This window comes from Thamnophis sirtalis, unplaced genomic scaffold, assembly GCF_051295495.1.
Source record: "Thamnophis sirtalis isolate CommonGarterSnake01/CBP01778 unplaced genomic scaffold, rThaSir2_p1.2 scaffold_2, whole genome shotgun sequence".
Taxonomy (NCBI): Eukaryota; Metazoa; Chordata; class Lepidosauria; order Squamata; family Natricidae; genus Thamnophis; species Thamnophis sirtalis.
Window position 1 is genome coordinate 35,512,365 of NW_028261382.1, and position 118,141 is coordinate 35,630,505.

At 45.7% G+C, this 118,141-nt stretch overlaps 2 protein-coding genes across 10 annotated transcripts; one reads left to right on the forward strand and one right to left on the reverse strand.

The window, feature by feature from the left end:
- Positions 1 to 12,256: 12,256 nt before the first annotated feature.
- On the forward strand, positions 12,257 to 99,638 carry KCNT1 (potassium sodium-activated channel subfamily T member 1). Of its 9 annotated transcripts, XM_087704772.1 has the most exons (34): positions 12,258 to 12,651; positions 16,927 to 17,109; positions 47,160 to 47,332; positions 54,697 to 54,738; positions 61,133 to 61,212; positions 63,367 to 63,463; positions 64,176 to 64,235; positions 65,714 to 65,762; positions 65,871 to 65,930; positions 66,803 to 66,877; positions 68,224 to 68,307; positions 69,030 to 69,124; positions 70,475 to 70,655; positions 71,096 to 71,260; positions 72,033 to 72,169; positions 73,083 to 73,146; positions 74,111 to 74,219; positions 75,522 to 75,630; positions 76,908 to 77,057; positions 77,176 to 77,408; positions 78,129 to 78,345; positions 83,437 to 83,542; positions 84,052 to 84,224; positions 86,024 to 86,095; positions 87,031 to 87,165; positions 88,055 to 88,166; positions 88,943 to 89,044; positions 89,985 to 90,068; positions 90,842 to 90,970; positions 91,936 to 91,956; positions 92,805 to 93,120; positions 93,700 to 93,762; positions 97,854 to 97,938; positions 99,159 to 99,638. In XM_087704772.1, the coding sequence occupies exons 3-34, from the start codon at positions 47,181 to 47,183 to the stop codon at positions 99,268 to 99,270; spliced, it is 3,669 nt and encodes a 1,222-aa protein (XP_087560898.1). In that variant the 5' UTR covers positions 12,258 to 12,651; positions 16,927 to 17,109; positions 47,160 to 47,180; the 3' UTR covers positions 99,271 to 99,638. The 9 variants fall into 9 exon arrangements, 8 of the variants coding, with proteins under 8 accessions (XP_087560899.1, XP_087560898.1, XP_087560894.1 ...); XM_087704771.1 differs by lacking the exons at positions 12,258 to 12,651; positions 16,927 to 17,109 and adding an exon at positions 46,564 to 46,989 and having other exon boundaries at positions 47,090 to 47,332; XM_087704770.1 differs by lacking the exons at positions 12,258 to 12,651; positions 16,927 to 17,109 and adding an exon at positions 46,564 to 46,989.
- A 9,456-nt stretch (positions 99,639 to 109,094) lies between these two features.
- Positions 109,095 to 114,889, reverse strand: LOC148048592 (uncharacterized). Its single transcript, XM_087707620.1, has 4 exons — positions 114,766 to 114,889; positions 113,423 to 113,950; positions 112,384 to 112,563; positions 109,095 to 111,175 (listed from the first exon to the last, which is right to left on the reverse strand). The coding sequence occupies exons 1-4, from the start codon at positions 114,887 to 114,889 to the stop codon at positions 109,785 to 109,787; spliced, it is 2,223 nt and encodes a 740-aa protein (XP_087563746.1). The 3' UTR covers positions 109,095 to 109,784.
- Positions 114,890 to 118,141: the final 3,252 nt, after the last annotated feature.

The following is a 118,141-nucleotide window of genomic DNA, read 5'->3' on the forward strand; positions in this document are numbered from 1 at the left end:
CAATGGAAATTAAAGACAAAGGAGAAATAGCATACAATTTAATTTGGGATGTATGGTATAATTGGCTTGATAATAGATGCAAAGATTAGAAAGCTAATAATGAAAGATGATTAATGAATTAGAAATTAGAAATAAACGTAAATATAATGCAAGACGAAGAACATTTATTGTATACAATAGTATATAATGGTAAGATGTTACAAAAATGTAAAAAAATATCTAGAATGATAACTATATAACGAATATATAATAGTATATATAAATGTAAAAAAAAAACCTGTGGATAGAAATCGATATAGAGTTGTTGCAAAGCTGTCACTGTGATGTAAAATGAAGAAAACTGTATAATTAAAATATTTTTTTAAAAAAAGAAAGGGATTTTTAAGGATGGGGCAGAGGAACGAATTAGCTACACCGGGTAAAAAGCTGTTGTAAATCAATTCCGATGCAATTTTCTTGTGATTTTCCTGCCTTTTCCAAACCTTTGAAGGGTTTTTGGCTTTTTTCTGATCGGCTGAGCTGGAAAGGGGTAACATGGCAAAGCTTAAAATAACAAAGGAATGCTGGGATCGGCTTCCAAACAAGTGGAAAATTTTGGGTGAAGCCAACTCTCATTCCTGGTTTATTAGATCTTTCCCGCAAGCACCACTTACCCTTGTTTCTTAGGAATCGACAGTGGCTCTTAAAATAAATATTTATCCTCCTTTGAAAAGGCGTCAGAGAGAGAGGAATGCCTTTGAGGTGTTGGGGAGCCTTGGGGGAGTCAGAAATCAGGAGCAAAATAAATCCGATATAGGGCAAAACCATTTTCTGTAGTCGCAATTAGGCTGGAAGGGACCTTGGAGGTCTTCTAGTCCAGCCCTTTGCTCAAAGCATGGGTCCTTATGTCAACTTAATTTTCCTAGAATCAGAACACAGAATCATAGGGCTGGCTGGGACCTGAGGTCTTCTAGGAGACCCACTGCCCATCCTCCAAGGATGGATCAGAACTATTCAATCTCCAGCCTTAAAATGAGAGACAGAGAGGGAGACATAGAAAGATAGAGACACAGAGAGACAGACACACACACACACACACACACACACACACACAGAGAGAGAGAGAGAGAGACAGACAGGGACACAGAGAGAGAGACACACACAGAGACAGAGAGAGATAGAGAGAGACAGACAGAGACATAGAAAGAGACAGACAGACAGAGGGAGAGAGAGAGACAGAAAGAGACAGAGAGAGAGAAAGAGACAGACAGAGAAAGAGAGAAAGAGACAGAAAGAGACAGAGAGAGAGACAGAGAGAGAGAGACAGAGAAAGAGAGAGACAGGCACAGACACAGAAAGAGACAGAGAGAGAGAGAGAGAGAGAGAGACAGAGAGAGAGACAGAGAGAGAGGAGGAAGGATGGGGGAGAGGGAGAACGCCAGAGTAGGCTAAGGAAACGTATTTAAGTTTTCTTTCCCTGGATCTGTTTCTAGGAGAAAATTCATGGAGGCGTCATGATTAACAACTATGGTGGAAATCTCTGTCTCCAGTAATGAACCCTCTACTTAAAAAAAAAAAAGAGGGAGAGGATGATTGAAGGAGAGAGGGGGGAGGGGGAGAAAGCTGTCAGGGATGAGTTTCAAATTCATTAGCAATTGATAAGCTCCTGTCCCCATAAATCTGTAATGCACAGCTTGTAACTTTCATGTATTTAATGAGCAACAAGATGCCCCCTCCGTCTTCTTTACATCAGTCTGCAAAAATTCAAGAGCTGACGGGAGCAAACAATACTCTAAAGCTGATTTAAAGCAACCAATTAATGCTTTGACCCACAACTTCTGGAGGCAAATTGTTCCACTGGTTAATTGCCCCGACTATTGGGAAATTCCTCCTTAGTTCTAGGTTGCTTCTCTCCTTGATTAGTTTCCATCTGTGGCTTCTTCTCCTGCCTTTGGGTGTCTGGAGAATAGTTGAACCCCTCTTTTTGGGGGGCAGCCACCGAGATATTAGGGTTGGTAGTTTACATTAAAAAATAATAATTAATAAGTGGCTGTTTTGCCTTGTGTCTGATTCTTTGTATCCAGCCCGATATTGCAACTCTGACAGATCTCTATTGCCAGCTAACCTTGCTCTAAAAATTTTGCAATCTTCCAACTGGGATTTGCTAAATAATTTTCCCCACCGATGCAGGCTGAGGATCTGGGGGTTTGACTAGTGGTATTCTGACAGAGGTCTCCCAAGAGCATGAAGCAAACTCCTTGTCCTGACAAAAAAACCCTTTTATTAATTTCCTATGAATTCTGCTCATTCACATCCAGCAAAGTCTTTCAAGGGAGTATTTACAGTCTCAGACCTTATCTGGCTTGGAGAGCTACCAGGCCGATCTCTGCAGAACTTGGCAAGGAGTCTCGGAGAGTCACAAACCAATGAAGTGAACTCATGGTCTCCTGCAAACTCCACTCCCCTTTCGCTCCTCTTTTATTCCCTCTGGGAGGGGCCATTCATTGTCCACCTGTGGCCTTACTCCCAAGTCGACCCCTGTTCTTTAGCTCTTCCCTTCGTCTGACAACTCTACGCATGCGCACACTTTGAGAGATTCCTCAGGGCTGGAGGCATTTCAGCTCTTTCTTCTGGAGCAGAGAAGGGTGCTGGCCACTGTGAGGTCCAAAGATGTCCTGGATGGGCCAGAAAATTGATCTTCAGAGCACGTTGTAGACGTAGGGAGCCCTTTGCCAAGACCCTTGGCTCTCTTCCTGGACGGGGAAAACGAAAGGCGGATATTTATAATCCGCTATTTATATCTGACACATAAGATGAATTAATACGCTGACTTTTTAAAAGGCAAACTCTCTCTGTGCTATCACCAGTTGTCTGTACGAGCAGAGTTTGCTTCTGTCCAAGGGATGAGGGCGTGGGGGGAACTCGGCGGTGGACTGCGGTGACGTCTCATTCGGCGTGCCATGCCCCAAAGACCGAGGCCTTACGTGGGAGCCCGTCCAAGGCCTTTTGACACTGGACTTAGGTTTGAGGTGCACGCTGCTTTGCATCCCGATCGTGAAGATGCCCCACCAAGGTGGGGGGCAGAAGACCCCAGAAGGAAGGTGCTGCTCATGAGCATTTAAAAGATGAGGGTTTAAAACGTAGCTTGAATTCGGTGAGTTTGGCTGAAGGAACCTCTCTCTCTCTTGTGAGTTCACCTGACTGTCTTCCTTCCTTCCTTCCTTTTTTTAAAAAACCTAATAATTGGAACTGACCTTTGCTAATCCCTTTTGACACCTGAAGTCCAAGAGGACACTAGGTCTATAAATGCTTAACCAATGGTGAGAAGGAGGCCATGGTGTGGGCATTCGTTGGAGATAACCAAGGGGCTTCGTTTACTCATCAATCAAGAGAGAAACTTCTGCCCTGGGGTCTTTTGGCTGCTGGCAAGTTCAGAAACCAGAGCTAACTTCATTAAGGTTTGACCCTTTTTGGCTTGGTTCGTGCATCGCGTGACAGGGTCCTGGGCCCTCTGGATGGAGCTGGACCGGGGTGAAATCCAGCAAGTTTTGACAGGTTCTGGAGAACCGGTAGTGGAAATTTTGAGTAGTGTGGAGAACTAGTAGTGGAAATTTTGAATAATTTGGAGAACAATTAGTGGAAATTTTTAGTAATTTGGAGAATTAGTAGTGGAAATTTTGAGTAATTTGGAGAACTAGTAGTGGAAATTTTGAGTAGTTCAGAGAACTAGTAGTGGAAATCTTGAGTAATTTGGAGAACTAGTAGTGGAAATTTTGAGTAGTTCAGAGAACTAATAGTGGAAATTTTGAGTAATTTGGAGGACTAGTAATGGAAATTTTGAGTAGTTCAGAGAACCAGTAGTAGAAATTTTGAATAGTTCAGAGAACTGGTAGTGGAAATTTTGAGTAATTCGGAGAACTGGCAAATGCCACCTCTGGCTAGCCCCAGAGTCGGGTGGGAAGGGAGATTTTGCAGTATCCTTCCCTTGTCATGCCCACCAAGCCACACCCACCAAGCCACACCATGCCCATAGAACCAGTAAATTGGAGAACTAGTAGTGGAAATTTTGAGTAGTTCAAAGAACCAGTAGCGAAAATTTTGAGTAGTTTGGATAACCGGTAGCAGAAATTTTGAATTGTCCGGAGAACCGGTAGCAGAAATTTTGAGTAGTTCAGAGAACCGGTAGTGGAAATTTAAAAAAAAATGAATTTCACCATTGGGCTGGATATGATTCCCAGCATGCTTTACTCCTGGGGTGGCTTAATCTTGGAGGGGGTTGAGGAGAGTCACTGCGTTCCTGGTGTCAGGTTGAAAAATATATGATGGAGGATTAATCTAGGGGAGTTCTTGGCGTATCGTGGTCCCACGCCGGGACCTCTGCTATCTGGGAGGGATGGAAGCCGCAATGTGATACAGGAGGGGGGGGTGCCAGGCTGGAGGTGTGGAAGGAAAGTTGGCTCGGTCTATATACCCATTGTGTGGGGTATTTTCACCAAGCAATCCTAGACCACTGTTATCCAAATCCTCTGGTAGCAAGAAGGCTAGTAGTTCTCCCTGAAGCTCTTCATTCTGAGCAAGACTCTTAAGATGGGTTTCTTTCTTTCATCGGTGGTTTCTGAAGTTCTGAGTCTCTCTGAAGCTCCCTTGGATAAGTGGGCAGGGCTCGGTGGGTGAGGAGATTCCAAGCATGACTTCATCCAATCGTCTTCACTGCCAGGAAGATCCCTTTGGGCAAAGGTAGACTACAGAGGGTTTTGGAGAGATCTATTATCTGTCTACCTATCTACCTATCTACCTATCTACCTTTCTTTCTTTCTGTCTGTCTGCCTGCCTGCCTGCCTGCCTACCTACCTATTATCATCTATCATCTCTACCTACCTACCTACCTACCTACCTACATCTCTCTCTCTTATCTATCTCTGTCTATTGTCTGTCTGACTGTCTCTCTCTCTCTCTGTCTATCTATCATCTATCTATCTACCTATCTACCTATCTACCTACCTCTATCCATCCATCCATCCATCCATCCACCCATCCATCCATCTATCTGTCTATCTATCTCTACAATGTAACATCTCTCTCTCTCTCTCTCTCTCTCCAATGTAACATCTATCTATCTATCTATCTATCTATCTATCTATCTATCTATCTATCTATCGATCTATCGATCTATCGATCTATCGATCTATCGATCTATCGATCTAGCGATCTAGCGATCTAGCGATCTAGCGATCAAGCTATCCAGCTATCCAGCTATCCAGCTATCCAGCTATCCAGCTATCTATCTATCTAGCTATCTAGCTATCTATCTAGCTATCTAGCTATCTCTTGCTTATCATCTATCATCTCTGTCTCTAACAATATTTCTATCCTTGTATCATCTCTCTCTGTCTCTCTGTCTCTCTCTCTGTCTCTCTGTCTGTCTCTCTGTCTCTCTGTCTGTCTCTCTCTCTGTCTCTGTCTCTCTCTCTGTCTCTCTCTCTGTCTCTCTGTCTCTCTGTCTGTCTCTCTCTCTCTCTCTCTCTCTCTGTGTGTGTGTGTGTGTGTGTAAGTCTTGGCTGTAGCTCTCAGAGGTGCCCCAGATAGGGCAAGCATAGAGCCCCCAGGAGAAAATGACTACACGCATGAGTGGGAACTCACTTTCTCACCTGTCTTAAATGTCAGCCTCAATGGGAACGAGGTTACATATCTGTCATGGTCTTCAGCCTTTTCCCTGCATGGTGCCAAAGAGAGAGAATGGACTTTAGCTCAGGGGAAAAAAAGTCAGGTGCTACATTGGGGGAATTTCACTCTGAATTGGGTTCCAAGTAGATTCACTTACCAGATGTGGGTTAAGCAAACCTTGTTTGTCTAAGCTGCAAATGTCTGAATAGCCTTTTAATCTTCAATTGATTTTCACCTCGGGCCGAAGCCCTGGATTGTGCTGAATAAACTTGGTTCTCTTATTTCCCCCCCCCCCCAAAAAAATGGGCAATCTTGATTTGTGGGGTGAGGACTGTTGGTTCAAAGTTGAGAACCAAGTCCTTTTATCATAAAAGTTAGCATATTTGTCTGCTTTTGAAAAGGAACCACTGATGTGGCTCACCAGCGCCTGTGGAGCTGGCAGCAGATTCAGACAGTGAGGAGGGTTGGGGAGGGACCTGGGCCAGTCCTGGAGTCTGGGGAAGGCTCTGAGGAGGGCTCTGTGTCGGAGGCAGAGAGGGGGCCAGGGCCCTCTGACAGTTATCAGCTGCCTTCGGAGTCAGACATCAGTGAGGCAGAAGAACAGCTGGAGCCTGTTCCCAGTGTGCGCATGCACAGAGTTGCCAGACAAAGGGAACAGCTAAATAACAGGGGTCGACTTGGGAGGAAGGCCACTGGTGGATGATGAATGGCCCCTCCCAGAGGAAATAAAAGAGGAGCGAAAGGGGAGTGGAGTTTGCAGGAGAACATTAGTTCGCTTCATTGGTTCGTGACTCTCCTTGACTCCCTGCCAAGTTTTGCAGATATCAGCCTGGCAGCTCTCCAATCCAGATAAGGTCTGTGACTGTAAATCCTCCTTTGAAAGACTTTGCTGGAGGTAAATGAGCAGAATTCACAGGAAATTAAGAAAAAAGGTTTTTTTGTCAGGACAAGGAATTGGCTTCATGCTCTTGGGAAGCCTCGGTTGGAACTTCCACTCTGGGATTCAAACTACCCCGGGAAAGACAATAGCTCTCTTGCAATATCATAACAGGTGTTCAGAGTTTATAAGAGTTCACATTCCTTCTACCCAGAATCCATAATTGGGTGCACAACCTTTCTAATCCTGGGAACAATCTTGCTAGATGGCCAAATCATCTGTCCAAGAATGTGTCAAGAGTTGTTTCCCCCCCACCCCCATCCCACATTATTTGGTTGTGTTTTGACCTTCTGAGTCGGGCAGGGTGGATATGATATTACAACTAGATTTGGCAAATGGGCCATTTTCTAGTTTGGGCTGCATCTGCTTTGTTTTGGAGACTCCCAATTGCTCCTTGGGCTGGCTCTGTCTACCAGGCTCTTCCGACGGAGGCTTCCCAAGAGCCTGAAGCAAATTCCTGGTCCAGAGAAAAAACCCTTTTATTGATTGACTGTGAATTCTGCTCATTCACCTCCAGCAAAGTCTTTCGAGGGAGGATTTACAGTCACAGACCTTATCTGGCTTGGAGAGCTGCCAGGCCGACATCTGCAAAACTTGGCAAGGAGCCTCGGAGAGTCAGGAACCGATTAAGCGAACTAATTGTCTCCTGCAAACTCCACTCCCCTTTCGCTCCTCTTTTATTTCCTCTGGGAGAGGCCATTCATCGTCCACCTGTGGCCTCACTCCCAAGTTGACCCCAGTTCTTTAGCTGTTCCCTTTGTCTGACAGCTCTGCGCATGCACACACTGGGAACAGGCTCCAGTTGCTCTTCTGCCTCACTGATGTCTGACTCTGAAAGCAGCTGATAACTGGCATATGGCCCTGGCCCCCTTTCGGCCTCCAACACAGAGCCCTCATCCGAGCCTTCCCCAGACTCCAGGATTGGCCCATCTTCCTCCCAAACCTCCTCACTGTCCAAATCTGCTGCCAGCTCTACTGGCTGCTGGCAGGCCACAGCAGCTTGTTCAGGCGAGAACCAACCTAGAACTAAAGAGAAATTACCTGACAGTGAGAATATTTAATCAGTGCCTCCACATATTGTGGTGCTCCATCACTGGAGGTTTTCAAGAAGAGACTGGACAGCCATTTGACTGAAATGGTGTAGGTTCTCCTGCTTGAGGCAGGAGGTTGGACTAGAAGACCTCCAAGGTCCCTTCCAGCCCTATAATTCCAAGATCTACGAGTTCCAGACCTTCGATGTCTTGCGTAGGAACCGTTTTTGTTCCCCCACCCCTTAAATTGGATGCACAACACCCAATATAATCGTGACTGCATTGTGGTTATATAGATGGAAGGGAGTGAAGTGAAGTGATTAAATCTGCAGGGAATATCAGATGCATTTTGTTTCTATGAACATTCTGTCCAATCCATTCCAATTGCTTTTGAGCCATTTTCTCGATGGGCTCTGGCATTCTTTCTGGGTGTGACTCAGACCCATCCTTGAAAAGGCAAGCACAAACTGTTGTGCAAATTTACAATGGGGACGATTAAGGGGTTGGAAGTGGCACCTTGTGGCTGCCAAGAACGTTTCTTCTCACTTTAGCTAGCCACTCTTTGGCTGTCTAGCAACTCTAATGCCTTTTCTGACCCACACCCTGTGTTGTCCTTCAGATTTCATGGAGGAAATTCTGCCCCATTAAAACAAATCTCGTTGTTGTGGCCTGCCAGCGGCCAGTGGAGCTGGTGGCCGACTCAGAGAGTGAGGAGGTTGGGGAGGAACCTGGGCCAGTCCTGGAGTCTGGGGAAGGCTCGGATGAGGGCTCTGTGTCAGAGGCAGAGAGGGGGCCAGAGCCGTAGGCCAGTTATCAGCTGCCTCCAGAGTCAGACATCAGTGAAGCAGACGAACAGCGGGAGTCTGTTCCCAGTGTGCGCATGCGCAGAGTTGCCAGACGAAGGGAACAGCTAAAGAACAGGAGTCGATGGTAGTAAGGCTAGACGATGCGTGGCCCCTCCCGGAGGAAATAAAAGAGGAGCAAAAGGGGAGTGGAGCTTGCAGGAGACAAAATTAGTTCACTAGAGTGAAGATCTGTTCCTGGCTTCTTGCTGAGCAATTGCCGCTGCAGCGTGGCGTTTGGAAGATATCGGCCTGGCAATTCTCCAAGCCTGATAAGGTCTGTAGTTGTAAATTCACCCTTGGAAGACTGTTTGCCGGGACTTTGTTGGAAGTGAAGGAGAGGAATTCACATTAGCTTAATTAAAAAAGGGGTTTTTGTTGGGACAAGGAGTCTGCTTTGGGATTTGGGGAAACCTAGGTCACAACACGGGGGCTTCCTTCTCAGAATCGGCACCGTATGTTGGTCGGTGTTTGCCGCTTATTTTTCTTCATCTCGGCTGCTATAAAGTATCTGTGGATGCTTGAGGACATGGGATAAAGGGAGATGAGATCAATCTAAGTCACTTTAGAAGAGAAGCTTTTGGCCATTTGTCAGAAACGGTGTAAGGTCTCCTGCTTGGGTGGGGGGGGGTTGGACTAGATGACCCATAGGGTCCCTTCCAACTCTGTTCATCTGTTAATCTGATTGGCTCTCCCACTCTTCTGCTCTTGACCGACCTACTTGCTTGGTTTTCGTCCATTATTTTAATTTTACCTCTCAGCAACGTTTCCGCGTTAGTCAAGACGGTTGAGGGAGATTGTTGTTGACTGGTGTTTTGATTGATACAGACAATTTTTCTCCGAGCTCTACAAGAACTCCTATTTAAATAACCCCTCATAATGGAGTACTTGGCTTTAGGAAAACCAGCAAAAGCCACCTCTCTCTGACCTTTTCTTTTCTGTTTTCGAAAAGAGTTCTGCCTTCTCAACGAGGCTTTCATCTCAATATATTTCATGAGCTAATTGGGCCGGAGGAATTGAAACCATCGTTATTATTTTTTTCCTGAATGGATTTTTAAAAATCAGGAAATTGCACTTTGGGGTTTGGGGCGAGTGGCTGAGTTTTTTTTCTCCCCCTCTCCATCTGCTTTGCGTTTATTAGTAGGGAATTGCTTCCTTCCCTCCAAATGTTGCAGAGGAACTTCCCTTTTAAAAAATATACATGATTTAAAAATAAGCTAAAGATTCCCCTCACACATACAGTATGTGCTAGTCGTTCCCGACTCTAGGGGGCGGTGTTCATCTCCATTTCAAAGCCGAAGAGCCAGCGCTGTCCGAAGACGTCTCAGTGGTCATGTGGCCGGCATGACTCAACGCCTGAAGGTGCAGGGAACGCTGTTCCCTTCCCACCAAAGGTGGTTCCTATTTTTCTACTTGCATTTTTTTACCTGCTTTCGAACTGCTAGGTTGGCAGAAACTGGTGTAAGTCATGGGAGCTCACTCCGTTACGCAGAGCTAGGGGTTCGAACCACCAAAACCGCCGACCTTTCTGATCAACAAGCTCAGCGTTTTAGCCACTGAGTCCTTCATACAAAGGTCATCTTATCCTCTAGAAAGCTCATCATCCCCCCCCCCCCAGCATCTCCAGGGAATTTTCCGACTCTGGGAAAGTAAAAAAAAGGGGGCCAGAAATTGAAGTCCAGATGAACATTCCAATCTCATCCAGTGATTTGTTATCCACCCAGGAAGGAGACAGTCAAAAATAGGATTAAACCATTGAGAAATAAAATGACTACAGTGTCTTTGGAAAAAGTACAGAGAAGAGTCCCTAGGGAAGATTCAAGGCCTGAAGACTATATATATATATTCCAAAGACACTGTAGTGTATATATATTTGAGGACATGGTAGCAGTCTTCCAGTATTTGAGGGGCTGCCCCAAAGAAGAGGGAGTCAAGCTATTCTCCAAAGCACCTGAGTGTAGAACAAGAAGCAATGGGTGGAAACTAATCAAGGAGAGAAGCAACTTAGAACTAAGGAGAAATTTCCTGACAGTGAGAACAACTAACCAGTGGAACAACTTGCCACCAGAAATTGTGGGTCCTCCATCACTGGAGGTTTTTAAAAAGAGACTGGACAGCCACTTGTCTGAAATGGGATAGGGTCTCCTGCTTGAGCAGGGGGTTGGACTAGAAGACCTCCAAGATCCCTTCCAGCTCTATTCTGATTGATGGACTATTACCGTGACTTAATATACTACAGTTAAAAGAAAAAGAGGGTTAGAAAAATCCTTCCTGCTTTCCAAAACTCTGTAACCGAATCTCGTTTTCCTTGCGTTCAACTTCACGAGACTCTTTGCGAATTAAGCTTTCTTGGTCAGGGCGTTGCTGTTAAAAACTCAAGCGACAAAAAAAAAATATCAGCCTTTACTCCAGGATGTTTCTCCCAACCTTTAGCTGAGATCTACAGCTGCTTTGCAATGTCCACCCTTCGTATCTCCTGCTACCCTTGGCAATGCCGGATAAGACCCTGGTTTCATCTCCTACCCTTTGTGTATGTGCTGAAGCTCTCATCTCTTCTTAAGCGTCCTCTACCTCCCACCGCCCCCAGCTAAACCGCATTAACTGCTAAAGCATATGTTGGAGAAATGGAGAGCAGGGTGGGGTTTATAAAAAAATGAGAAATATTGGCTGCCTTCCACAGAATTGGAATATCTCTCTGTGTGTGTTTTTCTCTGTGTGTCTCTCTCTCTGTGTTTCTCTCCCTCCCTCCCTCCCTCTCTCCCCCCTTTTCTCTGTCTCTATTTCTTTATCCATCCATCCATCCATCCATCCATCCATCCATCCATCCATCCATCCATCTATCTATCTATCTATCTATCTATCTATCTATCTATCTATCTATCTAATCTGTCTCTCGGTTTCTCCCACTCTTTCTGTGCGTGCCTCTCTGGTGTGTGTGTCTCTGTATTTCTTTCTTTCTTTCTTTCTTTCTTTCTTTCTTTCTTTCTTTCTTTCTCTCTCTCTCCCTCTCTCTCTCTCTCCCTCTCTCTCTCTCTGCCTCTCTCTCTCTCTCTGCCTCTCTATCTGTCACTGCCTCTATTTCTTTCTCCCTCTCTGTCTCTTATCATCTATCTATCTATCTATCTATCTATCTATCTATCTATCTATCTATCTATCTATCTATCTATCATCTTGCTTTCTTTCTCTGTGTCTCTCTGTGTCTCTCTGTGTCTCTGTCTTTCTCTCTGTTTCTCCCTCTCTCTGTTTCTTTCTTTCTTTCTTTCTTTCTTTCTATCTATCTATCTATCTCTGTGTCTCTCTGTTTCTCTCTGTTTCTCCCTCTCTCTCTCTGTTTCTATCTGTCTGTCTATCTATCTATCTATCTATCTATCTATCTATCTATCTATCTATCTATCTATCTATCTATCTATCTATTTATCTCTGTGTCTCTCTGTCTTTCTCTCTGTTTCTCCCTCCCTCTCTGTTTCTATCTATCTATCTATCTATCTATCTATCTATCTATCTATCTATCTATCTATCTATCTATCTATCTATCTATCTATCTATCTATGTCTCTCTCTCTGTTTCTCCCTTTCTGTGTGTCTCTGTGTGTGTGTGTGTGTGTGTGTGTGTGTCTTTCTCTGTCCCTCTGTTTCTCTAGCTCTGTCTGTCTCTTTCTCTCTCTCTCTCTCTCTCTCTCTCTCTCTCTCTCTCTCTCTCTCTCTCTCTCTTGCTCTGTCTCTCTTTCTCTCATTTTTTGCATCACCACCACGTGGCAGCAAAAGGCAGACTGTGCCTTCAGCCTCTTCCCTTTCTCTCTTTGCAAGCTGCTGGGTCCTTTCCGTGCGGGTTTTGTGTGCGTTTGTGTGTGTGTGTGGTGAAGGCCTGTTTGGTTTGCTATTCTTTTGCACCCAGTTTGAGAAAACCAGGGGATCAACCAATGAAGTAGATCCCCGGCGGGTGGAGGACAACAAGATTGATTTTTTTTTTTAACATTTTTCCTTCACCCCGCCTGAAGAAAACACATCGCAAAGCCATGGCTGGGGTGACAGATCCTGCTTGCTTTTCAGAAGCCGGATGGGGTGGGGGGGCTTCCCGGCTGCTGGGCTTGATTTGAGAAGGGGGGATTGTGGAGAAAGAGAGAGAGAAATATGCTTGCCTCCAGGATGACGGTGAGATGCTATTCTCGGAGAGAAGAGCTTTCCCAAAAGCTGACAAGGTAAGTGTTGGCTGAAAACACAGACAGACCGGCTGGCTTTCAAAAATGGAAAACTGACATTTTGGGAGCCTGATCTGATTTTTTTCCCCAGGGGTGGGTGGGTGGGAAGTGGGGAAAAGGGAGGAGAGAAATGTGACTGTATTGGAATGAAATACAGTTCTTTGGTTCCCGGGGATGCTGTGAGTTGAACTAGAAAACCTCAGAATCCCAGGTTTTCACGTTTAGGGAACAAAACCCCGGTCCAACTTCTAACCCTCTTTCAATCAGTCTCTCGTGGGGAGGTGGGTTTTTTTTTGCCTCGGTGGCCCTCTTTCCGAATCCAAGGCAGAATCGCTCCAATCCTTAAAGAAGGTGTGTCTCTCTAGGGGTCCTTGCTTAAATCAAGGAGGGAAGCAACCTAGAACTCAGGAGAAATTTCCCCACGGTGAGAGAACAATTAAATCAGTGGAACGGCTTCCTTCCAGAAGTTGTGGGTGCTCCATCAGTGGAGGTTTTTAAGAAGATGTTGGAGAACCATTTTTCTGAAGTGGTGTAGGGTTTCCCGCTTAAGCAGCGGGTTGGGCTAGAAGACCTCCAAGGTCCCTTCCAACTCTTGTTATTCTGTAAGATGCAAAAAAAATTTAAAATGTGTTATTTCGGTGATAATGAACAAGAGATTAGACAGCAGTTTGCCTGAATTGGTGTTGGGTTTTCTGCTCTGGAAGGGGGTTGGACTAGAAGACCTCCAAGGTCCTTTCCAATCCTGTTATTCTGGTTTTTCTCTCTCTTAATACTGTGGAACAGGGACACTTTGCCTATCAGGGAAGGGACTGCAAAGACTTAGCCGAAGCCAAACCCTGGTGTCTCGTACTCAGATTGGTGATTAAGGCAGAAAGTCAAAAGGCGCATTAACAGATTCACAGAATTGGAAGGGACCTTGCAGGTCATCTAGTCCAAGCCCCTGCTCAAGCAGGAGACCCTACATCTGCCTCTACTGAGGATTGAACTCACAACCTCCTGACTCTGAGGCGAGGGCCCCACCTCTGTGCCGCCGCCGCAGTAACATTCCCGCCATTTTGTAAAAAGCGGGGTGAGGTGCTTTAAATCCAACTTGAGTTTCACCATTTTTAACCCTCTTATTTCATTATCATTTATTATCTACCTATATTTTGGCTGATTATCTCAAACAAACTCTATCCCTCTTTTATGTATATAACATTCCTCTTTTATTTCTAATTTTTATCTTTCTTAGATACTTAATGTTCATCTTTGTTTCTTTCCTCCGGCCATTTTTCCCATAGCAAATAATATTCTGCCTCTTCCTTTCCTTGGATTTCTTTTGTTAACTTGTCCATCTCAGTACAGTCAGGAATCTTTCTTATTATTTCATCCAGCTGCGAAGAACTCTTGAGTCAAAATAACACAGCGTGGTTGACACACCGACTCTCGGCATCTCTTAGGGTTGTCCTGGAGACGCCGGGGAAAAAAAGAGAGAGAGTGAGAGAGAGAGATTTAACCTGGAACATTCTGCAAAGAAAGGAAGGACTCTGTGCTACGGTTGCAATTAAAGTTTTGCTGTAGGCTGTGACTTTCTCTCTCGCAACATTCATCCAAAACCACTCGAGGCACAATGAGACAGCACGCAAACGGATGCATTCTGCCAGTCACGGTTGAGCTCTTCAAACCTCGGCTTGACTTAATTCATCATCAGGTGAATTGGGTTGACTTAATGCATCATTTTCAGATGAATTGGGTTGACTCAATTCATCATCTTTAGAAAGAACTGGATGGACTTGATTCATCATCTTTCTCTTGGTGTTTGGAGGAAAGAAAACTTTAACTTAAAGGGTTGGTTTCATTTGTCCCTGCCCTAGTGTCTCTTCATCAATGACTTGGACGATTGGATAGATGTGGAGCTCATCAGATTTGCAGATGACACCAAGCTGGCAGGAATAGCCAACACTCCAGAAGAGAGGCTTAAGCTACAGAAGGATCTGGACAGACTTGAACATTGGGTGCTATCTAGCAAACTAATTATGTGTGAGGGGAACCTTGATGTAGCTACAACATTTACTGCCTCCGTGACATAACAATAGCTATAATCCAAGACCTTTGAGATAGGGAAAGTTGGGGAAAGACATTGACCGGAATCCACCGAAAACTTTAAACCTTCTTTCTAAAATTAAGCTTCTTTGAAAAAATAACAATATTTTACCCTCTTCCCTCTGTGAATGTTATTTTTCTTGGGTATGGGTTTTTTTTGTTCAAATGCTTACTCAAGGGGATTTATTTGCTTCTGAGCTTACAAGGAACATGAGGATTATAAAAACGATGTAAGACAAAGAGAAATAGATGCTCTTTGAAAGAATTTAGCAACTCAGGTCATGGCCGAGGGAGTGGATTTAGACCAAGAAGTAATTCTCAGTTGCCCAATGGAATGGACAGTAAAATAATTCACTGTTCTGGTGTTTTATCTTTGGATTTTATATGCTGCTGTTGTGAATTTTATGTCTTGATGCTGTATTCTGTGACACCATATGGTCAAGGCAAAGCTTCCCCTCGCACATAGGTGCTAGTCGTTCCCAACTCTAGGGGGCGGTGCTCATCTCCGTTTCAGAGCCAAAGAGCCAGCACTGTCCAAAGACGTCTCCGTGGTCATGTGGCCGGCATGACTCAATGCCAAAGGCGCTGTTCCCTTCCCACCAAAGGTGGTCCCTATTTTCCTATTTGCATTTTTTTACCTGCTTTCGAATTGCTAGGTTGGCAGAAGCTGGGACAAGTCACGGGAGCTCACTCCATTACACAACGCTAAGGATTCGAACCGCCAAAGTGCCCACATTTCTGATTGACAAGCTCAGCGTCCTAGCCACTGAGCCACCACGTCCCTGTTTATTTTGCCATACGGAATAAATAAAGGGCATTGACTGAATGAATGTACATTAACCTTGCACTTTTTCCAAAGTCTCAACATTTTTTCTGTAATGTGGTGACCAAAACTGGATGCAGTATTCCAGGTATGGCCTTACTAAGGCTTGATAAAGCGCTAGTAACACTTCACATGGTTTTGATTCTGTGCCTCTGTTTATCCAACTAAGAATTGTATTGGCTTTTTTGGCTGCTGCAGCTACGGGGATGCTCCCAGTATTGTAGGAAGTTGCTTGCAGGCAGAACAAATTGGAAAGTTTCTAGTGTTTTCAATGGGCATGTAAGCCACAATGAAATCTTCGTGTCCATGTGTGTTTGAACTTAAATTTGCTGCATGCTTTTGTTCAGAGAGAGGCTGAGTGGCTAAGGCACTGAGCTTGTCCATCAGAAAGGTTGGCAGTTTGAATCCCTAGCACCGCGTAACAGAGTGAGCTCCCGTTCCTTGTCCCAGCTTCTGCCAACCTAGCAGTTCGAAAGCACTTAAAAAACGCAAGTAGAAAAATAGGGACCACCTTTGGTGGGAAGGGAACAGCATTCCGTACGCCTTCGGCATTGAGTCATGCCAGTTGCAGGACTACGGAGATGTCTTCGGACAGCGCTGGCTCTTCGTCTTTGAAACGGAGATGAGCAGCGCCCCCTAGAGTCTGGAACAACTAGCATATACAGTGTGTGTGAGGGGAACCTTTGCCTTTACCTTAACGATATACATTTCAACTAGATTAGTAGAACCCAATAAAAGATACATGTCAGAAAGATCCCCTTCACTCTGCATTTCTTTCTCTTCCCTATTTCTTCTTCCTTCACTTTTGCATTTTACATCTCCATATAATTAATAAAATTGTTGTTTTAAAAAACCCTACATGCTTCCCACCATGATAGTTCCCTTTTTAATTTTTTTTTGTGCAGATTTGCAAAGCAATCATTCCCCCCCCCCCCGCTGCTTTCCTCTGCTATGGCTTTGGAAGTCTTCATCCCTGTTTCACCTTTTCTTGTGTGCAGCCCACCCCCAATATCTCCCATCTTGTTTCCTGTGGGAGGGACCCCAGGGCTGTAAAGAGAGTTGGCAGTAAAGGGCTGTTTACTTGTGTGATAGTGTATATTTCCATCCAGAAGGGGAAAAGGAAAACAGAGAGACTTTCCTGGTCTTGGGGTTGAAAACTACCAGGAACACGGGGTCTATTTCTGGTCCTTCCCATGGAGCTGGGATAACCAGCTTTCTACTACTCAAGAGGGACTCTAAGCCACACCTGGGAAGTACCGTTTTTAGTATCTGGCAGAGATTTGACTTTCCTGTTTGCATCCAACTGCAGGGGGAAAAGGACGACCTGTCTCCAGCCTCTCACTCTCCCCCCTCCTCTTTTCCCCTCCCAGATTCAAGGCATCCCCAGGAGGAGGCGGGAAAGCCGGAGGAAGCAGCACCAACAAGAGTGGGGTCATCCTGGACATCTCCTCCCTGACCATGAACGAGCTGGACTCCGAGGTGCTCCCTCTACCGCCTCGCTATCGGTTTCGAGACTTGCTCTTGGGCGACCAGAGCTTCCAAAATGAGGACAGGTAAGATGAGACAATGAGGCAGCAAGATGAAGAGCTGTCCATGGTGCTGATTCCTGCCTTTTTCCTTTGGGTGCAAATCCATGGCCTGCAGAGAAGCTCAAAGCCAATGGGAACTTATAGGCTGAGCTCTCCATGGTGCTGATTCCTGCCTTTCTCCTTTGGGTGCAAATCCATGGCCTGCAGAGAAGCTCAAAGCCAATGGGAACTTATAGGCTGAGCTCTCCATGGTGCTGATCCTTGGCAGACCAGGAAAAATCCATTGGTGACTCGTAACTATTGTTTATAGGTTGGTGTGAGGTCCAGATTCTGTTCTGGTGATCTGTTTGGTTGTGCTGATCATACTATCCAGATAGGGCCCTGTCTAAAGCAGTAGACTTAAAAGTTGCCCAATAATTAATCTTCTGTTTCTTACCTGTCGAGTGATTCTTTGCTGAAGGATGGTTTTTATCTGCATTGCTCAAACACCTTTTGCGCGGGATACATTCTGATGATTTGTTACTCTTGGGTTTTCGTGGGGGTGGCATGAGGGGGGAAGAGGTTGCAAATTGAAGCCCGTTTGAAATGCGGAATATACTATTGTTTACGGGGGTCATCAAACTGAATCGTACTAAAACTGTAGCCTACGTGGTTATTCTATAAACCTTTTCTTGTGGGGGAGTAAACACAGCTGGGCTTAATGGTGCTCGCTTCTGCCTATCTAGGAAAGATTTATACAACCCACCATCCCGTGGTTGGCTTAATTGTGTTTGCAGAAACAAAGTGCAGTTGAGGTGGATTCGACCAATTTGCTGCGCCATTAACCTGGTTACAAAACCACCACTGATGGTGCTATACAAGAAATCGGGTGAAAATGACCCGCACCATAGTTGTACTTCATATGAGTCGGGCCACAAGGTTAACCGAAGACCTTGCTACAAGTTTACTTAACGCTGATCTCCACTGTTTGTGTCTCCGTGTGTTTCAAATCAGTTGGGTTAATTTGTAGTTCTGTGTATCGGGTGAATCTGGGGGGGGGGGGAAATGAGTTAACGTAGCAATTGAGTTCAGCATGGTAAATATCAACCCACCGATGAAGCCTCAAATGTAACTCTGGTGGCCATTCATGTTCAGGTAGTTTACTGGCTTACAGGAGGGTTCAAATCACACACAATGTATTCCAATTGTGCCTTTATACCCTCTGAAGCAAAATCATGCGCACACCGAACTGGCACTAATGCCGGCAGAAACGCACTCCTGGGTATAGGTATAGGACTGTGATGGCAAACCGATGGCACATGTGCCACCGGCGACACATGGAGCCATATTTACATGCGCCGGCCAGCTGATTTTAGGCCTTCCGGAGGGCTGGGGGAGGCCGTTTTTGCCCTCCAGAGGCTTCAGGAAAGGAGGTTTACATGCGCAGGTAAGGCGGGCACATTGAATTGTGGATGTGGGCACGCCCACGATAGTGCCTGCACGCACAATTTTGGCACACCTTTGCTAAAAGGTACAGGGTTTCTTGCTGGAGCAGGGGGTTGGGATAGAAGGCCTCCAAGGTCCCTTCCAACTCTTGTTATCCTTTCACAGTTTCATGCTTTAAACTCTTCTCTTGCCTTCCATCAGTACGACATTGCCTTGAATTTTGCCAAAGACCGATCCCAGGCCCCTGTCCTCTGCCCCTTAAGGGAAAGCTGTGTCAAACACCCATTATCTCCCTGATTTCTTCTGCGGGGAGATTATATACAAGGTATTGTTATGGGCTCTTGCATGCTTCTTGAATGGCCGGCATCCAGACATTTTTTTTCTTATAGGGGATTTGGAAAATGGCATGCAGTTCCAATTTCTCCTGATCGCTTAGGGCCATGTGGCACTCGTTTTAAGGCATGCACGCTTAGCTGCGTGCAAACAGAAAGGATTAATTTCTTTAGCGTTGATAACTGTGTTCGGCAAAGCTTTTCACCAACAAATGGTTGGTTCCAGGGAAGGAAAAAAGCTCACAGATTTGATTTGATAACAGCCTCGCCGAGTTGGAGATACGCATCAGTGGCTAAGACACTGAGCTTGTCAATCAGAAAGGTCAGCAGTTCGGCGGTTCGAATCCCTTGTGCCGCGTGAGCTCCCGTGACTTGTCCCAGCTTCTGCCAACCTAGCAGTTTGAAAGCAAGTGAAAAATAGGAACCACCTTTGGTGGGAAGGGAACAGCGTTCCATGTGCCTTCGGCATTGAGTCATGCCGGCCACATGACCACGGAGACGTCTTCAGACAGCGCTGGCTCTTTGGCTTTGAAACAGAGATGAGCAGCACTGCCTAGAGTCGGGAATGATTAGCACATATGTGCAAGGGAAAGATTTACCTTTAAAACAATTTTTCTCGTTCCACCTCCACTTTCCACTTTTCTATGATTTATGAAAGCGTCTTTAGAATTACAACCAAATGAGGAACCTACTGTTGCTTAGCTGCAAATGAGCCCTGATGGGTTGGAGACAAGTTGAGTTTAAAGCAAACAGCAACAATGGAGTAGTTGCTCATGGGTGAAATTTCTCTTCCAGTCGGCTTGCAACCATCCATCACTCCTTCTCTTTCTTCTAACAGAATGCTGGGCAGAATTAGAGAGTTGGAAGAGACCTTGGAGGTCTTCTAGTTCAACCTCTCCTGCTCAAGCAGGAGACCCTCTACCTTTCTAGACGAGTGGCTGTCCGGTCTCTTCTTAAAAGCCTCCAGTGATGGACCTCCCACAACTTCTGGTGGCAAGGAGTTCCACTGATCGTTTGTTCTCATTGTCACAATTTCTCCTCAGTTCTAAGTTGCTTCTCTCCTTGATTAGCTTCCACCCATTGCTTCTTGTTCTACACTCAGGTGCCTTGGAGAATAGCTTGACTCCCTCTTCTTTGGGGCAACCCCTGAGATATTGGAAGACTGCTATCATGTCTCCCCTGGTCCTTCTTTTCTATTAAACTAGACATACCCAGTTCCTGCAACCGTTCTTCCTGTGTTTTAGCCTCCAGTCCCCTAATCATCTTTGTTGCACTTCTCTGCACTCTTTCTAGAATCTCTAGAGTCTCCATCTTTTTTGTATTCTGGATGCCAAATTCCAGGTGTGATCTTCTAGCTCCCTGGACTGTATCCATGACCATTTTCTGCTTGATATGTTTTGTGTTTTTTAAAGGACTATCTTCTCCAGGAATGTGCAGAAAAAACTACTCCTTCTCCTCCCTCTTCCTCCCCTCCTCCTCTTCCACACACCACACTCCCTTCCAGCACTGTTGACATTCCCTAAATTAGGTCATGAAATTTCTGCAAGAAAATAACTAAACTCAGAACCAAGGATCCCACAGTCATCCTCTTCTTCCTCTTCCCCTTCCTTCCCTTCGTCCTCCTTCACTTCCTCCTCCTTCTCCTCCTCTTCCTCCTCCACCTCTTCCTCCTGCTCTTCTTTCCTTTTCCTCTACTTCCTCCTCCCCCTCCCCTTCCTCCTCTTTCTTCTTCCTCCTCTTCCTCCTCTTCTTTCCTCTTCCTCCTCTTCCTCCTTCTCCTCCTCCTTCCCTCCTCTTCCCTCTTCCTCCTCTTCCTCCACTTCCTCCTCCTCTTTCCTCTTCCTCCACGTTCTCCTTCTCCTCCTCCCTCCCTCCTCTTCCCTCTTCCTCCTCTTCCTCCTCCTCCCCTTCCTCCTCCTCCTCCTCTTCCCCCTCCTTCTCTCCCCCCTCCTTTTCCTCCACTTCCTTCTCCTCTGGATGGGCTCAATCAACAGCCTGCCAACCTCCCCTTTTCTTCCCTCTAAATGCTCTCCCAGGGTCTGAATGTTTTCTGGCTTTTATTTTTAAGTGGCGCTATGTTGAGGCTCCCTCGCAATCCAGAACGATCCTCTCTTTAAAAAGGGAACACAGTGGTGATTAGTTCCGAGCGGCAATAATTAGAACTATTTGTATCCATGGCTCTGTCAGGCTGACAGCCGGGGAGGGACGGGTGGGAGGAAACTTGATGGCTCTTCAAACGGAAAACGTTCAGGAGGGACCTAGGTGCTCCTTTAAAAAAAAAAAAGTATTTCTATTTACAGCAGGGAGGAGGAAGAGGAGGAGGAAAAAAGTCAAAGGATGCTAGCATTTTCCCAAATGGTACATTTGATCGAGGAAGGTCGTCTTCGCTTATGAGGGAGTCGGCCTCACTTAAAATAAGAGGAACGATGATTTAGTGGTCCAATTAATACTTTAGGGCTCCATGGATTGGCACTGGTCTGCAGCATGCCAGCAACCATTTAAATAGATTAAGTAGGCCTCCTCCGAATTCCATCCGCCAGTCAGTGCCGACTGGCGACTACGTGGAGGAGAGCCTTCTCAGTTGCAGCTCCGACGCTTTGGAACGATCTCCCCGTGGAGATTTGTACCCTCATCACCGTCCAGACCTTCCGCACAGCCCTCAAGATCTGGCTATCCCGTCAGGCCTGGGGATAAGACCCGAACCTTGCCCCACCCGAATGCTGAATGAATGTTGTGTTTTATTGGTTTATTTTTTATTCACATTTTTTTTCCCTTGTGTTTTGTCTTACACTCCCTTCCCATTAATTGTAAGCCGCCCTGAGTCCCCTCAGGGAAAAGGGCGGCCTATAAATGTCAAATAAATGACTAAAAAATGACTAAATTAACAGAGCTGGAAGGGGTCTTGTAGGTCATCTAGTCCAACCCCCCCCACCCAAGCAGGAGACCCTACACCATTTCTGACAGATGGCAGCCCAGTCTCTTTTTGAAAGCCTCCAGGGATGAAGCTCCCAAAACTTCTGAAGGCAACTTCTATTCCATTGGTTGATTGTTCTCACTGTCAGGAAATTCCTCCTTATTTCCAGGTTGAATCTCTCCTGGTTCAGTTTCCATCCATTATTCCTTGTCTGGCCTTCAGGTGCTTTGGAAAACAGATTGACCCCCTTCCTCCTCTCTGGGGCAGCCCCTCAAATATTGGAAGGTGTCTCTTGTCTCCCCTGGTCCTTCTCTTCCCTAGACTAGCCAGGCCCAGTTCCTGCAACCGTTCTTCGTCTGCTTTAGCCTCCAGTCCGCTAATCATCTTGGTTGTTCTTCTCTGCACTCTTTCTACAGTCTCAATATCCTTTACAGATTAACAGAGTTGGAAGGGACCTTGTAGGTCATCTAGTCCAACCCCCCTACCCAAGCAGGAGACCCTACACCATTTCTGACAGATGGCAGTCCAGTCTCTTCTTGAAAGCCTCCAGGGATGAAGCTCCCGCAACTTCTGAAGGCAACTTCTGTTCCATTAGTTGATTGTCCTCACTGTCAGAAAATTCCTCCTTATTTCCAGGTTGAATCTCTCCTTGGTCAGTTTCCATCCATTGTTCCTTGTCTGGCCTTCAGGTACTTTGGAGAATAGATTGACACCCCCCTCCTCTTTGTGACAGTCCCTCAAGTATTGGAGCACTGCTATCCTGTCTCCTCTGGTTCTTCTCTTCCCTAGACTAGTCCTGCAACCATTCATCGTAGGTTTTAGCCTCTGGTTCCCTAATCATCCTAGTTGCTCTTCTCTGCACTCTTTCTAGAGTCTCAACTTCTTTTTCATAGTGTGGTAGCCAAAGCTGGATGCAGTATTCTAGCAAACAAGCGAAGCCCCATCTGTGGGATGCAGGCAGCATGCTCCCTCCGGTCTGCGGAAAAACACATTTGATATGTGGATTCGGTCGGGGAAACTTATTTTGGAGGTTTGATGTAGTTTGCTACATCAAAGAATCACTTGGGGAGGCCAATTCTCAGAATCGTAGTTCCTTCGGTTAATATTTTAAGGGCAGATGGAAACAGCATAACGAATAAAATATATTTGAATATATCAAACTTGTCACGACCCCCAAGGTCGTTTTGTATCGACAGCAGTGGGAAATGTAATCACAACTTCCGACTGGGTTGATTTCCGGAGCATCTAATAAACACAGATTTTCAAAGTATTATTTTCCTTTGGATTCTTTTTACCTTGGGGAAAACAGTTTGTAGAGAGAAAAAAAGACGGCACCATCTGCGTCTGGAACATTTTGGTTGTCCTTTTTTTTTTGAAGCAAAGATTCTATAGAGGACGCATAACTAAGAGAACAAAAAATGTTTCTTTTCTTCTTAATTCCAATTAACCTTGCTGCAATTTTAACTATGCAGATTGCAGGGAAAGAATTTTTATTTCTTACTGTTTTAACCCTCCTGTTCCTTCCAGGTATACACGGAGGACTTGGCTCATAAAAAGAGCCGAGGTGGCGCAGTGGTTAGGGTGCAGTACTGCAGGCCACTTCAGCTGACTGTTATCTGCAGTTCAGCGGTTCTAATCTCACCGGCTCAAGGTTGACTCAGCCTTCCATCCTTCCGAGGTGGGTGAAATGAGGACCCAGACTGTGGGGGCAATATGCTGACTCTGTAAACCGCTTAGAGAGGGCTGAAAGCCCTAGGAAGCGGTATATAAGTCTAACTACTATTGCTACTATTGCTATACTGGGATCTAATGTAGATCCCTAAGAATTTTGGGGGAATCTATATCCTTCACAATAGGGACCCGGTGACTCGGTGGCTAAGACCCTGAGCTTGCCGATCAGAAAGGTCGGCAGTTCAATGGTTCGAATCTCTAGCACCACGTAACAGAGTGAGCTCCCATTACTTGTCCCAGGTTCTGCCAACCTAGCAGTTCGAAAGCAGGTAAAAAAATGCAAGTAGAAAAATAGGAGCCACCTTTGGTGAGAAGGGAACAGCGTTCCGTGCGCCTTCGCCGTTTAGTCATCCCGGCCACGTGACCACAGAGGCGTTTCCAGACAGCGCTGGCTCTTTGGTTTTGAAAAGGAGATGAACACTGCCCCCTAGAGTCGGGAACGGCTAGCACATATGTGCAAAGGGAAATCTAGATTGCATGTTCTAAAATCCATCTTTCTAAATTAGGCTGCTCTAAATAGACTGCTTGTCCAGCTGCGTGTTTCTGTAGAGAAAGACGAAGTTGTTTTGGTTCCTGGAAATAAATACTTGCACTCACCCTATGGTCAGAGGCATTCTTGTTCCGTCTTCCAAAGTATTCAGCACCTAAACTGCCATCTGGCTTGCTTCTTAACCTTTGTTTCCTGGCAACTGCCTGAACCTTGCAAAATTTCAGAAGTGGTTTTGCCATTGCCTGCTTCCTAGGGCCGAGAGAGAGTGGCTGGCACGAGGCCGGTCAGCTGGCTTTGTGTCCAGGATTTGAACTCGTGGTCTTCCCCTTTTGTCTCAGCCTCTACACTCAGCATGATTTTTTCGAATGAAAAATGTGCATACCGAAAAACTGATTCTGCATTTTGTTTTAATCGTCGTTACGATTAAATCCTTTGCAATTATGATTCTCTCCCCCGCCCTCAAATTGCCTCCCTTATTTAAACAAGCCCATAAGCTTGTAAGGTCAGAGGGAGGAGAAATGCAGTCTGGGCTGTGAGCTCATTTCGAACTGTAGTTTCCATGGTTTTCCTGTGTCATTTGAGCAAAGAAATGGGATATATTTGCACACGAGGCTACGAATCTGACCTTTTTTTGAGTTTTATCAGCATCGGATCCAAGCCCCATCCGATCCCTTTTTCCATTTAAGCTGCAAAAAGAGCCCATTTTATTGCTTAAGAATTTGTCAGATTTTCAAAAGCTCTTGTTTTTGCAAGCAAACATAAAAAGAAGAAAAAATTAGGTTATTTATTCAACATACGGGCGTAACATCCACTGACCGGCAATATAGATTAGCATTTTCACCTAGGTTAATACACTATAAAAATATAAAGGTGCTAGAAAAACAAATAAATAAACGTACTTTCTCTCCCCGTTCTTAAGGGAGAGGGGAGAAAAAACCCGCATAAAATCCAGAAGAATTTAGGATTTTCGGGGAAGAAATTTTTTTAATTTTATTTATTTTTTAAAATACATATATTCTTGAGTAAGTTTATTCCCTTTGCTTTCCACCAACACTGGTTTTATAAAATCTCCCCATATTTCATTATAATCGTTTGCCTTGATCATTCCTTTTTAAAATTTAATTTCCGTTGTTAATTTATCATTTGTTGCCATACTCCAGATTTCATTATACCCCTCGTTTCTTTCAGTATCCCAATTTCATCCCCAATATTTAGCCATCATTAACCCAGCTGCCATTTACAATCAGTTCCTTTTTTGTTTCATTTATATCCCGTTTTTCCATCAGCAACAGTAATGCAATTCTCGGTGATGGGTCTAAATTTACATTCAAGAGTGCTCTAATTTCTAAAACACCATGTCCCAAACTTTTTGTGCACTATCACAATCCCATCACATATGTTTGTATGTTCCAACCTCTTTCTTGCACCTCCAACAAATATTTGTATATTTACCATCTATTTGATTTCATTTACGTGGTGTTAGGTACCGCTTCCATATCACTTTATATCCATTTTCCTTAACTCTAACTGACATATTCTTATATAGTTTTCTATTCCAAATATTTTTCCAATCATTATCATTTATTTCTCCCAAATCTGATTCCCAAATTAATTTTAAAACATTTGCCTGCTCTTCTAATTCAGTTAATATTCTATCTATTTTCCCCAAGTCTTCCTTTCCCTATATATTCTTCGTTCATCTCACATTCTTTTATAATGATTTCAAGTTTTGTAAACTGTCTAACCGGCGGAAATGGAGAAATTCCTAAGATTGAATTGAAAGAATGGATTAGTAAATGAAAAGAAAATCAGATATATCCGATAGTAGTGTAGGGTTTCCTGCCTAGGCCAGGGGTTGGACTAGAAGACCTTCAAGATCCCTTCCAACTCTGTTATTCTATTCTATTCTATTCTATTCTACTCTACTCTACTCTACTCTATTCTATGGGTTTTCTGCCTAAGCAGGGGGCTGGACTAGAAGACCTTCAAGGTCCCATCCAACTCTTCTATTCTATTCTATTCTATTCTATCCTATCCTATTCTATGGGTTTCCTGCCTAGGCAGGGGGTTGGACTAGAAGACCTCCAAGGTCCCTTCCAATTCTGCTATTCTATTCTATTCTATTCTATTCTACTCTATTCTATGGGTTTTCTGCCTAAGCAGGGGGCTGGACTAGAAAACCTTCAAGGTCCCATCCAACTCTTCTATTCTATTCTATTCTATTCTATTCTATTCTATCCTTTCCTATCCTATCCTATCCTATTCTATGGGTTTCCTGCCTAGGCAGGGGATTGGACTAGAAGACCTCCAAGGTCCCTTCCAATTCTGCTATTCTATTCTATTCTATTCTATTCTATTCTATTCTATTCTATTCTATTCTATTCTATTCTTATATAAATGGAAAGACTGGAAGAAAAAAGATAAAGAATATAACACAACTAAAGAACACTTTAGCAATTAAATTGGTTAAATTTAATACAATTAGAGAAATGGATAAAAGGGGAAGATAGATTCGAGGAGAAAAATAGACAGTTAAAAGATGTTCGGGGAAGGAAAAAAAACCCTCAGCGAATAATAATAATGACCAACTGTCTGAAAACAATTTGCATGTTTTGCGTGCAAGTTGGCGTGTGGCCTTCGGATGGCTGAATGGAGCGTGACAAGGAAATATGAGCAAAGGAAATTGGAAAGGGCATCGCAAAAAGGGACCCGCTGTAGGTTGCACATCACGGCTTTACAATGTCGCTGAGACAAACTTAATAAGCCCTTATTGCTGCCGCAGGTAAATACAGTGCTCTATTAGCGTCTTGGAAATTAGGTGAGGGATTCCTGGCTTCGTTTCATAAATGAAATGGTGAGTCACCTGCTAATCTTCCCACCGATGGCAACGCTCATCCTTTTCTCCATGTCTTCCCCGGCATAGCCAAGCTGGGCTCCAGGGTTGCTAACCATGCGCTTAATAGTTGCAAGCAAAGGGAGAGATTTGGGAGCAGAAACACCGTGAGCCAGGACATGCTTTCAGATTAACAGAGTTGAGAGGGACCTTGTAGGTCATCTAGTCCAACCCCCCCCCCCAAGCAAGAGTTCCTGCACCATTTCTGACAGATGGCAGTCCAGTCTCTTCTTGAAAGCCTCCAGTGAACTTCTGAAGGCAACTTCTGTTCCATCGGTTGATTGTTCTTACTGTCAGGAATACCCCGTGACCCGACAAAAGCGCCCCGAGAAAACCGTGTCGCTAAAACCGCAACATCATCAACGTGCCGACAACAACGCGTCGACAACAGCGCGTCGACAGAAGGACGATTGAAGTTAAGGTAAGGGTTAGGTTTAGGGTTAGGGTTAGGGTTAGTGTTACGTTTAGGGTTAGGGTCAGCGTTACGTTTAGGGTTAGGGTTAGGTTTAGAGTTAGGGTTAGGGTTAGGGTTAGGTTTAGGGTTAGGGTTAGGGTTAAGGTTAGGTTTACAGCGCCCTTCTGTCGGCGCACTGTTGTTGCCGTGATTCAGCGCTCTTTCGTCAGCACGGTTCAGAACTTGCGGTTTTGTCACCGCAGTTTAGTCGGGCGCGCTTTTGTCGGTGAACCGAAAATCCCTGCTTGTTTCTAGGTTGAATCTCTCCTTGATCAGTTTCCATCCATTATTCCTTGTCTGACTTTCGAATGCTGGAACTGTCGTAAGTCCATGCCAGTTGCCAAGCATCTGAATTTTGAACACATGGGAATGCAGTCGTCGTCATCGTTCATCATCATCATCATCATCATCATCATCATCATCATCATCAATCATGATGTGGGGTGGAGTCTGGGCAACTGAATGGAGCTTTTAGAATGTTTACTGGCCAGATCCCCTTCCTGTCACCAATGAGGAGTTTTGTTCGGCAGATATATTCTCAATGTGTTCAGAGAGATAAATATCTGCCTCTATCTGGGATCAAACTCACAGTCTCTGGATCGTGAGGCAAGAGCTCCACCTGTAGGCCACCACACCACTCTACCTCGGGAATGCCGTGACGATCGTAAATGCGAAGCAGTCATAAGACCCTTTTTTCCAATACCATCGTAACTCTGAATATTTGCTCAACAAATGGCTGTAAATCAAGGATGACCTGCAGCTTCAGTGAAAACAGCCAAATCTTTTTTTTAAAAAACAAATGCTAAAAGTAATAAACCATCCAGCTGATCACATCTTTTCTCCTTCATATATGTGTAAAGGTAAAAGATTCCCCTTGCACATTTGTGCCAGTCGTTCCTGGCTCTAGCGGGCGCTGCTCATCTTCATTTCAAAGCTGAAGAGCCAGCGCTGTCTGAAGACGTCTCCGTGGTCATGTGGCCGGCATGACTCAATGCCGAAGGCGCATTGAATGCTGTTCCCTTCACACCAAAGGTGGTTCCTATTTTTCTACTTGCATTTTTTAATGTGCTTTCGAACTGCTCGGTTGGCAGAAGCTGGGACAAGTCACGGGAGCTCACTCTGTTACGCTGCGCTAGGGATTCGAACTGCCAAACTGCCGACCTTTTTGATTGACAAGCTCAGTGTCTCAGCCACTAAGCCGCGGCATCCTTATATATGTGTAGGAGGTGACATGAATCCCATCAGTAACATCTGCCTGTGTTAGGTGGGAAGAGAGACTTTGGGAACGCACGAAATCCGACCACTTATGGGCGGCGGGCGGGGTTGCTCATTAAACGGCACTTAATTTTCTCCGGGTGAAGCGCGGAGGCTCTTTGTGAAGCCGCAGGAGCCATTGATTGCGGAAATCCAGGCAAAAGGGGCGTTTAGCGGAAAGTCTGGGAAACGGTACTTGATTTGAGGCAGCGGGAATCTCCAAGGGAGTCCAGAAAAATAAAGGGCTGCTGGCACAGCTCAGTCCTTCTAGTTGCATCAAAAGATGAACACCGACTGCTCAACTCCATTCGGTCACTTAGAGCAGAAGGAGTGAGTCTCGTTTTAGAGTTGACAAAACAACACTTGAAAAAGCAAAGTTTCCTCCTCGTCCTCCTCCTCGTCGTCCTCCTCCTCGTCCTTCTACTCTCCTCCTCCTCCTCCTCCTCCTCCTCCTCCTCCTCCTCCTCCTCCTCCTCCTCCTCTTCTTCTTCTTCTTCTTCTCCTCCTCCTCCTCCTCCTCCTTCTCCTCCTTCTCTTTCTCTTTCTCCTTCTTGTCCTTGTTCTCCTACCCTCCTCCTCCTCCTCCTCCTCCTCTTCTTCTGCTTCTGCTTCTTCCTTCTCCTTCTCCTCATACTCCTACTATTGTCTTTGCCTCCTCCTTGTCTTCCTACAATTTTCTTCTTTTCCTTCTTCTTCTTCTCGTCTTCCTACGCTCTTCTGCTTCTGCCTTCTTCTCCTCATCCTCCTACTCTTATCTCCTTCTTCTTCTCCTCCCCCTCCTCCTCCTCCTAATCTTTTCTTCTTGTTGTCCTCCTCCTCCTCCTCCTCCTCTTCTATTTCTGCTTCTGCTTCTTCCTTCTCCTTCTCCTTATACTTCTACTCTTGTCTTCTCCTCCTCCTCCTCCTCCTCCTCCTAATCTTTTCTTCTTGTTGTCCTCCTCCTCCTCCTCTTCTCCTTCTCCTCCTCCTCCTCCTCCTCCTCCTCCTCTTCTATTTCTGCTTCTGCTTCTTCCTTCTCCTTCTCCTTATACTTCTACTTTTCTCCTCCTCCTCCTCCTAATCTTTTCTTCTTGTTGTCCTTCTCCTCCTCCTCCTCTTCTCCTTCTCCTCCTCCTCCTCCTCCTCCTCCTCCTCCTCTTCTTCTCCTTCTCCTCCTCCATCTCCTTTGTCCTCTTCCTCCCTCAAATATTAGATGATAGATTAACTTTCCATGAACAATATGAAAGGCCATTATGATGGTTTGATTGTAAAGGGAGAAGAATGAGCAGGGATCACATTGCAAAAGGTCTATTTGAAAAGAAAATAAATGGGTCAGGACGAAGGGGAAATGGAGAACGTTGTGATCGGACGATAACAATTTTCAAAAAATAGTCACGAGACACTTAAATAAAGTATGAATTAGAAGAATATGGACAGATGGGAAGGAAGAATGGTTTTCAAGCAGGCAAGCATAGGCAAGTTTAAATTTCTGCTTCCTTTTGTGTTTATTATAGTTTCTTAGTTCTTAGCTTGGTCTTTATTTTTTCGTTCCTTAGTTCGTGATTTGTTATTTCTCTTCAATAGTTGGCACAACATTTCTTACAGACAACAGTGATGAGTCTGGATGCATTTATAATGCCTGCCTACAAAAATGGGGAGGGGGATGCAGCAGCTCAGTGACTAAGACACCGAGCTTGTCAATCAGAAAGGTCGGCACTTCAGCGGTTCGAATCCCTGGAGCCGCGTAATGGAGTGAGCTCCCGTGACTTGTCCCAGCTTCTGCCAACCTAGCAGTTCGGAAGCAGGTAAAAAATGCAAGTAGAAAAATAGGGACCACCTTTGGTGGGAAGGGAACAGTGTTCCATGTGTCTTTGACATTGAGTCATGCCAGCCACATGACCATGGAGACGTCTTTGGATAGCGCTGGCTCTTCGGCTTTGAAACAGAGATGAGCACCGCCCCCTAGAGTCGAGAATGACTAGCACAGATGTGCGAGGGGAAGCTTTACCTTTTGACAACAATGGGGTAAAACGAATACCAGGCTGCAAAAAAACATATTGTGGCGTTAATGTAGAGAATACAAAGCTGCTATATTTCAATTTGGTGTTGTTTAAATGACAGTATTGGTATGCGCTGATTTTTTCCCCACTGTGCCTTTACTCCGAAGGAACTGGGAGCCATGTAAACATGATTTATGAAGTGGAGAAGCGAAAGAGATTATATTAAAAATGCATGACCGATGGTGCTTGACTCAGCTACAAGTGAGAATCGATTCTTTTTTCCCCCCCTTCCCTGGATAATGACTTCTGTTGGCAACACGGGAGAGAATGAACTCTTTTGCAGAGCGAATTTAATTGCAAGGGACAGGAGCGGGACGAAGTGGAAGATAATATATAAAACGTGGGGAAGTGTTTTGGAGAAAGCAGAATGCAATCCAGGGGGCCTCCTGCAGTGATTTATTGAAATGCACATCTGCAAGGCAGTTGTGGGAGGGGGGGGGAGATACCCACTGACTGACACAGACTGGTCTTCCAATCCAACCCTCTGCCCAGGCAGAAAGCCTTATACCATTTCAGACAAATAATTGTCCAGTCTCTTCTTGAAAACTTCCAGTGCTGGAGTATTTGCAACTTCTGGTGGCAAGTTGTTCCACTGATTAATTGTTCTCAATGTCAGGGAATTTCTTCTCAATTCTAGGTCGCTTCCCTCCTGGATTAGTTTCCATTCATTGCTTCTTGCCTTGTGTTCTGTCGCATCTTCCACATGTTCAGTCCTAGTTACTAGATCTTTTGGTTCACACAAAGCAATGCATTCTCTAAATAAGCTGGGCTTTAGGGGGGTAGCCCACCAGTGACCAGCACAGCTGGCAGCAGAGTCGGACAGTGAGGAGGTTTGGGGGGAAGATGGGCCAGTCCTGGAGTCTGGGGAAGGCTCTGATGAGGGCTCTGTTTTGGAGGCAGAGAGGGGGCCAGAGCCGTCTGACAGTTATCAGCTGCTTTCAGAGTCAGACGTCAGTGAGGCAGAAGAACAGCTGGAGCCTGTTCCCAAGTGTGCACATGCTCAGAGTTGCCAGACGAAGGGAACAGATAAAGAACAGGGGTTGACTTGGGAGTGAGGCCACAGGTGGACGATGAATGGCCCCTCCCATAGGAAATAAAAGAGGAGCAAAAGGGGAGTGGAATTTGCAGGAGACCATTAGTTCGCTTCATTGGTTCGTCACTCTCCGAGACTCCTTGCCAAGTTTTGTAGATATCGGCCTGGCAGCTCTCCAAGCCAGAGAAAGTCTGTGACCGTAAATCCTCCCCTGAAAGACTTCTAATGAAGGTGAATGAGCTGAATTCACAGTCAATTACTAAAAGGGGGTTTTGTTGGGACCAGGAGTTGGCTTCAGGCTCTCGGGAAGCCCCGTTTAGGAGAAGAGGCTTCTTGCAGAAGGAAAAGCAAGTTTCTCTTTCCCCCTCTTGAACAAGAATGGCAGGAAGTTGGAAAGAGAGCCACTAGGGGACACTCGTGCAATGGCTGAGATGCAGATTCCTATCCTGATTTCTTTGAATCCACCAAAAAAATAACAGTAATAATAATTTTGGCTCCACGCCTGCTTGTTGGGATTGTCAGCCAAAGAATCTCACCGCGGATCAGCCTCCTCTCTGATCATTTTTGTAGAAATGATTCTGATAGAAACTGGCAGCAGCCACAGGGGGGATCTTGCGAGTATGTGTGTGTGTGGGGGGCTGACCTCCTTGTAGTTAAAGATGATATAATTGCATTTGGGAGCTAATTTTTTTTTACATGATGGGCTGGTTTTGTCTGAAGAGCCTTTCAGCCATTTTTGTGCCTTTTGCCTAGCGGCGAAGAGGAGCTAAATTTGTGCCTTCTCCTCCCGTGAAATTATCTTGGGGTTGGAGTGACTTGAAGAACAAGTTGACAGTGTACAAAACCGGCTACTGATAATGTTGCAGGGAAGCAATGAACAAACATAGAAGAATAGATTGGAAGGGACCTCGGAATCTTAAATGTAAAGCTTCCCCTCACACACATATGCTAGTCATCCCCGACTGTAGGGGGCGGTGCTCATCTCCGTTTCAAAGCCGAAGAGCCAGCACTATCCGAAGACGTCTCCGTGGTCATGTGGCCGGCATGACTCAACACCGAAAGCACACAGAGCGCTGTTACCTTCCTACCAAAGGTGGTTCCTATTTTTCTACTTGCATTTTTAACCTGCTTTTGAACTGCTAGGTTGGCAGAAGCTGGGAGAAGAAACGGGAGCTCACTCCGTTCCGCGGCGCTAGGGATTCGAACCGCCGACCTTTCTGATCGACAAGCTTAGCATCTTAGCCACTTAGCCACTGCGTCCCTTCTTCTAGTCCAACCTCCTGCTTAATAAAATTATTAATGTTGCATGTAAGAATACGTCAGGAAAAATTAAGTAGAGAGAAGATGAAAAGTTGCCCTGGGATTACACGGTGGGCCACAGTGAGAAAAAAGCCAATTATTATACAATTTAGAAAGAAGAAGTAATTGTTAGAGATACAGGGCCATTTTTTCATTTCTATCTCTAAAGATCGAAGGCATTATACATGCTGTACGATTGGAGACACACTGCTAGATCTATTCCTTCAAATTTTGGAATCTCTCTGTTATTAATAGAATAACAGAGTTGGAAGGGACCTTGGAGGTCTTCAACCCCCTGCTTAGGCAGGAGACCCTATAATATTCCAGACAAGTGGCCATTCAGTTTCTTCTTAAAAGTCTCCCATGATGGAGCATCTACAATTTCTGAAGGCAAGCTGTTTAGGATCTATTGACTTATACTCTAAATAACCTATTGGTATCCTTGCCCTGAAGTGGAGAATAAATGGCTCTTAGGATATAAAAAAAGTAAACGATTCTGGCCAGTGGCTGTCCAGTCTCTTCTTGAAAACCACCAGTGATGGAGGAGCACCCACAACTTCTGGAGGCCATGTCCATTCCCCTGATTAATTGTTGTCATGGCCAGGAAATTTCTCCTTACTTCTAGGTTGGAAATTCACATTTTCAGCAATTGAACGTACTGTGATAATAAAGGGCACGGTGTCTCTTTAATGTTTGCTCCCCAAGCGCCCTGCCCTGGTGCAGAGGTGGCGCAGTGGCGCAGTGGTTAGAGTGCAGCACTGCAGGCTACTTCAGCTGACTGCAGTTCTGCAGTTCGGCTGTTCAAATCTTACCGGCTCAAGGTTGACTCATCCTTCCATCCTTCCGAGGTGGGTAAAATGAGGACCCGGATTGTTGGGGGCATTTTGCTGACTCTAAACCTCTTAGAGAGGGCTGAAAGCCCTATGAAGCGGTATATATGCGGTATGAGGACCCGGATTGTTGGGGGCAATATGCTGACTCTGTAAACCGCTTAGAGAGGGCTGAAAGCCCTATGAAGCGGTATATAAGTCTAACTGCTATTGCTATATAAGTCTAACTGCTATTGCTATTGCTGCAACTTCTACAGCATATTTCTCAGGAGATCTGATGAACTTGTCCCATGATTTTAGTTGCCTTCTCGTTGGCCCCAATGACAACTCCAAATTCCTTGCCATTGGCCATCCATAGTGAAGCTGATGGGCCCAGAAACCCATAACATCTCTTGCAAATACTGTAGAAGACTCTGATCAGGAGCAATGGGCCCCAGGCAATGGGGGAAACCGAGGATTGGAGATCCTCCCTGCTTCTTACAAAGCTCAGCGCGGAATAGTTAGAATTGCAGCGAGGTGGAAAGAGGTGTCAGCTGTTCAGAGCAGCGGAAAGGAAATAGAATGTAGTAAATTGGTTGTAGCAGATAGAAATATTACCAATGGTTTTTAGAAGCTGCAGAGGCAAAAGGTCCATTCTTCCAGATGGTGGGATTTGAAAATGTTTGTCTGGGCTACAGGGAGAATTTAGCAAGATGAGGCTAGTAATATAGCCAACTAGTTGGCTATGTATCTTTCCCCTTATTGACAAACAATTTTTCATTGTGAGAGATTGTGTATTTAGGATCTGGGCAAATTATAACCTACTAGCTGATAACCTCGCATTGCCTGGGTATTTATTTATCCTAATCCATACATTTGTCCTCAAAAATAATCCCAGACCAAATGTAATTTCCAGTGGTGGAGAACTCAGAATTTCTGGAAGCATGTTGTTCCATTGATTAATTGTTCTCACTGTTAGAAAATTTCTCCTTAATTCTAGGTAGCAGATTCAAACAGTGAGGAGGTTGGGGAGGAAGATGGGCCAGTCCTGGAGTCTGGGGAAGGCTCTGATGAAGGCTCTGTGTCGGAGGCAGAGCAGGGGCCAGGGCTGTCTGCCAGTTATCAGCTGCCTTCAGAGTCAGACATCAGTGAGGCAGAAGAACAGCTGGAGCCTGTTCCCAGTGTGCGCATGCGCAGAGCTGCCAGATGAAGGGAACAGCTAAGGAACAGGGGTTGATTTGGGAGTAAGGCCATAGGTGGATGATGAATGGCCCCTCCCAGGGGAGTGGAGTTTGCAGGAGACAATTAGTTTGCTTCATTGGTTTCTGACTCTCCAAGTTTTGCAGATATCGACCTGGCAGCTCTCCAAGCCAGATAAGTTCTGTGACTATAAATCCTCCCTTGAAAGACTTTGCTGGGTGTGAATTAGCAGAATATAGCAATAGCAATAGCAATAGCAGTGGACTTATATACCGCTTCATAGGGCTTTCAGCCCTCTCTAAGCGGTTTACAGAGAGTCAGCATATTGCCCCCAACAATCTGGGTCCTCATTTTACCCACCTCGGAAGGATGGAAGGCTGAGTTAACCCTGAGCCGGTGAGATTTGAACCGCTGAACTGCTGATCTAGCAGTAGCCTGCAGTGCTGCATTTAACCACTGCGCCACCTTGGCTCTATTCACAGTAGATTAATAAAAGGGTTTTTTTGTGAGGACCAGGAATTTGCTTCATGCTCATAGAAAGCCTAGTCAGAACACAAATTCCTAATCCATCTGAATAGGTGATAGCTGGCTTTATAGCAGTATCAAGTTGGAAAAAGAAGGATTAACCCAAAACCAAACCGAATTGATCCATGTAAAAAAAAATGTCCTCTCTGTATTGTTCCTGGCTGGCCTGGTTAAAATCACGGATTATAGGTTGGATAAGCAATATTGCAACAGTTCAATTAAACGGAATTCAAAGGCTTTAATTAATTCCTACAATCTCCCAGCAGGACAGAGAAGCAAGCAGTTTCGCCCAGGGACTGCTTGCGTTATTATCTCAGCAGTACACAAAACCGTTAAAAAAGAATCAATTTTTTTCCTCCCCCTACTGGTAGCATTTGTCAAAGAAGGAAAGCCCTCAAACCTGAAGAAGTTTTAAATCAGAATTTGACCCAGTTTAGGAACGACCGTCCCAATTTCCTCACTCTCTCCCGTTGCCGTTGCTGGCTGGGGAAGATGGGAAATGTGATCTAAGCACATCTGTGTTGTGGTCCGCCAGTGGAGCTGGCAGCAGATTCAGACAGTGAGGAGGTTGGGGAGGAACCTGGGCGAGTCCTGGAGTCTGGGGAAGGCTCTGATGAGGGCTCTGTGTCGGAGGCAGAGAGGGGGCCAGGGCCATCTGACAGTTATCAGCTGCCTTCGGAGTCAGACATCAGTGAGGCAGAAGAACAGCTGGAGCCTCTTCCCAGTGTATGCATGCGCAGAGTTGCCAGGCGAATGGAACTTTCCTTCCCCTCCACTTTTCCTTCTTTCTTTCTTCCCTCCCTCCCTCTGAATCCTCCCTTCCTTCCTCTCTCACTTTGAATCCTTCCTTCCTTCTTTCTTCCCTCCCTCCCAATTCTCCCTTCCTCCTTCTCTCACTTTGAATCCTTCCTTCCTGCCTTCCTTCCTGCCTGCCTTCCTTTCTTCCTTCCTGCCTTCCTTTCTTCCTTCTTCTCTTCTTTCCTTCCACAATTCTCTTTACTTAGACTACAAAATCCTGCATCCCCTTTTACCTTTACATCAAACCATTATTTTTATACAACTTGGGAGTGATCTGAAGGTTTACCCCGTTTTCTTCCCTTGCAGTCCTAACCTGAGCTTTGACAACACATCTATATTCTCCCCCCCGCCAACCCCCACTGTGGCTCCCTTTTGCTGCCAGGTTACTTCAAAAATACACACAAGGGAATTGCTGACTCACTCAAAACCATTATGCTTTTGAGCTTGGCACTCGCTCCTTGGTTTCTCAGCAAGCCAGTGTTTTAAATTCCCTATTTTTTTTATTTCTGAAGATGAGCTAGGAAGGAATTCACCCTTACCCATATGTTTTTCTTGAGTTCATCTGAAAATCAAGAGCTTCCTAATACATGTTTATTTTGACATTATCTAATACTGATTTATTTCAGAGTAAAGTCTGTTATTGTTGATTTCTGAGGACTCTACCACGATAAAGTGGTTAATACCACTTTATAAGGCCTTGGTAAGACCACACTTGGAATACTGCATTCAGTTTTGGTCACCACGATGTAGAAAAGATGTGGAGACTCTAGAAAGAGTGCAGAGAAGAGCAACAAAGAGGATTAGGGGACTGGAGGCTGAAACATAGGAAGAACGGTTGCAGGAACTGGGAAGGTCTAGTTGAATGAAAAGAAGAACTAGGGGAGACATGATAGCTGTGCTCCAATATCTCAGGGGTTGCCCCAAAGAAGAGGGAGTCAAACTATTCTCCAAGGCACCTGAGGGCAGGACAAGAAGCAATGGGTGGAAACCAATCAAGGAGAGAAAAGCAACCTGGAACTGAGAATTTTCCTGACAGTTAGAACAATTAATCAGTGGAACAGCTTGCCTCCAGAAGTCGTGAATGCCCCAACACTGGAAGTCTTTAAGAAGATGTTGGATAGCCATTTGTCTGAAACGGTATAGGGTTTCCTGCCTAGGCAGGGGGTTGGACTAGAAGACCTCCAAGGTGCCTTCCAACTCTGCTATTGTATTGTATTGTATTGTATTGAGTGTTGACTTTCTGCACCATTTGGAATGGTTGAGGGCTGGTGGTTGCTACCAGCAGACCAGGGGTGGTTGTGATGAAAATAGGAGAAGGAACGTGTGTTGGATAGGGTCATTACCTTGAGTGATTTGTAAACAATATAATAAAGGCAGAATATAAATAATAAACAGATAAGGAAACTGATCATGTCAAGGACTACATCTTATGAATATTTTTCCTTAGAAGAACATATAATCTTATTTCTGTACCTGAAGTCCAGCTATGTCATCTTACTCATGTGGTGAAGCTATGAAATTCCACCATCCTGGCGAACAGCTTTCAATCTTTATTTTTGAAAGCATGGGACCCGTAATTCCAACTTTTCCCCCCTCTCAGGGTGGTTAAGGCGTTTTTGAGCTTTTGAAGCTCGTTAAAAAAAACCGCAGCACCTTTGTTATTCGTGGAAATTCTCAGTCATCCAGGACATGGTTGTCCCAAAGGTTCTTTTTCAAAAGGTGACTGGACTTTGCTTCTCTCTTAAGACGTGAGGAGCTCAAGAAGCTTCTTGGATGAGAAGCGAAACATCTTCAAGAAAGGACAAAGTCTGATTGCCTTTTGAAAAAGCACCTTTGGGTAGCATGTTGTTGGTGCATAATTCCTTATTTTTCCTTCCCTTCTCTTCCTCTCCTCTATTCCACTCCATTCTATATACTCTTCTCTTCTCCTCTGTTCCATTCCATTCCATATATTCTCCTCTCCTCTCTTCCATTCCATTCCATTCTATATATACTCCTCTCCTCTCCTCCTCCTCTCGTCTCTTCCACTCCATTCCATTCTATATATTCTCCTCTCTTCTCCTCCTCTCCACTCCTCTCTTTCATTCCATTCCATTCTATATATTCTCCTCTCGTCTCTTCCATTCCATTCCATTCCATTCCATATGTTCTCCTCTTCTCTTCTCCTCCTCTTCTCCTCTCCTCTCTTCCATTCCGTTCCATATGTTCTCCTCTCCTCTTCTCCTTCTCTCTTCTATTCCACTCCATATATATTCTTTTTTGCTCTTCTCCCCTCTCATCTCTTCCATTCCATTCCATATGTTCTCCTCTTCTCTTCTATTCTCCTCCTCTTCTCCTCTCCTCTCTTCCATTCCATTCTATATATACCCCTCTCCTCTTCTCTTCTCCTCTCTTCCATTCCATTCCATTCTATATATTCTCCTCTTCTCTTCTCCTTCTCTCCTCTATTCCACTCCTCTCCTCTCCTCTCCTCTCTTCTCCTCTTCTCTTCTCTCCTCTATTCCATTCCATTCCATACATTCTCCTCTCGTCTCTTCCATTCCATTCCATTCCATTCCATATGTTCTCCTCTTCCCTTCTCCACCTCTTCTCCTCTCCTCTCTTCCATCCCATTCCATATATTCTCCTCTCCTCTTCTATTCCATTCCATTCTATATATTCCCTCCTCTCTTCTCCTCCTCTCCACTCCTCTCTTTCATTCCATTCCATTCTATATATTCTCCTCTTCCTTTCCCTTCCCTTCTCTCCTCCCTTCTCTTTCTCTTCCCTTCTTCATTATCCCTGACCTCCTTTGCCTTTTCTGCCCTTTCGTCCAGTTTTATTTTTCCCTGCCCAGTTCAGCCTCTGCTTCTGAAACTTGGAATCTGACAGGAGGCCAAAGAGGGATAGGCTGGTGGGAAACATTCATTAGACTGATTGCTGTGCTGGAGTTGTTTTGTTTGTTTGCGTCTGATTTTTTGGAAAATCTTTACCCACAGTGCACGGAAAAAGCCACCGGCAATTGTCCAACATTTGCTATCTCTCCAGATAACAAATCAGCTTGGTATCCAGAACTTTCATACCATCAACAATGTGGGCTGTTTTGCCCCAGCGGGATAATTTTCACAAATTTATTATCATAGCATATTTGCAATGGTATTTTTTTTTGGTCGGCTGGTGGATGTTATGAAATACAGACAGTCCTCAAGGTATGATCAGAACTGAGCCCAGAATTTCTTGTTGCTGAATGAGAAATTTGTTAAGTGGGTTTTGTCCCCTTTGTTCTGTCCTAGGCTTCCCAAAATCCCGAAGCAGAGTCCTTGTCCCGACAAAACCCATTTTTATGACGCTAATGTGAATTCCTCTCATTCACACCCAGTAAAGGTCCTGGCAAACAGTCTTCTCAAAGGTGAATTTATAACCACAGACCTTATCAGGCTTGGAGAGCTGCCAGGCCAATATCTTCCAAATGCAATGGCTGTACAAGAAAACACTTGGCAAGGAGTCTCTGAGAGTCATGGACAAATCTTCACGCTAATTAAGCGAACTAATTGTCCCCTGCAAACTCCACTCCCCTTTCGCTCCTCTTTTATTCCCTGTGGGAGGGGCCGTTCACCGTTCACCTGTGGCCTTCCTCTCAAGTTGATCCTTGTTCCTTAAGCTGTTCCCTTCTCCTGGCAGCTCTGAACATGCAGACATCAGGAACAGGCTCCAGCTGTTCTACTGCCCCACTGATCTCCAACTCCGAAGGCAGCTGATAACTGTCGGATGGCTCTGGTCCCCTCTCTGCCTACAACACAGAGCCCTCATCTGAGCCTTCCCCAGACTCCAGGACTGGCCCAGGTTCCGAATGTGCTGCCAGCTCTGCTGGCTGCTGGCGGGCCACAACAGACTTTCCTTACCACCTTCATTAAGGGAATCAGTATGGTTGTTAAATGAGTGACATGGTTGTTAAATAAATCAGGTTTCTTCATTGACTTCGCTTGTCAGAAGGTTGCGAAAATTGGTCACGTGACCCCAGGACATTGCAACCATCCTAAATGTGAATCTGTTGTCAAGCATCCAAATGTCAACAATGTAACCATGACTGTGTTGACACTGGAGTTCTTTTCTTGCACAAACCCCCTCCCCAAGAAGTGCTGGAAAGTCACCTTTTTCCAGTGCCGTTCTAACTTCAAAGGGTCAGTAAATCAACAGTTCGTAAGTCGAGGGCTACCTATAATGGAAGCACCCACCAATTCAAGAAAAGCAAATAAAGAGAGGCTGTTCATTCATTTATTTAGTGGCCAACGCGCTGTGCTTGTCCATCAGAAAGGTCAGCAGTTGGCGGTTCGAATCCCCAGCGCCGCGTAACGGAGTGAGCTCCCGTGACTCGTCCCAGCTTCTGCCAACCTAGCAGTTTGAAAGCACGTTAAAAAATGCCAGTAGAAAAATAGGAGCCACCTTTGGTGGGAAGGGAACAGCGTTCCATGCGCCTTCTGTGTTGAGTCATGCCGGCCATATGACCATGGAGACTTCTTCGGGCAGCGCTGGCTCTTGGGCTTTGAAACGGAGATGAGCACCGCCCCCTAGAGTCTGGAACGACTGGCACGTATGTGCAAGGGGGACCTTTACCTTTTCCTTACTCATTTATTTATTTTTGGCTAGCACCCTTGATTGGTAGGGACTTACATGGCCAATTAAGGGCAGTGAAGAATTCTTTCTGGTTTGCATTTGAAGACAAGCGAGTTCATTTGCACTTCAAAGAGAACAATTTTCTTTGACAGAAATCAAATTGTTCCCTTTTTTAACGCCTGCCATCTTTTCTGCAGATAAAAAAAAAAAGCACGCATCGGGGAAGTTATATAAAAAACATTGCGGTTATCAAACTCGCAGGTGCTCCATCCCTGGAGGTTTTTTAAGGAGAGATTGGACAACCGTTTGTTTGAAATAGGTTTTCTCCTTGAGCAGCGGGTTGGACTAGAAGACCTCCGAGGTCCCTCCCAACTCTGTTATTCTGTCATTCTTATGAGCTGAGCATTAATCAGGGAGAAAGATTAGCTGCCTGCATTCCGGCTTCTTCTTCAAAAGTCTAATCTTTTATAGTCATTGAGCTGCGTTCTACTGAATCATCTCATTCCAAATGTACGTTGTTTTTTTTTATATCCTAAGAGCCATTTATTCTCCACTTCAGGACAAGGACAGCAATAGATTATTTAGAATATAACCAAATGGATCCTAAACAGCTTGTGTTTGGAAGTTGTGGGTGCTCCATCATTTAAGAAGACTTAAAAATCTCCCATGATGGAGCACCCACAACTTCCAAAAGCAAGCAGTTTAGGATCCATTTGGTTATATTCTAAACGAATGGCCACTTGTCTGGAATATTACAGCTTAATATATACCTTTAAGCAGGGAGTTGGACTAGAAGACCTCCAAGGTCCCTTCCAACTCTGTTATTCTATTAATAACGGAGTGATTCAGAAATTTGAAGGAAAAGATTTAGGAGTATATTTGTTTCTTTATTTATTTAGTTTGTCAAATGTATGTACGAGATAACAGGTGTAAGTATGAACATGGAAATGAAGAAAGGAAATGAGTACAGATAAATGGGGACAGTAGGACAGGGACAGAAGGCACACTGGTGTCTTATGCACGCTCCCTTTACAGACCTCTTAGGAATGGGGTGAGGTCCACGGTTAGACATTGAGGTTGAAGCTGTGGGGGGGTTTGAGGATGCAACAACGGAGTTGGGTAGAACATTCCAGGCGTTGACCACTCTCTTGCTGAATTCGTATTTTCTGCAATCGAGTTTGGAGCAGTTTACCTTGAGTGTGCATCTATTGTTAGCCTGTGTATTATTGCGGTTGAAGCTGAAGTAGTCGTTGACAGGTAGGACGTTGTAACAGACAATTTTGTGTACTACACTTAGGTCCGACCGTAGGCGGCGTAGTTCCAGGTTATCCAAGCCCAAAATGTCGAGCCTGGCGGGCGTAAGGGATTCTACTGTGAGCAGAGGAGTGGAGGACTCTTCTCATGAAATATTCCTGGACCCGCTCAATTGTGTTAATGTCCGATATACAGCCCGGATTCCAAGCGGATGAGCTGTATTCAAGGATTGGTCTGGCAAAGGTTTTGCAGGCCCTCGTTAGCAGTACAATGTTACCGGAGAAGAAGCTTTGCAAAATTAGGTTAACAACTCTTAATGCCCTTTTGGCAATACTGTTATAGTGGTATCGTATTTGTAAGCCGCCCGGAGTCCTCCGGGATTGGGCGGCATATAAGCTCATTAAATTGCGAATTGCAAATTGAATCTCTTATATCTCCAATGAAAACGTATAATGTCTTCTGCCTTTGGTGACAGAAATGGAACAAGTGCACCCATATCTCTACAATTACTGGATAATTGGGTAACAATTGGCTTTTTTTTTCCTCACCGTGGCTGACCGTACAATCCCAGGGTAGCGTTTTATCTTCCCCCTGCTTAATTTTTCCTGACGTATTCATACCCGCAACATTAATAATTTTCTACCGGAGATCGCTTGTGCCTGGGTTTTATTCCCAAATGCTAGCAGGAGGGAGGGCTGGGCTTACTTTCACATGGCAGCTTGAAGGAGCTACAAATCCTGCAGCCTTGGCAAGACGATCGAAGAGAGAGCCAAACATTTGGTGGATGAAAAGAGTCGCTTGCTCTTAAGATGAGGAATTAAAAAAAACAAGGACGTGTTTGTCAATCAGGTTTAGGCCGACCTCAACGACCCCAGGAATATGAAGTGACTGCTTTTGTTTTCTGAGCTGGTGTTAAACAGGGCGGAGGATCGATTCATCCCTTCAGATTGTGAAGAACCCTGGGATCAACTCTGCTGATCCTCGTCTTCTTTTAATGAGGCCATAATCCTTTGTGGAGGTGGACTCTGAGCAACCGAATGGAGCTGAATGTTTACTGGCCAGATGCCCTTCCTGTCACCAAAGCGGTGTTTTGTTCAGCAGATACTGTATATTCTCAACGTGATCTGCCTCTAGCTAGGTTCGAACTCACAGCCACCTGATTGTGAGGTGAGAGCACCACCTCTAGGCCGCCACACTGCTCACCCTGGGAGATTGCTGATAACCAGGGACCTTGTAGGTCATCCAGTCCAACCCCCTGCACAGGCGGGGAACCCTACACCATTTCTGACAATCCAATCCAATCGCAGTCCAATCGCTTCTTGAAAGCCTCCAGGGATGAAGCTCCCACAACTTCTGAAGGCAACTTCTGTTCCTTGGGTTGATTGTTCTCAGTATCAGAAAATGTCTCCTTATTTCCAGGTTGACTCTCTCCTTGGTAAGTTTCCATCCATTAGTCCTTGTCTGGCCTTCGGGTGCTTTGAAGAATAGCTTGGTCCCCCCTCCTCTCTTTGACAGCCCCTCAAGTATTGGAAGGCTGCTATCCTGTCTCCCCTGGTCCTTTTCTTCACTAGACTAGCCAGGCCCAGTTCCTGCAACCGTTCTTCATGTGCTTTAGCCTCCAGTCCGCTAATCATCTCGGTTGTTTTTCTCTGCACTCTTCAAACAGTTTCAATATTATTTACAGATTAACAGAGTTGGAAGGGACCTTGTAGGTCATCTAGTCCAACCCCACACTCAAACAGGAGACCCATTCCTGATAGATGGCAGCCCAGTCTCTTCTTGAAAGCCTCCAGGGATGAAGCTCCCACAACTTCTGAAGGCAACTTCTGTTCCATGTCTCCTTATTTCCAGGTTGAATCTCTCCTTGGTCAGTTTCCATCCATTAGTCCTTGTCTGGCCTTTGAGTGCTTTGGAGAATAGCTTGATCCCCTCCTCTCTGTGGCAGCCCCTCAAGTATTGGAAGGCTGCTATCCTGTCTCCCCTGGTCCTTCTCTTCACTAGACTAGCCAGGCCCAGTTCCTGCAACCGTCCATTGTCTGTTTTAGCCTCCAGTCCCCTCATCATCCTGGTTGCTCTTCTCTGCAACCTAGTTCCCTTAGTTGTTGGGTTTACAATAACCAACTGTCAGATGCTGCTTCATTTAGTAACCAAGGAAGAAACCACTCAACTCCATTTTGCAGAATTAAGAGTACTTTTACTGATTATAAGTAAATAAAAGCTAAGCAAAGCTGGATCTGAGCAAAAGCGCGCGAAAGCATTAGATATCAATACACAACCCATTCCCCTCCACTTGGTAACCCCAGTCCATAGTCCAATCCAATATCTCAACAGCTGTCAGGTGGGAGACATCTTCAAAAATCATCATCAGGTTGGTATGCCGGACAGTTGGCCTTGGCGGGAAACTCCCCTCCTGGCCACATGCACAAACGAATGGTGAGAACCACTCCCAATTAACAGTCCTCCTGTACAGAATATTTCCCTCACTTAAATACCATGCCCTCCCTCCCTGTTTCAATGGCAGCTGAAAAGCAAGCAGCAAAACAGAGGCTGACACCAATAGTGATCATCTATGCGCTGATCAAGCCTCAGACCAGATTCTTGTTCTTTCAGGCATGGTGGTCTCCAAACACCCGTATGCTTTCTTACCACAAGCGGAATCATCATTGCCCAACCTCCTTCAGCCTACTTTAATTGGTTGGGCGCAACCCAGCTGTGGAATTCCAGAGCGTTCCTGGAGGAAGGGGAAATGCATCTGTTTTCGAACACATTTCTGCATCTGAATAGTTGTTGACTCAGAGAGGTCAGCTGAGGTTCATCCATTTTTAATCTGGCATGCCATTCCCCTGCTGATTCCAGACATCCTCGGAGCATCTGAATTGGGTTGGTTTCCTGGATTGGCACATCAGAAGAAGATCCAATCTAGAAATAAGGAGGGATTTCCTGAAAGGGAGAACGATCAATCAATGGAAGTGCTTCCCTCCCAGAGTTGTGGGTGCTCCATCAATGGAGGCTGTCAAGACTGGACAATCATTTCTCTGAGATGGTGTAAGTTCCCCTCCTGTCAATCAAAAGAACACACAGTGTATTTTTAATATTGCTGTCCATGGTGCTGAACATCAATTTTTTCTTTATTCCTTTGAATTTTTCTTCAGCATTGAGTCATGATGCTCTGGGCATTTTCTGATTCATAGCTTAATGTTTCAACTGCAATCCAGTTGTGTTCATGCAGCTTGTTTCCCAACTATGCTAAAGATCTAAAAGAAAACAGACTAAGCTTCATTAAGTTTTGGTTAGTATTTCGGTATGCCCTTAATCTTTTTTCTTATTCTATAGCTGTCAGGTCCCAAGAATGATACATGATATTCTCTGAGATGAGTTCCTTATTGTTTCACACCCATAGACAAAAGGGGATGGTGTGGGGTCTCCTGCTTGAGCAGGGGGTTGGACTAGAAGACCTCCAAGGTCCCTTCCAACCGTATTATTCTATCTTCTAAACAGCATTCCTTCACTTGTGTCTGCTCTATCAATTGAGGTTTTCATGAAGAGACTGGACAGTTATTTGTCCAGAATGATGTAGTGTCTCCTGCTTGAGCAGAGGGTTGGACTAGAAGACCTTCAAGATCCCTTCCAACCCTATGATTCTATGTTCTAACTAGTGTTCCTCCACTTGTGTCTGCTCTATCAATTGAGGTTTTCATGAAGAGACTGGACAGTTATTTGTCCAGAATGATGGTCTCCTGCTTGAGCAGAGGGTTGGACTAGAAGACCTCCAAGGTCCCTTCCAACTCTATTCTGATTGATTGATTCAACCGAGAAATAAGGAGGAATTTCCTGACAGTGAGAGCAATCAATCCCTATGATTCTATATTCTTTTCTGCAGGAATCTCTCCAGATTAGCAGCCTCACCTGAGAAAGACTAGATAAGGCTCAAAGGGGTGGAGTGGGATGAGTCAGACTTAGCCTATTTGTGTTCACATAATGAATTCCGAGCTACTTCCCTGCTTGACTCCTGCTTCCATCTGGGAGGGCTGCTCCCTCTCCAACCAATGCCGACCAACGGATCAATGCTTCGTACCTGAGAGCAAGAGATCCCAGCAAGAAGGGGAATGCTTTATGAGAAAGCCCTTTTAACGCGGCCTTTTAGAATCGTTTTGAAGAATTCATAAGCCGCAAGGCTTTGATGAATATTTCATCGTGAGGGAGAGAGAGAGAGAGAGTGGTTTGCTTGGTGGGCCGTTGGCACGTGTGGTTTAAGTGGCCATCTGTCAGCAATTGGAAGCCAGCACTGGGTGAAGCTCCTTCCAATCAGACTTTGCAGGAAAGAAAGAAGGAAGAGAGAGGGTGGAAGAGAGAGACAGAGAGAGAGAAGGAGAAGGAGAAGAGAGGGAAGAGAGAGGGAGAGAGAAGAAGAGAGGGAAGAGAGAGGGGGAGAGAGAGAGACAGGCAGAGAGAGAGAGGGAGAGGAGGAGGAGAGTGGGAAGAGAGGGGGAGAGAAGGAGAAGAGAGGGAAGAGAGAGGGGGAGAGAGGGAAGAGAGAGGCAGAGAGAGAGAGAGAGGGAAGAGAGAGGGAGAGAAGGAGAAGAGACAGGACCTAGAGGGAGAGGAGAAGAGAGAGGAGAGAGAGGGAGGAGAGAGAGACAGGCAGAGAGAGGGAGGAAGAGAGAGAGAGAGAGAGAAAGAGAGAGAACCTGGAACGTAGCCCATTCCTCTCGCTGATCATGTCCGTGAATCCGTGGACCCTACAGAAGCATTTCATACCTCTCTGCTGTTCTGCTGCACGGAGAAGGATGCAGCCCTGTCTTCTTCACTAGCATGGTGCTTCTACAAGAGGGGGATTGTTCCACTGCGCAGCTGTGTTGGGGTGTGTATAGATATCTGGATGTGTCTGTGTGTGTGTGTTGGAGGGCCGGGAAGAGAGAGAGAGAGACGATGGTCCATGCCTCCATTGCTGAACTCCACAGCCCAGGATTGCCATGAGTGGGAGCCAACCCGGGGAGAAAAGTAAACAGAGGACCCTCCCTCCTTCCGCAGAAAACCTCGCCGATACACAAGATGGCCAGATCAAAGCTGAAGAAATCCCCTTCCGACAGCAATGCGCATCAGAAGAGCATCCCTCCGCTGGCAACAACCGAAGATGTGCCGGGCATCAGCCCCCTGTTGCCTGTCCGGCGGCTGGGATCCATGGGGAGCGATATGGGACACAGGTACCGCAGCCCGCGAGGATCTCTTGGCATGCCAAGGTTTCCCCCCCTGCCCTCCCCCCCCCGTCTGAGCGAATCGAGAAACAAGCCAGGAAGACAGCCCCCCCCCCAAAAAAGGTGAAAGGTTGGAAAAACAGGAGGTCCTTTGTTGGGGCAATTCACCCCTGAATTGCTGTCACCGGGTTTTTCCTTTCTTTCTTTCTTTCTTTCTTTCTTTCTTTCTTTCTTTCTTTCTTTCTTTCTTTCTTTCTTTCTTTCTTTCTCTCTCTCTCTCTCTCTCTCTCTCTCTCTCTCTCTCTCTCTCTCTCTCTCTTTTTCCCCCCCCTTCAGGAACAGTAAATGTAGGGTGGCAACCTCAAGGCCCCATCTGCCTTTTAGAAATGTTTTTTTAAATAGAGGGGAGGGGGAAAGGCACCCAACAGAGGAATGCTTGTGAACGGAATCATCCTCATCATACGAGCGGGACTTCAGCCTCCACTCCTCCACTCCTCCCCCACCCAAGTTGTCATGCATATATATATATACTAGTATAGATCTATTTCCAGCTATTTAGCTCTCATCAGCTAGCTGTACCCTTACTGGGAATCGAATATATATATATATTCGATTCCCAGTAAGGGTACAGCTAGCTGATGAGAGCTAAATAGCTGGAAATAGATCTATACTAGTCTCCCTTTATTTATCAGCACAAATGCACACACACACACATATTAGTGTTTGTGTGTGTGTGTGTGTGTGTGTGTGTGTGTGTGTATTAAGCTGTGCGGTAAAACGGAGAGAAAAGAAACCACGATTCGGTCTCTTTTCTCCTGATTTTTCGGCTGGTGCTTTGATGCAGCAAAGGGGTGGGGGGGTTGAAGCAGGCTTCAGAAGCTTCTGCCTTTATAAAGACCCTCGCTGGGATCCAGGATTTCGAGCCCCTCGGCTGGGCAGTATGAAAGGAGGAGAGGGAAGCACTAGAGACTCACTGCAGCTGGAGCACACACACACACAGACACACACAGGCAGCCTTTTCTTCGAAAGAAGTGGCGTGTGTGCAGGGTGTTTTATTTTGGTTGGTTATCCAAAAGGAGGCAGCGTGGTTCTCGAGGCGCAGGGAAGCAAAGAGATCCGTGCTTCTCCCCCTTCCTTTTTTTTTCTTCCCCTGCTCTTTTCCCTTCCCGCCTCCTGACCCCCCCCCAGCCTTCTCAGTCTTCCCATCCTCTGCTCCCCTACCCCCACCAATAATCACCCCACCCCACCCCTTCATCAAACGCTGTACGGGCCAAGTCTTTGCTGGCCCGTCACACCGAGGTGTCCTGTGCTGTTCCCCCCCCCCCCCCAGTTGCGTTGATGTCAAAAGAGGCAGGGGGAACAGGGAACGGTTGCTTAACCTGCCTCCTCCTCCTCCTTCTCCTCCTTCTCCTCCTCCTCTTCATCTCCTCTGTCTTCTACATCTCCTCCTTCCTCATTCTTTCCTCCTCTTTTTCTTCTTTTTCTTCTTCTTCTCCTCCTCCTCTTCATCTCCTCTATCTTCTACATCTCCTTCCTCATTCTTTCCTCCACTTCTTCTTCCTCTTCTCCTCCTCCTCTTCATCTCCTCTGTCTTCTACATCTCCTTTCTCATTCTTTCCTCCACTTCTTCTTCTTCCTCTTCTTCTCCTCCTCTTCACCTCCTCTGTCTTTTACATCTCCTCCTTCCTTATTCTTTCCTCCTCCTCTCACTCTTCTTCTTCCTCCTCCTCCTCCTCCTCCTCCTCCTCCTCTTCTTCTTTTGAAAGGAGGGAAAGAGTAGCCTCTTTGGAATAAGCAGGGGGCCTCCTTTCCTCCATGATTGTTTGGAGGAGGGGAGGTACAGCAGTGCTGCTAACAAGATACAGGAAGGCGCAAGAAGCAATCTTGGCCTTTAGTGATCTTGGCCTTTGGTGTCACTAGAGACTGTCTTAGCTCTTCACGTGAAGTTCATTCTTTGTGGAACAGAGAGTGGATGCGATGAAAGATACTTTCTCTCTTTCTTTTCCTTGTGCTCTCCAACCCCATTGGGGTTTTGCATTAGGAGGCCAAAGATTGAGTTGGGTGGAAAGTTGGTTTGAATAATAGAGTTGGAATAGACTTTGGAGGTCTTCTAGTCCAACCTTCTGCTCAAGCAGGAGACCCTGCTTGGACAAGCAGGAGACCCTGATTGGACAACTACCATTCCAGTTGTCCAATCATTTCTTAAAACCTTCCCGTGATGGAGCACCCACAACTTCTGAAGGCAAACTCTTCCACCAATAGATTGTACTCACCGTCAGGAAATTTCTCTTTAATTCTAAGTCGGGCCTCTCATTGATTCGTTTCCATCTGTCGTTTCTTTTCTTGCCTTCTGGCACTTTGGAAAATCAGTCGACCCCCCCTCTTCCTTGTGACAGGCCCTCAAATATTGGAACATTGCTATCATGTCACACCACCCCCTACTCCATGATAGCTCCTTGAACTTTGTTCTAAGCATGTCTGAGTGGTGTGTTGCAGGAGATCCCGTTGATCTGTCTTAGATCCAGGTCCTTTCTGTAGCTCCAATGCTCACTCTCTTTCGCTCACCAGTAGCAACTTCTCCATGCAGTGGCATGATGTGCTGTTCCGCTTACCATGCCTTCTCTTTGGATGTCTTGGCATTTATAAGCTGACTTCAAACCACTCCTCTGTGGTTTAAACTTGAAACAACTCCCTCCTTCTGACTTTAAACTGCCACGTGCTAAACCAGAGAATACCATCCAGGTTGTGTGCAGTTCTCCAAAGCCCTGGGTGCAACGTTGAAGGACAGGTCATAATTGGCACCCTTGACCCTTGATGGATGGATAGGGAGAATGATTCCACCCGTGTCAACAGCCCTAGAAACCCGGTCTAATTAATTCCACCTAATTGTAAAGGCCAATGATTCAGAAACTGGTTTTCGCCCCGGCCTCACCCCTTCTGGTGCCACAGGATGAAACTCAACGCCAGTTGGCTGCACTTTTGGGGAGCTTTTGAAATGGTGTCATTTGGGCAGGAGAGAAGAGGGGGGCCGGACTGAATGGACACCTCCACAAGGTATCTAACACATACCTGGGACAGAGGTTACTCTCTCCAGCCAGAAAGGGAAGAGAAACTAATCTTTTCTGAATCTGCAAATCTGGGGAGTTTCTGTGGCTTTGTTGTTGTTTTTTTGTTTTTTTTACCCCAGTGGGAAGGTCTCTGTGCTGAGGGGGATGATGGTGCTGTTATTCTTTTTAGATTTCTTCTGTCCCTGTCAAAGAAACCCATTGATTTTTTTTTTCAGATGTAACTTCCTACGAAAGTTGCATTAGCTGTGAACTGCTGACCTGTGCAATTTCACAGCTAAGGTGTATTGCTTTCATTTGGACAAAAGTGTAGAGCCAAGAATGGAATTTCCTTTCGTTCTGGGATTCAGAATCATTCTTGTGGGAAGCCCCGTGACTGACTTCCTCTCCTTCCCATCTCCATCCCTCCCTTCTTTTTCCTCCCTCTCTCTCATTCCCACCTTCCTTACATTTCCATCTCCTTCCTTCCGCATTCCCACTTCCCTCCGTCCCCCATTCCTCTCATTCCCATCTCCCTCCTTCTCTCCCTTCTTTTTCCTTCCTCCCTCACTTATAATAAACTAAACTAAACTAATCCAAGTGGAGTATAAGAGCCAGATTAGTCAAATTACAGAAGAACAGAGACGGAAGGGACCTTGGAGGTCTTCTAGTCCAACCCTGTGCTCAAGCAGGAGCTCTGATGTCATTTCAAACAAACGGTTGTCCAATCTCTTCTTTAAAATCTCCAGTGTTGGAGCATTCACAACTTCTGGAGGCAGGTTGTTACACTGATTAATTGTTCTCACTGTCAGGAAATTCCTCCTTGTTTCTAAGTTGGATCTCCCTTTGCTAAGCTACCATCCGTTGTTTCTTGTCCTGTAGGCGCTTTGGAGAATAAATGGACACCCTCTTCTTTGTGATAGCCCCTCAAATATTGGAAGATTGCTATCATATCTTCCCAAATAAATTCCCAGTGGAAACCCGTTGTGTGGGTAAAAGCGACATTGTGTTGTGGTTCCGCCAGTTGCTAGCGGAGTTGGCAGAAGATTCGGACAATGGAGAGGCTGGGGAGGAACATGGGCCAGTTATGGAGTCTGGGGAAGGCTCTGATGAGGGCTCTGTGTTGGACGCAGAGATAGACCCAGGGTTATCCAACATTTCCCAGCTACTGGAGAGGCAGCTGCCTTTGAAGGCTGCTTTGAGTGAGGAGGAAGAACAGCTGGGGCCTGTTCCAGATGCACGTATGTGCAGAGCAGTTAGGAGAGGTGAACAATGGAGGACAAGTCAACTTGGGAAGCAAAGCCCAAGGGGACGCGACTGGCCCCTCCCTGGCTGGGGAATAAATAGAAGGAAAGGGGAGTGGTTGTCGTAGGAGACAACAGTTCGTATTTCTGAAGATTTTGCTTATTGTGTTTCATGCCACAAAGACTGCCTGGCAGAACTTAATTTGCAGCTTTGCGACTGGGAGCTCAGGGCCTTGTCATTATCGCAAGGGACTGATAAGGTCTGTTGCTGCTGTTAACTCTTGCCTGGACTTTTCAGTGGGTGAATGCAATTAATTCACAAGAGGTAAATAAAGAGGGTTTTTTTCCATGACCAGGAGTCTGTTTCTTGCTTTTGCTAAGGCTGGGCCAGAACACGTTGTGAGCACACAAAGTTACTGCCCCATCTGTGTTGTGGGTTCAATGAGATGTGGGCAAAGACGTTTGAGAAAGGAGCAGCCATGGCTGCTTCAGTCTTGTGAAGACTCTAGAACTGTTCAGAGAGAAAAAAAGAATTGGGGAAAAAAACCATCCTGTATTTGAAGCTGGAAATGTTCCCGTTTTCACCCCTCCAGGCGCTCACTTCTGCTGAGCTCAGCTTTGCAAAGAGTGCCTTGCATAAGCCCCTTGGTTTTTCTTTCTCTCGGAGGCTGCTTAAAATTTCCTGTTATCTCCTTCCTCCCGAGAATGGCCTCGGGGTGGTTGGAAACTGAATTATGATTTAATAATCATCTTCGTGGTTTGAACTCCCTCTGCCCTGAGCCACTTAAGCAGCAAGCAGAGCTTTTCCCAATTCCTGATGTGCAAATTCATCGGGAAACCAGGGAAAGGTCTTAGAGTGAGGCCTAAGCACAGCCTTTCCACCAAGTGGAAGCGAAGGGCTGCCCCAGAGAAGAGGGGATTGACTCCAGAGCACCTGAAGGCAGGACAAGAAGCAACGGGTGCAGCGGTGGGAATCAAATAATTCCACAACCAGTTCTCTGCTCTAATGACCAGCTGAGTGAGCACGGCCAACTCGACGTCGCTCACGTCGAGGGGTGCTTCACCTCACCTGGCCTCTCACGACCATGGGAGCAACTGGTCACAAGGGTGAAAAACGGTCATAAGTGACTTTTTCCCCAGGGCCATTGTAACTTTGAATGCTTACTGAATGAACTGTTGTAAGGCAAGGATGTACGGCTAAATATGAATCATTCGATTAGAAATTGGGGGGGGGGGTAACTGTCAGATGACCTTGGCCCCCTCTCTGCCTCTGACACAGAGCCCTCCTCAGAGCCTTCCCCAGACTTCAGGACTGGCCCATCTTCCTCCCCAAACTCCTCACTGTCCGAATCTGTTTATGAGAGAGGTGGTGGAGACAGCCTCTCCCTAATAGTTCCCAAAATAGATTGTAGATGCAGATACTCGAGTCTGTCAAGATTCTGTCTGCAGGTTTGAAACAATAAAGAACTCAACTTGGAAGAATTACGTCTTTTTCCTGGCTTTGGACCTGACACTAACCCAGATCCAAACAAACCACATTCGGGTTTGTGGGGAGCAAATGAAACCATTGATGCTCGCACCATGGATTGGTTTGAAATTGGTTAGCCATTGAAACGTACTTGATCGTTGGTTTTTGATGAAGAATAGCTTCACAGGCATCATAGAACCCTAAACCTTTCTGTCTGAATCCCCTCCTGTACAGTGGAAGGAGATTTCTTCCAACAGCCGGTTCTCCGAACTGCTCAGAAAGTGAACAAACGGTTCTCCCGAATAGGTGCGAACCGGCTGAATCCCACCACTGAATAGGAACAGTAAAGAGAAATTAATTCACAAGAGGAGTTTTAATTTAATAAAGAGGGTTTTGTTTCATGACCAGGAGTCTCTTTCTCTGTCTCTGTCTCTCTCTGTCTCTCTCTGTCTCTCTCTTCCCCATGGGCTCAACATATAAAATGTAAACGACCTGCTTGTAGAAATAACACAATTTGCAAAATAAACACACACAAAGGCACACGCTTCTAAGAGGAAGCTCTTGGTTCTGGGGTGGGGAACTCGCTAAACTTCCTTGCACGATAAATAAGCATATTCCTCTGTAAGTTACTGCAGTTTTAAACCTTCTTTGGCTCGCTAGGAAATCTCCATGCCCCCCCCCCCAAATAGAGCTGATTCCTCAATTCTAAGTATACAAAGCAACGCTGCAAATTTTAATACAATCACCAATCTAAGATATGCATACATAAATTAGAGAGAATGGTTTTGCACGGCTCCAGAGTGTTTCTTTCTGGTGGACCAGGAGACCGAATTAAATGAGAATTTTTAATTAATTAAACTTTTCTAACTTGGCATAGTTCCTTTCCCTCGTGGCTTGTCCAGCCTTAGGACCCGTTCACAAGACTCCTTTGGTGGTTGGCTGTAAAAATGAGTGTTTCTTAGTACAATGTTGGAGTTCCTTGTCTTTTTCAGCGAACCTTTCTTGATTTCCCAGTCTGGCTTGTAATTTCCTAATGTGTCTCCTATCAAAATATTAGCCAGCTTAACAGAAAGGGAAGCAGATTCTTTACTTTGTTTAATAATGCATGATTGTTTCTTAATAATTCGTCCCTTCAAAGTAGAATAGAGCAGTATGTCTCTTAAAGTAAAGTAGAAAACCTTGTACTGCTTTTGAATTCTAGACTTTGGTGCCTCCATCCTTAACTAGATACGGGCACTCCTCGACTTACTTACGACCACAGTTGAGCCCCAGGTTTCCGCTGTTAAGTGAATTTTGCCCCATTTCTCCGCCCCAGTTGTTCAGCGAATCACTGCTGTTGTTAACTGAGTAACACGGTTGTTAAGTGAATCCGCCTTCCCCGGTCAATGTTGCTGGTCAGAAGAGGATCCCATGACTCCGGGGCACTGAGACTGTCATAAATATGAGCCAGTTCCCAATTTGGTCACCTAAACATGCTGCAATGGTCATAAGTGTGAAAAATTACACCGTTGTAAGTCGAGGACTGCCTGTACACTGCCAATGTCCAGAAATCCCTCTCGCTCTCTTTTTTTTTATCGGTATGTATTTTTTTTTCTCTTAATGTTCCTGTGTTCTTAGGCCACATAATGAAGATTTCAGCATGGATTCCTCGCTTTCACAGTAAGTTAGCTTCAAACAACTGCATGCAATGTGGCACTGATGCGCTGGGAAAGGAGAGGAATGACTCGGTGCTTTCCTTAGCACCACGGACTTAAGTTGGCTTAAAAGTTCGCTTCCCCTTTGCGAGAAACAAGCATTGTGGGAAACGTAGCTCTCTGAGAAGCTAGACATTATGCTTGTGGCGAATTCTGCATGCCCTCTGGATACAGAAGCTGAAAATAACTTATATGAAATAGATTGAAGATCATACTGTCAAGCACCAGGGAAATCAGAAAATCCAGGCAGTTCCAATGGCTAGAAAGATTTATCACAAGCTTAAGCTCCTTACGAGAATCTGAACTACTAACAGTCAAGGGAAATTAGCGGGAGATAATAATGGAAGGAATTCAAGGTAGGCTGGGCTTAGCTCTTATGTGGGCATGAAGGGAATCGTGACTAACGATGTGTTTGAACCCTCTCCCTCGGGCTCAGCTTGGCCATCTCCTACAAATGCTCTGCTCCCGATCTCAGATTAAACTGGGATTATGTCAACTCCCAGTGTTGTCATGGGGAGAGAAGGAAGGGGAGTGCATTCCACGCATACTGTCGGCTGGAGTTGGATCTCAGATTACTGCAGCCGGTTTGGGAAGGGTGCATCTTATAGGGGAATGTGATTTATGACACAGACTGCCAGGAGTGGGGGGAACAGGAGTAAAGTTCAGTAATAAATCAAACCAAGCAGAGGCTTGACTGCGAACAGATCTTGCCTAATGGGGCTCCTAACAAATGCCTAGTTTTTGTATTGAAAACTTGACTCGATATTCATGAATCAATTAGGGCATTTTCAGGAAATTTGACAGATTGTTTGAAAACCCAGGCCTAGATAGCCATCATGCTAAGCCAGAAAACAATATGGTGTGGAATCACAGTTAAATCATGGTTTTCTCATTATGGTGCTCTGAATTATATAAAAAATTTAATTAGTCTGTTTGCACATTTCTCTTCAGTTTAACCTTCTTGGCTCACTATGAAGTATATTTAAAGATTTCATGTTGCTTAGATTCCCGAATAAATCTATAAATAATAGGATTCTTTTACTGAGACACCTAAAAATTCCATTTTGGGTTGATTCCCAAGGCTATCTTGTAATTACCATTATTTAGGTGTATTGGCCGAGTGGCATGGTGGCCTAGTGGTGAAGAAGTTTGCCTCCCATTCACAAGGTTGAGGGTTCAATCCTAGGTAGCAGCGAATGTTTTTCTCTCTTAATGCGCAGAGAAAAAAATATCTACTGGGAACTCTTGTGTGGCGTCAGGAAGGGCACCCGGCCAGTAAATGCTCAGCTCCATCCAGTCACCTGAATTAAGGGATTACAAGGTCGTAAAAAGAGAGAGGGGTTTTATTTAGATGGATTTGGCTGCTCGACTCTAGGGAACTTTCACTGAGAAGCATTTAGCTGGATTCATAACGTTCAGTTCATTATAATCCCTCTCTCCAGAATTTTGATGAGAAAAAGGACACCAGGGTGATGGGATGCCTCTGTTTCAACCTGTGTCAGTTTCGTGCATCTTCACTGCTGATCCTTGGCATCCTGCTTGTGGATGTGCTCGCTAGGGAAACAAGGTCCAATCATTTGTATTGAACTAAGTAGACAAATTGACAGTCACTTGATTCCCCAAACAAGATTTTTTTATGTGGACTGTCTCCTAAAATATTGATTGGGGTTGATGTTTCCTTAGCTGAGAATGATTGCAGAACTGAAAAAATGACAGATATGTGTGTGTGTGTGTGTACACACACACACAAACACACACACACACATATATATAGTGTGTGTGCGTGCGCACGCCAGTGGTGGGTTGCTTATCCCGTTCCAACTGGTTCGGCCGGTGGCGTCCTCGTGCACGCGCGCAGTTCCCGCATGCGTCGTAGCACCTGCGCAATGCTCCAGCTGCTTGCGGAGAATCACGCAGGCGCTGTATGTGCCATCCAGCTCCTCGTGGAGAATCGCACAGGTGCTGTATGTGCCATGCGCCTGCGTGGAAGCGCAGCAGCCTTCAAAGATTGGTAAGGAGCGCGGGCGGGCGGGTGGGCCCTTCGCTGTTCCCGGAAGTTACTTACTTCCGGGTTCGCAGATCAACCAGTTCGCGGGGACCGCTGCGAACCGGTTGAAACCCACCCCTGGCGCATGCGCACAAGAGTGTTGGAGAAGAGTGTCTTGACTCCCTCTTCTTTGGGGCAGCCCCTGAGATATTGAAAGACTGCTATCATGTCTCCCCTAGTCCTTCTTTTCATTAAACTAGACATACCCAGTTCCTGCAACCATTCTTCCTATGTTTCAGCCTCCAGTCCCCTAATCCTCTTGGTTGCTCTTCTCTGCACTCTTCATTCTTATCACTGCATGAACAAATAAGGTATTTAGGTGAGCTACCAAGATCTGGTTGGAGCCAGTTCCTCCTTTTAAAAAAAACGCTCAACTTGTCAGTGATCCTTACTCGGTATCCCCACAAACTGCATTTCCCAGAATTCTTTGGGAAGAATTCTTCCCTTCACAAGTCTGTTCCAACATAGGTAATGGTAAAGGTTCCCCTCACACATCTGTGCCAGTCATTCCCGGCTCTAGGGGGCAGTGCTCATCTCCGTTTCAAAGCCAAAGAGCCAGGGCTGTCCGAAGACGTCTCCGTGGTCATGTGGCCGGCATGACTCAATGCCAAAGATGCACAGAACTTCCCACCAAAGTGTTCCCTATTTTTCTACTTGCATTTTTTACCTGCTTTCAAACTGCTCGGTTGGCAGAAACTGGGAGAGCTCATGAGAGCTCACTCCGTTACGCGGTGATCGGGATTCGAACCGCCGAACTGCCGACCTTTCTGGCCAACAAGCTCAGTGTCTTAGCCACTGAGCCACAGCGTCCCTGTTCCAACATAGCCTAGGTCTATTCGCCTAGCTGTTCAAGCTTTCATTTTTAATTGTCTTCCCCAATGTCCCTTTTACTGTTTTTATTGAGGGCTGAAGAAGCATCCATCAACCAACCTTCCACCGAAAGGTAAGATGTGGGTTTCTGTTGGTTTGGCTCCTGGTTATTAATGCAAATGTTTTTCAACAAGAAGTCAAGGGGTAAGAGGAAATTCGATTCTCCACAGTGAGCGTTTTATTCGCACGGACTCGGATCAATGGAGCAACATTGATGGATTGCCATGGAAGGGCCATGTCGACATTTGTGGTCCTTCGCAGAGATGGTTAAGAAAGGAACCGCTTTCCACAGGGGATCAAGCAATGAGGATGATTTCACAGATTACGGGACCTTGTAGGTCATCTAGTCCAACCCCCCCCCCCCCCAAGCAGGAGGCCCTACAGCATTTCTGACAGAGGGCAGTCCAGTCTCTTCTTGAAAACTTTCCAGGGATGAAGCTCCCACAACTTCTGAAGGCAACTTCTCTTCCTTGGGTTGATTGTTCTCAGTATCAGAAAATGCCTCCTTATTTCCAGGTTGAATCTCTCCTTGGTTAGTTTCCATCCATTTTTCCTTGTCTGGCCTTTGGGTGCTTTGGAGAATAGCTTGACTCCCCTCCTCTCGATGGCAGCCCCTCAAATATCAGAAGACTGCTATCATGTCTCCCCTGGTCCTTCTCTTCCCTAGACTATCCATGCCCAATTCCTGCAACCGTTCATCATATGTTTTAGTCTCCAGTCCCCTAATCATTCTGGTTGCTCTTCTATGCACTTTTTCTAGGTGTTGGCTATTCCTGCTAGTTTAGTATCATCCGATGTTCAGAAAGTTTAGAAAACCTGCAGCTAAATTCCTCCGACATTATCAAAGATCTGTTAACTCTCACCAACCATCGTAGTTGTGTTTTCTGGGGGGAACCACCAGCAAATGGCAGCTTCCTCTCTTCGAGCTCAAATATAACTATTCTCTTTGTTCCATTCTCTCCAAAAGGCGATATTCTTGATTAAAAATGGATGAAACAAGAACAAAAACATTGCATTTCTAACCGAGTTCCCGTCTCCCTCCCCCCCCCAAACTCAGCTTCTTCTGTCTGTCTTGCCCATTTAAAACGTGTGTATAAAATGTGTTTTCTTAACGTATATCCCTTGCTCGTTTTTCCTCTAATGTGTTTGGAGTGCAGAAGTGTATTTTGCTGTGGACTTAATGGATTCATTCCTTACACATATTTTATGGTGGTGTGCAGAGACGTGGAATCAAACATCACTTAAAAATCCTTAAGGGATAACCTGGCAATGTAGTAAATTCATGTTATGGTTAACCTCGGTTGGTGAATCGTGGCTTTTCTAGTGCAAGCCTGTTCTGACCGAGGCTTCCCAAGAGCCAGAAGCAAACTCCTGGTCCCGACAAAACCCCCTTTTTTTAACTGACTGTGAATTCTGCTCATTCACATCCAGAAAAAGTCTTTCAAGGGAGGATTTACAGTCACAGACCTTATCCGTCTTGGAGAGCTGCCAGGCCGATATCTGCAGAACTTGGCAAGGAGTCTCGAAGAGTCACGAACCAATGAAGCGAACTGATGGTCTCCTGCAAACTCCACTCCCCAGACTAGTTTGGGTGAACAGATGCTAATTTTGCACCTGGTTTGCCAAACCGATAATTGGAAGGACTGAAGAAACGGGCCTGTTTCTGGCTCCCAGAGGACATCCAGAGCCCAAGGGAGGGCATTTTCGTCCTCCCTGGAGGCTGAAGGAAAGCCTCCAAAGCCTGGCAAAAATGCCCCACTCTCCCCTGCCATGGTGCAGGAGGCCGAGTAGGCCATGCCCCTTTATGGCGATGCCCACCCAGTACCCGTGCAGAGACCCGGTTGCTAAAAATTTTCAATCCCACCCCTGCTGCTATTCATAATGCCACTTGGGAATGTTCAGATAAATGAGTGAACAGCCATGCAAAAGATAACAGCTGGTCCCATCCTGAGAATTCTCTCTCAGCAACCAAGGCAGTTATTCGCATTTTTTTTTAAAAAGTTGATTGATTTTTCTTGTCTTACGATATATGTACATTTTGATCATAATGGACGAGTTTGTGCTCCACTTTGCGTGGATTAAAAAAAACCAGGGCTTTTTCCCCCTTCCTTTCAAAGAACTATTTTTCTCCCTTGTTTGCTTGAACGCCACCGTTAGCAAAGATAACAATGATTGATATTCCTGATTGCTCAATAATTAAAATGTAAAAAGTGTCATGATGCTTAACTCTATGGAACATCCTTCTTAAAGCTCTAGTAAGGTCAAGGTTCCCCTCACACATATGTGCCAGTTGTTCCCGACTCTAGGGGGCAGTGCTCATCTCCGTTTCAAAGCCGAAGAGCCAGCGCTGTACGAAGACGTCTCTGTGGTCATGTGGCTGGCATGACTCAATGCCAAAGGCGCATGGAACACTGTTCCCTTCCCATCAAAGGGGGTCCCTATTTTTCTACTGGCATTTTTTAACGTGCTTTTGAACTGCTAGGTTGGCAGAAGCTGGGACAAGTCATGGGAGCTCACTCCGTTACACAGCACTAGGGATTCGAACTGCCGAACTGCTGACCTTTCTGATCAACAAGCTCAGTGTCCTAGCCACTGAGCCACCCTGATAAAAGCTCTAATAGCAATAGCAATAGCAATAGCAGTTAGACTTATATACCCCTTCATAGGGCTTTCAGCCCTCTCTAAGCGGTTTACAGAGTCAGCATATTGCCCCCAACAACAATCCGGGTCCTCATTTTATCCACCTCGGAAGGATGGAAGGCTGAGTCAACCCTGAGCCGGTGAGATTTGAACAGCCGAACTGCAGAACTGCAGTCAGCTGAAGTAGCCTGCAGTGCTGCATTTAACCACTGCGCCACCTCGGCTCTCTCTAAGTACCCCGATGCATTTTGTTTTCCTCCACAGAAACTGTACAATGATGGTCGGGCTGAGGCTTTGTTTTACCAAGGTTTTGCATTATTTTATCCCCCTTTTAAAAAAAAATGTTGCATTCCTTGGCCACATGTACCTTGATAAGGTTCAGGAGACCTAACGCCCTTATTCACACCACATGCTAAGCTGGGTTTGTTTAAACTTGCTTAGATTTTTTTGTGGGGGGCTTGAGGGAGTCTTAGTTGCTGTCATTGGGTTCATTCACTCAGGAGCCCAGAAAGTGGATTAATTAAATTAACCAGTTGTGCAAATACAGCCATTTATAGCATCTTTTAACCTGACTCCATATTGCACGCAGCCCTCCCCAGGTCTAACAATTTCTAATCAATGTTTTGAACTTGGAAATGTTTTGAGAGAATGGCTAAAAAAAGGAAATGAGAATGAGAATGTGAATGAGAAATCTCATCTTTTGTACCGGAACAGATTCAATCTTGCCTCCGACGAGATTTCCAGTTGGGATCTGAAATGAAATCTCACTTCTTCTATTTTCTTCTTATTATTATTCTGGCAGGGTTGAAGTGGAGTTTTACGTGAATGAGAACACCTTTAAAGAACGCCTAAAGCTATTCTTCATCAAAAATCAACGATCAAGTAAGTTTCAGTGGCTAACAAATTTCAAACCAATCCATGGTGCGAGCATCGGTGGTTTCATTTGCTCCGCACAAACCCGAATGTGGTTTGTTTGGATCTGGGTTAGTGTCAGGTCCAAAGCCAGGAAAAAGACGTAATTCTTCCAAGTTGAGTTCTTTATTGTTTCAAACCTGCAGACAGAATCTTGACAGACTCAAGTATCTGCATCTACAATCTATTTTGGGAACTATTAGGGAGAGGCTGTCTCCACCACCTCTCTCATACACAGATTCGGGCAGTGAGGAGGTTGGGGAGGAAGATGGGCTAGTCCTGGAGTCTGGGGAAGACTCTGATGAGGGCTCTGCATCAGAGGCAGAGAGGGGGCCAAGGCCATCTGACAGTTATCAGCTGCCTTCAGAGTCAGACATCAGTGAGACAGACGAACAGCTGGAGCCTGTTACCAGCGTGCGCATGCGCAGAGTTGCCAGACAAAGGGAACAGCTAAAGAACAGGGGTCGACTTGGGAGTAAGGCCACAGGTGGACTTTGAATGGCCCCTCCCAGAGGGAATAAAAGAGGAGCAAAAGGGGAGTGGAGTTTGCAGGAGGAAATTAGTTCGCTTCATTGGTTCATGACTCTCCGGGACTCCTTGCCAAGTTTTGCAGATAACGGCCTGGCAGCTCTCCAAGCCAGATAAGGTCTGTGACCGTAAATCCTCCTTTGAAAGACTTTGCTGGATGTGAATCAGCAGAATTCAGAGGAAATTAATAAAAGGGGTTTTTGTCTGGAGCAGGAGTTTGCTTCATGCTCTGGGGAAGCTTCGGTCAGAACACTGGCCCTACCTCCTCACTGAGTTAGGGTGTTTTGCAAAATTTATTGATTTGATTCGGAGACTGGCAACATCCAAAAGACACTGACACCTTATCTGAATTATTTCCCAAGTCCTGACCAGCCCCGATGCTCCTCATTTCGGGTTTTAAGAGCAGCAGCTGCTGTGTCATCTCCAGCTTTGTTTCGTGGCATCTGCAACGAAAGTCTTGGGAGAACGACAGCTTTCAAAAGTAACACACTTATGCATCTTTCGAAAAGAGATGTTCCCAAAGATAGATGAGAGAGAGAGAGAGAGAGAGAGACAGAGCCGACAATCACACTTTCATTGGGACATTTGAAGCTGATCAAACCGTGGGATTTTTCTTTTTTTTAAAAAAATGGTTTTTTCGCTGTCTGTTTTGCAAGGGATGAAAAAGCAGCTTTCGATGCCAGCGTGTGGGATTTATTTATTTTTTAAATTAAGAGAAAATTGCTGGAGAATTAGGGGGGGGGAAGGGGTGGGCGGGATGCTAAGGAAGATCCGTCTGTCTTTGAAATGTGAAAAACGTTTGATTTCTCGCCTCGCTGGAGGCGAGGACCGCCAGATTCTGCCAAGGCGCTTAATTGATCTTTATAAAAAGAAGCAATCAATCCCCCCAATGCGAAATGACTCGTCTGGCTTCACACTTCCCTGCTTATGAATTTGGATGATCGGTTGTTGTTCCTAGTTGCCTTATTCCGGGATTTAAGCTATTTTTCTTTTTTTTTGCTAGCACTCAGTCTTCCATGGATGGGTACTTTTCTAGGAAAAAGTTTGGTTCTATTCAGTGCCTGCCAGTTTTCTGCTGGAATTTATCATTCTGACTTAGGCTTCCTCAACAGCATGAAGCCGAGTCCCTGTCCCGATAAACCTCTTTTATTGAGTTGACGGTGAATTCCTCTCCAGCAAAGTCTTTCCTCTCCCACCGTCTTCCAAGATTGTTCACAATTCCCAACCTTTATCAGGCTTGGAGAGTGGCCAGGCCGATATCTTTCAGACGCCGCAATACTTGGCATGAACAAATTGTCTTCTGCAAACTCCACTCCCCTTTCGCTCCTCTTTTATATCCTCTGGGAGGGGCCATTCACCGTCCACCTGTAGCCTTACTCCCAAGTCAACCCTTGTTCCTTAGCTGTTCCCTTTGTCTGACAACTCTGTCCATGTGCACACCGGGAACAGGGTCCAGCTGTAAGGGTCTGGGAGGATCGGGTTCTCTTGGTGCAGGGATTTTTCCACCGAGCTGTTCTTTATTTTATTGGTGCTGGTTTGAGTTATTATTGCTGCTGTGATTTGCCTAATGACATTGATCTACTCTCTTTACACCAGGCCTGAGGATACGCCTGTTTAACTTCTCACTCAAGCTTCTCACTTGCCTTCTTTATATTGTCCGCGTTCTGCTGGATGACCCAGAACGGATAGGATGGTGAGGAATTCTCATTTACAACAGTAGTAATCGCGATATCACTTCGATCTCTACAGATCGGGAGGGAAGGGGACGTTGGCTCCGATTTGATTGGCATCAACCATTGGGTTTGGAGTGGCAGTCTTGATTCAGAAAGATTTGGGGAAATGGAGATCATTTGGTTGAATCCCTTTTTTAAAAAAAGAAATAAATAAATTGGGAAACATCAGTCTGATTCATAAGGTTAGTTTGATTCGATGAATCACATAGGAAAAAAAATATCTGCTGTGAACCCCATATAGGCATCAGGAAGGGCATCCAGACAGTAAATGCGCAGGTCCATCCAGTCATCCCAACTCTAACCTGAATTAAGGGATTACATCTGATGAATGGACTTGCTCTCAAAGGGAAACACACACACACACACACACACACACACACACACACACACAAACCTGTTCAAAATTCAGCCACCCCTATTAGGGGACTGGAATAAAATTGAGATGTTGTTTTTGGAGCTGATCAGATTTAAATCACCTTATTTATATAAGGCAGATCTCCAACTAACCCTCTGCATGTGATTAAATGTTCTATGAAGCATCGCCCCACCTAAAAAAAGTTTGAAAATGGATTGTTGTTCATTGAACAAACTAATATCCATCTTTTTAGCATAGCGATCAATTTACTGAACTTTGCTTCTAAAACGCCTCTTCTTTTCTTTTCATTAATTCAGCTGGGAATGTGAGAAACACATCTACTCCTCCTTCAATCAATCATCATCAGAAATCAACTGGTAAAGGGGGTTGGCAGCTTTTCTGAAGGTTGTTGCGGAGCTTCGGTTTTAACAGGGAGCCTGGTTTAATTTCTGGGTGAAACCAAGCAGTGAAAAGAACCCCCAGGCTGCTAAAATACACATCTATTAAAAACAAAAAGAACATCGAAATAATGCACAAGCATGTTTGCTGGTCCACCCTCCCTTTGCCCTATAGGATGTTGTTTCTCCTTGATATTGTTCTGACCTAGGCTTCCCAAGCAGCATGAAACCAAGTCCTTGTCCCGATAAAACCCTTTTATTTATTTGACAGTGAATCCCTCTCCAGCAAAGTCTTTCCTCTCCCACCATCTTTCAAGATAGTTCACAATTACCGACCTTTATCAGGCTTGGAGAGTGGCCAGGCTGATATCTTTCAGACGCCGCAATACTTGGCAAGAACGCAGGAAGGAACTAATTGCCTCCTGCAAACTCCACTCCCCTTTCGCTCCTCTTTTATTTCCTCTGGGAGGGGCCATTCATCATCCCCCTGTGGCCTTACTCCCAAGTCGACCCTTGTTCCTTAGCTGTTCCCTTCATCCGGCAACTCTGCGCATGTGCACACAGGGAACAGGCTCCAGCTGTTCTTCTGCCTCACTGATGTCTGAAGGCAGCTGATAACTGTCAGACGGCCCTGGCCCCCTCTCTGCCTCCGACACAGAGCCCTCATCAGAGCCTTCCCCAGACTCCAGGACTGGCCCAGGTTCCTCCCCAGCCTCCTCACTGTCCGAATCTGCTGCCACTGATGAACCACAACAGATATCTCCTCCAAGGTCCATGACTATCCCATCTTCATCTTACCTTTGATTTTTTTTCTGGGTAGGTGGGTTTCTCTCTAAGGAAGACCTAGTCTATGATTCCCACCCATTTGATTTATACCCATGAAGACCTTTAAATGCACTTTGGAAATAGATTCTTGATGGTGCCTTAATTTGCAGCAGGAATTGTCTCCTTCAGAGGAAGGAAAAGGAGATTTCATAGGTGAGGTGACCTATAAATGCCAGAAAATATTCACGGATGCTCAGGTAGTTTTAGGCACGCTGTTAACTAGTCCAACTATATCTATGTTGCAGCATGTTTTGGGGTATATTTTATAGCCTGAATCAAGGACATTGGAGGAGTGGTGCTGTGGCCTAGAGGTAGAACTTTTGCCTCACAATCAAGAGGCTGTGAGTTTGATCCTGGGTAGAGGCAGATCTTTCTCTGGGCACAATGAGAATTTATCTGCTGAATATAACTCCACATTGGTGACAGGAAAAGGCATCCAGCCAGTAATCAGCTCCATTTCGGTTGCCCAGACTCCACCCTGCAAGGGATTATGGAGTCATTAAAAGGTGATCAAGGATATTGGAGAATTGCAATATTGGAATGCTACTTCTTGATTCAGTCTGCTTCTTGTTTCCCGATTAAGTCTTCTTCTGGTTGTGGTTGAGCTTTATTCTGCAAATTATTCTTTACAGGGCTCACATTTTGTGGGTGGATCGAAACAAGCCATTGTGGGCAATACAAGTAAGTGTGATTGTGCGTTGGTAGTTCTGGACTCATGAGATTGATAGCATCTTATTCCTCCCGACCTCGTCGCTTATTCCCTGCCTTTCTGTCTTCTCCTCCTTTCAGGTCAGTGTAGCCATCATTAGCTTCCTAGAGACCATGCTTCTGATCTACCTCAGCTATAAGGTAAGAGAGAAGATTAGAGGACATGTTTTGGCCTGTGATCAGATGGGAGGGGGATGGGAGCGTTTTCTATAAGGGGATATGGATCTAAAAACCTTGATGGTGAATTGATTTGAAGATGTTTGTGGGTTCTGTGGGAATGCCGAGATCCACCCAACTTGGTTCCCCAATTCTAGTACACAGTCACTAGTTCCAGAAAATAAGTCCGTGTTTCATTTTTGGTTTGTTTGCTTCGGATGGAGGTAACTGTTGTGGCCAGCCAGTGGAGCTGGCAGCAGATTCAGAGAGTGAGGAGGTTGGGGAGGAAGATGGGCCAGTCCTGGGGAAGGCTCTGGTGAGGACTCTGTGTCGGAGGCAGAGAGGGGGCCAGGGCCGCATGCTAAATATTGGCTGCCTTCAGAGTCAGACATCAGTGAGGCAGAAGAACAGCTGGAGCCTGTTCCCAATGTGCGCATGCGCAGAGTTGCCAGATGAAGGGAACAGCTAAAGAACAGGGGTTGACTTGGGAGTAAGGCCACAGGTGGATGATGAATGGCCCCTCCCAGAGAAAATAAAAGAGGAGCGAAAGGGGAGGGGAGTTTGCAGGAGACAAATAGTTCACTTCATTGGTTCATGACTCTCCGAGACTCCTTGCCAAGTTTTGCAGAGATTGGCCTGGCAGCTCTCCAAGCCAGATAAGGTCTGTGACTGTAAATCCTCCTTTGAAAGACTTTGCTGGATGTGAATGAGCAGAATTCACAGTCAATTAATAAAAGGGTTTTTTGTCAGGACAAGGAGTTTGCTTCATGCTCGTGGAAAGCCTCTGTTAGAACAGGTTTAATGAAGGCTTAATCTTCCAAAGCTTAGCCTGTATCCAACACTTTTTCTTCCTCTAGGGTAACATTTGTGAGCAAATATTTCGTGTTTCGTTCATCCTTGAAATGATCAACACTGTGCCCTTTATTATCACGGTACGTTCAACTGCTGAAAATGTGAATTTCTCTTATTTTCTGATGGTGTCTGGAGCCTCTTCTTTAAGACAATCACTTCCCTTTTACTGAAAGTACAGTTTTTGAAAAGTGTATGGGTACTAATGGGCCATACTACATTCTATATTCTACAGAGCTTATACAAGATAGATAGATAGATAGATAGATAGATAGATAGATAGATAGATAGATAGATAGATAGATAGATAGATAGATAGATAGATAGATAGAGATAGATGATAGATAGATAGATAGATAGATAGATAGATAGATAGATAGATAGATAGATAGATAGATAGACAGACAGACAGAGATAGATAGATATAGATATAGATATAGATATAGATATAGATATAGATATAGATATAGATATAGATATAGATATAGATATAGATATAGATATAGATATAGATATAGATATAGATATAGATATAGATATAGATATAGATATAGATATAGATATAGATATAGATATAGATATAGATATAGATATAGATATATACAGGCATTATACATACTACATTCTACAGAGGAATCATTGATTCTGTCCTCTGCACCTCCATAACTGTCTGGTTTGGCTCTGCAACCCAACAAGACAGACGCAGACTTCAGAGGATAATTAGAACTGCAGAAGAAACAATGGCTACCAACCTGCCTTCCATGGAGGACCTGCACACTGCAGGAGTCAAAAAGAGGGCCGTGAAAATATCTACAGCCCCTCACATCCTGGACATAAATTCTTTCAACTCCTACCCTCAAAAAGAGGCTATAGGACAACTAGACACAAGGACAGTTTTTCCCCAAATGCCATCACTCTGTTAAACAACTAATTCCTTCAACACTGTCAAACTATTTACTAAGACTGTATTACTATTATTCTTCTCTTCCTTCCCAGTACCTATCTCTCCCCACTTATGACAATAACCATGTTGCTTATATCTTTCAAGTTATATTGTTTTTAATTATTTCCTAGTATGATTTGATAGCTTATTAGTAACCTATGACTATCACTAAGTGTTGTATCTTTTTATTCTTGACAAATGTATTTTTGTTCTACTTATATACACTGAGCGCATCGGCACCAAAGACAAATTCCTTGTGTGTCCAATCACGCTTGGCCAATCAAGAATTCTATTCTTTTCTATACTAACAGCTGCCAACTCCAAATATTTTGTGGGCTTTGTAAGAATTTAGTTGCAAACCATTTCTGTACTATATTGCTGCCTTGGGAACTCTACAGATGTCTCCATGTAGTTAACGGGAAAGAAACTTGCCTCAAGAAGATATTTTCTAGCAAACATAACCAGATCCTTTTGGCTTTCTTTCAGATATTTTGGCCACCTTTACGGAATTTATTCATTCCTGTGTTCTTGAATTGCTGGTTGGCGAAGTATGCTTTGGAGAACATGATAGTAAGTAGATGGTAGAAGGGAGGGCCTTTTCTGCACGAGAAATTTGGGGTATGTGTCTCGCATACTGCTTTGTTGCGATGATACACGCACAATGGACTGAGACAGTCTTGCTAAAGTTTACGTCTGGATTAACAGAACGCAGTGGTTGGGTTTTAGAAAAAACGCTACATGTAAGTCAACAAACCATAATATTGTTTGGATCACATACCATGCGACAGTAAGGATTTTGTTTCTATGACAGCTGAATCGCAAACTGGGATGAGATACAAACTGAATTTCTTCCTTTCCTTTCCATTCCCTTCTCCCCTTTCCTTTCCTCTTCTCCTTCCTTCTTTTCTTCACTCCTTCCTTTCTCCCTCTTTCCTTCCCTCTTTCATTTTTACCCTTTTCCTCTTTCCTTTCCTCTTCTCCTTCCTTCCTTCCTTTCTTCATCCCTTCCTTTCTCCCTCTCCCCTTCCCCCTTTCATTCTCTTCTCCCCTTTTCTCTTTCCTTTCCCTTTCTTTTCTTCTTTCTTTCCTTCCTTCCTTCCTTCACTCCTTCCTTTCTCCCTCACCCCTTCCCTCTTTCATTCTCTTCTCTCCTCTTTCCTTTCCTCTTTTCCTTCCTTCCTTCCTTCACTCCTTCCTTTCTCCCTCTCCCCTTCCCTCTTTCATTCTCTTCTCCCCTTTTCTCTTTCCTTTCCGTTCCTCTTTTCCTTCTTTCCTTCCTTCCTTCCTTCCAGAATGACTTGCATCGAGCAATACAACGGACTCAGTCTGCCATGTTCAACCAAGTACTCATTTTAATTTGCACCCTGCTTTGTCTTGTTTTCACTGGGTAAGTTCTTTGGCTGCCCCCTTCATGCCGAGCACGACAGGAGATTTGGCTTGAAGGAGACACGATCCAACCTCTGGCATTTGAAAAAATCAAATTGCCCTAATTCAATGTCTATCTCCATCAATTTGGATAATCAGGCCAAGCCAATTTATCACATAGTTTGAATTTTCCAAATCAGATGGAAACCAGATCAAGCCAACGATTTAAAACAAATGTCAATAGCTCCATGTTGATTGTTGACCACATCAGTGGTCACCAACTGGTGGTCCAGGAGAAAATTTTGGTGGTCCGCAGAAAAATTATTTGCATTTTTTTGTATTGCACTAAATCAGGGGTTCTCGAACTATGGCCCTTGGGCCAGATATGTGCAATGAATGCTTGTGTTGTTGCAGAGAGTCTCCCCCTTCGGGGTCCTTTTGTGAGGGTCAGAGTGGGGCAGAAATTCTGACTTGGGGTCTGCTTCAACTTCCTGGTGGGGGGCTTTGGGCGAAGGCTGGAGGGAAGAGCCGCTGGTGGCGAAGAGTCAGAGGGCCTCGTTCCAGTGGGACTGCATCATGGCCTGGAACTGGCTGACCATCTCAGCCTGCTGAGCCTCCAGGCGCCAGTAGCTGGCTTTGCACTCCCACAGGTCTTCCCTCTGCTTGGAAAGCCCATGCTCCTAGTCCTCAGTAAGGTGCTTCTGCTGAGCCTCATTCTCGGTCAGATCCAATTTGAACTGAGTTGTTTGGCCAACTCTTTCTTGTGATGGCTGCTTAGCTCCAGCAACTGCTTCCTGTTGGGACCCTAAGGATCCTGGGCGGGCAGGCGAGGAGATTTTGGGAGCAGAGGGATGAGTAGAGGCCAGCGAGGTGCCCCTCGAAGTGAGTGACATCAAGTTGGCCATGCCAACCCAGTCACATGATTAGCTAGCCACACCCGTCCAGCCATTCATTAGGCAGATCATATTAGTGGTCTGCGGGATTTAAAATTATGAATTTAGTGGTCCCTGAGGTCCGAAAGGTTGGGGACCCCTGGACTAGATGTTTCCTAGTTGGGTCATGAAACATCTGCAAGAAAACCACCAAGCTCAGAGAGCCCCAAGGACCTCACAGGTTCAGTCCTGAGCTACAAATATTCTCTTCTATGGGCAAAGGAGTAAGTAGAAAGCTACCAAAATATTGGTTCATTGACCACATCCCAAGTGAAGCAATATTAATTAGCTCCTTGTTCCCAGTTTCAAAAATGACTCAAGAACCTTGGATGATGGCCATCCAGCCCACCAAAAGGTGTTGCTCTTCAATGCTGTAAAAGTTTTATGATGAAAACCTGGTTTTACTGCTAGAATCTCATCTTTCCTCCCTTGTGATCTAGGACCTGTGGCATCCAGCATTTAGAAAGGGCCGGTGAGAATCTCTCGCTCTTCAAGTCCTTTTATTTCTGCATCGTCACCTTCTCCACCGTCGGCTACGGAGATGTGACCCCCAAGATCTGGCCTTCTCAGCTGCTGGTGGTGATCATGATATGCGTGGCCCTTGTGGTCTTGCCTCTGCAGGTAAGGTATGACTCTCTGGGGTTCACGACATGGATGGGATGAGCCATAAGTAAGAGGGGCTTTGGAGTGAGGGCAGTGCTGGAGTTCCAACTTGCTGGATCAAAGCAAAAAGCGTTGGTAATCCCTCAAAAATGACATATATATATATATCCCTCCCTCCTTCCATCCATAATAGTATGGACTCTGATCAGATCTCCATCACCTCCTGAGCTGGTGGTGGGAGATCTTTCTCCATCAAGAAGAACCTTTAACCGTGAGGCCCCTCTGCCCAGATGCCTGATCTTTCTCCGTCAAGGAGAATCCTTGACCGCCAAAGGCAGCCTGCCCAAATCCCAGATCTTTCTCCATCAAGGAGAACCTTTAACCATCAGGGAACTCTGCCCAGATCCCAGACCCTTGGAGAAGATCTGCTTGCTTGGTTTTTTTTTTTTTGCCTACAGTTTGAAGAGCTGGTGTACCTGTGGATGGAGCGGCAGAAGTCAGGAGGAAATTACAGCCGCCACCGGGCTCAGACGGAGAAGCATGTTGTGCTCTGTGTCAGCTCCCTCAAGATAGATCTGCTGATGGACTTCCTGAACGAGTTCTACGCTCATCCGAGGCTGCAGGTAAAGGTTGGGTGGGCTGTCTTATCGGCAATGTTCTGACCCAGGCTTCCTTAAAAAGCAAGAAGCCGAGTCTTGGTTCCGGCAAAAAAAACCTTTTATTTAGATGACTGTGAATTCCTTTCATTCACAGTCTGCAAGGCTCGGCAAACAGCCTTTCAGAGGAATGTTTATCCACACGAACCTTATCTCGCTTGGAGAGCTGCCAGATAACTAGTTTCCTAACACAGGGCAAGGCAAAACTTGGCACAGAGTCTCTCATAATCACAAACAGAACTTTACACTCTTGAAATGACCGAAGGAAAGAATCGTTCCCTGCAAAAGCCCCCTCCCCCTTCACTCCTCTTTTGTTTCCTCTGGGAGGGGCCAATAGTGTGGCAAGAGTTGATACATCCCAACAACTCTCTGACTCTGTTCATCATCTTCTTTTACTGACCCCATAATCCCTTGCAGGGTGGAGTCTGGGCAACTGAATGCAACTGAGTCCTTACTGGCCGGATGCCTTTCCGTCCCCAATGCAGAGTTTTGTTCAGCAGATATATTCCCCTTGTGGCCAGACAGAGAAATATCACCCCTACCTAAGATTGTGAGGCAAGAGCTCCACCTACAGGCCACCACACCACTCCAAACTCTCTGACTCAATGCCTAACTAAACATTTTCATTTTGGGTTCTTGGATGAGTAGCCAAACATCTTTCATCTGGTTGGTCCATGATTTAAGCTTGCTAGATACTTTCGACCTAGATGATTGAGTCTTCATTTAACATACCTTTCAGGATTACTACGTGGTCATCCTTTGCCCCACAGAAATGGATATTCAGGTGCGCCGTGTGCTTCAGATCCCATTGTGGTCCCAGCGGGTGATCTACCTCCAGGGATCTGCCCTGAAAGATCAGGACCTCATGAGAGCAAAGTGAGTTTGATTTAGTTTACTGTCATTGCACCTCACACAAACGAAATGAAACACCGTCTTCAGTGTACATTATAACTCTCAAAATAAAAACACAAACACACATCCTTCACATGCGATACAATTGAAATGGGACACCCGATTGTCAGCGTTCCAAGTATCATGCAGAATTAAATCAGAGTCCAAGGCAAAACGATCCTTAAAGTTCCAATTTAATAAGTCAGACATCTTAGCACATCTTTGGAATCCCAATTCTGGAAGTTACCTAGGATTCCCACCCAGTTGAAAGTTCATGATCTTGTCCCCACACCCACAAATCCATCACATGGTCCAATCTTCTTCTTCCACATTGGCATCTCCACCCAGCTGGTTCCGGTCAGGTGCAGAAGTGCAGAGACAAAAGATGACCTTGGGCTTCTAGAAAAGAATGACAACACATTCCACAATTCTACTCCTTTCTACTCCAATTACTACACTAATGAAACAGCATACTGAAATAAGAGAAACTGTGGCAGGCCAAAGATCGTAAAAGGGATATAACTGCAGGCCTGACACCGATATTGCATTAATATTGCACTATACCTGTGATGGCACGCAAGTCATCACCCCAGTTTAGCTCCACCGCACCAGCGCATTCGCACACTTCGTATTGACGTCCCAGGCTCATATGATATCCATTTTGCGATCTCCTGACAAGCAAAGTCGACGAGGAAGCCAGATTCACTTAGATTCACTCACCAACGGTGGTACCCGTTTAACAACCGCAATGGTTCAACTTCACAAAGTTGGCGAGAAAAGTCGTAAAATGGGGCCATATTCACTGAACAAGTTTCCCACTTTTAAATATGATCTTCCAGGTGTGTTTCTAAGTTAACTTCCCAGGGAGTCAGGGTCATGGAATATTTTGTGTTTGCAGGATGGACAATGGGGAAGCTTGCTTCATTCTGAGCAGTCGAAATGAGGTGGACCGCACAGCTGCGGTAAGTCACAACACAAAATGACAAGAGGATTGAGCCAAGGAAGGGAGAAAGGGGCTTCATCCCCCTTCTTTCCCCATCCCTGACAACATTGGTGAAACTCTGAAGGAAGTCCTCAGATAATTCCATTCCATTCCATTCTATTCTATATTCTATTATTCTGTGCTGTGCTGTGCTGTGCTATACTATTCTATTCTATTCTATTTTCTATTCTATACTATTTTCTATTATTCTATTCTATTTTCTATTCTTTTATGTTCTATTCTATTCTATTCTATTTTCTATTCTATTCTACTATGTCATTCCATTCTATTCTATTCTATTTTATATTCTATTATTCTATTCTATATTTTATTCTGTTTTATGTTATTCTATATTCTATTTTATGTCCCATTCTATTCTATTCTATTCTATATTCTATTCTATTATTCTATTCTATATTCTATACTATACTATACTATACTATACTATACTATACTATACTATACTATACTGTGCTATTCTGTTCTATTCTACTATTCCATTCCATTCTATTCTATTATTCTATTCTATATTCTAATTCTATTCTATATTCTATTATTCTATTCTATATTCTTTTCTATTCTATATTCTATTCTATTTTATGTTCTATTCTATTTTCTATTCTATTTTCTATTCTATTATTCTATTCTATATTCTATTCTATGTTCTATTCTATTCTATATTATATTATACTATACTATTATACTATTATACTATTCTATATTCTATTCTATATTCTCTTATTCTATTCTATATTCCATTTTATTCCATTTCATTCTTATTGTAATGCCATAACAATCAATATATTGCTTATACATTCTCTTGGAAACGGCGGGTTCAAATAATTTGGACCTTTTGAAAAACTTCTTTCCGTGCCCCAGCATAGAATGTGAAAAATTTCCAGGGACCATTTCTAAGTAGGATCTTTGCACTCACTCTTCTGTAGGATCATCAAACCATCCTAAGAGCTTGGGCGGTGAAAGATTTTGCTCCCAACTGTCCCCTCTACGTGCAGATTCTGAAGCCGGAGAATAAATTCCACGTCAAGTTTGCAGGTAGGATTTTTCCAGCCATCTGTCCAATGGTTATTAAGATGGATAAATCAAACCCAAAACAAGGGGGGGGGGGGAAAGAATATTTCTGCAGATGGGGAAAGGCTGGATGGTATACAACGCATTTTCATTCCCTTTCTAATCAACACTAGCCAGCAGATTACCAGCTGGGCTGTAAAAAAGAAAATACAATGATTTGTCATCCGCAAACATATAAACGGAGTTTTATATTAACAGCTAGTTAATTTTTCTGGAACATTTATTGAACAGCTTCATTTGCACACACTACCCTGGTTACACGCTCATGGGTTTTATTTAGCTGTTTAGTGTCCTACCACATTTTTAAAAGTTACCTAAAACTTTTAATTTGCAATGGATCTGTTTTCAGCTCCCAGAATCAAGGAAGAGGTCCCTGCTTTGTTTTTTTGGTTTAAGATATCCCTCAACTTAATTAAGATAAAGTGAAATAAAATCAGACATTATCGTTTAGGCAGATATATGAAGGGGCAAGAGAGGATGGAACTGACAGAGAGAGAGAGACAGAAGCAGAGCCTGGGTCCTCTGTCATCCCTCAGATAGGGAGTCAACAGCCCCCATGTCTGGAGGTGGCTGATGAGGAAGAGGAGGAACAGCTGGGTTCAGTGCCTGACACGCAGATGCGCAGAAGGCAGAGGAGAGGACAGCAGTGGAAATCTATGAGCCGGTCCTTGGGACCGAAGAGCCACTCCTGCTAGCGAAGCCCCATCCTAGCTCTGGGCATAAAAGGCAGGGGGTGGAGATGAATAGATATGGCAGAGGAGAGGAGAGCAGTGGAAATCTATGGGCCGGTCCTTGGGACGGAAGAGCCACCGCTGCTAGTGAAGCCCCATCCTAGCTCTGGGGATAAAAGGCAGGGGGCGGAGATGAATAGATGTGGCAGAGGAGAGGAGAGCAGTGGAAATCTATGGGCCGGTCCTTGGGACGGAAGAGCCACCGCTGCTAGCGAAACTCCATCCTAGCTCTGGGCATACAAGGCAGGGGGCAGAGATGAATAGATGTGGCAATCAACTGTTCATCTCCCTGCCAGAGGGACTTGTTAGTCTATGGCGGCGTTCCTAATGAAGGAATATTTACTTCAAAGGGTTTGGGGAGCTGGGTTAGAGCTAAGTCAAAATTTACAAAATGCAAACCCCTAAAAGTGTCACACCTTGAAAGTGATAAAGGCATCTTTTTTTTAAAAAAAAAAAGTACTTACAAATCCACTTGTCAAAGAGATCCTTAAAACAATGCTTCAGAATATGAAAGGACCTGTTGTTGTTTTTTTAGATCACGTGGTGTGCGAAGAGGAGTGCAAATTCGCCATGCTGGCCCTGAATTGTGTCTGCCCAGCTACCTCTACTCTTATCACCCTTCTCGTCCATACCTCCAGAGGGCAGTAAGTAGTTAAAAACTGTGACGGGCCGCTTAATTTCTAGCTGGGGCAACATCTGACCTGTACATGTCAAAGAAGTTGAATGTCAGACCGTGAGAAATCAGGAAATCTCGGACGTTCAAACGAGTTATAAAAGTTTATTGCAAGCTGAAGGTCTCTACAAGATTCTGAACTACTAACAATCAAAGCAAATTGGCGGTAGATAAATGGGATGTGGTGGCTCAGTGGCTAAGACGCTGAGCTTGTCGATTAGAAAGGTCGGCAGTTCATCGGTTCGAATCCCTAGTGCCGTGTAACGGAGTGAGCTCCCGTGACTTGTCCCAGCTTCTGCCAACTTAGCAGTTCGAAAGCACGTTTAAAAAATGCAAGTAGATAAATAGGAACCACTTTTGGTGGGAAGGGAACAACGTTCCGTGCGCCTTTGCCGTTGAGTCGTACCGGCCACATGACCACGGAGACGTCTTCGGACAGCGCTGGCTCTTCGGCTTTGAAACGGAGATGATCACCGCCTCCTAGAGTTGGGACGACTAGCGCATATGTGTGAGGGGAACCTTTACCTCTACCTAAATGTCAAAAGGTGGGCTGAATTTAGATATTTTGTGAGCACAAAGGAATTCATGACTGATAACACATTTGACCCCTCCCTCAGTCTCAGCCTGGTCATCTCTTACATTGTGTTTCTACTTAAGAGAAATTTGTCCATTTTTGGACTGTGATTTTTTTCACGCATGAAACCCAAGACAATTGATACATCTTCCCGTAGGTTCTGTCCTTGCTAAGGCCTTTCTGCTTTCTGTAATACATTTTCTAGAGAGCACTCAGTGAGTTGAAAAAGGGTAGCATGCTTCTCCTCCTCCTGTTATTCTGTTTGATTTGAATTTACTTTTCCATGTGAGAAATTTCTCACGCGAGAAATTTCCTGACAATTAACCGTTGGAACAATTTGCCTCCAGAAGTTGTGGGTGCTCCAACACTAGAGGTTTTAAGAAGAGGTTGGACAACCACTTGTCTGAAATGGTAGAGAGTTTCCATCAGAGGTGGTATTCTACTGGTTTGCCCCGGTTCGCCCAAACTAGTAGCGAAAATCACGCGTGGCCAACCTCATCCGCCCTGGCTCTACGGCATCCCATTTAGGCTGTTTTTTAGCCAAAAGGCTCACATTTGCAAACTCGTAGGGAAAGTAAATGAATACCACCTCTGGTTTCCTGCTTGAGCAAGGGGTCAGACTAGAAGACCGCCAGGCTCCCTCCGTAATAACTCCGTTATTCTCTTACTTCCAGGGAAGGCCAGGAGTCTCCGGAACAATGGCAACGGATGTACGGGCGCTGCTCGGGCAATGAGGTGTACCACATCCGCATGGGCGACAGCAAGTTTTTCATGGAGTATGAAGGGAAGAGCTTCACCTACGCGTCCTTCCATGCTCACAAAAAGTACGCGGAAATGCCCGATTTTATTTTTTAATTTGGTCTTTAGGTGGGTTTGCCGAGGAGGAGATCCGAAAGGAATATTGGAAGGGTTGGGTTTTACCTCGATCCTTTGCCCTCTCAGATACGGTGTTTGCTTGATGGGCGTGAAAAAGGAGAACAAGAGCATCCTTCTCAACCCGGGACCACGGCACATCATGACTGCGTCCGATACGTGTTTCTACATCAACATCACCAAGGAGGAGAACTCCGCCTTCATCTTCAAACAGGAAGAGAAGCAGAAGCAGAAATTTATGGGCAAAGGGATCTACGAGGGACCGTCAAGATTGCCAGTCCATAGCATCATCGCTAGCATGGGTGAGCTGCTCTTAAACTTTCCCCAAATGGGTTGGGGTGGAATCTCCAGCCAGCCTGGAGGAGGCGTTAAGAGGGGGCTGAGCTCAGAATCCTGACGTGGCAGTAAGCGACACAGAATCCCTGACACCTTTATCTGACCATTCCCAAACGAACGAGGACAATCTGGAGAGGTTCTTCTAACTAGCAATAAAGCTTCTGCTTCAGACCACCCATGGATGGTTCTGGCCAGGGGTGGGATTCAGCTGGTTCTGACCGGTTCGGGTGAACTGGTACTTCCGGTGAACAGTTGGCCCCGCCCATCCACCTTTGCCCTTTCCCGTCCAATATTTCCCTGCTTTTTAGCTCAGCTGATTCGCGTGGTTGCCATGCGTCAGCTGTTTTACTCACTGGCACTGACATAGAAGGTAAGCTTTTTAGCTTAAAATTGGCAGTCTTTGAATGCTGAGCATGCATGCAAAGCATGTGTTAGGTACGCCCATGTGCAAAGCGCACACGTGTGCATTCACCAAATCAGTGGTTGCATCCCACCATTGGTTTTGGTTGCTTGTGCCCAACAGGTGCATTGCAAAATCCCTCTGACTTTCAAAAGCAGTCACCTCCTTCATTGGTTTTCCCGCGAGGGAAAAGACCTTCCTTCACGCCAGCTGGTCTACGAGAACTTCAGACCGGCAAAGCCCCAGGCCGCAGCTGATCTCTCCTCCTCCTTGTTATCCTGACCAGGCACGGTGGCCATGGATCTTCAGAACACCGAATGCCATCCCAATCACAGCTCCAAGTTAACATTGCCATCCGAGAACGGGTCTGGAAAAAGGAGGCCCAGCATCGCCCCAGTTTTGGAGGTGGCGGATGCCTCTTCTCTTCTACCCTGCGACATGCTGAGCGACCAATCCGAGGACGAGGTGACTCAGTCCGATGACGACGTCCTGACCATTATAGAGTGAGTTCTTTCGATCCTCTCCAAGAGGAGCCCAAACGCACCCACATGCTCAAATGCACTGTTGGAAGAAATATCCATCTGGTTCAGTTCCCAAGCCAGGAGGAAGGCACTGGAGACAAAATGTAGGCTGGGGGCTTCTTGGGAAGAAGGTTTAATGGTTGAAGCAGAACCACCAGGCACATGGTTCTGGACAGCTGACCCTATGGAGTTGAGAGTGGGCAGGTATTTATGCCTTCTCTTGGGATTTGCACTTGAGCTTCCTGTTCCTGTGCAAGAACATGCATTCTATTGGTTGTTGTAGTGGTGATAGCTGGCTCTGTAGGTTGTCTGAGCTAGGCTTCGTTGAAGTTTGGACTGCTGATGCAATGAAGGTGCTTGTTGGGCAATTCCTACCATGATTTCCCCAAAATAAGACAATGTCTTATTTTCTTTTGACTCCCGAAATAAGCACTTGGCCTTATTTTTGGGGAGGTCTTATTATTTTTGAGGTGCAGAAGGTAGCAAGTGTGTTCACCACATGGCTGCTGCTGTGTTGCAATATATTAGGGAAGGGCTTATTTTGGGGTGAGGGCTTATTTTAGCACATTAGCCTTATTATCCGGGAGGTCTTATTTTAGGGGAAACAGGGTGGCTGAGGGTTAATCCTACCATTGTTCAGACCTTGCTGCAGGGAATTTGCTTATGAATAGAACTAGCAATCTCTTTGTCTCTTAAGTGCTGACATCTGCTGAGAGCTATTAAGAAAGGCAGAGGCTATTAAGAGCGAGTCTGCTTCCTGCCTCTAAAAAATGCATGTTTCCAGGGAAATATAATATTCTGCCTTTTTAATATTTCTCAAAATATTTCATTCTTCTAGGAGAGGGCTGGGGGCGAACTTTCTACAGCGTGCAAACACAGCCAGCCCACACACCAAGCATGGCATGTCTTGTCCACAAACTCTTTTGTCGTTTCACTCCACCTCTCCCACACAATGAGTTTGACGCAACTTGAAATTCACGTGTGATAGATATCCTATTATTTTGCCTTTCTTCCCAATCTTAAAATCCCCGCTTTACGGGTCGATTCTGTTTGATCTTCCATTCTCCTCTTCGTTGTTAACATCTCCGCCGTGTGTTTATTCCGCTTGAAACCTGCAAATGTGCCAAATCTTTTAATCTGTCCATTAATATTTCGATTGTCTTTGAAACGGTTTAAAAAAAAAACGTGTTTTGATGTGCAAGAGAGCATGTCGTCTCTGCCAAGGTTGTGCTCTGAGCATTAAAAGAGACTCAGTGTGATTCCGGCATTCAGTTCCCCCGTAAGTGCAGCCATGCAAATTTCCTATTATATACCTCCCAGCAGGAGCCTATTTGCATACATTAACCTCCTCTTAATGGTCTATTTCAGCTCTATTTTCCCAGCTCCCACCAGCAGCTGTCAAAAACGGGGAGGCAATCAAGAGTTTATTTGGCTAAGATGGAACAGCAGTACCATCTGGTGGGGAAAAGTGGAACTGCTTTCATACTCTCACATTCTTGAAACAAAGTCAGCTGAAAGGCAGCCCCCTCCTCTCTAAATTTTTCAGATCCGGTCTGTGGGCAGCAAATCGGAGTTCTGTTAAAAGGTGTGTGGGGAACTTGATCAGGGTTGGTGAAGTCCAGTTGAGCAAGACGTCCGTCTACATTTCTGATGTAGTTCACCTGAACATTGGTAGACCTCCTTGCAAGTAGACCAACAAGAAGGATAACGGGAACAGAGGCTAAATCGTATGAGGGAGCTAACCTGTGTAACCTATTGAAGAGAAGGATTGGGTGGGAGACGGGACATGATAATTGTCTCACAGTACTTGAGGGACACAGTAGAGGGGATTGACTTGTTCTCCAAAGCACCAGAAGGTAAGGCAAGAAGAAGCTTGCTAAGGAGACATCCAACCTAGAAATAAGGAATAATTTCTTGACAATGAGAACAATTAACCAATGGAAGAGTTTGTCTCAGGGATGGGATTCAGCCAGTTTGGAGTGGTTCAGGTGAACCGGTAGCTCCGACGATCAGCACGCGATTACCGAACCGGTTATTAAAGTGGCAGGAACACACCACCGGCTTGCCTCCTGGAGTTGTGGGTGCTCCATCATTGGAGGTTTTGACAAATAGACAGATCTGACTGTCTGTCAGGTTTCCGAAAGACGCCCTAATTAATTCATGAGCCTCAAGCCAAGTTTCAAAAGAAATCCAGTCATTTATTAGGAACACCGTTTCGGCAATACCCCATTGCAGTCAGATCTGATCTCATTTTAATTATGGCTGAACTTTACCCCTCTTTCCTCCCTCCCCCCAGTCTGTGCCATCGCCAGCTGCTCTTCTGGTTTCCAGCTCATTTACGCACGCCGGCCAACTGAACTTCACGGTATGCGGGAGTGTCGGAAACCAGAATACCAGGTGGCCAGCGCACACATGCGCATGGGCCAGTTGATTTTCAAGTTTCCGGCGCTCCGGTACGCATGTTCCGGTTTAGTCACACGATGTTGAGAAGGCTCGTCCTCCTGCTCGAACAAGAGGTTGGACTAGAAGAATGCCAGCAAGAAGGAGTCTGCAGCTAAACAGGGCTGAGTCATCATTAAAAAGCGTAGGGAACTCAAACAATGCTGTGTTGGAAAAGTGTTCCCAATTGCTGCTCCAGTTTCCTCCTTCCCTCCCTACCTGTTGTGGAATCTGGTTTTGATCGGTCCTCCGAGTTGAGGAGTGAAACTTGAGTCACTAGTGGAGAGGAAGAGGAGACGAAAGCAGATGCTCCTTGAAACTTTGCAGTATTTATCTAGTAGTGTCAGGCGGAAGGCTCAATTAAATTGATTTATTGCTACTACTCGTGCCTACACATAGGCATCTTCTCAACTAACAGTTAGTAGCTGCTTGGAGTTAGATAAGGGTCCACAGGAATTCAAGGCAGGTTGGACTTAGTTCCTTTGTGGCTCCGTAGGGATTCTGGACTGATCCCTTTTTTAATCCCAACTCAGGTTCTGCAATTGCGTGTCCTACAAGTAGTGATGCAGTGTGTACTTTCGTTGGGAGCTTAATGTCAGAGCTCGGGAGTCCTTTCTGGCCCTTGGAATCTATGTTCTTTGCTGAGGAAAGCATAGACAGGAAGAAAAAGAGGGCTCAAATCTTCATCTCCTTTTTGGGGTTGTAATTTTTTTTATTTTTAAACAAACAAACACAGGCAAAAATAAAACATAAAACCATCTTCCAGTTTCGTACAGTGTGTCGATTGGTTACAAAACTTCTGTGCATCCTCACCACAGTCTTCACTTACACTTTATATAGAATCTCATATTATCAGTCTGGTATACATTATATTAGCAATAGCAATAGCAGTTAGACTTATCTACTGCTTCATAGGGCTTTCAGCCCTCTCTAAGCGGTTTACAGAGTCAGCATATCGCCCCCACAGTCTGGGTCCTCATTTCACCCACCTCGGAAGGATGGAAGGCTGAGTCAACCTTGAGCCGGTGAGATTAGAACCGCTGAACTGCAGATAACAGTCAGCTGAAGTGGCCTGCAGTACTGCACCCTAACCACTGCGCCACCTCGGCTCTATATTGCCAAAAGTATTCACTCACCCATCCAAGTAATCAGAATCAGGTGTTCCAATCCCTTCCATGGCCACAGGTGTATAAAATCAAGGACCCAGGCATGCAGGCTGTTTTGACAAACATTGGTGAAAGAATGGGTCGCTCTCGGGAGCTCAGTGAATCCCAGCGTGGAACTGTGATAGGATGCCACCTGCGCAACAAATCCAGTCGTGAGGTTTCCTCGCTCCTAAATATTCCACAGTCAAATGTCAGCTGTATTATGAGAACGTGGAAGTGTTTGGGAACGACAGCAACTCAGCCACGAAGTGGTAGGCCCCGTAAACTCGTCCAACATCAGTGTGCGACCTCACAAATGCGCTTCTGGAAGAATGGTCAAAAAACCCCATAAACAAACTCCTGAACCTTGTGGACAGCCTTCCCAGAAGAGTTGAAACTGTTATAGCTGCCAAGGGTGGACCAACGTCATATTGAACCCTATGGATTAGGAATGGGAGGTCACGTACAGTAAGTTCATATGCGAGTAAAGGCAGGTGAGCGAATGCTTTTGGCAATATAGTGTATATGTATACAATTATTATCATTGTTAAACATTTATTTGACTATAACTATTATTACTTCCTTTTATGTGAGATATTCTAAATTTTGAATAAATTTATATTATGGCATTTCAATACATCGTCCTAAATCCAACCGGTAGTAATACATCTTTATAAAATTCTCTAGTATATTTCACTTCCCTATTTTCTGTCTAACCATTGCTAAGTTAAGTCCCATATTTTGTAAAGTTGTTTATCTTTGGTTACAAAACTTTCGTGCATCCTCTCTCCATAGTCCTCCCTTACAAATTATACAAAATCTCATTTTATCAATCTAGTATATACATATACCTTATTGTTCTGACCCCCTCCTCCGTCCAGTAATGAATGCCAAGACAAGCTTAACTGGAATGTACTTTAATAGCAAGAAACCAAAACCTTGTTGGCTGAAAGCCAAGCATAACAAACAGATAAGGACCTTGGCAGCAACTCAGACAAACCTTGGCAGCAATCCAGCCTGCCAAGCTAGTTACAAAAGTTCTCCGACTTTTAGTCAATGCGTTGACTTCTGCAAGAGGGGCATGTGCACAAGCAGTCTTTTTATAGTCTGGAGAGGAGCCTAATGACCACCAGCTGAGTGCAATTACCTCCTGTACTTGTGCAACTGTTCCTGATGCCTATTAGCTTTGGTGCCGGGCATCCAGGAACAACTCACTACTGGCATCCGGATCACTCTCCCTTGTCTCCCCCCCACTGGTCCAAGGCTCAGGTGCGTCCTGGTGGCCAACCAGCCTCTCTGCGCCCTGCTCGGAGTCGGAACCCTGTCCAGGGTCCTCCACATACTCCAGAGCCGACTCATAGGGCTGTCGGAGTCTGGTGGCAGCTCCAATGGCACCTGCTGGGCCACAACACATTATTGTCATTGTTAATCATTGATTTGACTGTAACTATTATTACTTCATTTTATGCAAAATCTCCTTTTTTTTAAGGTATGTGAAAGGGTATCCACCCAACTCACCTTACATTGGAAGTTCTCCAACCCTCTGCCATCTTTTACCTGTCAAGGCCCCCTTCTGTTGCTTACGCCTGGACAAGGTAAGAGGCCACTTCCGAAGATCCCCAAGTGGAACGATACAGGTAGCCCTCGACTTACGACCTGAGCCCAAAAATGTAGGCTGCCAAGGGAGAAATTTACGGTCCCTGTTTTGCGGCTTTCCTCGACACAATTTGTTAACTGAATCACTGCAGTTGTTAAACGAGTCACCCGGTTCTGAAGTCAACCAGGCTTCCCCGTTGACTTTGCTTGCCGGAAGGGGATCATGTGACCGCCCTGGGATGCTGCAACCCGTTGTAAAGGTGAGTCAGTTGTCAAGCATCCAAATATAAATCAGATGACTGTGAGGATGCTGCAATGGTGTGTGAAAAAACAGCCAGAAGTCTCTTTTCTCAGTGTCGTTGCGACTTGGGATGGTCACTAAATGAAAGTGCTGTAAGTTGAGGACTACCTGTAATTTTTGGGGTCAATTAATATGCATCAATCTTGGGCTAAAAACTGAGTGTAAATCCCAGCCTCTTGAAGGACATTTTTGATGCTGTGTTTCCAGGGCTGCAAACACAACAGTTACGAAGACGCGAAGGCCTACGGCTTCAAGAACAAGTTGATCATTGTGTCCGCTGAGACTGCGGGCAACGGCTTGTATAATTTTATTGTCCCTCTTCGGGCGTATTATCGTTCACGGAAAGAGTTGAATCCCATCGTGCTGCTGCTAGACAACAAGCAAGTTTCTTTCTTTCTTTCTTTCTTTTTTTCTTCTTTCCTTCCTTTCCCTCTTCCTTTCTTTCTCCCTCCCTCCCTCTCTCCTTTCTTCTTTCCTTCTTTCCTCCCTCCCACCCTCCTTTACAATACAAGAGCAGAGTTGGAAAGGACCTTGGAGGTCTTCTAGTCCAACCCCCTGCCTAGGCAGGAAACCCTAAACCGTTTCAGACAAATGGCTATCCAACATCTTCTTAAAGGCTTCCAGTGTTCTTTCTCCTCCTTCCTTCCTTACTTTCTTTCTTCCTCCTCCCTCCTTTCTTCCTTCCTCCCTCCCTTCTTTCTTCTGTCCTCCCTTCTTCCCCTCTCCCTCCCTCCCTCCTTTCTTAATTTCTCTTCCTCCCTTCTTTCTTTCTTCTTCCTTTCTCTCTTCCTCCCTCCCCCTCTCTCCCTCGCTCCCTCCTTTCTTTCTTTCTTTCTTTCTTCCTTACTTTCTTTTTCTTTCTTTCTTTCTTTCTTTCTTTCTTTCTTTCTTTCTTTCTTTCTTTCTTTCTTTCTTTCTTTCTTTCTTTCTTTTCCCCAGATGATTTCTCTTGATCACACAGTATGCTGTGTCACTGTTCCATGTTGAAACAACACACCCAGAACATTTATAGCAGAGAACCAGAATGCCAGCAAGGAGGAGTCTGCAGCTAAACAGGGCTGAGTCATCATTAAAAAGCGTAGGGAACTCAAACAATGCTGTGCTGGAAAAGTGTTCCCAATTGCTGCTCCAGTTTCCTCCTTCCCTCCCTACCTGTTGTGGAATTTGGTTTCCGTCGGTCCTCCGAGTTGAGGAGTGAAACTTGAGTCACTAGTGGAGAGGAAGAGGAGACGAAAGCAGATGCTCCTTGAAACTTCGCAGTATTTATCTAGTAGTGTCAGGCGGAAGGCTCAATTAAATTGATTTATTGCTACTACTCGTGCCTACGCATAGGCATCTTCTCAACTAACAGTTAGTAGCTGCTTGGAGTTAGATAAGGGTCCACAGGAATTCAAGGCAGGTTGGACTTTGTGGCTACATAGGGATTCTGGGCTGATCCCTTTTTTAAATCCAACTCAGGTTTTGCAATTGTGTGTCCTAGAAGTAGTGATGCAGTGTGTGCTTTCGTTTGGTGAGCTTAATGTCAGGTGTAAGAAACCAGAAAAGACCCCATGGACTGATCAGAATGGTGTTTTTATTGTTGCTTGCCAATAGGCAGGAATCTTGCCAGACTAAACACTTAATTGAGCTCCAGGTTTCCCCACATGACCCTATCTTTGTGCTCAGCAATTGGAGCACGAATAGAAGCTGTTCTGCTTAGCTTACTGCCCCCTATGAAAACTCGGCTACTTGTGGGATCTGAATGATGATCAAAGGTATCCATGATCTATCTTCACTGGGGGATGGGATCCTGCTTCAGTTGAGAATATTGGGCCACATTAGATACAACGAATGACTCCTGGAGTTGAGGGGGCTCCATCACTGGAGGCTTTCAAGAAAAGATGGGACAACTATTTCTTCCAGATGGTATGAGGACTCCAACCTGGGCCAGAGGACCTCCAAGGTCCCTTCCAGACCTAGTCTATGAATTAATTCTTGAGGTTCCCCTCTGAGGAATGGAGCAGGGATGTATAGACACATCTGTTTAGATGTTTAGGAATGGACTCAACTTTTCCAAAACCAGACAAGATAAATCCATGCTTCAAGAGCTTAACAATTAGAAAGAGCACGTTTAGAAAGAAATAAGAACGCTAATGGAGTTGGACCTGATTTTTTTTTTTGTCTCTATTTTTTTTTCCAGACCTGACCATCACTTCTTGGAAGCCATCTGTTGTTTTCCAATGGTTTATTATATGGAAGGTACAATTGATAAGTAAGTGTCTTCTTCTTTGTCCCAGAACTTTAAAAAAACCATCTTCCGTATGCTTGAAGGTGTAAGAGATGATCAGGCTGAGCCTGAGGGAGGGGTCAAACATGTCATAAGTCATGAGTCTCTGTGCGCCCACAAGAGAACTAATTGCAGCCCACCTTGAATGTCTTTCTTATCTCCCGCTCATTTCCCTTGACTGTTAGTTGGTCAGATTCTTGTAGAGAGCTTAAGCTTGCAATAAATCTTTATACTCTTTTGAACTGCCTGAATCTCTGGATTTCTCCAGCGTTTGACTTCGGGCTCAGCCTGGTCATTTCCTACAGAAGCATAAGAATTTAGGAGTTGTGAATATATATTTTTTACTGCTGATATGCTACGTATTGTTTGTTTCCTTCTTTCTCTTCTTCCCATTCCTTTATATGGCTTCCCCTTATATCTTAAAGTTGTGAACCCCTCTTGGCAGTCACTGCAGAACAAATTTCCAGAAGGATATTTTTTTTAAATAAAACCCAAATTGCAAAGAATTAAATGCAGTTATTGTCCATGTACACACACAGCCTACAATTCTTTCCTGAGTCAATGTATATATTACTGAAAAGAGCATTGTGTGTCTGAAATTGTGACGATAGATAGATAGATAGATAGATAGATAGATAGATAGATAGATAGATGATAGATAGATAGATAGATAGATAGATAGATAGATAGATAGATAGATAGATAGATAGATAGATAGATAGATAGATAGATGTAGATAGGTAGGTAGATGACAGATAGATAGATAGATAGATAGATAGATAGATAGATAGATAGATAGATAGATAGATAGATAGATAGATAGATAGATAGATAGATAGATAGATAGATAGATATGAATTCAGCTTAGATGCATGGAAGAATTTGATCTTAATGGTTCCCGGAAAAACATTTTTTTACAGCCTCGATAGTTTGCTGCAATGTGGCATCATTTACGCGGACAATTTGGTGGTGGTGGATAAAGAAAGCACAATGAGCGCGGAGGAAGATTACATGGCAGACGCCAAAACCATTGTCAACGTCCAGACCATGTTCAGGTGAGGAGGCAACGAGAGCTCACAGCATGCAAACATTCCCCCCCCCCCCCCGGCCGCTAACCAAAGTAGATGGACAGATCTTCTGCGTTCCAAAACTGCTCAGAATTGCTGAGAAGTCAAGTCGTAGACATCCCATCATATCCAATTTTCAGAGAGTGCCTGGACAAGTCTTTTTTTCCAGAGGTGAATTACCATTGCCTCCTTCCTAGAGCTGAGAGAAAGTGGCTGGCCCAAAATCTTTCCAGTTGGGTGATGGTGCCTAGGGTGGGACAAGAATTCACCATCTTCTGCTGATTGGCCCTAAGCCACCCAGGTGGCTTTGTGCCTAAGGCAAGAGTAGAACTCACAAAGTCTCCTGGTGTTTAGCCTGAAGCCTTAACCACTACGCCAAAGTGGTTTTCACATAGGTAAAGGTTCCCCTCGCACACCTGTGCTAGTCGTTCCCGACTCTAGGGGGCGGTGCTCATCTCCATTTCAAAGCCGAAGAGCCAGCACTGTCCAAGGACATCTCCATGGTCATGTGGTCGGCATGATTCAATGCCGAAGGCGCACGGAACGCTGTTCCCTTCCCTCCAAAGGTGGTTCCTATTTTTCTACTTGCACTTTTTACGTGCTTTTGAACTGCTAGGTTGGCAGAAGCTGGGACAAGTCACGGGAGCTCACTCTGTTAGGGATTCGAACTGCTGAACTGCCGACCTTTCTGATTGACAAGCTCAGCGTCTTAAGCCACTGAGCCATCGCGTCCCTACCATTTTACATATCTTTCCCTAAAAGACCTGGTCAGTTTCTCCTGAGGACAAAAAGTACGACTAAAGGCTAAAGAAGATCTTTGGTTTTTCAGACCTTTACAAAAGACTGTCATTTTTTTAGTTTATTTCCTCTCTTCCAGACTTTTCCCAAGTTTGAGTATCATTACTGAATTGACACATCCGTCCAACATGAGGTTTATGCAATTCCGGGCGAAGGACAGCTACTCGTTGGCCCTTTCCAAACTGGAGAAGGTAATTAAACAACACAAATCCCCAACTCCAGGTCTGTAATAAAAACACACCAAGCTTCTTGGTTTGAAGTTGCCTAGTAGACTGATTTTTTGTTCTAGTTTCCTATCCCCCCACCTTTAAAGAAACTAATATGTGTCAAAATATTTCTGGATTCTGAGCTTCACACCTCCTGAAAAATTGGACAGCAGTCTATTGTGGGAATGCAATGACTCCAAACTGATGACATGTTTAACTCCGCCTTCCAGCTTTTAACCTGCTATTCTCCTACACATGGATAGTAATGGGCTTCAAGATAATGGTGCTTTTTTATATGAGCTTCCTAGATTTATTGCAGAGGTGGTATTCAGCAGGTTCTGACCAGTTGTGGAGAACCTGTAGCAGAAATTTTGAGTAGTTTGGAGAACCGGTAAATACCACCTCTGCCTGGCCACGCCCGCATCTATTTTCTGCCTCCGGAGTCCCAGCTGATTGGGAGGGAATGGGGATTTTGTAGTAACCTTCCCCTGGAGTGGAGTGGGGAGGGAGGGGAGATTCTACAGTATCCTTCCCCTGGAGTGGGGAGAGAGTGGGGATTTTGCAGTATCCTTCCCCTGCCATGCCCACCAAGCCACACCCACCAAGCCACGCCCACCAACCAACGCCCACAGAATCAGTAATAAAAAAAATTGAATCCCACCACTGATTTCCTAATCGAACTCCCATTGGAGACAGGAAAACTGGTCTGCTCTGAAAAACAGCTGTTTTTATCCTATTCCATCATCTTGTCTCCTGCACAGAAAGAACGAGAGAACGGCTCCAACCTGGCTTTCATGTTCCGTCTCCCGTTTGCCGCTGGCCGGGTTTTCAGCATCAGCATGTTAGATACTCTCCTTTATCAGGTCAGAAAAAAGGGACAAGTTGGGGTTTTTTTTTTAATGCTTCTTTCCAAAGCCAACTGCTCCAATCGTTCATGGGCACTCCTTCTGTTCCGCTTTACAAGCAGTTCCGTGCTGAATCATGGCAATGGAGGACGAAGGTCCTTGAGAGAGGGAGACCTCGAAGTGAAGGGATTTTGAAGGAGGCCATTGTTCTGGTGCCAACATGTCTACATTTGTCTTTAGTTCTCCTTCCAGAAAGATGGGCTACTTGGCTTTGGGGAGGGAAGGGAAGCTTTTCAATCATCACCCTTGAATCACTTCAAATGTTGACCTAGGCTTCCCCAGCAGCACGAAGCTGAGTCCCTGTCCCAATAAACCCCTTTTTATTGAATTGACAGTGAATTCCTCTCCAGCCAAGTCTTTCTCCTCCCACAGTCTTTCAAGACGGTTCACCGTGACTGACCTTTATCAGGCTTGGAGAGTGACCAGGCCGATATCTTTCAGATGGCGCAATACTTGGCCAGAATGCAGGAATGAACTAATTGTCTCCTGCAAACTCCACTCCCCTTTCTCCCCTCTTTTATTTCCTCTGGGAGGGGCCATTCATCGTCCACCTGTGGCCTTACTCCCAAGTCGACCTTTGTTCCTTAGCTCTTCCCTTCGTCTGGCAACTCTCTGGGAACAGGCTCCAGCTGTTCTTCTGCCTCACTGATGTCTGACTCTGAAGGCAGCTGATAACCGGCATACGGCCCAGGCCCCCTCTCTGCCTCTAACACAGAGCCCTTGTTCGAGCCTTCCCCAGACTCCAGCACTGGCCCATCTTCCTCCCCAACCTCCTTACTCTCCGAATCTGCCACCAGATCCGCTGGCCACCACAACAACTTGAGCCTAACCTGTCAACATCCTAGCCCCTGGATTCTGTCCCTCCAAAATGACTGATGGATGCCTTTCTTCTTTTCAGTCCTTCGTGAAAGATTATATGATCAACATCACGAGATTATTACTTGGTCTGGATACGACGCCTGGCTCTGGCTATCTCTGTGCAGTAAGTTGCGCTTGTCAGATATTTGACTTTTCCCTTGGATGGTTCAAGGGAGACTTATTTGGTCTCCAAATATCTCTAAAATGGGTTTAGATCATAGGTTCGCCCCATCTTGGATATACTCGTTGGGGGCATTGCTAGTGAGAAGTTTCCTAGAATACCTTCCTAATGTCTATCTTCAATAGCAATCACACTTAGATTGATATACCGCTTCACAGTGCTTTTACAGCCCTCTCTAAGCAGTTTACACAGTCAGCCTCTTTCTCCCAACAATCTGGGTCCTCATTTTACCCACCTCGGAAGGATGGAAGGCTGAGTCAACCTTGAGCCGGTCAGGATCGAACTGCTAGCAGTGGGAAGAATTAGGCTACAATACTGCATTCTAACCACTGAGCAACCACAGCTGATAGACAGATGGACAGACAAACGAACACACTGACAGACAGAAAGAAATAGCACTTAGACTTATATACCACTTCACAGTGCTTTACAGCCCTCTCTAAGCAGTTTACAGAGTAAGCCTCTTGCCCACAAACAATTTGGCTCCTCATTTTACCCACTTTGGAAGGACGGAAGGCTGAGTCAACCTTGAGCCTGGTGAGAATTGAACTGCCAAATTGCAGGCAACTGGCAGTCAGCCAAAGTAGCCTGCAGTACCTCCCTCTAACCAGTGGAGAATAGCATAATTTAATTCAAAATCTACTATCTATCGTGCCTTCTTCTTTCTCTCTCTCTCTCTCTTTTTTGCTTCTTCATATTCTTACTTTATCCCACAGATGAAAATCACAGAAGACGATCTCTGGATCCGATCCTACGGGCGTCTCTTTCAGAAGTTGTGTTCGTCCAGCGCAGAGATTCCCATAGGAATCTACAGAACCGAATCCCACATGTTCTCCACCACCGATGTAAGGAAAACAATGAAGGATCTCTTTGTGTCCTAGAGTAGCAAGCAGGCCGTGCTTGTGATCCGATGCTAGAATCCTAGCCCGAGATCCACAACAGAAAAGACCAATGCACCGTTATACTTCCAGGCTGATATACATTTCAGAGAATGCTTTAAGAGAGCTATTGGTTTCAACCAATATTTTTGACAATCTACTATTCTGTTCTGACCTAGGCTTCCCCAAAAAGCAGGAGGCAGAGTCCTGGTCCCAACAAAACCCCTTTTATTAAACAAATATGAATTCCTCTCATTCACATCAGCAAGGCCTGACAAACAGTCTTTCAAAGGAGTATTTATGACCACATACCTTATCTATCTTGGAAAGCTGCCATGTAAATATTTCCCAAATGAGGCGCTGTGCAAGAAAAGACTGGGCAGAGAGTCTCTGAGATTCACGGACAGATCTTCACACTCCTGAAACAAATGAACAAATGAACGAACAAATTGTTTCCTGCAAAAGCCCACTCCCCTTTCGCTCCTCTTTTATTTCCCATGGGAGGGGCCATTCACCGTCCACCTGTGGCCTCACTCCCAAGTTGACCCTGATTTCTGAGCTGTTCTTTTCTTCTGGCAGCTCTGCGCATGTGCACACTGGGAACAGGCTCCAGATGTTCCTCTGCCTCACTGCTCTCTAGCTCCGTAGGCACCTGATCACTGTCAGACGGCCTCGGCCCCGTCTCTGCCTCTGATGCAGAGCCCTCGTCTGAGCCTTCCCCAGCCTCCAGGACTGGCCCATGTTCCTGCCCAATCTCCTCACTGTCTGACTCTGCTGCCACCTCTGCTGGCCACTGGCAGGCCACAATACATTCAGTAAAAAGGGGGGGGGAGTGGTGTGTATTGTTTTAAAGATCAGGCATCAAGTTTTCTTTTTTCTTTCTCTCTCTTCTCTCTGTCCTCTCTTTTCCCTCCATCTCCATCCCACCCCAGCCTCATGATATCAGAACCCAGGTGAGTATGGTCTGAGTCTCCATATATGCATGTCTTTTCAACGTTGGCTTCTTCGCAATGGTGGGGATCCTGCTGGTTTAACAACCGGTTCGGTGATTGGAGTGCGGAGTTTGGAGAAAACTTGCCTTCCGCATTACTGCTAGGGAGGAAAAGAGCTGAAACGCGGCAATCCATTCTGCCGTGTGACTCAGCTGAGAAGATATAGGTCAGTACAGTGCAGGAGTGGGTGGACAAACCCACTTGATCGTGGGAGCGAACCAGTTCAACCAAACCGGTCAGAACCAGTAGAATCCAACCCCTGCTTCTTCAAGTCAAAAGCCAGTCAAGATGGAGGGAACTCAGGGATAGGGCCACACAACCTGGACACCCTAATTTGACTTCCTGTGATGATCTGGTTCATTCTAAGATAAGCAGGCAAGAGCTGGGCTCACCAAAACTCCTTGAATGTCTACTTGCCCATTGCTGTTTTAACCTAGCCTAGCATGTTGTTGGATCCAGATGGATTCTCACCGATTCAACCTAAATCTTTTTGGTCAACGGGGGCTTTCATTGCTAACCAATGATTTCTTTTTGAAAGAAATCATTCCTCTTTGTTAGGGTAGATCACTGCTTTGGCAAGTTAGCCAATGGCAATTTGTCCCATGATGAGTTGGCCATGGCAAGATGGTCTTGGCAAGTTGGCCTTGGCCAGTTGGCTGTGGTGACTTGGCCATGGCCAGTTGGCCTTGCTGAGTTGGCCATGGTGAGTTGGCCTTGGTCAGTTGACCTTGTTGAGTTGGCCAAGGTGAGTTGTCATAGACCCTCAAGCTGCTGATGACTTCCTCCTCATGAACTACTGGTCTTGCCAGTCACAGATTTCAATCAATGTGGAAGACTGCGAAGACCTCAAGGAAGGGAAGGAGACTTGGAATGCCAAGCCGCACCACCACCACCACCACCGGAATTCGTGTCCTGCTGACCAGACGGAGCACCCACTTCTCCGGAGGAAAAGCATGCAGTGGGCTCGGCGGCTGAGCCGCAAAGGAGCCAACAAGCAGACCTCAAAGACGGCCGAGTGGATCAATCAGCAGAGACTGAATCTCTACCGGCGGTCGGAAAGGCAGGAACTGTCTGAGCTTGTGAAGAATCGCATGAAACATCTGGGCTTACCCACAACAGGGTACGGTAAGTGGTTCCCTTTGCTTCTGCCATCAAGCCTTGTTTGATTTCGCCCAACATGTTGTAGCTTGGAATTCTTCGCCAACGATGAATTCTCTTCTCGGTTTCCTGTAGCCAAAGCTCTTAGTTTCTGGGACAATTTTCAGTTCCTCTGCACTTGAGGTTGAGTAAACTCTCCAGATCTGATGAAGGTTTTAATGGCAGTAGAAGGATTGATCAAAGATGGTTCTTCAGTCCATCTTGTTTTAAGGGAGATTGTCCGAAACCCGTTTTTATGACATGTCACCCTGTTGGTCCATGCAACACCATTAACGCCTGGCGTCCTTTTTAATTTGCTTGCTCTTCTTTTTTGAACTTATATGTACATATATACTTTGGATTACATGATTTGGCCCGTGTGACCACCGAATCTCATTTCTGAATACTTTCTCAATCGCTGCTTGCTGATTTTTTTTCTCTTCTCTTTCTCTCCGTTTATGTATGTGCTGTGTTGTGTCCTCTTTTGTTCTTCCCTGTCCTTCCCTTTCTTCTGTTTGATTTCTGTTTGTTTCTTCTTCTCCCCCCACCCCCTCTGTTGCTCCGTAGAGGATGTAGCAAATTTAACAGCCTGTGATGTGATGAACCGGGTAAACCTTGGATATTTGCAAGGTAAATAGTCAAGAAACCAAGATGTGGCCCGTTGAATTCTTGGGGTAAAACACCCTCTGTAGAAGGACGCCATTCTGGGTTGAGATTTTCAAAGACTGTGTTCTGACCGAGGCTTCCCTGAAAAGCACGAGGCAGAATCCTGGTCCTCACAAAACCCCTTTTATTAAACAAATATGAATTCCTCTCATTCACATTCAGCAAAGGCTTGGTAAACAGTCTTTCAAAGGAGTATTTATGACCACAGATCTTATCTATCTTGGAAAGCTGCCATGTGAATATTGTCCAAATGCAACACAGTGTAAGGAAAGATGGCACAGACAGATCTTCACACTCCTGAAACGAACAAACAAACGAATTGTTTCCTGCAAAAGGCCACTCCCCTTTTGCCTCTCTTTTATTCCCTATGGGAGGGGGCAATAACTGTTCACCTGTGGCTTTACTCCCAAGTCGACTCCTGTTCTTTAGCTATTCTCTTCATCTGGCAACTTTGCGCATGGGCACACTGGGAACAGGCTCCAGCTGTTCGTCTGCCTCGCTGATGTCTGACTCTGAAGGCAGCTGATAACTGGCATACGGCTCTGGCCCCCTCTCTGCCTCTGACACAGAGCCCTCATCAGAGCCTTCCCCAGACTCCAGGACTGACCCATGTTCCTCCTCAACCTCCTCACTCTCCGACTCTGCTGTCAGCTCTGCTGTCAGCTCTGCTGGCTGCTGGCGGGCCAAAACAGAGTAAATGGTCGAATATAATGCAGGTTCAAATGCCATGGTTTTTCATCTTAGTTTTAAGGCAGGATCCAAACCATTTGAGCAAACCAGCAAATGGCTCTTATTTTGATTTCCGTCTGATGGGGAAGGCCACGTTCTTACGGTCTTAAGTGTAACTAAGCTTCTTCTGTTCCTCACAACCCACGATTGAAACTAAAGGAGATATTCCGCCCTTCATTCCAAACTAGCTTCTCGGCATAAGAATCGATGCAGTTTAGTCATTAACTTCACCTTGGAAATGAACAGCAACTCCCCATGGAAGAGATGCTTTTCGGGGCAGTTAAGGAGCAACGAATGGGAAGAGATTTAACGTTGCATCCGGCAAAATCAATGATCCGTTGCAGCTGGCAGCCCATTAATCAAAGCCTCCTAAAAACCCAGTCAATGATTGTTTGATCTGCATCTTCCAGAGCCCCTCTCTTTCTGGATTTGTAGCTCAGGTTTATATCAATGAAATTGACTTGAAGTGGCAAATGGCCACTAAACATTGCACGTAGTGTAATGCACGTAGTGTACCCAGGGGTGGGATTGAAAAATGTTAGCAACCCATTCTCTGCCCTGTTGCTGGATGGGCATGCCCATGGTGGGCATGGCCTACTTGAACTTCCTACACCATGGGGGGCATTTTTGCCCTCCCCAAATTCTGGAGGCTTTCCTTGAGCCGCAGGGAGGGCAAAAACAGCCTCCCCTGGGCTCCAAAGGCTCTCCGGATGCCGGAAATGGACTTCCGGTACTCCCGGTAGGCCCATTTTTTCCCTGTGACCCGTCAAAACCGCACTCGACTAAGCCGCGCCCGATTAAACTACGTCGCTAATGTCATCAACAGGGCGACAACAGCCAGCGCGGAGAAAGAAGGGTGCTTTAAATAGCGCTTTGAAAGCAAGCCAATTCAACTTAAGGTAAGGGTTAGCTTTAGGGTTAGGTTTAGGGTTAGATTAAGGGTTAGGTTTAGGGTTAGGTTAAGGGTTAGGTTTAGGGTTAGGTTTAGGATTAGGTTTAGGGGGGTTAGGTTTAGGTTTAGGGGTTAATTTTAGGTTTAGGGTTTACAGCGTGCTTCTGTCTCCGCGCTGTTGTCGCCCTGTTGATGACATCAGCGACGCGGTTTAGTCGGGCGCGGTTTAGTCGGGCGCGGTTTTGTGGTGGAACCTTTTTTCCCTTCCCCAGACTCCAGAAGTTTACCCAAGCCTCTGGGAGGTCGAAAACAGCCTCCCCCCGGACTCTGGAGGCCCTCCAGAAGCCAGAAATGCACCCCTTTCTGTACTTCTGGTATGCCCGTTTTTCACCCTCCCAGAGCCTCCGCTTGGGCCATGCACTTACCTGGCATGATGAACGTGCCATATAAAGACTGCTTGAGGGGGGAGTGATGGGCAGGGGCAGCCAGTCCTTGCAACTATCGGTTCGCCAAACCGGATGTAAAATTAACATTCGGTTCGTGCGAACCGGTGCGAACCAGCTGAATCCCACTCCTCCTTGTACCATGCCTGAAGAGAGATGGCGTTCATACAGATCTTGAGCCCTGGAAGCTTATCATCTATAGCCAACCTTTTGCCTCCCATCTGACCTTGTTGAAGAGGCTGTTGCCACTAGCTTTCGCCAGGAAAGCCACGGAATATTGCCAAAATATTTCAGGCCCAACAAAGTTTGATACCCCTGATCTAGACCTTGAGTATAACTTCTGATCCAAAGGTTTCACTCCTGCCACCACTCAGCAGAAGAGCTCTGTGTAGGAGTGGAGATACCAACCCATGTTGATCTTAATTTTGGGGGAAGTAGCAGTAGGTATTTAAAAGAATAACAAAGTTGGAAGGGACCTTGGAGGTCTTCTAGTCCAACCCCCTGCTTAGGCAGGAAACCCTACATCCCTTCAGACAAATGGTGATCCAACATCTTAAAAACTTCCAGTGTTGGAGCATTCACAACCTCTGGAGGCAAATTGTTCCACTGATTAATTGTTCTCATTGTCAGGAAATTCCTCCTTAGTTCTAGGTTGCTTCTCTCCTTGATTAGTTTCCATCCATTGCTTCTTCTCCTGCCTTCAGATGCTTTGGAGAATAGGTTGACCTCCTCTCTTCTTTGTGGCAACCCCTTTTGCTTTCCATCCATGGCTTTCCCCAAGGAATTTCTGGAGGGAACCAAAAGGTTCCATAGCAATAGCAGTTAGCAATAGCAATAGCAGTTAGACTTATATACTGCTTCATAGGGCTTTCAGCCCTCTCTAAGCGGTTTACAGAGTCAGTATATTGCCCCCAACAATCCCGGTCCTCATTTTACCCACCTCGGAAGAATGGAAGGCTGAGTCAACCTTGAGCCGGTGAGATTTGAACAGCCGAACTGCTGAACTGCAGTCAGCTGAGTAGCCTGCAGTGCTGCACTCTAACCACTGCGCCACCTCGGCTCTTATGCATGATTACGTCTCACTAATATTTCTAAGATTCTGTTCGGAATTTATTTGCCCCAATCTGCAAGAGACGGGAAAATCTGCTCGAAAGATATAAGAACCAAGTGGGTTGGCCTTAAATAGATGTTGGCTTCAGGCTTTTTAAAATACCTGTTGCTGGGTGTGAGCAACTGTGCCATTCTGATACATCCACCACCTCCTCCATTATCTCATTGTCCTGTTTCTGTCCCCAGCTTCAATGTGGAGCGTCCTAACACAGGCAGCGTCCCCATTTCTCAAATCCAGTGAGGAATGCTGACCCTATCACTTCCCTTTGGGAAAGGGGATGCGCCCTAAATGATCTTTATCCAGAATGAAAAATGAGGGCGTGAGATCCATGGGTTATCCTCAAGCCTAGATTAATGGCGAACCTTTTCGGCACTGAGGGAAGTGCCAGAAACCCAAAGATCATCTGGCTGGCATGCACATGCCTGTTTCTTGGCTGGTTTTGGCCATTTGCAGAACCAAAAACAGCCTGAAAAAATGGCCCAGAAAATGGGCTGAAAAATGCCCCCAATATGGGCCAAAAACAGCCCAGAAAATGCCTCCAAAATGGCCTGGTTTTGGCCGTTTTTCGGGCTGTTTCTGGCCATTTTCCAGTATTCTGGCGCCTGCAAAGACCAGCTGGTCAGCATGCAACTGCAGGCTGGAAACCAAAAGACCAGCTGGGGATGGTGCACATGCCCACAGCGAGGCCTCTGTGTGCCACCTCTGGCTCATGTGCCATCATGGGCCTAGATCTACTGTTGATAGACAGGAAAGAGGCGTAGGAAAAACTGGTAGATATTTATGATTGAGATACTCAGATAGTTCTATAGCCCTGAAGGTTTGCCAGTTTTCAGCTGCTTTGCCTGGCCAGATGGCCGCTTGACCAACTCTTTTCTTCCAGATGAAATGAACGACCACCAAAACACACTCTCCTACGTTCTCATCAACCCTCCCCCGGACACGCGCCTGGAACTCAACGATATTGTGTATGTATGAAATAAATTCAGCATATTATAGCTGACTAGCTGGATACCCATGCTTCATGACGAAACTATATGATCGGGCAATGCAGGAGCAATCCGGTTCGATCTGTTGGCTCAGTGGTAGTTGGTGATTGAAACACTTAAGGGAATATCGCTCCCGCCACCTTGAGTCCGGAAGCAGTTCCATAGGTGGAAGGCATAGACGTAAGAGCCAAGGTGGCGCAGTGGTTAAATGCAGCACTGCAGGCTACTGCTAGATCAGCAGTTCAGCGGTTCAAATCTCACCGACTCAGGGTTGACTCAGCCTTCCATCCTTCCGAGGTGGGTAAAATGAGGACCCAGATTGTTGGGGGCAATATGCTGACTCTCTGTAAACCGCTTAGAGAGGCCTGAAAGGCCTATGAAGCGGTATATAAGTCTACTGCTATTGCTATTGCTATATTGGTGCAGTACTGACGTTTAGTACTATAAGGAGCCCCAGAGTGCACAAAGTGAAGGAGTGAAACGTCTGCTAGTTTGAACTGAGGTAACAGAATGTGAGGCAACTGGCAGTTAGAACAGAGTTCTTTTCAGATGGGGAGGGGGAGTAGAATGTCTAACTCCTTAGCATCAGAGCTTGTTAATAGAAGGCAATTGGCAGTTGGAACAGAGTTCTTTTCAGAGAACTCTGAAAAAGTTCGGCGGTTCAAATCCCTAGCACCGCGTAATGGAGTGTCCCGTTACTTGTCCCAGCTTCTGCCAACCTAACAGTTCGAATAATAGTAATACATATTTGGTAAATTATTGACAGTGTTGTGGGAATTAGTCGTTTAGCAGAATGATGGCATTCAGGGGGGAAACTGTCTTTGTGTCTAGTTGTTCTGGTATGCAGTGTCTGTAAATATTTTCACAGCCCTCTTTTTGACTCGTGTAGTGTACAGGTCCTCAATGGAAGGCAGGTTGGTAGCAATTGTTTTTTCTGCAGTTCTAATTATCCCTTGAAGTCTGTCTTGTTGGGTTGCAGAGCCAAACCAGAGCAACCTCAAGATATAAACTAAGCTGTTTGACCTTCAACCAGCGTATCTCCATCTTCGCAACTTGAAGGTAGTGTGGACTCCAACTTCCAGAATTCCTCAGCCAACAAAGATGGCTGGGGAATTGTGGGAGTTGAAGTCCACACATCTTCAAGTTCCCAAGATTGAGAAACACGGCTCTGGACAACATCTTCCTTTCTCCCTCCCCAGGTATTTAATACGACCTGACCCCCTCGCACACGTGGAAAATGAAGGCCACAGTCGGAAGAGCAGCAGTCATAAGAACGCAAACCCCGAAACTCGAGATGAGACCCAGCTCTGAGAAACTTCCTCTTCCTGCATGGAAAATACATCTCTCTGTTCATGCATGGAACTGCATCAAAATTACCAATAAACTTAGGAAGGGAAGAAGAAAGTTTTTTTAAGGGGGGGACACATCCGTTGTGCTTTGCATTGCGCAGGTTTAACAGACGACTTTGTTCAAGCTGGACTCTGGATTCCGGATCTGCAGAGCTGGTATGAATGACCCCCCCGCCTCCCCCGTTCCTGGTCTGGTTCTGGATTCTTCTCCCAAAGGACTCCGGGTGGCTGGAGATGTTTAGAACTTTTAGAGGTAGCACCTCTCGTGGATGGACGATTACAACGTGCCACTTGGTTTTAAACTTTTCTATCGTTTCAGAGGGGCTGTTGGGGGGGGTGGGGAGGGAGAAGAAAAAAACACAATTAAAAATATACCACAACTTGCGAACATGTCTTCATTGGTGTAAGCTTTCTGGTCTTCCACCAAATCTTTATTCAAGCAGAAATACAAAACAGATTGGGGAAATGAGTCAACAGCCTCTTTCTGATAAGTTCCGTTTGTTGGGTGGGTTATCCATCCCATTCTTCATCTTGGAATGATTTGGCCTCCTCCTCCTCCTCCTCCTCCTCCTCCTCCTCGGCTGGAAGGGGAAAATCAATCTGGAACATCTTGTGAACCAAAGGGCAGTGGGTCATGATGCTACGAGTCTTTGGATTGGTATCTTTTGGGATGGCCGAAAAGGTGACTTGACTACAGCTCTTGATGGAGATGGGAAGCTCCTGCAAAGATGGATTTGCCTCCGTTCTGAAAGAGAAGCCGCTGACAACAGGGGATGGGGTCACTGGGTCTCCTTCACTGTCCTCCAAAAGCTTCTCGCCGTCCAATGCAATAGCCTCCAACACAATTTCTTCCGAACGCTGGACTTCTTCACCCAAGCTCCTGAACGCTTTCTTCTCTGGAGGCCATCGGTCCACCAAATGATCCGCGAGAGATGTAGGTTCAGCATCTGGGACCTTCAGGAAATCCGTCGCCTGGTCCTGACGCTTCCATGCAGACTCCGTCACGGAATCCTCAACAAACACAGAAGGCGGGTGGAAGGCGGTTGTGCTGACCAACGGAGAAGGATACTCGTAGATGGAATCAATTTCGCCTGGACCATGGGCTCGGACAGAGCTGGGCTGGAAGTCTGGGAAACAAGCCGCTAACCAGCGTTCTTCTGACCGTGTCTTTGCGACATTGTGTGGGGCGCCCAGAAAAGTTAGGGCAAATTCATTTTCTGCAAAATCAAGATGGGGAAATCCATTAAGCTGGTTGCCTTGGCTCAGAGGTGGTATTCAGCCAGTTCTGACCGGTTCTGGCAAACCGGTAGCAGAAATTTTGAGTTGTTTGAAGAACCGGCAAATACCACCTCTGGCTGGCTCTGCCCTCATCTATTCACTGCCTCCCAAGTCCCAGCTGATTGGCTGGGTCTTCTTCTGTTGCCCTGCGCAGGAGAATGGAGCTGGAAAGCAGGTTACTGGGGTGGGGAAGGAATCAGGATTTTACAGTAGCCTTGCCCTGGAATGGGGTGGAAATAGCAATAGCATTAGCACTTAGACTTATATACTGCTTCATAGTGCTTTTACAGCCCTCTCTAAGCGGTTTACAGAGCCAGCTGATTGCCCCCAACAACCTGGGTCCTCATTTTACCCACCTTGGAAGGATGGGAAGGCTTGAGGAAACCTTGAGCCGGTGAGATGTGAACTGCTGAACTGCAGCTAGCAGTCAGCTGAAGTAGCCTGCAGTACTGCATTCTAACCACTGCACTACCTTGGCTCATGGAGGTAATATTTACAGAATTTACAGTATCCTTGCCCTGGAGTGGGGAGGGAATGGGGATTTTCCAGTATCCTTCCCCTATCTTGCTCACCAAGCCATGCCCACCAAGTCACGCCCACCAAGACATGCTATGCCCTTAGAACCAGTAATAAAAAATTTTGAGCCGAGGTGGCACAGTGGTTAGAGTGCAGTACTCAGGCCACTTCAGCTGACTGCTATATGCAGTTCGGCGGTTCAAATCTCACCAGTTCAAGGTTGACTCAGCCTTCCATTTTTCCGAGGTGGGTGAAATGAGGACCCAGACTGTGGGGGCAATATGCTGATTCTGTAAACTGCTTAGAGAGGGCTGACCGCCTATGAAGCGGTATTTAAGTCTAACTGCTATTGCTATTGCTATTGAGAGTCATTTTAGAGAGTAATTGAGGCCACTTGAAGGTTTGTGTCCTTAGGATCACTGCAGATAATCTCCAAGTAGCCCCAAGGACTCTCTAAAAAGGATGCAAATGACCAGCTGTCTGCAAGGGGTATAAATTCTTCCATTCCCCACCACCATCCAGTCAAGGCTGAAGAAGTTTCTCAGATGAGAAGCAAAACGTCTTCCGAGAAAAACCAGAAAGCCCAGCTTGCCTCTCAAAAAAGCACCTTTTGGGACAACCATGACCTTGGATGATGGAGAATCTCCATAGACGGACACGGTATGTTACCTTTAAGGCGGACTGCATCGGTAGAGGACCATTGAGTGCTGGCATCGAGAAATGTCCTCCTTGAACCAACGCCTGGTTGAGCGCATCTCCTTGGGTTTACAGAACAAGGGGCAGAGCCTTCGCAACCACAGTTTTGACATTTCCAAAACCTGCTCAGGGTGGATTCCTTTCTGGTCAGGAACCTTGGGTCTTCTTGCCTGCTCCTAAACTTCCTATGGTGGAGAATCGTTTCTCCAGCTTGTTGACCTTTCTCAAACTCCTGAGATGCTCGTGCTCTTTTACCAGGACAACGAGGAACCAAGAACCACCTGGGACAAGGTTCCTTCAAGTGATGGAACCTGTTTGCTTCTGGTTGGCTGGAGATGCTAGAAAGAGAAGGAGTGGAGGCCACCTCATGGGTTGGATGTGGAGGGCAACATTTCCACCTCTGGCTTTGGTTGGGCGTGCTTGCAAGGGTGAGATGAAGATCAGGTCTTCTGGGATCCTTTCTCCCCGTCCAACTTTCTTGCCAGGGTCTCAAGTCAGATGCCAGATCGCTTTCAGGAGATGCGAAGCCAACTTGGGATGGGGGGTGGGGATGTCCATGATTGTTCCTCTTTCTCCTCAAGCAACCAGGAGAATCCTGGAAGTGAGCTCTGCCCTGATGAGACTTGTTTCTGTTCAAAGGAGACGTACGAGAAGTGGCTCCGTTTTGCTCGATCTTCATGGCACTTCCGTCAGGGAAATCTATGTGGACCAGAGCTGGCAGTGGTTGGGCGTCTCGAAGGTGAACCTTGGGATGCAAAGTTTGGCTGTTCATCTGGTGATCTACTTGCTCTCTCAAGCCTAGAATAAATAACAGTGTGGTTGGGAAAGCAGGGATCTCTAATAACACCCCAGAGGACGTTCTAATGGGATGGGACAACTTCCTGCGGTCAATCTAATATGGCCAATTCAATACAGCCAACTGTCAAGCCGCGTCCTGGGCTTGTCGCAGCGGGGCAGGAAGGAGCACGGGTGACGCGGGGTGTCAGGACAGCTGCAACAGCAATGGAGGTGGCGCAGCTGTGCTGTGCAGTAGGGAGGCATGGGCAGGGGTGAAATTTGACTGGTTCTATCTGGTTCAGGCAAACAGGTAGCACTGGTGGTGGGAGGCTGCCAGTACTACTAGTTCCAACCACCCACCTGGACGTCATCACATACCATTTTTGAAGCTCTGCAAATGCGTGGAAGGTCCTGCGCATGTGTGGAGCTGGGCCGCCCAAGCGAAGCAAGCTCATGCATGCACTCGCCTTTGCAAACCAGTAGCGAAGGTAAGTTGGTTTCATCCCTAGGCATGGTGAGGACAGCCGCTCCTAGCCATGATAAGCTTGGTGGCCCCAGCAGAGATAGCACTGGGATCAGCTGCAAGCCGCGGAGGCATGGCAGCGTGAGGAGCAGCTGTTCTGGCTCGACAATCAGCTGGGCCAGAGCTTCGGGATATGAGAGCCACCAGGGCGAGGCCAGCATTGGGAAGAGGCATGGCTAGCCTACTTAAAGGCGCTGGGAGGCGGCACTCCCACCACTGACTTTGCATCTAACAGATTTGCTTACTGACTGTTTTGCCTCTGCATGAACTCTCTGAGTGCCAGAGTCCAACTGAATAAACCCAGTTTGTTTCCTCACGGGTGTGGCATTTTCCTATTGGTGTCAGTCTGGAGCTAGGACTTCTAAGACCAACATGGTTGATTCACTCACCTGGTTGCATCCTCGCTACCTGATCCATATCGGCAGCTGGAACATGGCAACCCCTTAACCCATGCATGCATGTGGCGCAGTGTTGGTCCCGGGTGCCGCCATCCCTGGAGACTTCGGTCCCCTTGTTGGTATTGTCCTGGGGAGCTGGATAGCCGGGCTGGCCGAAGACTGGACATCTTGCTTCATGTCCTTTCTCACAGAGGGTCACAATGCTTCGACCCATCGGGTCCACGGATAAATAGGCCACCAGCGGACTCGGGAATCTCGCCTGCTCCCTGTAGCAAATTTGAGAAGCAGAGACGAACGGCCCACTGCAGGTTCCTCTTGGGAAGTGGCCTCCATCCAAAGCTGAGCTCTCTGCAGCCGGGAGAGCAGGAAGGATCTGGGAATCCCCACGGGAGGTTTTCCATCCTGGATTGGCGGAAGGTTTGACCTCGCTGCTCGAGAGCGCCTTTTCGTTCCTTGACTGGTTTGCAAAGGGCGGTCGGCAGCTGCAACATTTGGGGAGGCAATAGCAGCAGAACAGGCCTGCGGTGAAACCGAGGAAAAATCCACCTGCTGATATCAAAACGAAAATGGGGGGGAAAATCAAATCCTTACGTGTTAATTATTGTGCTCTTTTTATGTGTCTATGGAGAACCTAGGAGAACCTAGATCAGGGGGTGACAAACACAAAGCCCGGGAGCCGGATCTGTGTCAACTCCTAAAGTTGCCATGGTGAGGAAAGGACGGGAGCGCGTTCCACTCATACCTTCGGCTAGAGTCGGATCTCAGATTACTGCAGCAGGCTTGTGAGGGATGCACCTCATTGGTGAATGTGATTTATGACACAGACTGAGGGGAGGGAAGGAATGGGGGTAAAGTTCAGCTATAATTCAAAGAAGGCTTAAATCTGATTGCAATAGGGTATGCCAAAGTGGTGTTCCTAATAAATGGCTGGTTTTCTTTTGAAACTTGGCTTTGAGGCTCATGAATCAATTAGGGCATCTTTAGGAAACCTTACAATCTGGCCTGGGCGGTGCTTAGATCTGGCCCGCAGGGATGCCCTGAAAACAGGGAAGGGCTGGCCCACAGGGCCTCTGCCAGCAAAAATGGAGCTCGCGTGGGACAATGGGCAGCTGTCCTGAGCTCTGTTTTCGCTGGCAGAGGGTTGCAGGAGGCCATCGCAGCTGAAAACGGACCTCGGGAGCCCAATTTCACTGGGGCCACCACAGGCGCCCTGACACAAGTGACATCAAGCTTGCCATGCCTACCCTGTCCCCCGTGAGGTCAAACACAACCCTAATCTGGCCCTCAATGAAATTGAGTTTGACACCTCTGGCCTAGCAGTTTGAAAGCATGCAAAAGTGAGTAGATAAATAGGTACCACTTTGGTGGGAAGGTAACAGTGCTCCATGACATCATGCTGGCCACAGCCACCCTGGCCTCCTGAAGTCAAGCACAACCCATTATGGTGCGCATAAGCGCACCAGCGTGCCTACCGTCACTCTCCTACTGCCCCCATTTATTTTTACTCATTTCCTTTGTTCACATCCATGTTTAGACTTATACCTGTTATCTCGGATATGTTTGACAAACTAAAAAAACAACAACCTTGAATTTATGACCGCTTCAATGATGACTTACCTAACAAAACACAGATCAGCTTGATGGTTCCTGATCGTGATGGCGAAGAGTCGATGGTTGAGAACAGCGGGGAGGACAAATAGCTGGAAGGTGATGGAGCACACCCCAAGAGCTGGCTGCTGGTCACTTGGTGTCCTGCGAGAAAGGAGGGTCTTTTGCAAGTGACCCCAGTAAGCAATTGGATTTTAGCCTCCACCGACTTCATGGACTTGATCAACTGGCAGTTGCAAAACCAGGGGTTTCTGTGAAGAAGCAGGAAGTTGATGGAATCCGGGAGAGTTGGCAAGGTGGTCAACCTGTTCTGGAATAACAAGAGATCTTGGAGTGCTTGCAAAGGTTGGAAGGCTTCCTGGTTGATAAAGAGGATTTTATTAATCGATAAGTCCAGCTTGGTCAAGGAACCCAATCCCAAAAAAGCATCCATGGGGAGATACTGAATCATATTGGAGGAGACCACCAGTTCATCGAGTGTGTTTAAGTCCTCAAAGGTCCTCGGGGGGAGGTAGGTGATTCTGTTAAGGGCAAGGGAGAGTTTCTTGAGTCTCGGCATGTCCATGAACCACGTCCCCTTCAGAACATCCAAGCTGTTGTTGGTTAGAACCAAGTCTTCAAGATACAGAAGGCCCGAGAAAGCCAAGGGCTCGACCGTACAACTGAGCAACTGGTTGTTGCTGAGATCCAGAATCTTCAGGGGGTTGATGTATGGCGTGAAAAAGGTGAAGTCGGCCAAGGAGGAGACCAGGAATCCGGTGAGCGACAAGAAATAAAGGCTGGTGAAATTGCTGAAGGACAGAGGAGGGATCTCACTAAGGTTCCCTTGCTGTAGGAGGATCTGCTGGGTGGAACTTGGCAAAGCTATTAAGACTGGAAACATCGAAGAGGGGAAAAGAAGGACACTTAGAATGAAAATAACATGTCGGTTATCAACGTTTTGATTTCTGAAAACACCTAAGTTGAGTCATGGCAGATGGACTTCTTTTCTTTTTCGGTTTCAAACCAGTTCCCGTGACTTGAAGTTCTGTTCTTTTTTTGGCGTGGAACGAAAGAAAAGAACTCCAGTTGCCATGACTCAACTTCTAGACAACTTCTTCTAAACGAGGGTAGCTGAGAATCTTCATCCTGCTACGTAAAATGAAGTTGCTTAGAAGGAGAGCAGAGTGAATGTACTAGATGTCTCTGTTCTGACCAAGGCTTCCCGAGAGCATGAAGCAAACTCCTTGTCCTGACAAAAAACCCTTTTACTAATTTACTGTGAATTCTTCTCATTCACATCCAACAAAGTCTTTCCAAGGGAAGATTTACAGTCACAGACCTTATCTGGCTTGGAGAGCTCACTGGCCAATATCTGCAAAACTTGGCAAGGAGTCTTGGAGAGTCACGAACCAATGAAGCGAACTAATTGTCTCCTGCAAACTCCACTCTCCTGTCGCTCCTCTTTTATTCCCTCTGGGAGGGGCCATTCACCGTCCACCTGTGGCCTTACTCCCAAGTCGATCCCTGTTCTTTAGCTGTTCCCTTCGTCTGGCAACTCTGTGCATGCGCACACCGGGGACAGGTTCCCCCTGTTCTTCTGCCTCCCTGATGTCTGACTCTGAAGGCAACTGATAACTGTCAGACAGCCCTGGCACCCCGCTCTGCCTCTGACACAGAGCCCTCATCAGACTTCAGGACTGGCCCATCTTCCTCCCCAACCTCCTCACTGTCCGAATCGGCTGCCAGCTCTGCTGGCTTCTGGTGGACCACTACAATCTCCAATTCAAGACTGATGCTACTCTTTGTAGTAACAATTTCAAAAGAAAGCATCAAGGATGCACAGCCCAAAATTAACCCTAACGACAACAGTGAGAATAGCCTGTCAAATTATATGTGGATGGAAACCATGGGAGTGAGAAAGGGACAGCTAGAAGCACTAGAGATCCTCACCATCTTGGAGCGAAGACACATCCTCACATTCAACCGTATCTATGGAGCATAGCTGGCAGATGGGTGGGCAAGGAAGAACGCTCCTGAAATCCAGGAACAACAGGGCCAGAAATCCTGAGACACCTGCCGATTTCAAACACAAAAAGGCCAACCATCTCCCTTGGAATCTCATCAGCTCCCCATTTCCTAAGACGGGACCCAGAGGTGGGTTTCAGGCGGTTCGCAGCGGTCCCCGCGAACCGGTTGGTCAGCAAACCCGGAAGTAAGTAACTTCCGGGAACGCCAAAGGGTCCACCCGCCCACCCGCGTTTCTTACCCGGTTTTGACGAGTTCTGCGCTTCCATGCATGCGCAGGACGCATACAGTGCCTGCGCGATCCTCCAGGAGCAGCTGGAGCATCGCACAGACGCTAGTACGCATGCGTGCACTGCGCGCGTGCACGAGGACGCCGCCGGCCCCGTTCCAACCGAACCGGTTGTAACGGGGCGAGAAACCCACCCCTGACGGGACCCCAGACAAGAATGCCCCAAATAACGATGCCCCACTTGCCATTCCTTTGCAGAGTTCTCTTGACCCCATCCATGGAGGGAGATCAGGTCCACCGGCGCAAGGACGGCTCTCAATTGTCCAACTCTTTCTTCTTGTCACTGGCTTCCTCACACTCCGAGGAGGAAAGCAGTAGAGCTGAACATTTTGCTGAATAAATACTTAAAAGACCAGGGAGCTTATTTTAGAGAACAGGCTGGGGTTTAAAGGAGGACATTGGAGACCCAGTTTTCGCTCGTACGGTGGTTTGGCAAAACTGTGGTTTACCGAACATTGGGTGTAGGGTGCGATGTGCCTTTAGGAACTGTGGTTTACCGAATTAACCACAGTGCCTAAGTTCACACCGCACCCTAAACCCAACATTTTTTTAAAAAATAAATCACGCACACCTTGCATTGAAAGACCTCTGTTGAGTTATGCATACAATTATTTAAGTGACTCACTAAGCATAAATTTAGTCCCCACCAACGGACTAAAGCTGTGATGGCAAGCATGCATGTGTCTAGAGGTGGCATGCAAAGCCCTCTCTGTGGACACATGCACCCCAGCCAGTTGCTCTCTTCTAGGTTCCGCTGCTCCAGGGTGCGCTCCAGTTTCAACTCTCACTGGACTAAAGGATACAAGAATCCTGCACAGGATAAGTTGGGTGGTCGCGGTTCTATTTTAGGGTGAGTCGAGTCGAAAAGAGGACACTCCCACTCCCCCCAAGTTTTAAAAACTATCTGAGGAAGCAATTCAAATCCAGCCAGTTTACATTATTCATCCTTTGCTATTTTTATTCAGCCGAAAGAGCTGTGGTCTTGCAGAGATTTCAAAGTAAAACAATAGCAATAGCAATAGCAGTTAGACTTATATACCACTTCATAGGGCTTTCAGCCCTCTCTAAGCGGTTTACAGAGTCAGCATATTGCCCCCAACAACAATCCAGGTCCTCATTTTACCCACCTCGGAAGGATGGAAGGCTGAGTCAACCGTGAGCTGGTGAGATTTGAACAGCCGAACTGCAGAACTGCAGTCAGCTGAAGTAGCCTGCAGTGCTGCATTTAACCACTGCGCCACCTTGGCTCTTTACAATATACTTTGAACATCCCGATCTGCCATACAGAAACATGCAAACAGAACTGATCAAGGACCTTCCTCACAAAACATTCCCTCGATCCATACGTGCGATTAAATCATCAAACTGATGAATTAGCTTGTTTCCTGAGTTCACTGCAAAACAAATTTTGGATCCCTGGCATCATCATGAGGACAGAGAATTGGTCCGTATTATAAAAAAAAGGTAGAATTTGATGAACAAGACGTCCTAATTGCCCCGAACTGCAAGTCGCTTATCAAACAAAATCAAACTACGTACCAACTTGATTGTTCGAATTTCACCAAGGGTGCTATGAGCTTCAAATGAGGGCCAACAATATTGTGTATTCTTGCAACAAGGGCGAATATCTGCAGCTCAGGTGTAGGATACAATACAATACAATAGCAGAGTTGGAATAGACCTTGGAGGTCTTCTAGTCCAACCCCCTGCCTAGGCAGGAAACCCTATATTGTTTCGGACAAATGGCTACCTAACATCTTCTTAAGGATGAGAGTGAAGATTCTTTCTCTGACCTTTATGGAGCTCGGAAAACGAAGCTTCACCCTCAATATTGTGTATGTGTGTATTGAATCACAACACACATAAAAACGAGGAAAAAGCTCGCCCATCTTTCCCCCCCTCCAATAACGTCCTACTGCAACTGTAAAACTATCATCCTTAAATTCACTAATGCGAAGAGAAGGCTGTTCTACCCTTCAATGTATTTTCATTATTTGTCTTCCTGGCAGCCTTCCCAACCTGGCGAAGCGGCTTTGGGGACTTCATATTGTTGGTCCAACAGCTGGGAAGATTGAGACTTCCCTTGAAGTGCCAAGTAGAGGGATGGTTAATCTCCATTTGAGTGAGCCAGTTCCCATTCTCAAGATAATTTTGAAAAGGTGCATATCGGGGTGCTGGGTACCAGCCTCCTCACCTTCCAGGAGATAGCATCAGAACACGTACCCAAAGTATTCTAGAATGGCATTGTGAGTCATTGTGTAGATTCCTTCCCAAGTCTTGTCTTTTGAGGTCTTCAAAGGACGTCGATGTTTCACTCATGACTAGAGAGCCAGTCCTCTGGGTTGTCTCGATTTTGGAGCATTGGGTTGAAGGCCACTGGGGACCTACATGGATTTGGTGGGTGGCTGGAGAAAAGCACAGCTCTGGTGAGTCACTCTCCATCGCTCCCGTGTCCACCGGCCCCGATTCTCCACCACTTCGTGCAGAAGGTTCGTGTACTTCGACTGGTTGGTCGGCGACGCAGTGTCCTCTTCGCATGAAGAACTGGCGAACGGAATTCTTGACGGTGGGGAGGTTTTGGCTTCTCGAACGTTTCTGGACTGAGAAGAGACCGGCTTTGAAAATTGTTTGGTTTTCAGCCCCGTGGATAGCTTGGCTTCTTTGATATCAGTCTGTGTACACCCTGGAGGAACTTCTTGGGTTAATCCTTTCCGAAGAGCAAGCTCTGAAAAGTTGGCTGGTCTTCCTTCAAAGTCCAACTTCATTCTATCATTGTTGACTGGGCTCGTCTTGCCTTGAGATCTATGTAAATCGTGTCGAGTTTGTACTTGTTTGTCCAATTGCACCTTCCCTACATCTCTAGTTTCGGGATTGGATTCTTTATAAAGTGGAGGCTCCATTTCATTGGCTAACTCAGCCTCATGGCAGTCCTCTTGATTGCCATCAAAGCTCAAAAGAGCTCCCTTCCTAGGAGATAGATGTAGCCACTCTTGATCCACTTCCACTGGCTTCTCCACTTCCACCACCTCGCCACGGCGAAGAGGGGAGAGCAAGAACTGTGCTGTGAATGATTCCCTGACATGCCACCCATCGGATCCTTGACCCCCAACCTTCCTCTCAAAAGGCCATGTCAACGAACGCCTCAACGCATGGCCCTCCTTCTTTGAAGTCACCTCCTTTTGGGGTTTGGCCTCAGTCTGTTCTTCAGGGGCTGTAGTCACACTTAAATACAGGAAAGGTTCAGGATGATCCATGATTTCTTTCTCAAGAAGGGTAGACTCTCCATTATCTTGGATTGTTGGGTCAGAGGCTTCAGAAGTATCTCGAGATACTTCCACCACGACTGGGTCTGCCTTGATGTGGCTCTGAGATTCTACTTCACGGGACTCCTCCAGCTTCTGATAATTCCACAATCCTGGAAAAGGATGCACGTCCTCATTTTCAACATGTGTTTTGTTGCTCTGGGACCAGAGGCGCATTATTGGATGTTCTTGGTTTGCATCTGTAGACTTTCGCTGTCTTTGATAGAATTCTTTTCTCAATAAAATGGCCGAGGCAGACTTAGCACGGATTTTCGACATTCTGTTTCCCGAAGCTGTAGTCCTCTCTTGGTTTTCATTCTCCTTAGCTGTGAGTTGATGTCCTACAGAATCCATCCGAGTCTTGGGTTCTGGAGTGGGAGATGGTTCCATGGCCTCTTGGCTTGGCCGGATGCGTTTGCTGGCATATCTCACCATCCATATCCCAAACAGCAGGAAGAGGAAGGAAATAAATACTGCCAAAAAAAATAAAAAGGAAGGACAGATGATTAATTCACAAATAAATCATATACCCATCCTGAAATGAAGCATCCAGTGGCAAAATTGGAAGCAGGAAGAGGCATAGAATATTCTGATCAAGTGTCAAGGACAGGTTTTAGAAATGGCGAAAGCTAAAATCCAAAGAAGCTGTAGTGTAAAATAGAATGACATTGGGTAAATGTCCCGAGAAAACATATTAGAAATAAATATCTCTCCTTTAGCTGCTAGAACCGATAGTTTGGTCTACGTTGGTGCAACGGACTCAATGACACCAATAAAGGAGAATATTTGTAGCTCATGGTTGAAATGAGGGGTCCTTGGTGCTCTCTGGGCTTGGGTTTTTTTTCAGACATTTTAATTACCCAAATTAAAGGAGATGACCCGATTGAGTCATAAGTCATACAAGATCTACATTCAGCCCACCTTGAATGCCTCCTTATCTCCCGCTCATATCCCTTGACTGCCAGTTGGTCAGATTCTTGTAGATGGCTTAGATTAGATAAATTAGATAAATTTATTTATAGGCCGCCCTTTTCCCTGAGGGGACTCAGGGCGGCTTACAACGTATAGGGAAGGGAGTACACACAATGACACATAAAACAATAGCAATAGCAATAGCAGTAGACTTATATACCACTTCATAGGCCTTTCAGGCCTCTCTAAGCGGTTTACAGAGAGTCAGCATATTGCCCCCAACAATCTGGGTCCTCATTTTACCCACCTCGGAAGGATGGAAGGCTGAGTCAACCCTTAAGCGTGCAATAAATTATTATACTCCTTTGAACTGCTTGAATTGCCTGATTTCCCTGGCATTTGATAACCAGGTAACGTCATCAGCACTAGGACTAGCACTGATGATGTTACCTAGTATGGGTCATGAAATGTCTGCAACAAAAGAACAAAGCTCAGAGAGCATCAAGGACCCCACAGTCCTCCTCCTCCTCCTCTCCACACACCCCACTCTCTTCTAGCACTGATGATGTTATCTAGTTTGGGTAATAAAATGTCTGCAAGAAAACAACCAAGCTCGGAGAGCACCAAGGACCTCTCAGGCGCAATGATTGACCATGGCCAACGTAGACTTGATGCTGGGTCTTCTCGGCCCTAATCAACAGCTTCACCTCCTACAGTAAAGTAGCATCAGGAATAGTTGGAAACTTGTAACAGTGATATTGAGCCATACCTAAACAAGCCAGCAAAATGGGTAGTCCAACTTGATAGAAGCTGTTCCCCAAAGTCGTTGACGGGGATTCTGGCGTGCAGTTGAAGTTGGAGATGTTCCAGACTTGGATCCCTTTCAGGCTTGGTGGACTGTGACATACAACAGAAGTCGCATCCTGCAGCAGTGACATGTTGTACAGCTCTGTAAGAAAACAACAACAACAGAATCCCAAAATCAGGGCATTAGGTTGCTGAAGACCGTGCCTGAAATTTGCACAGTGTACTAATCCCATGGTGTGTTAAACGAACCAGTAGTGTCAGGCATGAAGGGACAGGATCACACATTGAGTTCCAGTTAAGATTCATTGCTCAAGCGTATACGCAAGAATCTAGCCAACTAACCTTCAGCACTAAATGGGCGCTAGATAAGAGTTAACAGGATTCAAGAAGGGGTTGGACTTAAGACCATTTATGAGAACGTAATGATTCCAGGTTAATTCCTTTCTTGACTCCTACCCCTTGACTCTGTCAATTTGTTCTGACCTCTGTAGCCTTCCCCAAAAAGCACGAAGCAGATTCCTGAGCCCGACAAAACCCCTTTTATTAAATGAATGTGAATTCTTCTCATTCACATTCAGGCAAAGGCCTGGCAAACAGTCTTTCAAAGGAATATTTATGACCACAGACCTTATCTAGCTTGGAAAGCTGCCATGTCAATATTTTCCAAATGAGCTGCTGTGCAAGGAAAGACTGGGCACAGAGTGGACACAGACCGGTTTGCTTCGCACGCCACAGGCACTAAGAAGCCTTTTTTGAGTTTGCAAAGGTAAGTAGAGCAGCGAGGGATGGGGGGACAGCTGTGCTGCACTATTTAGATTTGCTAGAAAACAGGATTTCCTGCTTTCTAGTGAATATAAATCGCATGGCACAGCTGTTGGCCACCGCTGATCATTGGAACTTTTTTATACTACCAGTTCGGGCGAACCGGTAGTATTTCATCCCTGGCTTATTCGATAATCTCATTTTTTTTTCTTATTAAAAAAGCAGACATTTTCCAGTACCTTGAAGAAATAATACCGAATCCTGATGTTCACAGAAACAGCTCCACGGGTTTCCTCCGAGTTTCATCACCGGCAGCTTTCTCGTCCCATCGAATGCATTTTTTGTTAAGCCGGTTAAATTATTGGCCGAAAGGTCAAGGAACACGAGCTTGGATAAGCTTCTGAAACTCTGGCTTTCAACTTCGTAGATCTTATTGCCGGCTACGTTCAGGGTGGTAAGGTTGGAGAAGCCTGAGAACGTCTCAGGTCCGATGTTGGTCAGGAGGTTCTGGGCCAAGGTGAGGTTCTCGAGTAGGCCTGGCCTGGCAAGCCAAGATGCCGTCACGGAAGTGAGGCTGTTCTGATAGAGGCTAAGTTTAGTGAGGCCTCGGAAAGCATGAAATGCGCCGGCTTCAATTCTGCGGATGCCGCTGTTCGCTAAAGCAAGGCTGGTGACGGAGGACAAAGTTGTACTCTTGAAGACGGTGGAGTTGAGAGAGCCCAGATTGGTTACCACAAAGAGAACGGAGGTGAGGCCCGAAGGGAAGTCTGGAATAGAAATATTCAATGGGTTTTTCCCAAAGCCATTTTATAAGCAACTCTAGCTGATAACCCAGTGTTGCCCGGGTATTTATAGATGTCGAAGCGTTTGCCTGACAGGGAGTTATTGAGAGGGGCCTTTCTTCCCCCTACTCCCATGCCTTTCATCCCTGCTCTCTCCCTTTCCCCTCCCATGTGCTCCTCTTTCCCGCCCTGTCTACAATCCTGGCACTTTGCCCCAAATCCATCATGCGCTTCCCCATTGGTCCACTGGAGGGCAAACGTCACGGCTGGCTTTCCAGAGGAAGCTGCAAAGGAACTGACATCACAAACAGTTGCCGTTCTAGGAAGTTGCACTCACTCTTCTTAATGGCCCAAGCATTGCAGAGTTATGCTGGAACACACACACACACACACAAAAACACACACCAGAGGTGCTTTACCCCCTCCCTCCCAGTATTTGTTTCCAGAGGGTAAGTCATCTGTGCACCAAGTTTGGTTGAAATTGCTAGAGGTGCTCCAGAGTTATACTGGAACATACATACAAACAAACAAACATACATACATACACACACACACACACACACACACACACACACACAAATATATTAGATAGACAGACAGACAGACAGATAGATAGATGATAGACAGATATAGAGATAGATGATAGATAGAGATAGATAGATATATATAGATAAATAATAGATAGATAGATGATAGACAGACACAGACAGATATAGAGATAGAGAGATAGAAGATTATTTATGTTGCCTGTAAACATGGTTGAGTATTCCACCCCAACCCATCTTTGGAAGAGGTCTCACCATTTGGGATGGAAGAGCAGAAGTATTCTTTCTCCAGGACGCACTGCAACCGAGAAAGCCCAACAGATGTCCAAAGCAAAGCGAATCCAAGGACCCCTAAGAAAACGAGCAGAAGCTGGGCCATGTCTGAACATAAGGGTACCTAAACCATGTTCAGCTCAGCAGATGGCACCGATATAAAAGTGATCAACCACGCATCCGGTCATTCGGGATAAAAACAATGCTTTTGTTAATTGTTTTTTTTATTGTTTTATATCATACATTCCATTTCTATGCTGAGCCGCGTGTTCTCTAGGTTAACATTCAAACATCATCATAGCCATTATAATCATAAATATATTCATATAAACAAATATGTGATCATATAAATCATTATTACACTGTATGCGATCTTCCATTATGGTATCGGTTGTATAAATCATCAAAATATGAGCCTTGCTGGCGCAGTGGTTAGAGTGCAGTACTGCAGGCTACTTCTGCTGCCTGAAAACCATCCTAGATCTTGTAAATTACAAAAGGTCTTTGTTTTAATTGAAGCAACATCTTATTAATGTTTTAATGAAGGCTGTGGTTTTCCCAGTTGCAATGGATGGCTGTGAAGATTGGACCATAAGGAAAGCTAAGCGCCAAAAAATGGAGGCCTTTGAACTCTGGTGCTGGAGAAGAAGACTCCTGCATTGAGTCCCTTGGACTGCAAGGCCATCCAACCGGTCAGTCCTAGAGGAGATCAACTCTGACTGCTCTTTAGAAGGCCAGATCCTGAAGAGGACACTCAAAGACTTTGGCCACCTAATGAGAAGGACTCCCTGGAGAAGAGCCTCATGCTGGGAAAGATGGAGGGCAAAAGAAGAAGGGGATGGCAGAGAAGGAGGTGGCTGGATGGAGTCACCGTAGGTGTGAGCTTAAATGGACTCCAGAGGATGGTAGAGGACAGGAAGACCTGGAGGAACATTGTCCATGGGGTCACGATGGGTTGGACACGACTTCACAACTAACAGCAACAACTTATTAATGTTAAAAAGCGTTTCCCGTTTTAACACTTGAGATGCTTTTGTTGATCAATTTGAATTCTCTTCTCAAACAGTATGCATTGAATAGTTTAGCCAACTAAACTGCCCCAAAGAACATCTCTTTCTTCCTAGCAGTTTCTCATTTTCCTCCTTCAAAATAAGAGATTTCGGTTCTTAAATGGCATAAAACAATCGGTTACTGGGCCAGACGCTCAATCTTTCGCTGGCCAATATATTCAAGGACAAGAAAAACTACCTTTTTACATCTCTAGGGGGAGAAAGTATCTTTCTACAAATCACAAAGCTTCTTTTATCCAACCACTTCAGGGTTGCCATTTATCTGATACTTACCAAAAAATGGCTCTTGGAGCTAAACAGATGCAGCAATTCAGAAAGACCGGGGGGGGAGGGGGGGATTTTATCTTGCCAACTGAACTAACTTTCTGAATCAAATCGATTCAGTTAGTTGATTCAGATCAGATTTAACAGAGTTGGACTTTATAGGTCATATAGGTCATATAGAGCCAAGGTGGCGCAGTGGTTAAATGCAGCACTGCAGGCTACTGCTAGATCAGCAGGTCAGCGGTTCAAATCTCACCGGCTCAGGGTTGACTCAGCCTTCCATCCTTCCGAGGTGGGTAAAATGAGGACCCGGATTGTTGGGGGCAATATGCTGACTCTCTGTAAACCGCTTAGAGAGGCCTGAAAGGCCTATGAAGCGGTATATAAGTCTACTGCTATTGCTATAGAGCCGAGGTGGCGCAGTGCGTAGAGTGCAGTACTGCAGGCCACTTCAGCTGACTGCTAGCTGCAGTTCAGCGGTTCAAATCTCACCGGCTCAGGGTTGACTCAGCCTTCCATCCTTCCGAGGTGGGTAAAATGAGGACCCAGCTTGTGGGGCGATATGCTAACTCTGTAAACCTCTTAGAGAGGGCTGAAAGCCCTATGAAGCGGTATATAAGTCTAACTGCTATTGCTATTGCTAACTCAAGCAGGACACCCTGCACCCTTTCTGAGAGATGGCAGTCCAATCTCTTTTTGGAAACCTCCCGTGATGAAGTTCCCACATCTTCTGAAGGCAACTTTTGTTCCATGGGTTGATTGTTCTTTGTCAGAAAGTTCCTCCTTATTTCTAGGTTGAATCTCTCCTTTGGTCAGTTTCCATCCATTCTTCCTTGTCTGGCCTTCAGGTGCTTTGGAAAATAGCTTGACCCTCTCCTCTCTGTGGCAGCCTTTCAAATATTGGAAGACTGCTCTCCTGTCTCCCCTGGTCCTTCTCTTCCCTAGACTAGCCATGCCCAGTTCTTGCAACAGTTCATCATATGTTTTAGCCTCACTAGACTAGCCAAGTTAAGGTGCCTAACAGAATCATTTTGATGGCTCTGAATGCAGCCGATGGCATAATTTGATCCATCCTCCAAACTCTTTGCTTGAGCAGGGAGGGGATTGGACTATAAGACTATAAGACCTCCAAGGTCCCTTCCAACTCCATTGTTCAATTTTGTCTGATTAGAATGATTCCCTCTGACTCGGTCCGCAACCCACCGAAAGCAAGACAGGACCACTTACATTTCATCTTGGCCAACTTCTCCTCACCAAGCAGAGGCTCAAATTCACGTACCCTGGTCTTTCTCAAAGCATTTAAGAAGCTTTTACGAGAATGGCAGGTGCCAAGGCTTCATAAAACCTCCCAGATTTGTCACCTGAAGCTTCTTTCAGGATCGGGACAAGTTGGAACCTGCTGAGCGTTGAGTTCCTCGTGTCCATGGAGGTCTTCTCCATCTGTCCATGTAGCTGCACGAGTTATGTATCTCCATAGCATCGCCATGGAGTTTCCCCATTAGCAATAAATAAGTGAACCATTTCCCACAAGAATGCTGCTTCTGATTCTTTGACCAACATCTCCTGGTCTGACCAGTTGGAAGATATTTAGAATTATACATCGTAAAAAAATATGGGCTTTAGGGGGAGAGTTATGCCCAACGCCTGTTCCTATAAAATTTATTCTTTTATTCTAAATCAGTTTCAGCCCCCCCCCCCCTTTTTTTTTTTTTTTTTTTTTGCAGTTAGGGTTCATTCAAGGAAGAATCCATTTCTTCCATGCATTTGAGCTTTGCATTTATGCTTGTTTTGCTTTATGGACATTTTTAAGTTTTGCTTAATGTCTGGGTAGTTGATAGGTAATGGAAGAGGGGACTGAAGATAACAATGAAATGAAAAAGGATGAGATTGCCGGCTCTGTGCCGTCTCTCCTTGCACAGCACCTCATTAAGAAAATATTTTACATGGCAGCTTTCCAAGCTAGATAAGGCCTGTGGTCATAAATTCACCTTTGAAAGACTGTTTGCCAGGCCTTTGCCTGAATG

Excerpts from the sequence above, each read along its gene's own strand:
- KCNT1 (XM_087704768.1), top strand. The coding sequence starts at position 12,584 with ATGCTTGCCTCCAGGATGACGGTGAGATGCTATTCTCGGAGAGAAGAG. Across the intron at positions 77,058-77,175 it reads TCCTTCCATGCTCACAAAAA|ATACGGTGTTTGCTTGATGG; the intron begins GTACGCGGAAAT and ends TTGCCCTCTCAG. Across the intron at positions 93,121-93,699 it reads CTTACCCACAACAGGGTACG|AGGATGTAGCAAATTTAACA; the intron begins GTAAGTGGTTCC and ends GTTGCTCCGTAG.
- LOC148048592 (XM_087707620.1), bottom strand. The coding sequence starts at position 114,889 with ATGGCCCAGCTTCTGCTCGTTTTCTTAGGGGTCCTTGGATTCGCTTTG. Across the intron at positions 113,951-114,765 it reads CTGCTCTTCCATCCCAAATG|ACTTCCCTTCGGGCCTCACC; the intron begins GTGAGACCTCTT and ends TTTCTATTCCAG. Across the intron at positions 112,564-113,422 it reads TTCGGTATTATTTCTTCAAG|AGCTGTACAACATGTCACTG; the intron begins GTACTGGAAAAT and ends GTTTTCTTACAG.